General features: G+C 41.5%; 1 protein-coding gene and 1 pseudogene across 3 annotated transcripts; one reads left to right on the forward strand and one right to left on the reverse strand.

The window, feature by feature from the left end:
- Nucleotides 1-22,941: 22,941 nt before the first annotated feature.
- On the reverse strand, nucleotides 22,942-25,141 carry LOC149746856 (dihydrofolate reductase pseudogene; annotated as a pseudogene).
- Nucleotides 25,142-26,002: 861 nt separating this feature from the next.
- On the forward strand, nucleotides 26,003-109,963 carry DNAJC15 (DnaJ heat shock protein family (Hsp40) member C15). 3 transcript variants are annotated; one of them, XR_016388686.1, is made up of 7 exons: nucleotides 26,003-26,174; nucleotides 48,359-48,410; nucleotides 50,695-50,768; nucleotides 59,456-59,532; nucleotides 65,964-66,034; nucleotides 98,872-98,982; nucleotides 99,142-109,963. XR_016388686.1 is itself a non-coding variant. In XM_089899511.1 (6 exons), the coding sequence occupies exons 1-6, from the start codon at nucleotides 26,070-26,072 to the stop codon at nucleotides 98,886-98,888; spliced, it is 396 nt and encodes a 131-aa protein (XP_089755637.1). In that variant the 5' UTR covers nucleotides 26,003-26,069; the 3' UTR covers nucleotides 98,889-109,963. The 3 variants fall into 3 exon arrangements, 2 of the variants coding, with proteins under 2 accessions (XP_089755637.1, XP_022430616.1); XM_089899511.1 differs by having other exon boundaries at nucleotides 98,872-109,963; XM_022574908.3 differs by lacking the exons at nucleotides 98,872-98,982; nucleotides 99,142-109,963 and adding an exon at nucleotides 84,044-91,128 and having other exon boundaries at nucleotides 26,016-26,174.
- The last annotated feature ends 34,216 nt before the right edge of the window (nucleotides 109,964-144,179 follow it).

Consider the following 144,179-nt stretch of genomic DNA (forward strand, 5'->3'; position numbering starts at 1 on the left):
CCCATGGCCTTTCAGCACTTCCAGGAGTGTGATTTGGGGTTGGGATCCCCATAGGCACACCACACAGGTTGAAGTTCAAGCCTCTTCTGAGTGGTCGTCAGCAGCTCACCAACTATGTGGCTCCATTCCTTGAGGTACCAGTAAAATGGTTAAGGTAATGAAGTTACATGCAGCCCAAGGAAAGGGAGTGATTCCTATGTTATCTACCAAGGGTTTGCTGTTCAAACTTTAGTCTGTCAGATGGATCTGTGTTTAGATCTTGGCTCCACCACTTACAACTGACAGGCTTTGGGTGAATTACTGAACATCCAGGGCCTCAGTTTCTTCAACTGTAAAATGGGAATAAGAGTCATAAGACCAACTGAATACTGTTGCTGTATACATTAGGTAAGTACAAAGTGCTTAGTACCATGTATCCAACCTAGTGTAATCAATAAATAAATGCAGTGATCATTATTATTTAAACTCAAAAACTATTGAAGTTTTTGTGCTTATTCAAGTATATTGCGAGCTGGGCAAAATACTTGAATAAGCACTTTACACGCAAAAAAAAAAGATATCCAAATAGCTAATAAATGTATGAAAAGGGGCTCCACTTCATTTGTCTTGGGGAAAATGCAAATTGAAATTACAATGAGATACCTCCACGCACTCAACAGAAGGGCTAAAATTACAAAGAAAAACTATTGTGAGCAAGGATGTGAAACAACTAAACCTCTCGTGCTCTTCTAATGGGCTTGTAAATTATAGACAACCTGTTTGGAAAACTGTTGGCAGAATCTTCTAAGGCTGAATATTTTCATATCCAGCCGTTCCACTGTACATGTGTTCACCAGATCATGTGCAAGAATGTTCATATGAGTATCTTTCATGGGAGTGGAAAACTAGAAACTGCTTACAAGTCTATCAACAAAAGATTAAAAAATTGTGGTAAATTCCTCCAGTGTACTGCCACTATATAATAGGGGCTCCATATTTGTCATTGTCTAGATACTAGTTAACCATTATCTTACTTCCTCAGGCTATTGCAGGCATCATTGTATTTCTATCTAGTCCCCCCTCACTCATGTAACTTAGATTGATTAAACTTTAGGTTCAGCTGCAATAGTAGAGACTCAAATTAGCTGTGGCTTAAATAGCTTAGAAATTTGCTCTTAGGTACCAGTCCTGGTATATGCAGGCCAGGGCTAGTAAGTGACTCTATGATGTCAAGGGTCCAGGCTTCTATTGTGTTGCTCTGCCTTCTCTAGTGTGTTTCTCTTATCTGTATGTAATGCATAAATGAGCCAGCCAGTGATGAGAGAGAAAAGGAAACTGGACGAAAAGTCCATTCCTTTTACGTGTACACCCTAGAGATTGCACTTGTCACTTTTGCTCATACTTTCCTGGACAAAATTTAGTTACATGGCCAAACGTAGTTATAACAGAAGCCAAGATATACCCTAAGAAAACCATAATTCAAAAAGAGTCATGTACCACAATGTTCATTGCAGCTCTATTTACAATAGCCAGGACATGGAAGCAACCTAAGTGTCCATCGACAGATGAATGGATAAAGAAGATGTGGCACATATATACAATGGAATATTACTCAGCCATAAAAAGAAACGAAATTGAGTTATTTGTAGTGAGGTGGATGGACCTAGGGTCTGTCATACAGAGTGAAGTAAGTCAGAAAGAGAAAAACAAATACCATATGCTAACACCTATATATGGAATCTAAAAAAAAAAAAAGTTCTGAAGAACGTAGGGGCAGGACAGGAATAAAGATGCAGACGTAGAGAATGGACTTGAGGACGCGGGGAGGGGGAAGGGTAAGCTGGGGCGAAGTGAGAGAGTGGCATGGATATATATACACTACCAAACATAAAATAGATAGCTAGTGGGAAGCAGCCTCGTAGCACAGGTAGATCAGCTCGGTGCTCTGTGACCACCTAGAGGGGTGGGATAGGGAGGGTGGGAGGGAGACACAAGAGGGAGGGGATATGGGGATATATATATACACGTATAGCTGATTCACTTTGTTATACAGTAGAAACTAACACAGCAATGTAAAGCAATTATACTCCAATAAAGATGTTAAAAAAAAATTACAAAGGGAAGAAGACTCCGATGGAGGATCTTGGCAGACACCACCTTGTTATCAAAATTAACATCACTAGTAACCGTAAAAATAGAAATTGTATGCTCTTTTATAGTTATCAGTGAGAAGAAAACAGTTTCATTTCTGCAATATGCACAGCCATCGTGAAGAAAAACCGGACCAATCCAAACGGAGGGACATTCTCCAAAATAATTGGCCTGTGATCTTCAAGTTTCAAGATGATAAAAGCCAAGGAAGGGGTGAGAAAATGTCCCAAGTTCAATGAGTCTGAAGAGAGGTGACAGCTAAATGCAATATTTAGCTCCAAATTGGATCTTTGACTCTAAAGGATATTATTTGGATACTTTGTAAAAACTGAATGGGATGTGAGAGATGAATTTGATATGAAGATTTTGATGGTTGTATAGTAAGTATGTAGGTGAATTCTCTGTTCTGAAAGAGTTCATGTGATTAGCTTAGGCCACTCAGATAATTTCTCTATCTTAAGGTCGAGTTAAGTAACCTTGACTATATCTGCAAAATCCCTTTGGCTGTAAAACAACACAATCATGGGAGTAACACCAGGGGGCAAAGATAGTGGGGGTCATTTTAGAATTTTGCCCATCACAAGATGGAAGAGAGAAATGTATTTGAGTCTTCTGTCAAACAATATATGTAAAGAAGGGAAGGTGAAAATCTGCTTCTCAGATTCATGAAATAGGCATTGGGAAATTCTGGACTATGACCTTTGAGACATCTTCAGCAGTGAAATTCTTTGATTTGTCTTTATGAGGCTGTAAGAGCATGCATAGTATGTTTCTGATGTACTGTTGCATTCCCAGCACTTAGCTTAAGGACTGGCACATAGTAGATGCTCAGAAATGTTGAGGGGGGGCTTCCCTGGTGGCGCAGTGGTTGAGAGTCCGTCTGCCGATGCAGGGGACACGGGTTACCTGTGCGTCCGGAGCCTGTGAGTCCGGAGCCTGTGCGTCCGGAGCCTGTACTCCGCGGCGGGAAAGGCCACAACAGTGGGAGGCCTGCGTACCGCAAAAAAAGAAAAAAAAAAAAAAGCCCTGCCATAATGAAGCTTTCATTCTAGATGGACAGCTAACAAAAATAAGATATGCAGTGTGTTAAATATTGTTAAATACTATGGTAGTCAGATTTCAAGATGGCCTGCAGTAATTCTTGCATCCTACCCCAAAACTGGGATAAAATGTAATGTAGCAGTAGGCAATTAATAGAGATTTTAGTACCTGGAAGTGTGGTGCAGTTTTAAAAAAAAACCTGAAAATATGGGCTTGGTTTTGGAACAGAGAGCAGGAGCTGAAAGGACTTTGCAGAAAAAGATAGTGAAGTTTAGAACCATTGAAGAGACTGTTAGTTGAAGCCTGTTCGCCTATGAGGAGGCTGCCAGTGAAAAATGAGGGAAATGTTATCAGGAACTGGGATCTTTGTTATGCGGTGATAGGTAGCTTAGCAACATTGTTACCTACAGTAATGTGGACAGTAGAAAATGTACCTAATAAACTGAGTGAGCTAGCTAAGGAGATTTCCAGGCAGAAAGTTGAAGATCCTGCCTAGTTTATTCTTGCTGCTTATAGTAAGATGTGAGAGGAGAGATTACCCAAATGAAGGATTATTAAACAAAAGGAGCCAGGACTTGCTGGTTTTTCAAAGTGCCCTCTCAACTGGCTAAAGAGGAAGCTGAGAGTGGCTGTCAATTCTTTTTTTAAGACATCAGAATGATCTAAGGTAATAAATACCTCAAGGGAATTATTCAGTCACACACACACACACACACACACACACACACACACACACACACTGGGCTACTACTGTGTGTCAAACACTGTTAGGCACTGTGTTTGTTCCTGTGTTGCATTAGTTCCAAAATTAGGCTTCAAATCGAATTCCCCTGTCTACTGCTCTCTACGCTCTCTAGCTCTGTTTGATCATATTGGGGTATTTTAATATTTATTTATTTATTTAGGCTGTGCCGAGTCAGCTGTAGCTCGTGGGGTCTTTAGTTGCAGCATGTGGCATCTTTTAGTTGTGGCATGAGGACTCTTAGTTGCAGCATGTGAGATCTAGCTCCCTGACCAGGGATCAAAACCCGGGCCCGCTGCATTGGGAACGTGATACCCACTGGACCACCAGGGAAGTCCCATATTGGGTATTTTAAAGGAGATACTATCCAGCAAGGAAATGAGGATTAAAGATATTGTCTTAGTCCATTCAGGCTGCTATAACAAAATACCACACACCGGGTGGCTTATAAACAACAGAAATTTATTTATTTATTTATTTATTTTTGAATTTTATTTTATTTATTTTTTTATACAGCATGTTCTTATTAGTTATCTATTTTATACATATTAGTGCATGTATGTCAATCCCAATCTCCCAATTCATCCCACCACCACCACTACCCCTGCCACTTTCCCCCCTTAGTGTCCATACGTTGGTTCTCTACATCTGTGTCTCTATTTCTGCCTTGCAGACCAACATTAGAAATTTATTGCTCAAAGTTCTGGAGGATGGAAGTCTGAGATCAGGACACCAGCACAGTTGGGTGAGGACCTTCGTCTGGGTCACAGGCTTTTTGTTGTAACCTCACACAGCAGGTTGAGCTAAGGTGTTCTGAGGAATCTCTTTTATAAAGGCACTAATCCCATTCATGAGGGCTCCACCCTTGTTACCTAATCACCTCCGAAAGGCCCTACCTCCTAATAACCATCACCTTTGGGGGTTAAGATTTAAACATGAATCTGGGGTAGGGGACACAAACGTTCAAACCAAAGCAAATACACTGACATCACTTGCAAGTTTCCTGCAGGTAAGTGAATGAAAGATATGTACATAGAAAAATGACACATTTTTCTTACATGTACATTGCAACACATTCTCATACATCTCTTTCAGTGGCTCTTTTAGAATATTTAAGTCCAGAAAATCATGTATATAAGATGCTGATGTTAATAACAAGCAAACAAAAGGTTTGTATTAGTTTCCTAGGACTGCCATAACAAAATGGCAGAGCAGGTTCCTTCTGGGGATTCTGAGGGAGAATCTGTTCCATGTTTGTCATCTAGCTTCTGGTGTTTGTTAGAAATCCTTGGCGTCTCTTGGCTTATAGCTGCCAAACTTCAATCTCTGCCTCTGCCATCACTTGGTCTTCATTCTTGTGTGTCCTTATGTCTCCAAATCTTTCTCTCCCTGTAAGGACACTGGTCATTATATTTAAGGCCCACCTTAATCCAATGTGACCTCACTTTAACCTGATTACCTCTGCAAAGGCCCCATTTCCAAATAATGTCGTATTCACATGTACAGATTTAGGTCTTCAACATATCTCTTTGGGGGACACAATTCAACTCACAACAGGGTTAAAAAAATTTTTTTTGCTAATTGAGGGTAAGTTGTAGACTTATAGCCCCATTACACCTAAATACCTCAGTGTGCATTTCCTAAAACTAAAGACACTCTTCTACATAACCATAGTATACTCATAAAAATCAAGATATTAACATTGATACATACTACCATCTAAGCCACAAGATTCCATGCAGATTTTGCTAGCTGTCCCCAAGAGTCCTTCATAACAAAACAGACAAAAAGCAGTCTTCTTTCCTCCTTTTCCCTTTTTGTCTTTATTATCCAGGATCCAATCTAGGACCTTTTAGTTGTCCTGTCTCTGATCTTTCTCAAGCTGGAAATGTTCCCAATTTTTCCTTGTCTCTAATGACCTTGACATTTTTGAAGAGTGCAGGCCAGTAACTTTGCTGTGCTCTTTGCAAAGGTTTGTCTGATGTCACCTCAAGAATTAAATAAAACTATGCATTTTGGCAGGAATACCGCAGCAGAGATGCTCTGTTTTTCTCAGTGTATCATATTAGGAAACACACGCTGGCAGTGTGTCCCATTATTGACAACGCTAACTATCACCGCTTGGTTAAGATGGTACACGCTGGGTCTCTCAGCTGTATAGCTAATGAATAATTAATAAGTAACTGATATGCAATCTATGAAGAAATACTTTGAGACTGTGTAAATATCCTATTCCTCATCAGGCTTTTACCCCGTGGTCTGATCATCCTTCGATGTTTCCTGCCTGAATCATTTATGACTGCAACATAGTTATTTCTAACTCCATCATTCCTTCAACATTCATTGGGTGACATTCCACCTTAAGGAAGAGCTGTCTCTTTTCCCCTATGTATTCATTTATACAAATATGGACTCATGGATATTTATTTGTTCAATGGGTTATAATCCATTACTTTCATTTATTTTGTCATGTTTGGCCAGTGTGAGCCCCTTCGTGCTAGCCCCTCTCTCCTTTTGACATGTCCTATCATTTTTTGAGCACTTCCTTACTTTCTGGTTTAAGATGTTTCAGGCTTATCTCATACTTTTCCTTCTGAGAAATTATCCATTCCTCCAAAGAGATCTGTTTCCTTTTCGTGGGGAATGGTATTTAGAAACCAACACTGGGTGCAAGTTGTGCTCATTTTTCCTGAGATATCATTGCTTCTAGGCTCTTTCAGAAGACATAAATAGGAAATATACATATCACATATCTCTATTTTTATATCTATTGATATAGATGTTTATTGACCCATTGATAAATAGATAGTATTGTTGCAATAATTTTCTAGACCCAGACAGAGCTGTCCGGGGTGCCATGTCAGCAAACCAAAACTTAGATAACTTTCATGTCCCTGTAAATGCTCTGCTTGACCAGAAATGCAGTATATCCAGTTGCCAATCCCCACACTCCAAGCCAACTCTGGGCTCTATACTTATTACTTTGTTCCTTCTCACCCCAAGCAAGATTGACTCTGTGGCCCCAGCCAGCCAGATATTTTCTATTTTTCTCTTCCTTGCTCTTTATTCTACAGAAGCTTCCTGGCTCCCACCCCATTTTGCAGTTCTCCAAACAGAGACTGTCCACTTCATGAAGTGTTAAATGAAGTTTGTTCATATGATCTAAATTGTCTTCTTTAATCATTTTTTTTAACAGTATAGTAGACAGAATTCTGGGGTAGCCTCCCTAAGATTCTTGTCTCTCATTTATTCAACCAAACATTAATGTAGGTACTGCTGTGAAGGGATTTTACAGATATAATTATAGTCTTATATCATTTGACCTTATGATTATTCAGGTAAGCCTGGCCTATTCAGGTGAGTCCTTTAGAAGAGGAGATTTTTCTCCAGATGGAATAAGGGAAGTCAGAGATTTGAAGCACAAGAGGTTTGAACATACTGTTGCTGGCTTGAACATGGTGGTAAAACATGTTGAAGAATGCAGGTGACCTCAAGTAGCTGAGGATGGTTCTGGCTGACAGCCAGAAAGAAAACAGGGACCTCAGTCCTACAACTACAAGCAACTAAATTCTACCAACGACGCGAATGAAGCAGATCTTTTTCCCAGAGCGTAGATAAGAGCCCAGCCTGATGACACCTAGATTTTGGTCTCGTGATACCCTGAGCATAGAACCCAGCCAAGCCCTCTTGGATTTCTGACCTACAGAACTATGAGCTGATAAATAGATGTTGTTTTAGGACACTAAGTTTGAGGTAATTTGTTACAGCAGCAATAGGAAACTAACACAGTTAGACATTGATATAAATGTAAAACTATGAGCTTACACTAATTCCAATCAAATACCACAGGATTTTTTAAATCTTCCCTTTCTCAGATCTGTACCTTCAAAAATTAATAACCTGATTTCCCTTATCTTTGAGACATTTACTTATTTGCTCAATCTACTCCATATAACCAAACTCTTCACCATGTGGGTCATCTCCTCAGCCTCACAGCACTCAGGGGTTGCATTGGTTGAGTTCCCATCACCCCTGACCCCATCACACACACTAAACCCAGACCTCACCATCCATCATGGCTATGCCAACCAAGTTACCCCCAGACTATGGCTCCCCCCAGTCTAGAAAAGTTATGTTTAAATACATTTTATTTTTTTAGCATCATTTTAGAGACTAGTTCTTCTCTCTTAAAAAACTGTGGCTATGTACCACTTCCTGCTCTAACGGTGTTATTGCTGCCGTCAACAGGAAACAACACTTAACTGAGTACCACTGTGCTCACCATTGTGTGAGACATTCTGAAACAATTCTAGACGAATATAAATGCAATGCCTGCATTACCCAAAAAACTGGGATTACCTCTTGGTGGACGTCGAGCCAAAAGACACAACCAAGGCAAAAAGCAGGAGAAGGAAGGATTTATCATTAATTGTAGCAAGTAAAGAAAACACCGGGGATCTTTCCCAAAGCAGTGTCTCCCCAAACAGAAAAATTGGGGATATTTTAAGCTAAGGGCACATGTATTCATGAAGGGACTTGGGTGGTGAGGAATTCAGCATAGAATTGGGCAAAGGTCGACAGAATCCAAGCTTTAGTTGATTGAAGTCATGAGGGTCAGCATTATCATTCCATCCTCCACCTGGGTCAGGGGCCTTAGTTCCTGCAGAACTCAAAGACATCAGATTGTTGTGTATATCCTAGGGCTCTGTTATATCACTGAAATGTTGTTTCTTGACTACTTTTCCTTTCCTGCTTGCCCTCACTTCCCTTAAGATCATTAGTTACTGAGACCAACTCAAAGGCAAGCATTGTGGCCAGGCTTAGATCTCACAAAAGGGCTTAGGCCAAAATGACTTCTCTTCTGTCAAGAAAGCCATGCTTGGTTCTCTTTCTCCAGGGACCCCTTACCCTATCTGCTTACACCTGCTTTCCGACCACCATTTATGATATAGTAAGGATGGAAGAATTACAGCCCTAAATTGATAGCTGAACTTATACTTTGCTTAACATTCTTCTTCAAAATACGATAGACTCTCTTAACCAGTTTTGAGGGTTTTTTTTTAACAAACAGCCTGTTAGGGAGGAAGAAATTTTCTTCTACCCTTCTAGGTTCTTCTAGCTGGTCTAAGAATTAAGTTGACATGAAAGAGGTTAACAGGAGAAAATAAAACAAAGCTTAATAACATGTACACATAGGAGAGGCTAAAGAAAGCTGAATAACTTGTCAAAGTGACCAAAGTCCTCACCTTAAATATCATCCTCAGCTAAAGACAAAAGAAAATGTAGGACTTCCCTGGTGGCGCAGTGGTTAAGAATCCTCCTGCCAATGCAGGGGACACAGGTTCGAGCTCTGGTCCGGGAAGATCCCACATGCCACAGAGCAACTAAGCCTGTGTGCCACAACTACTGAGCCTATGCTCTAGAGCCCGCAAGCCAGAACTACTGAGCCGCGTGCTGCAACTACTGAAGCCCACGCACCTAGAGCCCATGCTCCACAACAAGAGAAGCCACTGCAATGAGAAGCCCGCACACTGCAACAAAGAGTAGCCCCTGCTTGACGCAACCAGAGAAAAGCTGTGCGCAGCAACAAAGACCCAACGCAGCCAAAAATAAATAAATAAATAATTTTATTAAAAAAGAATACGTAGAGAGTGGGGATAGTCAGTTGTGGGAGGTTACCAGGAAAAGCACAGTAAACAAGGGTGATTTTGATGCAGGTTTAAGTCATTTCCTTCCCCACTAATAAGACCTCCTAGAGATTTGAGCATCTTTCTCTTCCTGGTATGGAGGGAGACACCCTTTCAAATGGAGATTTCTCTTACAAATGTAAATATCTCTCACAAAATGGTACCACCTACTTGGTTTTCAGAGTTTTTCCCATGTCTACCCTTAGAAAATGACCAGCTTAAAATATTTAATATGTCAAAGAGACAGACATATTTTGGGGTGGCAAATTCTGCTCCCCTACAAGCTCATGTGCTTATTAGTAAAAGGAAAAACACAGTCCTGTTTCTCCTTTGCCACTCACACGGTTGTTGACCTAAAGACATACAACATAAGAGATTTGAGTTTGTCAACAAAAAATTAATCAGTAGTTGACATAAGGAAGAAAATGGAAAATTTTATTTGTGACAACCCGAGGATTATAACCCGGGAGACAAAGTCTTTCAGAAAGCTCTGAGGACTCCACCCCACCCCCAGTTAGAGCTCAAAACACAGTTATACAAGTTTTTGAGACAAAGGGTTAAATGAGGTATTATTAACAGTTCACACAATTCAGATCTACACTACAAAGTGAGTAGTGGGTCATGGGGTCATCATGGCCCTTTACAAGATTAAGAAGGAATGTTATCTCCTGAGGAGGTTTAGTTAATGCAGTTACACAATACACATGAAAGGGGATGGAAAAGGCACAACTTTTAGGTTTAAAATGTTCTTGTCTTGCATAAAATATGAATTTTATTTCATCAAGTTTTATTCAGCGTCCTGCGGAAGACTATAGCCAAGAGACAGCCACTGTTAGCGTTGAGGAAACTCCTCCAAAGAGGTAGAGAAGCTGTAACCAAAAGTGGGTCTGGCTGCTCACCCCTCAAAAGCCAATAAAGGGGCAAGTTTTGTGAAAAGGAAAATTTGTCTTATTTCAGATGCCGGCAATGGGGGTGGGGGAGGGGAGGGGGGATGGACTCCTGTCCAAAGGTCAATTCCCCCACCGCACCCCAATAATCAGCATGCAAGAGCTTTTATAGACGGGAGGAGGGGGCTCCATGCAGAAACAGCACAGCCAGCTCTGACAGTCACCTTGATGTTGGTCATGCGGTGGTCCGACCAGCATCATCTTGATTGTTCTAAGTACAGTTAACCTTCAGTTCCAGGGTCGGTTTGTGCCCATTTCCTTGAGGCCAGTTCTTGGAATTGTGGCAGCTTATGTCATGGCTACAGTCTGGTCATCATGTAGTTAACTTCTTTCACCTGATGGGGGTTTCGGTATCTATAAGACGGCTCACAGGATAGGGCTCAGAATGTTACCTATAACCCATGAAGAGGAACTAAACGTCTTTGACTATGCTTAATGACTAAACTATTATTATTTAGTCTTGTTGGACTGTTTCCCTTTGTTTCTGCAGTTTCTCATTTCCCTGATTAAACTTATTCTTTGGCTACAGTTTTTCCACAGACAAAGGCAGGCAGAGGACATTGGAGGGAAGGACCACAGGGTCCTGCTCCTTTTCAAAGCCAGTTTATATATGATTTTTTGGCTAGGAAATACATGCAATCAAACATACATCTTGGTAAAAGATAACTGCTAATCACAAAGAACAGCTAACTCAAGTTAACGATTTTAATGCTTTTCTATATATGGGAAGATGTAAGAGTCTGAGGTCATTAAAATTCTTCTTGTGATATGCATCTAACTATCTAAGGTGCCTGCTTGTCCAAAGCAGAGTGCCTCATCTTGTCTTAATTTCCTCTCTGAGTGCACTGTCCCTCTACTTAACCGTTGTAGAACTGGGTGGTGAGCAACACTGTTGTTTATCTTTGTTCACACAGAATACATCACTTCCGACACTTCCGGCCACCAATTGTGTGTGTGTGTGTGTGTGTGTGTGTTTGAGAGAGAGAGAGAGAGAGAAGGGTTTCCCCACACCAAAAAATTCCATGACACCAGCTAGGTATCCTACAGTTAAATTCAATTCTTACACTACCTGGTGATAGGGTGAGATCTCACAGGTTAAGGGCTTAGTCCCGCAAGACTGTACCGACAGCCCCCGGACGCAAGTTCAGGTGACTTTTGCTTCTGACTGACTGGCTATAAATTGGGGGTTCCCACAACCCTCTCTATGGGTTTGATTTATTTGCTAGACAGACTCACAGAACTCAGAGAAACACTTATGTTAACCAGTTTATTATAAAGGATATTACAACTGATACAGATGAACAGCCAGATGAAGAGGTGATAATGAAGCCAAATCCGGCCTCTGTACCCCAACACTGATTTAAATCTCGGAGACAGAGTTTTGGGTGAAGTAGAAAAGAATAGCTTTATTGCTTTGCCAGGCAAAGGGAGCCACAGTGGGCTAATGCCCTCAAAACTGTGTGTCCCGACCTGGAGAGGGAGTGAGGAGTTTATAGTAATGGTTCAAAGAGGGTGTGATCAGCACGTGGACATTCTTCTGATGGGTTGGTGGTGAGGTGAGAATCAGTACATCAGCCTTCTGGTTCCAACCAGCCTGGGGTCTGCGTGCCTGTGGGCAGCATATAGTTAACTTCTCCCACCTGGAGGGGGTTTCAGTATCTGCAAAACAGCTCAAAGTTATCATTATATGTATCTCTTGAGTGGAAACTAGGCCGCTGCCCCAAGGCTGCACTATTGTTTCTTGGCTGTTTGTCCCTGGTCTCTGCATCCCCTCCCTTTTTTTTTTTTTTTTTTTGCGGTATGCGGGCCTCTCCCTGTTGTGGCCTGTCCCGTTGCGGAGCACAGGCTCCGGACGCGCAGGCTCAGCGGCCATGGCTCACGGGCCCAGCCGCTCCGCGGCATGTGGGATCTTCCCGGACCGCGGCACGAACCCATGTCCGCTGCATCCGCAGGCGGACTCTCAACCACTGCGCCGCCCCCCCTTTAATTAGCAACTGTTTGAACCTGTCAGTTTGTAACTCAGGAAAGTTCATTACGGCGGAATGAAGCTTATTTCCTGTTATCAAGAAATGGGGGACACAGAAAGGCTTTTGTGCCCAGGAGCCCCACAGGATACTGTTCAGCTTCAATAGGGTAAGTTCTGGAAGAGTCTCCAGTGTAGGAGCTTCTGTTTGTAAGGTCGGATCTTAACAAACGGCACCGCGAAACAGAGGAAAGCTTCAAGTGAGCTTTATTAGGGAGCGCTCCCGGGCGAGGTTCACTGGTCCGAGAGAAAGGGGCCAGAGAACTCGCACCCGGGCGAGGGTTGGGCAAAATTTTATAGGGGAAGAAGGGAAAGGGGTGTGGTGAATCTGGGAGGACGCAGGGTATTCCTTATTTGGTGGTCTTTTCAGGTATCCTGGGGGACCGTTGGTCCCGCCCCTCGAAAGGCGGGAAGGCTGGGCTGGGTTCAAAGTCCCCAGGTCAATTCCTGGAACTGGGTGGTCCGGAATGTCTCCAGGGCAGTTTCTGGAACTGGGTGGTCCGGAGAATTTCGGTCTGATGCAACCTGTGAATCTGATTGTGTTCCCCTGCCTCGGGCCAGTTGGCCTTACACTGTTCCCTTGGAACTGGGGGGGGGGGGCACCACCCTCCAGGCACGTGGATGAGTTCACCAACGTGGAAACTCAAATGTCCTCTCTTAGGAGGTTTTATGGAGCTTAATCTGCAGGCCACCCTCTTCTCCTTCCTAGAGTTTGGGGGGTGGGGCTGAACATTTCAAACTTCTGATCCCTTTGACTATCCCCATCCTAAGGCTACCCAGGGACCCCACCCTAAATCACCTCCTTAGCTTAAACTCAGAGGTACTCTTAAGGAGCTCCTTAGGAATAACAGAAGGCACTCCTTGCTGGAAATTCCAAGGGTTTTACGAGCTTTGTGCCAGGAACCAGGAATAAAGACCAAATATATCTCTTATCATACCACCATTAGGAGCATATCTTCCACACATTTCTCCTCCTTTGGGGACCAAGAGGGACATGGGAAGGGCTGGATTTGGGAAAATGTAAAACACAATAAATTTTCATTATAATAGATAAGTAATACACAGAACTTGTTTTGCTATCTAGTAGAAAAAGGCCTCCTTTCTCAACTATAATTTTGGCTGAGAGACAAGGACAAAATAATAATATATTCACCTCAGTCTCTCAATAAAGGCAGAAAGAGCTTTCCATTTCAAATTTGTTTTGTTCTGTACCACATGTTGGTTAATTAGATAAAACCATGTCATGTGCCAGATTCAATCAGCCTGAAAATAATCAGAATACCGGGTTTGGCATTGTTTATGCTGTCTTGGCTCCGCTAGACAAAAGCACAAAATGTAAATTGGATCCAGAAAATAACATATGGGGACTGGTGCCAGGTTTTCTTTCATGGGATTATCTCTAGCTGGCACCTGAGCTGCAGATACTGCTCTGGGGGACCATTGTAGACAAATCTACATGATGCTGATACCGCTTTTCCACGATGAGACAGTGGACACCTCCATGAAGGGCACTTACCTTTCTGCCTTTGACATAGGCTAAACCCAGCTTTCCCGCTATTGAAGTCAGTCAACTGAAAATACATGTTGAAGTTAAAAAATGAAAACACGTTTTTGTTTGGCTTATCCCCTAGTGATTCCCTTTAGACTCACTTCTTTGTTTTTAAAATCTCCTGTAAGATTAGAAATACAGTGCTGAAATCACTCTTCAGCTGTATTTTCTTGTTATCGGTAGCTCAGTGAATATCATTAAGGAGAAGGCAGAGCAGTTCATTGTCATCCTACTTAAGTTCTGAAGGATGAACATTTAAGAAAATACCCAGGTGATCACAGAGTCACAGTCATTTTAAAAACCTAATCATTTGATCGATGATAAAATCCAAGTTAGCTAGTTTTCCCTTCTCTTCCTGCTATATAAATTGTCTGAAATCAATACACAGAGAAATAGGATTTACTGCTCTTTTTATACTTTTTTAAAAAGGATATTCTTTAGAATATTCTAGAATGTGGTGTGGGTGGTGATGACTATCTAGTCTGGATGAGATTCCACCAGCAACCACCTACTTGCCACATTCAATGGGAACCTTTTTTCCTTACCTGTAGGTATCTGGCATTTCTCACTATTTCATCCCTTTTGAAATTTTCTTGGTTTCCATAGCCCCATTCTCCCCTGACTTCTAGCTCTTCTCCCTCCCATTGGGGAGTTCAGGTTATTTGAGCATTTGCTGCCCCATGCTCCTTGCCTGGTGCCTTACAATAAACACCAGTACTTGCCTTCACCACAGCCCGGTGTCAGTACAGTAGACTGGCCAGCAGATACAAATTTGTTTTGGTAACAAGGGAATACAGAAACAAGGGAAAAGCAGTCAAAGGATAGTGCAGTGATAAGGTAGAGTCCTTGTTCCTCCTCAAGAGATACGCAGAACAACGTCTTTGAGCTCTTCTTCAGGAATTAAGGCCCCCACCCACGTGGAGAATTATTCCTGGAACACCACCCTGTTACCTCACCACCAACCAATCAGAAGAAAGTCACACACCCTGCAGCCCACCCCCCAAATCTTGCCTATAAAAACTCTTCCCCCAAAACTATTGGGGAGTTCAGAGTTTTTGAGTATAAGACACCTGTTTTCCTTGCTTGGCCCCTGTAATAAACCTTTCTCTGCTCCAAACTCCAATGTTCTGGTTTCTTTGGCCTCGCTGTGCATCGGGCACACGTAGTTGGGTTTGGCAGCAAGTGGCATGAAAAAATGTGGGGAAGGGAATTTTTGTGACTAAATGAGACGAATGTGACATAAAAATCAACTGTGGTGTGCCGACTTCGTTTGGATCCTGACGTGAACAAATCAGCTATTTACATATTTTTCATAATGACGAGAGAAATTTGGATATAACTGGATATTAGATGACAAAAAAAGTTATCAATTTTTATTAGATGTCTCAATGGTGTGATATGTTAGAAAACGTCCATATTTAGCAGGAAATATACTGAAATATTCAGGGTGAAATGAAATGGTATCTTCATTTGCTTTAAAATACTTCATCCAAGAAAGGAAAATAGAGTACTTTTTGTGTGTGTGTGTGGGATCTTAGTTCCCTGACCAGGGATCAAGCCCATGCCCTTGGCAATGGAAGCACAGAATCCCAACTACTGGACCGCCAGGGAAGTCCCTAGAGAGAGTATTGTGGGAGAATCTTGACAATTGTTGAATCTGGATTTAGGGGCTATGAGTTCTCGTTATACTATTCTTTCTACTTTTTAAATGCTTACACTTCAAAAAACAAAATTAAAGAGAAATGAAAATAAAGGGAATTTTTACTTCATAACTAAAAATTTCAGAGATGGGGTAAACTTCAAATGAAGTTTGATTAAGGACTCAGTGTCTTTTTGACCTCCTTGTAGCTTTCAGGGGTGTTTGCTGCATCCTCAGGCCATGTCTTCTAATGGTCGTGAGACAGGAGGGAAGGAGGCAGGGCACAACCTTTGAGAGAATGACACAGCCTGAGGACATGACTTAAACTGATTAGAACCAAATGGATCCAAGATGGCAGACAACTTCCACTAGACCTTGAGCCTCACATCAGCAAGCTAAATGACACACCCACAGGAGCCATGACAGTTCCAAGACCCACCATAAAGATCAAAAAGTGGGCAGTGGCCCAATTCCTGGAAATCCCGCCCCTTCCTAAAATAGCTGGAATAATCCTGCCACTCATTAGCCTGTGAAATTACCCACCCCATAAAAACTAACAACCCCATATCCTGGTGCCTTTCTCACCTTCTGAGATGGCCCACATTCTGTGGAGTGTGTTTCTCTCTAAATAAATCCACTTCTTACCGATCACTTTGTGTCTCACTGAATTCTTTCTGCGATGAGACATCAAGAACCTGAGCTTCATTAAGTCCTAAAAGCAGGTGTGTGATCTCAGCTGGAAGACTGGGTTTTGGCCGGGTTCGAGTCCCAGCCGCATGGGTTCAAGTCCCAATCTGAGGTGCACAGTTTCAGTTGCGGCATTATGTGTCCTGGTTGGCCAGGACACTCCCAGTTACATCTATTGTCCTAACACAACTATTTATAGCACTATCTTTCATTCAAATGTGATCTAGTTTGGGATGATAAATTACAAGGTCACCCTAGCTCATGGCTGTCAAACGATTGTCAACCACAATTAGGGCTTCATGCTTCTCTGTTCATGTCCACCTGAATAGAAAGAAACTGCTTTCCCTGAAGCACACAGCAAACTTCTCCTATACTCCCAATATCCCAGAAGGGCTATGTGCCCATCCATGAAACAAACACCATGGCCAGAGTGGTGGGCCCACCCTGAGAGTAAGGAACAGTCAGTCCTTGGGTCCTTGTTGGATGGGGCCAAGAGGGATTGAGTGTGGGGAGGAAACCACTAAAGGTTACTACACACCTTGCATGTCCCTGCCACTGCCCTAGTTTAGGCCTCAACATCTCATACTCAGGCTATTGCAATAACTCCCTTGTTGATCTCCCTTTTCTAGTTTTGGCACATCCATCCCACATCGTCGCTACCAGAATGATCTTCCTAGCATGTAGATCTGATCACGTCACTACCACATTTGACATTTTTTTTTTTTTTTTGTGCTGTACGGGGGCCTCTCACTGTTGTGGCCTCTCCCGTTGCGAAGCACAGGCTTGGGACACGCAGGCTCAGCGGCCATGGCTCACGGGCCCAGCCACTCCGCGGTATGTGGGATCCTCCCGGACCGGGGCACAAACCCGTGTCCCCTGCATCGGCAGGCGGACTCTCAACCACTGCGCCACCAGGGAAGCCCACATTTGACATTTTTTGATGTCTTGCCTTGACCTATGAGATAAACTCTAAATGCCTTTTCTTAGTAAATAAAGCTGCGCCATATCACCATATCTGGCCTTGGGTTATCTGTCTACCCTTATCCATCTTCATTGTCTTTGTACTTTAAGGTTAGCCAAACTGGATGACTTGCTGTACTATTCATATACAATGCCTTCTCTACCTCGTTCCCGACCCCCCAACCCAACCCCCTCCTCACCCCTGAGCCTGCCTCATTCTTATCAATCCAGCAAACTTGTATTCACCCTTCCGTGGCCAGCTTGAGCACTCGCTTCTCCGACTCCTGCCTGGGTCTTTTCTAGAACTTACTATGTATCTGGCATTGTCCTAAGAGCTTTACAAAAGTCAATTCATGTAATCCTCACGCAGGAAGTGCTATTATTTAAATAGAAGAACAGACATACACTATATCTATTCCTGTACTCTGTGTTTACCTGCAGGGCCAAAGTCTTTTACTTGGGTGTGGGCCTTCTGATTCAGTTCTGCCTCCAATTTCTTCTACACTGGTGATCTATCCTCAGTGACTACTAATTTGGGTTTGTTAAAATAAAGCGGGAACAAGACATTTTAAAAACAAACTGAGTGTAGAATCATGCTCAGTTTTTATGAGTCTCTTACACCTGCCATTTGACGGCTTTTTTTTTTTTCTAACTTGCTTTTGTCGAGTCTTTCCAAAGCATTTAATTTCATTTCTGTAAACACAACTCCTTCTGCCCCCAACACTTATACTTTATCACATTGTAATGTCTAATCAGATTTTATCATTTCAAAGACAAGACAACCACTTGGGGATCAAACACAACAGTTGGGGCTGAGAAGCAAGAAGAAAATATACAAGGAAACAAGCAGGTGAAAGAGGTAATATAAGGAAAAGAGTAACTAACACTTTATAGAACTTACTCGGTATATAGAGTAAGTTGTAGATATGTTCTAAGAGCTTTACAAAAGTCAATTCATGTAATCCTCATGCAGGAGGTGCTATTATTATGCCCTACTTTACTGACGAGAAACTGAGTCACACAGAGGTCAGTTTATTTATTTTTTGCCAAAAGTCTTTTTAAGAAAACAAATGTTTAAAACCTTTTTTTAATTGAGATATATCTAAGATGTATTACCAATACCTGCTTTTCTTTTAAAAAGTCTATTGAATGTAGTGTTACCTGTCTCTGAAGTGATTTAACTAATAAAAATAGGCCAATGAAAATTTCATGTGGATTCCCCTTTGGGTTTCACAAGAAGCATTCCTCTTCATTCTCAGGGAAGCCAGAGAAGTAAATTTAGCTAAATCAGGAAGAGATCCTTCTGGGGACAGAGAGGACTTAATTGTTCTGTTTCCGTCCCTTTTTTTTTGCTGGTGAGGGTAACCTTAGCAAAGAACCAAAGTCTGACAACTGAGTAGTCTTTGTGGAAGATTTTTCTTTAAAGGTGGCTACTGCTGTAGGAGGAGATACCCAAAGCAGCAGTGGAACTGGGGCAAACCTGCAAGCAACCAGCAATCTGCTCTCAGTAGGTGGAGTGTGAGCTACAACCCTGCTGAGCCCAACTCCCTTCTATCTTGTTATCCTCTCCCCTGCCAGGTTCTCCTTTCTCCTCTTTTCCTGACTTCCACTCTGGAAGCTTCCCTCCAGTTCCTGAGCAGAGGCAGCAGCTGCCATAAGAGGAGCTGCATTTGACCTGAGTCTTGCTTTAATTGCTCCTTTGCTCCAGGCTGGAAAACTTTGACTGCAAGGGCCCAGCCACTAGGGGACACCATAACCCTCTTGTGAAGTGGAGTCTGTGAACTCCAAGAAATCAGATACAGTAAGTCCTTTACATAAAAAGGAGTTCCCTTCCGAGAGTGCGTTCGTAAGTCCCACGAAATTAGCCTAGGTACCCAACTAACACAACCCACTATATAGTACTGTACTGTAATAGGTTTATAATACTTTTCACACAAATCATACATAAAAAACAAACACAAAAAATAAAACATTTTTAATCTTAGAGTACACTACCTTGAAAGTACAGCAGTCCAGTACAACAGCCGGCACACAGGGGCTGGCATCGAGTGAACAGGCAAGAAGAGTTACTGACTGGCGGAGGGAGAGGTGGTGTGAGACGGCGGAGCTGAAGGATCTTCAGCAACAGGAGATGGAGGGCAAGCTGCAATTTCACTCACGCCTGACGTTGATGGCACAGGTCTGGTTCCTTGCTGGATTCAATTCCACCCTTCTGAAAAAAACGACCCAGTGATGTCTGGGAAGTCGCTCTTTTATTCTCGTCGTAGATGACATGGTAGCACTGGATTGCATTCTGAATGGCTGCTGCAACCTTTGTGTACCGTTCTACACTCGGGTCCTGTGCCTCAAAACCAGTGCCTCCTCAAATAAAGAAAATCCCCTTGCCATTTCCTGTGTCATGAATCTCTTCGGTTCTTCAGTTACTTCTTCCTCTTGTCTCTCTTCGTCCTTTCTCTGGCCCTCCAATCTCATCAGGTCTTCATTAGTAAGCCCCTCGTGTTGCACAGCAAGGAGTTCAATGAAGTCGTCCTCTTGCAGATCTAGCTACGGCTTCTCGCTGAGGGTCACTAAGTGGCTGAAGACCTCTTTGGATTCTTCATCCACCGTCTCAAATCCACAAAAATCATGAACAAATTACGGGCAAAGGTTCTTCCAAACCCCATTCATGGTGACGGCCGTAACCTCACGCCAAGCAAAGTCAATGATTGTATAGCCTTGTAGATGTTATAGTCCTTCCAAAATTGTCACAAGGTTGTTCCTGATTCGTCACTTGCCTTTACTGCCTGATGAAAAGTGTAACATAAATAATATTTCTTGGAAGTCGCTGTAACTCCCTGGTCCATAGGTTGGGTGAGTGACATGGTATTCGGTGGAAGATACACTACTTTGACGTTGGGATGAAAGTCGTCCATGTATGGGGAGTGGCCCGGAGCACTGTCGAGCAGTAAAAGAATGTTGAATGGGATGTCTGTCTCCAAGCAATATTTCTCTACCTCCGGGATAAAGTGGTGGAAAAACCCGTCCTGGAAAATGGCTTGGGTAACCCAGGCTTTGGGGTTACTCTTCCACACAACAGGAAAAGAGCCCTTGGTTATGTTTTAAGGGCTCTTGGGTTCTCTGAATGATAAACTAAGGGACACTTCAGTTTCATATCACCGGAAGCATTTCCACCAAACAACAGAGTTAGCCTATCCTTTGCTGCTTTCTAGCCTGACATCAACTTTTCCTCCTTACTGATGTAACCTTGGTCTGGCATCCTCTTCCAGTACAGTCCTGTCTCATCCACATTAAAAACCTGCTCGGGTCAATACGCGCCTTCATCAATAATTTCTCAAAGCAATTCAGGAAATTCCCTGGCAGCTACGGAATCTGCATTCACTGCCTCGCCACTTACTTTTACGTTGTGAAGCTTGGCTCCAGCCCTGAACTGATGAAAGCAGCCACGGCTGACATTAAAAGATGTGCCCTCTGATTCTTTGCTGTGTTTCTTCTTCAAGTCCTCAGAAAGGCTTTTAGCTTTCCCTTGAATCAGCATTAAGCTGAGCGGGACTCGATGTTGATGCTGATCTTGCATCCACACACTGAGAAGTTTCTCCATCTCTTTTTTTTTTTCCCCCACATGAACATTTATTAAACATTTTTGAGTATTACACACAATTTGTTTCCTTTACTTAGCAGTTTTTGGCATTTTTCTGTCAGTACTTCATTCTTTTGAACTGCTGCAGATGTTACATTTTATAGACATATTGGTTAGTTATTTCTTATTAATCAACATTTGGGCTGTTTCCAAGTTTGAAGAAAAAAGTTGCAACAAATACTCTTGGGTCCATTTCTTTGTACAGGATTAATTTCTAGAAGTGGAAGTTCTGTGTCCAAACCCAGAAGATTTTGAATTTTAATTCATGTTGCTAACTTACACTCTAAAAGGTTGTACCAATTTATAAGGCAGAAAATGCTATTTTTTTTTTTTGGATACTTAATCTAAATCTTTGCTAACGTGATGGGTAAAACATGTTTTAATTTTCATTTTTTAATTCTGTGAAGTTTAGTTTGTAACTTACTAACTTTGGTTTCTAGCAATATTCATTCTCAATTTATTACCTCTGAATTTTTAATTTTAGCCATTACACTTGATAATAGAGTATTCTTTTTTGGAAAGAGCAGCCAATTCTTGTTCTATCATTGTAACATCCCATGCAATCTCACTGAAGATCAGAAACAAAGTTTTTTAAGGTCTCAGACCTTCTCCTTTAACCACCGAAATGGTAGTCTCGTACCTGCCTTTTTACTATCCCTGTGGAATATCCTGGAGTTTCGCCCCCCCTTTATTTATTAATATCTTTATTGGAGTATAATTGCTTTACAATGGTGTGTTAGTTTCTGCTTTATAACAAAGTGAATCAGCTATACATATAGCCCCATATCTCCTCCCTCTTGTGTCTCCCTCCCACCCTCTCTATCCCACCCCTTTAGGTGGTCGCAAAGCACTGAGCTGATCTCCCTGTGCTATGCTGTTTCTTCCCACTAGCTATTTATTTTACATTTGGTAGTGTATATAAGTCCATGCCACTCTCTCACTTCATCCCAGCTTACCCTTCCCCCTCCCTGTGTCCTCAAGTCCCTTCTCTACAGCTGCGTCTTTATTCCTGTCCTGCCCCTAGGTTCTTCAGAACCATTTTTTTAAATTTTAGATTCCATATATATGTGTTAGCATATGGTATTTGTTTTTCTCTTTCTGACTTACTTCACTCTGTATGACAATTTGTAGGTCCATCCACCTCACTACAAATATCTCAATTTCGTTTCCTTTTATAGCTGAGTAATATTCCATTGTATATATGTGCCACATCTTCTTTATCCACTCATCTGTTGATGGACACTTAGATTGCTTCCATGTCCTGGCTATTGTAAATAGAGCTGCAATGAACATTGTGGTACATGACTCTTTGAATTATGGTTTTCTCAGGGTATATGCCGAGTAGTGGGATTGCTGGGTCGTATGGTAGCTCTATTTCTAGTTTTTTAAGGAACTTCCATACTGTTCTCCATAGTGGCTGTATCAATTTACATTCCCACCAACAGTGCAAGAGGGCTCCCTTTTCTCCACACCTCTCCAGCATTTATTGTTTGCAGAGTTTTTGATGATGGCCATTCTGACTGGTGTGAGGTAATACCTCATTGTATTTTTATTTGCATTTCTCTAATGATTAGTGATGTTGAGCATCCTTTCATGTGTTTGTTGGCAATCTGTATATCTTCTTTGGAGAAATGTCTCTTTAGGTCTTCTGCCCATTTTTGGATTGGGTTGTTTGTTTTTTTGATATTGAGCTGCATGAGCTGCTATATCCTGACGTTTTCAACTTATTGACTCCTGGTCTGAGTGAACAGAATTTTTTTCAGAAGTGTGATATAAAGTAATTCACAGTCCCTCTTTTGATCTAATTTTAATAATTGAATGCTAGCTCTTCTGTTTATAATCCATTTCTGACCTTTGGACCCATCTGCCTAGCTCCTAGCTCTATGGGCTCTGGTTGTTTCAACTCATGCTACCAGGGGAGTCTCCCACTTTGGGCTGTCTTGGTAGATATTCTGCCCTAGGCAGGTGCTGGTCACCTATTCTTGACTCCTGATGGGTATTCAGGCAGTTACAGCAAGAAATGTTTCACAAATGGTGTCTGATAGAGTCTAGTTAAGATTAATGGGGAATAGAAATACTTTGCTTAGAAATAATTATCCATGGATCTAAAATCAACAGAAGTCTCTATAACAAAAAATACATAATTTTTGGGGGGGCGTAGGAGGAGGCTTAAAATAGATCAGAAAACACTTTCACATTAATCGTTCTTTTCATATACTTCAAATTTGTACTTAATGCCTTTCTCCTCCTGGACATCAGAAAGAACACCTGGATATTCTGGGATAAGTTTACATATTTTCAAATCAATTTTTGGAAAAGATGTGTCACTTTCAAATTCCCACATGATCCTTGTCACGAATAGTCTAAGATGGCCTGGCTTGTTCGTGGCTTCCTTATAAACAGAACTGCCCGCCACTATCCAAACCATGTCCGCTTTATTTGTTAATTCTGGTTGTTCAATAAGTTTTAAGGCATCATCCAGACTTTTGGCAAGAAAATGAGCTCCCTGTGGAGGTTCCTTGAGTTCCCTAATGAGAACTATATTAATTCTGTCCCTTAAAGGTCGGTTCTTCTCTGGAATGAATGGCGAACCAGGTTTTCCTACCCATAATCACCAAATTCTGTTTACCTTCTACTGAAGAGGTTGTGGTCTTTCTCTGGAAATACCTATATTCACTTCTGAGCAGGGGCCAGGGCAGGTCCCTGTTCTTGCCGATGCCCATGTTCTGCCCATGTACACAGCGACCATGCAGTTCAGTGGACGAACCACGACAGCGGCAGAAAATACTTCCGAGCTAGCGTGTCACACTGACGCGGGGATTACCCGCCAGCTTGGCGCGAAATTCCTCCATCACTTTTCCACGCTTCTTCTATATTATTGTTGACATCATCGGCATGGCAGACTTCACACATTCCATGGTCTTGTTCTTGTTCTTTAGAATCGTGCCGGTGGTTGAACGATTCATGTTGTAAGAATGAACCACGTCCACCATCTTTTCGCCTCACTCCACTCTCTCAATTATTTTCACTTTTGTTTCCACTGTTATCCCTTTGTACTTCTTAGCAGTACCAGCTACAACATCGCTGTTTTTACGCTTGCTTCTGGACATCCTGCACTTAAAATAAAGGTACTGCACTACTCTACTCTATACAGTACCGTACAGTAAAGTACATAAAAGCACAACCACTTGTAGAGGATGCACACATGGGACAGTGTACTCCAGACACGTGAACTAACTTATGTGATTGGACATGCGAACGTACGTTCACATTTTGAAAGTTCATAACTTGAAGGTTTGTATGTAGGGGACTTACTGTATCTTATTTATTTACTTGGCATTGTAGACTCAGTGCCGAATAGAGTGTCTGATACCTAACAGATGCTTAACACATATTTATCGAATATATGAATGGATGAGTGAATGAATGACCTGTGGGTTCCAATCCAATTTATTTACTTAGTTCACCAATGTCCTCGATACTTGTGGATCAGTCTAATGAAAGTTAATTTATGTAATAAGGCCATTTTTCTGAAGAGTCTTGGCATGTTTTTTTTTTTTTAACCCAGTTCTACATGCCGCCTTTTTCATTTCTGTTTGTTTCCAGCTAACATTTCCAGTCTTCCTCCTCTTTCATGTAAAAAAGTCTTACCCATTTGTTACTGACCACCTCAATGGCTCAGTCTCCGACAACCTTCCTCTGATGACCCTGGTTAAAAATGGCCACTCCCTCCCAGAAACACCAATCAAATTGTGGTAGTAACTCTCTTCTTAAGTGTATTGTACAAATTACTTCCATATTCTTTTTTTTCCTTTTTTCATTTTATCCTTACAATTTCCCTGAGTCAGAATGTTGGAGAAATGTTACTCCCCTTCCACAGGTAAGGAGAGATATGAAGCAGTTAATGGGTATATTCAGGAACACAAGCCTAGAAAATGAAGGAACATACACCAGAACTCAGATCTCTTCTATCCTCCTAGTCCCCTCCTCTTTATACTGCTGTATGATGCATATAGTCTCATGTTCTGGAATACATTATAATCACTTCGTATTAGTTTTATCTTCCCTACTGGATTGTAAATTCCTCCAGGCCCTAACTTCTTGGGCTTGCTAATAATATTAACTAAATCGATAAATTAGTAGATCCTCAAAACTTTTAAATCAGGAATTAAAAAAAAAAAAAGAAAAGATTTGTAAGCTGCTTTTGCAATGGGTATAAAAGGCAAAAGAGCTGCCAAGTTGGTACAGGAGTTGGAAAGCACTACATTGGCTTCATTTGTTGGTTAATTTTTGCTCCAAAAGGCTTTACTTAAAAATTAATAATAATAAATCTGAAAAATAAAATAAAAAAACGAATAACAAAGTGGGTCTTTCTATATCCAAGTCAGTACAAAACCATTTGTGGGGTGGAAGGTTACAAGTTTCTTCTTTGTAATTTCATCTTACATATAGCCAGTCATATGGCGGGAAGGGGTGGAGTAAGCAGATTGCCACTTCTATTGCCCTCACGGATGGGAGAACCGTGGTATTATGAAGTATGATCAGTGGTTGGGCGGGGTGTGTGTGGGAGGGCAGGTTTAGAAAGGTCTGGTGTGGGTCTCAGGGAACGTCAGGGAACTTGGGCACTGCACTTAGACTCTCCGGGTCTCTCCTGGTCCGGTATCTGATGAGACCAACATCAGATCGCAGGGCTTAAACCCAGGCTCTCAGGTCGGGATAGGGGAAGGAAAGCGGGCCCCATCACGCTTTGCCCCAACGAGTCCCAACGTTGGCTTTAGGCCTGCAAATCTGAAACAAAGAAAAAACTCCTCCACACCCTAGGGGCCCCAGCTCGGATCTGACCTTTGGCTTGAGGGGACAAGTTGGTCTGAGCCTGGGTGAGAACGAGATCCCTTGGGGCCCCGCCCTCCACTAGCGCAGCGGGAGAGGCATAGGTAAAACCCGCGAACGGACCCGCCCTAACTAGTTTGTCCCTGCGGCCGCCTCGTAGGCAGCGGGGCGTTCCGAGTGCCCCGCGCCGCAGAGTCATGGCGGCCCGTGGCGGCGTCGCCAGCGCCGGCGAGGGCCTGCGCTACGGTGAGGGCTCGCCGCCACCGACCAAGCTGTCGGACGCCGACACTGACCAGAGACTGGTGAGTCTGCCGGCTCTCCTGCCGTTCTCCCGCTCCAAGCTGCCCGAGCTTACCCGCTAGCGCTCCCCCACCGCCCCCCCCCACCCCAGTCCCTGTCTCACCTCTCTACACCCTTACCCCCGAACCGGGGTCGTCCCTGTGTTCATCCACTCTCTTTGTACCACCCCTCATTTATTCAGAGTTGATGCTCTTCGGTGCCCGGCGTTGACGAGTAGGCGTGTTCGGAGAATCTCTGGTCCCTCAAGGAGCTTTCATTCTTGTCGGGAAGACAGACCAGGGAACAGGCAATTGCAGATGCAGTGTGATAAGTGCTGTAGGGTGGGTGTTCCCACCATGTAGGAGGAGACCCCAGTCCAGTCTTTCGGGGCTAGGGGGTGAGGCCAGGGGAGGCTTCTAGGAGAAAGCGCTGTAACCATCGTTGTAAAACTAAGGTCTGAAGAATGAGTAGCGGCAGACTCGGTGAAGAGGAAAAAACGTTTCAGGCGCCAGTAGTATCATCTACAGAGTCATAGGCCAGGTAAACAGGACCCAGTCAGACATAGTAAGGGGGTCTCTTCAGGCTGAAATGAGCTGGGAAAAGAAACTGTCCAGTGGAAACAATGCGAGCCGCATACGTGTTTTTAGATTTTCAGTAGCCATATTTAAGAAGTGAAAAAAATAGGTGGATTTAATTTTAACAATGCATTTTTATTTAATCCAGTATGTCCACAGTGATATTTTGACGTGAAATCAATATAAACATTATTTTTTTAAAAAATAAATTTATTTATTTATTTTTGGCCACGTTAGGTCTTTGTTGCTGCTCACAGGCTTTCTCTAGTTGCCGCCAAGGGGGGCTACTCTTCGTTGTGGTGCGCGGGCTTCTCGTTGCAGAACACGGGCTCTAGGCGCGTGGGCTTCAGTAGTTGTGGCACGCGGGCTCAGTAGTTGTGGCTCACGGGCTTAGTTGCTCCTTGGTGTGTGGGATCTTCCCCGACCAGGGCTCGAACCCGTGTCCCCTGCATTTTGATGAGCTCTAAGCAGAGGAGTGACCTGTTGGACAATTGTAAAGTTCTCTCAGGCTACGTGTGAGAAGAATGGATTAGTTGGAGAAAGTCTCTTTCATCCCTTTTCCACACCACCTTCCGTGTTGATCCAGCCAACAGTGATATGTCTTGCCCTTAGATGCACAGCACTTGTTGTACATACTGTTCGTTGACTAGTCATACACAGTCTTGTGACATCTTTTATTGTTGACCTGTCATTTTCTGGCAGGTTTTGTTTCCGAAGAGCAGACTGGGTGTTTACTTCAAGTAAGCACTCAATTTGTAGGCGCTCAGTTATCGTTACTTAACTGATAAATTTCTGGAACAGAGTTAGTGAGCTGGAAAGGTTTCAGAAAGCAATATGCTTTTGTTCAACAGACATTTCTTGAGCACTGCTGGATACCACCAGCCAGGTATCATCCTTGGAAGAAGTAAACGAACAAAACAGATAAAAAGTTTGAAGTAGCAAACTCTTTGAGTTCCTGCTATGTCTGATTCATTCCATACCACAGCCCTGTGAAGAAGGTCGTTTTCAGTTGTCACTTAAACGAGGAGACTCAGAAAGTGGTAACTCATCCAGGATCATTCTCCTAATAAGTGGTGGGCCTAAGGTTCTAAATCCTAACACTCTTTCTGCTGTGATTTGCTGACTCCTTAGAAATAAGGTTTTCTTTTTTTTAATTATTTAACTTTTTTTTAAAAATTGAAGTATAGTTGATTTACAATGTTATGTTGGTTTCAGGTGCACAGCAGAGTGATTCGGATATATATACATTCAGGTTCTTTCTCCTTATAGGTTATTTCAAAATATTTCAAAATATTGAGGATAGATCCCAGAAATAAGGCTTTCTGAATAGAGTGTTCAGTCTGTGATGTAAACTGGATAAGATATTAGGTTAGGCAGAACTCACCTCTCTATGGAGAGTTGTAAAAATCTCAGTACTGGACTGATTTGCAAGGCAATTGGAGCCCTGTGGTATTTTGAAGATAGAAATAATATTGGTGATTTTTTTACATCTGTAGGTACTTTTCTTTGGAAAAGGGAGTGTATAGAATCCAAGCTATCAGTTAGGAGACATCTTTAGTAGTCTGGGCACGTGAAGGCTAAAGTGTAGGCCAGTGATTCTAAACCTGTCCAGCCCAGAGCCCCCTTTTTATAACAAATATTAAAGTTTCCTGTAATATCCTAAAGATTTATAGGCAATAAAAAATACCCATAAGCATAATTTTTAAAAATCAGTGTACTGCTCTAATTGAAGCATAAAGGTAAAATAAGTATTTTATTAGAAAATAACGTGTCTACTATTTAAATATGTAAGTGCTCAGGCATGATTACATTAGAAGACACAATGAAGAACTGATCAGTTGCTGGCATATGGCACCAGTGCAAAGAAATCATTGTGAGTGGGATGGCTATAAATGCAGGCTGATTTCAGCTGTATTACATTGGCAGTTCAAATACCATAAGAGCCATCGTCATCGACAAACTAATTTTTCCCAAGTTGTGAACAATTTTTGGTAAAATTTTGAATGAAACAAAGTGGAATCTTACCTCAATTTACATGATAGCTGCAATTCTGGAAAATTCAGTCTTCACTAAAATGGTGCAAAAATGATATATCTTATATGTAGTAAAGTCCTAGACTAAGATAATCATAGATAAGCTTTTCACCTACTCAGTGTCCAGTAGAGTCTTTTAAAATCTTGAGGGATGCAGGCAGTTGTTTGTTGTCCTGTGTTGTCTCATATATTTTAGGACTTCTAGGATCCATAGTCCTCATCCACTAAATACCCTCCTTCCTGTCAAACTTATCGTGACAACCAAAAAATGTCCTTGCAAATTTTCAAAAGGTCCCTAAGGGTCTGTTCTGCTTCTGTAGGGAATCCCTGGTCCAGGCAGTGACCAATGATGAGGTGGAACATAAGAGAGTTGATAATAATAACTTTGGGGAAACTTAGAAGTACTGAAAGTGATGGGAAGTTGACAAAGTGTAGGATAACAAAGAACAAATGACCTAAGTATGGGATATATTTGCTAATCTTATTGAAAATAGACAATCAAATGTTTGTCAAGGAATTGAAGAAGACATTTTTCATACCATTTTTTAAAAAGATGCAATTTATTTTAAAGTTTTTGAAATATATATCTGCAGTTGTAGATGTTAAATAACTGTCTCATGTAAGCTTTCCTTTAGGGATTAAGAATTCAGGTTCATTAGCCTGTTTGGGAGATTAAAAGCTAAAAATGTAGGAGGAAATACCTGCATAGTACTTTGAATAAAATACTATCCTACAGTTAATTGTTTAATAATCACAAGTCATGACCAGACTTTGCTTCAGCAAAGCTGCTTCTCATGGACAAGTAGGAAAGAAACTTTAAAGTTAAGAGGAGAATATTAACAATTTTTAAAGCAGTTTGAACAAAACTCAGTTTGTATGACTTGGTAGCCTTTCAATTTTCAGTACTTTCCTGAAGAGTGTAACTTCTAGTATTATTAGGATGATGTAACATATAAGAAAATTAGCCACATGTATGTTTCAGTGTAAGCAAACCTTATACATGAAAATCAAAACCTATCAGACATGTAAATTATCAAGTGCTTATTCATTACCAAAAAAAAGAGACCACTTTTATTTTTCAATTGCAATTGGAATTTAAAATATTTACCTTGAAGCTTACCTTTGAAGAAATCACATGGATTATGTATTGTATATCCATATTTTTAACCTTGCCCTATTCTTTCCTCACTGTTCCTTTCACTGTAAAACAGTGTTCCTATCATTGTTATCATAAGAGGAGGCTAAAATGTAAGCTCCCTGAAGAGGGACTTTGCTGTCTGTGTATTTCCAACATTTATAAAGGTGCCTGTTATGTGGTAAGCACTTTAAAAAGAAATTGTTTAATGAGTACATGTTATTCTGGAATGGGAAGGAATGAGAAGAATGGAGTTAGTAAGAATTTTCAGTTGTCTACCAGTGAGTCCTACAAATAAAAATACAAAATTCAGCTTATCTAAAATGTAGCTCGTTATATCCCCTCCCTATGCATGGTGATTCTCACCTACCCACTACCTTGAATAATGCCATCAACACGCCACTTTCTCCCTTCTCCCTGTTATTCTGTTGGTCTAGCCTCCCTCCTCTGACCTATTGTATTGATAATAGCCTTTAAAAACAGGTCTCTTTGCTTCTGGTCCTTTAGCCTTTTTACACTTCACACAGCCATCAGTTATTTTTCTATACTACACAGCTAATTATGGTACTATAATTTTTTAAATTAATTTACCAAGTTCCTTTTTATAAATTTACCAAGGTCCAAACTTCCCATGGTAATTATATAAATTGTATAAATATGCCATTGTGATATACAGGACTGTTCATGAACTAACCCCTAAATGACTGACTGATGCAGCCTCATTCTCCATCTCCTTCACTGTACTGTACCCTGTGCTATGACTTTACTTACTGTAGTTTTCTCTTCTGTCTGAAATTCGTTGCCTGGCAAACTGCTGTCCTTTTTTTTTTTCTTTTAATATATTTACTTTATTTATTTTTGGCTGCATTGGGTCTCCGTTGCTGCACACAGGCTTTTCTTTTAGCTGTGGCGAGTGGGAGCTACTCCTCCTTGCGGTGCGCGGGCCTCCTGTTGGGTGGCCTTTCTCGCTGCAGAGCACGGGCTCTAGGCACGCGGGCCTCAGTACTTGGGGCACTCAGGCTCAGCAGTTGTGGCTCGCGGGCTTCAGAGCGCAAGCTCAGCAGCTGTGGCGCACGGGCCTAGCTGCTCTGCGGCATGTGGTATCCTCCCGGACCAGAGCTCGAACCTGTGTCCCCTGCACTGGCAGGCAGTGATTCCTAACCGCTGTGCCACCAGGGAAGCCCCTGCTTTCATTTTTTAAGACTCAGGTTACTGATGTGAAGCCTTACCTGACTCAAGTTCCCTTTCCCTAATAGAATAAAGTTGTTTTATCCTAAGTACTTCCTTAGAAAGTCATATACAGTTTTTTATTAAATTATTTCTTATACTATATCAAAATTATTTGTATATGTATAAGCACCTAGGTTGTGAAGTCTTAGGGCAAGAACTTATATGCTTGCTTCTGTGATTGGCATTGCAGTCGATACATGGTAGTTACTTGTTTATTAAATGAACAGCTATTAACTTTTATTACTACTGAGTGGCCTAATAAATAATCATGGATGTTTGGTTCAACATATTGATGCATGTATTCTTTTTCTGTTGGATTTCTCCTTTATGTTAGTTTCTAAGGGAGAAGAGTCTGTGTCTGTCTTGCTCACTACTCTGCCCAGAATTTAGCACAAAGCCTGTCATAGATGCTAAATAAGTATTTGTATACTTATAGATAAATGCTAAACAGATGTTTGTTGAGTGACTAGTCTCCATATTTCTCCATCACAGCTACCATTTTGATGCAGAATTTATTATTTTTTAAAAATTTTCCTCTGGTACAACTATTGTCTTATCTTGAAAGTTAAATGTTGCAGTCTCAAGATAGAAGTTTTAGCATTTTATAACACTTTCAGGCAGTTCATATTTATCTAGAAGGTTATTTACTGCTTTTCCTGTTTTGGAAGAATATAATGCCTTAGGGAATTTGTAAACAATTTTGATGCTTTTTTTTCCCCCAGCAGTAGCAGCTATGATGGAGTGGGCTGTTTTCCCAGTTCTCAGAAATTCTTTGATTCAAGATGGTGGAACATTTAAAGTAATGTGTGTTTGTGTGTGTGTGTTTTTCTGGTGGATATTTGAAACTAGGTGATAGTAACAGATACCTGACTTGGCTCACTTGTTGATTTGCTGGCATTATTTAAATAGTGCTTCTTCTCCTTTTTGAAACATGTCTTTTAAACTAAAATTAGATATTCTTTACAGGCAAGGACCAAGTTTTAAGGATCCTTGTTCTCTCAGTTCTCAGCATGGTACCAGCCTTGGTTACTCATTTTACAGCATGGTACCAGCCTTGGTTACCAAGTTTTAAGGATCCTTGTTCTCTCAGTTCTCAGCATGGCACCAGCCTTGGTTACCACTGAATAATTAAATTAACAAAGGAATGAAACAACTAGATGGAAGAAAAACAGAGGATTAGAGGACATGTTTTACAGTATAATGAACTGATGGCCTTAAGGAATAAAAAAGACTAAGATAAATGATATTCTCTCTCTGATTTTTTTAATGGTAAAGAGAGGCATAAAATATAAGCATGTATCAAATATTAGGTGTAGTCAGAGTACACATGATGCTCTGACTTCTGACGTGCTTTTCCAAATTTTGGTAACTTTATTGCTTGATGCCTCTGATAACACAGGCAGTCTCCAACTCTGTTTTTAAAGTTTGTCGATTCAATTCAGTATAATAGATTTTTTTTTAACACCAGATACATAGAAGCTATATACGAGGTGTGTGTGGGGAGGAGATGAGTGAGCCAGGATTGCCACCCTCAAGGACAGAGGGCAGCAAACTTCTTTTGTAAAGGGCTGAATAGTATTTTAGGTTTGCAGACCTTATGGCTTCTGTCACACTTCCAAACCCTGCTGTTGTAAAGCAGAAGCAGCCATAGACATACAGCCTAGCTGCAATGATGTTAAAGTTTTACTCACCTAGAACTTTATTACTGTATAGTACTTACAGTATTTCTAAATGTGTTACGTGGTTTTGGTAAAGATTTTTTTTAAATTAATTAATTAATTTTTATTTTTGGTTGCATTGGGTCTTTGTTGCTGCGGGTAGGCTTTCTCTAGTTGCGGCGAGCAGGGGCTACTCTTCATTGCAGTATGCGGGCTTCGCATTGCGGTGGCTTCTCTTGTTACAGAGCACAGGCTCTATGTTCCTGGGCTTCAGTAGTTGTGGCACGCAGGCTCTAGAGTGCAGGCTCAGTAGTTGTGGTTCACGGGCTTAGTTGCTCGCTGGAGGTAAAGAATTTTAAGTAGAGGTTTTAGTAAGTGCCATGAATTGATACCTAATTTGTATATTTCCATTTGGGGTAACCCATTTCATTCTTTCCTTCCATGCTAGAAAGCTTGTGATATTCTACTATTCAGAAACAGTTTAGGATCGTTGACTCATTTACTCTCAGTTTTGTGTCAGTGGATCTATGCCTAGCACTAAGTTTATTGTCTATATTTGATCAATGTGGTAAGGTTTTTTAACTGTGAGATTTTGTAGGGGATTGTTTCAGGTGCTTGTAGTATAAAATCACTTTGGGCCAGTACAAAAGCTGTGACCATGTGGGATCTTCTCATGATTTTTGTTTTTTAATAACCTTTATTTTTTTTCTGAGTTTGTCTTTAAACAGTGCTTCCCAATCTTTTAAACTTTTTATAAGGTAACAAGTTTCATACCTGTTTCTTGCCCCCATGATATTAGTAATATTTTTTATTTTTAATCATTGAATATATAAAAATAAGGTAAAAATTAATGATATGCAAGAATGTATTGAGTTTATGATATGCAAACAAATAGTTAGGGAGGAAATGAACTAACATTTAGTGAATGCTGTTTATCAGGCACTGTATTATATTCTCCCGCTTCTCATAATAACCCATGAAGTTAGATGTTACTTTTCACCATTTTACATATAAGAAAACTGAGGATCCAAGAGGTTAATTAACTTTCTCAAGGTCATATAGCTAGTAAGTGGCAGGACTAGGATGTGAAACCAATTTTGACTCTAAAAGTCCTTGACTTTTATACTGTACCATATTATTTCTCCATCATTTAGATATAAGAAATTGATGAAATTCAACTCCAAGAAATGATATACAGTCTTGGTTTTTGTGGTACTTTTCAGAGTCTTCAGAAGCTTCAAGATATGTTTTAAAATTCTGTTTTTTTAAATAAATTTATTTATTTAATTTTGGCTGCATTGGGTCTTCGTTGCTGTGCGTGGGCTTTCTCTAGTTGTGGCGAGCGGGGGCTCCTCTTCATTGTGGTGCACGGGCTTCTCACTGCGGTGGCTTCTCTTGTTGCGGAGCACGGGCTCTAGGTGCGCGGGCTTCAGTAGTTGTGGCATGCAGGCTCAGTAGTTGTGGCTCACGGGCTCTAGAGCGCAGGCTCAGTAGTTGTGGTGCATGGGCTTAGTTGCTCCACGGCATGTGGGATCTTCCCGGACCAGGGCTTGAACCCGTGTCCCCTGCGTTGGCAGGCGGATTCTTAACCGCCGTACCACCAGGGAAACCCTGTTTAAAGTTTCTTAAACTTCAAAGCAGAGTTAATTTTATTTCACCTTAACTCAAAAAGGAAGAAAAGAATACTGTGTAATGAAATTAAGCTAAAAGCATTGCTACTGTAAGAAATTACAGCCTTAAAGTAAAAGACCCTATTGTAAGGGAGTAAAAGTAGCTTTCAGGAAATGGGATGATTTCCCAAGCAAGAAGAATAACTGAATTACAAGGTGTTGCAGGTAAGCCGAAAGAGAGAGTTTAAGGGGTGCTTGCCAGGGTCTTCGAAGTCAGTATAGTAAAAGCTTGTAAGAGTACATGATAGGAGATGTGACACATATATACAATGGAATATTACTCAGACATAAAAAGAAACGAAATTGAGTTATTTGTAGTGAGGTGGATGGACCTAGAGTCTGTCATACAGAGTGAAGTAAGTCAGAAAGAGAAAAACAAATACCACATGCTAACACATATATATGGAATCTTAAAAAAAAAACTGGCTCTGATGAACCTAGTGGCAGGACAGGAGTAAAGACGCAGACATAGAGAATGGACTTGAGGACACGGGGAGGGCGAAGGGTAAGCTGGGATGAAGTGAGAGAGTGGCATGGACATATATACACTACCAAATGTAAAATAGATAGCTAGTGGGAAGCAGCCGCATAGCACAGGGAGATCAGCTCGGTGCTTTGTGACCACCTAGAGGGGTGGGATACGGAGGGTGGGAGGGAGACACAAGAGGGAGGGGATATGGGGATGTATGTATACATATAGCTGATTCACTTTGTTATATAGCAGAAACTAACACACCATTGTAAAGCAATTATACCCCAATAAAGATGTTAAAAAAAAAAAGTACATGATAGGGAGGAGGCTAGCTAGAGACACAGCAAGATCACTTTTATGATCAGGGTACAAAATTAAGTGCAGGATTAAAAGGGAGGTACCAAAGATGAGGTATATTTGTTTCTGTTGAAGAATTTGTTTTTAAAGTTTATTTTAAAGTAGACAGATCAGAGGGTTTTCTGACTTAAGAAGTTATTTATTAAACCCTTCTGACTGGTGGGATCTTCCACAACTTTTCTTTTTTAACCTTTATTTTTTCCCCTGATTTTAAAAGAAACAATTGTATAATAATATCATATAGTAATTGAAGTAGGTACCATTTATTGAATGTTTACCACATGTAAAATACTAGGTGATGTATATGTATGTCCTAATTTTTAAAAATTCGTAGCAACCCAAGGAGGTAGGTATTGTTTATCTCATTTTACAGATGAGGAAGCTCTAGTATAGAGGTTAAGTAACTTGGCCAATGTTATGTTGCTGACATGTAGAGAGCAATTCAAACCATATTTCTTTGAATTCCAAAGTCTGTGATCCAAAGATTTTGTTTTAGTGATAAAAGGTAGGTAATAAGAATATATAACTACTGTTAATGTTTTGTTTTATAGCATTCCATTTTTTTCCTGTGTGCATATATGCTGAACATTCTGTCGTATAACTTGCTTTTACTCTCTAACGTGGTCTGTAAACATTCCTCAATATATTATTTAATTGTGGATGCATATTTTAGATGTGCCTTAATTTATTTAATTATTCCCCTATTGTTGGGTATTCAAATTGTTTCCAGTTTTATATATTATAAATAATGCAGTGATGCATATTCTCATATAAAAGTTTTTATGCACCTCTCTGATTATTTTCTGAGCCTAATGACATGAATATGTTTAAGGCTGTTGATTCCTATGGTGAAATTACCTTCAAGACAGATTGTCCCAATTTGAATTCGTAGCATCAGTTTAAGAATGTTCATTGAACCACTCCCTTGACAATTGTAAGGCTTTGAGTTGTTGGCTAAACGGATGCCTCTCATTATTAATGGCCTTTATACTGGAGTGTGACAGATTGCCACGTGGCCCCATCCAGAAGTTGAAGGAGGTACTAGTAATCCTACTTTCATACTTAACAAACTGTTAGTTTTATATTAAATGTAGGAGTTTTGAACATACAACTTCTTGTTGGAGGTTGAGGGAAGGTAAAATTTTGTGAAAAAAAAATAGGGAATTATATAAGGAGTGAGGACATCAAGGACCAGTGCTAGGATCTAACTTGACATTAGACAATTAAATGACACTATTTCCTCTGGGTAATTTATCAAACTACCTAGTAAGAAGTTGTACAAGGCAAAAGGTTTGTGAATGGGCACTAAAGTCAGTTAGGGATGTTTCACTGAGTATGAGCTCACACTGGAAAGATAATTGAATGGTTTTTATAATCTGTTAAAAGACTGTAGGAGATTAAATTGTTGCTTGAAGACCTAGGCTCTGGTCTGGAATTAGGATACCTGTGTTCCAGTCCCAGTGCAGACACTGATAACAATTGCTGTGGCGCTTCCCTTGTGGTGCAGTGGTTAAGAATCCGCCTGCCAATGCAGGGGACACAGGTTCAAGCCCTGGTCCGGGAAGATCCCACATGCCACGGAGCAACTAAGCCCGTGAGCCACAACTACTGAGCCCACGCGCCACAACTACTGGAGCCCGTGCACAGCAATGAAGAGTAGCCCCCAGTTGCCGCAACTAGCGAAAGCCCGCGTGCAGCAATGAAGACCCAACGTAGCCAAAAATAAATAAATTAAAAACAAAAGAAAACACAAACAAATAAACAAAAAACAATGGCTGCAACTTGGACAAGGCATGTGACTATTCAGGACCTCAGTGTCTTCCTCCATAAAAATGGAAGAAGTGGAGTGTGTTTTGGCTAGATGTTTTCTATCATTTCTTTCAGCTCTAAAACCAGCAAAACATTGGACATCTTATGGAAACTATTGAAAATAAAACAGAAACACATATATATATTTTTTGTGTGTGGGATCTTAGTTCCCCAACCAGGGATCGAACGGGGCCCCCTGCAGTGGAAGCACAGAGTCCTAACCACTGGACCACCAGGGAATTCCCAAAACATATCTTTTCTGTATAAAAGTATAATGTGTCTGTTCGTAGAGTACTGTGTGTACTTCCGTTTGCACCTTTTAAAAGTCAAATAGAAATGGAACATTTCCCGCAAAAGAAAATATATAAATGAATTGGCAGGAGAAGTGTGTGCTTGTGTGAGGGGGAAAGAGGCAGGGAAGGCTCATTTGAAGGTAGGCTAAAGTAGTTTAGAACTTAATTCAGGAATAGTGTAGAACTCTTAATTCAGGAAGTTACTGGACAAAAATAATTTAATAAAAGTCAATAAAACAATAAAAGTACAGTAACAAAATGATAAAGGATATCTGTTAGTTAAAAAAGTCCCTTTTCTCCAAATTTTAGATAATAGAAAGAGCTAAGGAAAATCCTTAAATTTGAAAGAGAGAAATTTAGGGCCAGTGAATAAAATAGCAGTGACAAACAAGTTAAAGAAACTAACTCCTAGAACTAAATGAACCTTGAATTGCCCAGAAGACCAAGCTTTTTAGAGCAGATATATCTGAAGCTTCAGGCCAAAGAACACGTCTCACAAGCTTCACTGATAGACTTGACACATCTAGCATGAAGAGCCACAGAGCACGGATGTAAAGCTTGCCATAGTTCTTACTTCCTAACAGATATCTTCCAAACACCGAAGTCATCTTTCAGTATCATTCTGGTTTAATTTTCTAATTAGAATTTGACTTTGAAAATCTTGCCCCTTTTTGGCCTGTCTGCTTAGGGTTATTATCTTGAGATGATTCCATATTGTTAAATAGATGGAAGTTGACCTTATATTTTACACGTTGTCTGCTCTATGTTTGAAATATTTTATAGGTTACTGGTCTAGTCTGTATTTAACATATTCTGTAGATATTTAACATATTCTGTAGATGATCCCTGCCCTCCAACATACATATATATTCAATTGCAATAACCTAAGGTCACCGTGAGTTAAGGGCAGAATCTCAATCAGAATTCAGGTTTCCCAGCTTCTAACCTTTGTTCTCTCCTGTATCCTCCCTTTTCCCTCTTGGTCTAGCATTGACCCTATCCTTCAGTTTTATCTGGACTCTTCTCAGAAGCCATCTATGACCCGGAAGCAGAGTACTTAGCAACTGGCCACCTGTTCACCTAACCATCTACACACACATTCATCCATCCAGTCAGTTAACACTAACTTTTATTTAACCCATATGTATTCTAGGAATACAAAGATGAATAGTACCTGCTTCTTGCTCTAGAGGCTCACAGTTCAGTAAAGGAGACAAGTTTTGAAGTTGTGGTCTGGGATTACAATAGACAAACTGGGATGTAGAGAGGTGGGAGTATTTGAATAGGGGAGAGGGTACTGTTGGCATTGATTTCTTTCATATTTGGATATTTACTTGTTCCTGCTGCCTATCTAGAGTCATTCCATTTTTCTTTGCTGTTTAGAAACTGAGAAGCCATATATATACCAGACATCCTTCTGTGTTAGGGACTGGGGTCAATAATACTATCTTTATATGAACAGTGGTGAAACAGAAGGGTGGAGACATATTAGACTCAACTGAATGAGGGTAGTAGGGCTATAACTCAGATACCCCAAGTCCCTTAGAGCCAGCAGCTTCAGAGGACGGAGGGCTTATTTTGGGAAGTGACCTGGTCCAAACACAGGTAGGGACCAGCTCACAGGGAAAACATGTAAGGGTAAGTGCAAGTTTCTTATTGGCAGCCTCTGATCAAATATCTGCTGAAACCGACTTTCAGCGTCTTACTTCCACTACTCCCTACTAGCACTGACTTACTGAATTGTAATAAAGATAGAAAAATGGAATCTCCCTCAGGTTAAACCTAGTGTTAAAGTGAAAGTTTTTACCAATTAAAAAAATGTCAATTACTATATTATTATAATCGTATACACCTTAAAGAGAGTTTTTAGTTAGTGCGTGCTTGTTTCAAATTTGATGGAATGTGTTAACACTAATTAGTAAAATCTGTGCACTAGATTATTCTCAGCACATCGGTTATCTCAGTGTAGCTGTATAAAGCAGTGGATCTTAACTCCAGTGTCTCTGCACATTGATGAGGTATCATGAGGTAACATGACAAAGGGATGGGGTTACAACCATGTGCCTTTGCAAATAGCCTAGAGGGAATCTTATCTATGATCTGATTTAAAATCTGGTCCTAAGAGAGGGTGTGTCATGTGTCAACTTTTGAGAGTCATTGACAACTAGAATAACCATCCCTTTATTATCCTAAGAAATATTTCTGGCTAAAAATCTAGTAAGTTCTAAAAGAAATTAGATAAATTTATGGAGAAATAAAATATAAAAGCAAACTAGTAAGTTTTTGAGGACTCGCAGGTTTTGTTTTGAGATTGTGAATCAGTTTGTAACCTCTGTGAGGTGACCTTATTGATCCATATCTCTACCCCTAGTACAGTGCCTGGCTTGTAGTAAGTATCCCGATTAAATGTTTAAATAAATGTTGAATTAGTGAGTAATGAACGAGTCAGGGCGATATACCTAAAAACATTAGTGTGTTCATAAGACTTTTCTCCAGTCAGCTTTAGCAGTCTAGGCAGAGGATTCTTTTTTTTTTTTTAATAATTATTTATTTATTCTATTTATTTATTTGGTCACGCCGGGTCTTATTTGTGGCACGTGGGCTCCTTTGTTGCAGCTTGCAGGCAAGCTGTGGCATGCATGTGGGAGCTAGTTCCCTGACCAGGGATCGAACCCCGGCCCCCTGCATTGGGAGTGCAGAGTCTTAACCACTGTGCCACCAGGGAAGTCCCTAGGCAGAGGATTCGTTATGGTAACTCTCCAACCATTTTAAATCAGTCAGTGATTTCACTGGTAATTTACTGTTCGTTAATTTCTGCAATGCTATTATACATATGTTTGGACATTTTAAAATCTAAAATATTCATGCATTGTGTATGGTCAAAGGGGATGCAGTGAAAACTATGCTTTTTGGCATTTTTGAGAAATATAATCTAAAGTTGTCATGAATTTTTAAAAACTTAATTAAATACCATTGGCCAATAACACATAAATTAGTTATATGTGTACATATCATCTTTGTTTTCTGTGGTGACTATGATGAGATTGTTAAAAACTGAATTTCCAAATTTGGTGTGAATGGAATTTTTCTATTTTTCTTATATAGACCACTTTCCCCAAACACTGGTCTGGACCAGTTGTAAAAGAATTAGTTGGTAGAATTTTTAATTGATTTGTAACTGTATTAGTTTTTAGGTATATATGTGCACATATATACCTTTTTTATAGAAAGATCAACTAGTTATAAATACGTGCTCACATAATTTTATATAGAAAAAATGTATCTAAGAATTTATTTAGATCTTCTGCAGGCCTAGAAAGTGTTAGCTGCTTTTCTAACCATCAGAACCTTCAAAGAAAATGTTTCAAAACTAAAACTTCCTGAAGGCAGCCTTGTGGATGTTTAAAACAACAACAACAAAAATACCTTGTATGGCATCCACATTTACCATCTGCTGGCTCCTACATATGTTTGACACCTATGGCCATTTTAGCTTAGGCCAGAGTACAGGTGTATACATATCTTTCTTTTTAAATCACACTGCCTGTCTTATTTTCAGCCCATATTCTAATTTCCCTAAGTCAAAAAAGTAGCAACATTTCCCTAGTTTCTGTAAAAACACAGATGTAACGTGACATCAGTCTAGTTGCATGAGCAATCATAGACATTTAACCTGGTTATTGCCTAATTGGTAGACAATGACAGTACTTATGGTACTAGCACTATGCCTCACTCTCCATTTTGCTTTTAAATTGTCTTTTCAGTGTCGTTTTTGTTCTGTTACTGGCAATTTAGTTTTAAAGCATCATTGTTTATAAAAACATTCAGAATAAAAATTGAAGCACATCATTGTGCTTGACATAGATCAAATATGGTGTTACGTATATAAAAGAAATAAAATAGATACTGTTAGCCTGAAGGTACAACACTGAAGTTTAAGTAAATGTGAAATAGCATAGTGATAAAGCATATGTGAAATTTTTTTCAACAGTAGTCAAATAGAGAAGATGTTGATGGAATTCTCTGATATTTACACAGTTATGCCAAATGAACCATGGGCTTTTGTTTTTTAAAGCCCCAGTATGCTTTAGATGTTATTTTACTTTAAAAAAATTTAAGGTCAGATAAAGGTATGGCTGAGAGTTCTGCGTGAACTACTTGCTCAGATTTCAGATGGATTTTCCTGTGCTTCCTGTCTTCTGTATTTGCAACTAGATGATCTTTTTTTTCTGTTTGGGTCATTCATGTATGTGGAGAGTTGGTGGAATTTGTTGTTTTAGAGCTCTCTAAATTTGTGTCTGAAAAAAAAAAAGTACAAATGACTTCCTAGTGACTGAAAAACAGGTAGTAGATAAATATTTTTCTCTAGGAAACGAATAATATTCTTATTCTGGACCGTTTGAGGTTAAAGTTTTATCTTATTTGCTTATCTCTCTGACAGTATTTCCATAGAAAACTTCATGCAGAGGACCTTTATTCTTATTACAGAGTACAGGAATCTGGTAGCGCAGGACGCATAATAGTTTTAAAATTTCAAGTTGAGTTCTACTTCCAAATAGATTTTTGTTATCAGTTGTTTATGCTCAAAAGGTATAAACTATTTTAATGTCAAATTAATTGAAAATACTATTAAAGAGGTAAATCAGATACAGTCCCCTTCCAATAAGTAATTTAATTCCAATAAGAAATGAGTTGTTGATTAGCTATGCTAATACTTTGTCCATTTTCAGTGTGGATGAGTAAGACTTGATTGCACAGTTTGGGGTCATTTATTGAACATTCTTATTTGCTCCAATGATCTACCTAATTTGGGTTTGTTTTTAAAGGTTGCAAGGCATTTAGTGTTTATCTTTCTATAAAGTTAGTCTTCAGAAATAGAGATTAATTCTGGCATTAGCATTATTTTTCTTATTGTACTATTGTTGAATGAATGAGAAATGAAATATAAATGGCAGATCTTCTGATATGCTCTAGGAACTCAAAGTAAATGAAACACCCTTCTTATTTCAGTGGGCATTTGTTTATTTTTAATTTTAATTTTTTTTCTTATATGTTTTGGCTGCGTTGGGTCTTCGTTGCTGCGCGTGGGCTTCCTCTAGTTGTGGCGAGTGGGGGCCACTCTTCGTTGCGGTGCGTGGGTTTCTCATTGCAGTGGCTTCTCTTGTGGAGCACGGGCCCTAGAGTGCGCGGGCTTCAGTAGTTGTGGCGCATGGGTTTCAGTACTTGCAGCGCACAGGCTCTAGAGCACAGGCTCAGTAGTGTGGCGCACGGGTTTAGTTGCTCTGCGGCACGTGGAATCTTCCTGGACCAGGGATCCAACTCATGTCCCCTGCATTGGCAGGCAGATTCTTAACCACTGTGCAACCAGGGAAGTCCACATTTATTTTTAAAAATTTATTTAATTAATTAATTTAATTAATTTATTTTTGGCTGTGTTGGGTCTTTGTTGCTGCACGTGGGCTTTTTCTAGTTGTGGTGAGCAGGGGCTACTCTTCGTTTCAGTGCGCGGGCTTCTCATTGCAGTGACTTCTCTTGTTGCGGAGCATGGGCTCTAGGCACACGGGCTTCAGTAGTTGTAGCTCATGGGCTCTAGAGTGCAGGCTTGGTAGTGGCACTCAGGCTTAGCTGCTCCACGGCACGTGGGATCTTCCCAGACCAGGGATCCAACCGGTGTCCCCTGAATTGGCAGGTGGACTCTCAGCCACTGCGCCATGAGGGAAGCCCCCCATTTATTTATTTCTTAGAGGTTCTCATGTTGGGGTTTGTGAGCTGAAGGGCTTCAGGGAAACCCATGGATTCCCTCAAATTATATACAAAAATATTTGTGCTTTTCTAGGGTGTATATATATATTTGCGCTTTTCTAAGGTGTTGATCCATAGAGTTCATCAGATTTTTTTAAAAGCTCTTGCTATCTAGAAAAGCTTAAGGAGACAGAACACATCTAAGCATACATTAGTGAAATAAATGTGATAGGTTAAAAATAAAGATCTTTGGGAGATTAGCATAAACGTTGGAGGCTCACCATGTTTAGCATCCTGTAGAGGACCCATTTGATATAGGCCTTTGCCTTGTTGTGTATAGTGACTGGTGTACAGTCATGCTTGTATCATTGAGGGTCCTGGTAGTAATGGATGGTTTTTTGGAACATAGTTTAATGAAGGGATTATTTGCAGAGTTGTGGGCATAGTTTAAAGTAACCAAAAAGGGATGATGAATCACCCAGGGACTAGCACCAGTTGGAAACAGTTATCCACTCAGGCAAAGAGGCAAGGGGTTGGGAACTATGCTCCAGAACCCAGTGAGAGTTACAGGTATGGAAGAGGAGCCACTCAACAAGAGCCATGGCCAAAGAGAAAATATAGCAGGGAATACGTTGTACTATTGTTTCTACCTCCTTCCACTCTTTGCTTTTCTGCTGATGCTTCCTGTTGGGAAAAAGTCTCACGTGCATAGCCTTTCAACCCCTCTTGGCCTCGTAAGAATGGGTCTCGGACTTGGAACACTTGGAGCTCACACAACCTGTACTTTGTGGGATTATCGTCCCCTGTTTCAGGCTTGCCCTCAGCTTTCAGTATTTCAGACTCTAGGGATAGTGTGGGATAAAGAGAGGGAGGGTGCTTGTGGGCCAATTTCCCTTTGTCAGGTGGCTGGCAGCCGCTAGCCGTATGAGACTAGTGCACATGACTGGAGCTGATCTTACTCTGTCTCTTCTCTATATGAGTAAATCATTGTTCTGCCTAGTGCTTGACTGTTGTGTTTTCCTTCACAACCTTGATACCAAGATATAATGGGCAGAAATGTATAGAGTCCTTTTCTGGGATTGGTAACCAGTGCATGGTGTTCTGTTCAACACTTCCTCTCATTGGCAAAACCCAACCAGAAGCGAGAGAGGGCAAGCGAGGACTGGATAATGTAGTCTTTTGAGAAGGGTGGAAAATGAATCTGGAGAGACAAGGGGAGAATAATCATCAGAGTACTCAATACTTAATTTGTTAAATTAAATTGAATTTTTAATTGTTAAACACAATTGAGCCTTACGTACTGTTAGATTAAAGTGAAAAATGATCAAATGTCTGATGATTTAATGTTTCTGATATAAATACCTTGACATAAAAATCTCTTTAGAATAATGAGGCAACTGTTTGTCTCATATATATATATTTGAATAGTAGAAATAATAAAAATGATGCAATAATCAACCTATAAAATTGTGAAATTAAAATAACTCAACTTTTCAAGACTTTATGTTTTTCAAATATGCGTTTTTCAAAATGTGAAAATTTGGATTATCTAACCTAGAGAAGACCAATTCATTTTCCACAGCCTACCTCAAAAACCACTCCTGTGAGTTGTCTTTTACTTGGACAAATTTAAGAGTTTATGAAACATTGTTCGTATTTCTGTTACACCACTTACATTCCTAATAGCTAGTTATTCTTATTGATAACATTAAAGTGGTTCACGTTTACTGCCTGTTTACTATGTGCCAAGCCACTGTGCTAAGTCCTTTACATACGTTATTAATATTATCCTCAGAATAACCCTAGAAGTGTAGATATTATTGCTTGGTGCTTGATGCATCGGTGGATAGAACAAATTTCACAAAGGCCAGAGATCTTTATATTCTTGTATTAATATTTCTACAACATTTTGGTTTGGTGTTTATTGTTAGTATTCATATGTTTATTAGCCATTTAGATTTTTTTCTATGAAGTCCCTGACCCACTCTTTTTTTTTTTAATATTTTATTTATTTATTTATTTATGGCTGTGTTGGGTCTTAGTTGTGACACACGGGATCTTCAATGTGGCATGCGGGATCTTTCATTGCAGCATGTGGGCTCTTTGTTGTGGCACGTGGGCTTAGTTGCCCCGGCATGTGGGATCTTAGTTCCCCTACCAGGGATCAAACCCATGTCTCCTGTATTGGAAGGCGGATTCTTTACCACTGGACCCACCAGGGAAATCCCTCTGGACTCTTTTGTTCATTTTCTACTGGATCATCTGTCTTTTTCTTTTCTTTTTTTTTTCTTTTGCGCTACGCGGGCCTCTCACTGTTGTGGCCTCTCCCATTGCGGAGCACAGGCTCCGGACGCGCAGGCTCAGCAGCCATGGCGCATGGGCCCAGCCGCTGTGCGGCATGTAGGATCTTCCCGGACCGGGGCATGAACCCGTGTCCCCTTCATCGGCAGGCGGACTCTCAACCACTGCGCCACCAGGGAAGCCCCATCTGTCTTTTTAATGTGGAGGAATTCTCTGTATTTTGGGGCATGTGCTCATCGTTATGTGTTGCAAATGACTTCTCCCATTCTGTGGCTGGTTCAAGCTGAAATATTAAGAATACGTCAGATCTTGATAGCAAAGATAAATATTTCTGGTCAGATGAAAGAATAAACAAGTTTATGAGGAAGGAAAATAAATTCACACATGAAAACAGTTGAGTACTTTTTTAAAAATAAATTTATTTATTTATGGCTGAGTTGGGTCTTCGTTGCTGCGTGCAGGCTTTGTCTAGTTGCGGTGAGCGGGGGCTACTCTTCGTTGCGGTGCGCAGGCTTCTCATTGCAGTGGCTTCTCTTGATGCAGAGCATGGGCTCTAGGCGCATGGGCTTCAGTAGTTGTGGTGCCCTGGCTCAGTAGTTGTGGCTCGCAGGCTCAGTAGTTGTGGCACACGGGCTTTGTTGCTCTGCGGCATGTGGGATCTTCCCAGACCAGGGCTCGAACCCGTGTCCCATGCATTGGCAGGTGGATTCTTAACCACTGTGCCACCAGGGAAGCCCCAGTTGAGTACTTTGGTTGGACTGAGGATCCTTAAAGTGAACCAATGGAAAATAAGACTGGAAAACTCAAAATATGTAGCCCCTGGGAAGCTCTAGAAAATGGCAGAAATATACCTCAACAGAACATCTTCTTGAAATCAATACTCATTTCCCTTCAGTTCAGGAGTAATTACATCTAGACAACCTGAAGGGAACCTCAAAGACTGTTTGGCCTCTTGCTAGCTAGCTCTAGGCTTGTCCTTCTCTGCCAGGGAAAGAATCTTCCCTTACTGAGATTGCCCTAGTGCTCTGCCTGGTGAAAAGGTGAATCTTAGAACTGGAGCTTAGGACTTCCCTGGTGGCGCAGTGGCTAAGAATCCACCTGCCAATGCAGGAGACACGGGTTCCAGCCCTGGTCCAGGAAGATCCCACCTGCTGCAGAGCAACTAAGCCTGTGCACCACAACTACTGAGCATGCAGTCTAGAACCTGTGAGCCACAACTACTGAGCCCACATGCCACAACTACTGAAGCCCACACGCGTAGAGCCTGTGCTCCGCAATAAGAGAAGCCACCGCAGTGAGAAGCCCGCACGCTGCAGCGAAGAGTAGATCCCGCTCACCAGAACTAGAGAAAGCCCACGTGCAGCAACGAAGACTCAGTGAAGCAAAATAAATAAATAAATTTATTAAAAAAAAAAAGTCTAACTCTTTAAAAAAAAGGAACTGGAACTGAGGAGGGGAAACCTAGATGAACTTTCCTCATCTTGTCTATGAAGAGCTCTAGACTTCTAAGAGAGAGTTACTGGGTGTTAAAGTTAGAGCACCTTCATACAGTTGGCCTTTGTGTCTTGATGTTTGTCTTTATAGAGTCTCCTCTTGAAGACTTGGGGCTTTGATTTCCTAAGATTTGCATTCCTTACAGAACTTGAAAACTGATGGCTATAGGGCTTTTCGGTTTTACTATCCATCTAGTCTCAGCCTCCATCTTATGATTTCTTTTGTACTGTTGTCAAATGACTCCATTCTATTCCCTAGTGAGATTATTGTAGCTTTTTTTTTAGTTTTTGGATCTTATGGGTTTGCCTCTTTCACCACTAATCAGACAGAAACTGTTTCTGTAGTGTCTCTCCTTAATTCTGATTCCATCAAAATTTGATTTGGCTGCAAGTACCTGAAAACTGAAAATAGTAGTAGTATCTTAGGAAGACAATTTTATTTTTATCTCATGTAAATAGAAGCAGTCCAGGGGTGCTGTGGCAGCTACATGATCATCCAGGATGCGGTCTCCTTTCATCTCATTGTTCTTCCTCCCTTATCCGACATGGCAGCTCCTGGTATAATGTCTACATTGCAGCCAGCAGGAAGGAGGAATGGAAAGGGAGAAGGACATTCCACCGTCCCATGAAGGACTTCTCTGAGGCTGCACACACCACTCTGCTTATATCTTATAAGCCAACACTTAGTAAACATAGCTGTACCTAAGTCTAAGGCGGGGCTTGGAAATATGTGTCTGGCTAAAAATAGGAATTTTGATCCTGTAGAAGAAGGGGAAAATGGATCTTGGGGGGCAACCGTTGATCTTTGCTACATAAAACCTTTTTCTGTTGTGACAAATATTTTCCCAAGGTGGTTCAGGAGAAAAGCATAGACTGATATGGAGTATATAACTAATTTAAAATTTATCAGGATGAGCTCATAACTTTAAATTCTGAATTCTTGGCTCTTACTGTAAAATTTTTACATTGGTCTAGAAAGGTAGAAATAAGCTAGCTCTTAAGTTATTCATCACTTGTACTAATTTTTCGCAGTTTGACTTCTTTTCTAAACATGGATACATTTTATCAAGTTTTTTAAATATAGCAGAGTCCATTGAGCATTGCATATGTAAATGAGGAGGAAATATTTACCTTTTAGCTTTATAGAAGATAAATACATTAAACCCACTATTAAGAATAGTCTATAGAAAACATTTTAGCAATAGGTAACATAAAAGCTCTTGATTAGAACAAATTCAAATACATGGAAATTAAATGAAATCTAGAATTATTTTAATTCACTGAAAATTAGCTGTAATCCTGAAGATTAAAAAAAATTCTACACCACAGAGCTTGAGGAAAATGTGTTATTAATCATAATTATTCTCATTATTTTAAATGATTTACTTTAAAAACCCAGTATGTAACACTATAAGTGATAATCATTTTTTCCTCCATAGGCAAGAAGTTTGATAGCTGTGGGACTGGGTATTGCAGCTCTTGGATTTGCAGGTAAGATAAATAAAGGATATATATTAATAAATGTTGCAGGAGAAATATTTCCAAGTAGCTTCTATAGTGATTCATGAGAAGACTCTTAGTATTCTGAGGATTTTGATTTTAAGACATACGTTCCCATTCTTTGCAACATTTATAGTCATTGAAGATTTGTCAGCACAGCAAAATCTAGATAAACTTTGTAGTGAAGGAAATTAACGATACAAAAGCTAGGAAAACTAGCCCCAATAATAATTGATCTTCCTCACATTTTTTTAGTTTGAGCTATAGTGTACTATTAAAAAATAAAATCTCTTTAATATGAAGCAGTGTAAGTGATAATGGGGCTCTTTTATTCTCCCATATTTTTTTCTTGCCGATAAGAATACACATTTTCTGAGCTGTCAGTTCTTTCTGATGAGCGTAGCCATTCTTTATAGTATATTTATCATTCATTTTAACATGTTGGTGTAATTTCTTTGACAAACCCAAGAGAACTTCTTTTACTGCCAAAATCTTTTTAGAAAGAATAAAGATTTAAAGTAAAATTGCTGTCTCTTCTAACCATTAATTTATAGTTTTAAATTGCATAGCTATTCTCTAATTAAATGTTAATCTGAGAGCATTTCCTTGTTGATAAAGGTTTACATTTTTCATTTAGCATTTGTGTCTCTTAAGTTCCATGGATTTGATCTTGTTAATTGGATCTTCTTTTTAGGTGGAGCTACATTCCATTGTGGTTATATGCAGTGAGATCCAATAGAAAAAGAGACATAAAAGATTTTGTTTTGTTTTGTATAATATTTAATTCCACACAACTCTGTTTAAAGCACCTTACCAGTAAGAACTTTAAAATCAGGAAGATCAGTGGTTCAGATTCTCTTGGTTCTTGTACTGTCAAAGTCTTGTGTCTCATATAACTATAGTTAACTACTTACTGAGGTTTCATGAGAAGAGTATCATGTCTGAAAAGGAATTCTGACAAACTTGCCCATAAACATAAAACAATTTTTGTATTAATTACTGTAGCAGAATAGGCATAGTTATTTCAAATTCAAATGTAAGATTTTTATTTGAAATTAGAGAAAGATATACTTTTGCCAAGGTCTTGTTTCTACAATGAGAAGAATTGGTGTATGTATTCTATACATACTACTCTGTTGCCAAATTCAGTTTACTAACTAGAATATTAATAGCAGGCAGTTCTCTTTCAGGGTCAAATACGACTGAAGAGTAGAATTTAGGAGAAAGTACCCCTAGACTCTTGGAACTAGATATTCTCCTCTATAGTTAAAGTAAATGTCCAGATGTCACTTCTTGAAGCCTTTAATTGCTTTTTTACATTGAGATTGCATGATTGTGGTTTTGAAGGAATTTTAAGGCACTTTAAAAGCCAGATTTTATACTGTTGTAGAATCAAATGGAAGTTGATATTTATATAAGAGATTTAGATGAGTTAGGGTTTCAGCTTCATTTAATTTTACTTTATTTAATGTTCTACTTGATCTCAAGAGCTTTTTATCTCCTACTTAGATTGGCTACTTCACATCTTCCTATGTCTAGCATCCTTTGTTTTTCCCTGTAACATGTTGTTTGCACAGGAATGACAGTATGTTTAGACAGGTTACTTCTTATAAAACATCTATGTAGTTGAACTTTCCCAGTAGAAATCTTGATTTGCAAATAATGTTATGGTTAGAAATTGAATTTAAGTTCAGAGGGTCATAACTGGTTTTCTAGCAGAGCTTTGGGAAAAGAGACCCTAGTATTAGTAGACACACATTCTGATTAGGGTACAAAAGGTAAATTAGCAAGATAATATTTTATTCTTGTTCTATGCCCTCAAAACAATTTAGGACCTGTTTTGCTATTGATACTTAGTTGTCCAGACTCAGAGGAGTTTTGATTATTAGGATGCCTAAGAAAGGAAAGCACTAAAATAAAAGAAGCTTTTAGGAGAGTAGTCATCCTCAGTGAGAAATTGAGTACTAGGGTGTTATTGTTTTTATGACCTGTAACATTGTATAAAAGTAGGATTTTATACATAACCATTGAAATTTTCTAATTTTGTAATTATGAACTAAAGCTTAATTTAGTAGCTATGAAAATTATATTAAAATGAAATCTGTCCTCCATTTAATAAATTAGAAATTTGAAAAAATGTGACTTTCAGGTAGATTTTGAGATAGGTATTAAAATAACATATATAAAGTAAACAATAAATACTATGGTGAGCACTTTGTGGGTGTTGGCTTTCATTATAGAAAATATATTTGCTTTTATTCCTGTTACTATTTAGGTCGCTACACATTTCAAATCTGGAAACCTCTAGGACAAATAATCACAGAAACTGCAAAGAAGATTTCAACTCCTGTAAGTTAAAAATGGCTTTAGTTAGAAATCTAACCTTGCTTTGATTTTTGTTTATGTGCCATTATTGATAGTAATTCAGGAAAATGTTTTGGATTTTCATACAAATGTTTGTATCATTGGCAACTTTACTTTATTGATTTAGTTTCTTTTAAGTTTCTTGGTCATGTTATTTTATATCTAAACTTATTCCTGACTTTGAGTTTTAATTATCGTATTCCTTTTAGTAGTATTACATCAACTTTGAGGTAATTTATTTTCCTTGTTTAATTAGTATTCATTTAGTGATTGTCCTGTGCCAGGGGCTAGGCATAGCTGGTGAACAAAACAGACATGGTGCCTGTCCTGATGGAGCTTACCCAAAAGTTTATTTCATCTTCACATTTGAAACTAGTTCCCTCATACCACCACACCTGGCTATCTCAAACATAAAATTATATGATTCCAACCTTGAAACCTATAGGTCTTATACATTCATCTACCAGCATTACAGCTACTCTGCTGAGCTGAATATAAGTAAAAGATGAATGATAGTAGGTATCTAAAAAGCTATAGTGTGGTGAACTGGGTGAACTGTGGTTTGTGACCACTAGAGACCATGCAAAGAAAACTCACTGAAGCAGTACAACATAAACATTGATTTCTGGGAAACAGAAGATCTGGGATAGATCAGCTTGGCTTACAGCAATTTGAGAATGAATGGCTTGTTTTAGCAAAGGCATTATAGGCTTGTGAGGCTTAGTTAGTCATGAACAATAACCACGCTTTCAAAGGATGACATACTATATTATGACAGATAATTAAACTCGGGGTCAAAAGAACTGCAAGTGATTTTGCAGACTTATAAATGCATGTCTGTGATTAGAGGGAGCATGTGTTTATTTTCTGTTTTCCTGTTTATATTTTATTTGGCTAAAGTATTAATAGGTGTTTAGCATTCATTCAATAAATGTTCATTAAGCACCTACTATATACTGGACATTATTGTGGGGAGTGGGAGGTAGTCATGAACCAGACAAAGACACTGCCCTCTAGGAGTTTACTTTTTAGTGGAAACAATTAACAGATAAATAAGATATATAATATGTAGAGGTGTTGAAGGTAGAAGTTTAGGTTTCTTTAGAGAACTAAATCAGCGTAAGAGGTTGATTCTTTAACAGCAGAGAGGAATCTATATTAGATAGGTCCAGGAAGGCCTCTCTGAGAAGATGAGGGACGAGGCCATGTGAACATCTGAAGAAAGAGCTTTCTAGTGGGAACACTGCAAAGGTCCCGAGGTGGAAATGAGTTTAGCAGCAAGAGTAACTCCAGTGGAGTATGTGGAAGGAACAGTGGTAGTTTGGGCCCAGATCACTTAGGGCCAAATAGACTGTGACAAAGATAGCAGATTTTGGTTTAAGTGTGATGGAAAGCCTTTGGAAGGTTTTGAGCATGTGGGCAACAAGATTACCAATTTAGGTGATCACTCTGCCTGCTGCAAAGAGTATAGACTAGAATGAGTCAGAGGAGAAGCTGTGAAACCTGTTAAGAGGGTACTGAGATGGTCCAGGGACTTAGGTGATGGTGGCTTGACATAGTTATTTAAATGTATTTCTATATGTTTATGTAAAGCAAATTTAGAGACTTTCAGAAATCATTTCTCTCCTGTTATGCTGATCTTCAGTAGATATATTTATACCTTAAATAGACTTGTGTTTTATAGAACTACATTATTTAACACTGAAAGGAAAAGAGAGAAAGAAAATGAGAAACATTTCACTGCTCTGTACAGGCTCACAGATAAGGTAGAATAGTTTAAGAGATTATTATGGGTATCCTGAATGCAGCCCCTGCATTTCTTTTTTCTTTTCAAAGGTGTCTCTATTTATTTATTTATTTAATTATTTATTGGCTGCATTGGGTCTTCGTTGCTGTGCGAAGGCTTTCTCTAGTTGTGGCAAGCGGAGGCTACTCTTCGTTGCAGTGTGTGGACTTCTTATTGTGGTGGCTTCTCTTGTTGTGGAGCACGAGCTCTAGGCACACAGGCTTCAGTTGTCGTGGCACGCAGGCTCAGTAGTTGTGGCTCGCGGGCTCTAGAGCGCAGGCTCAGTAGTTGTGGCTCACGGGCTTAGTTGCTCCGCGGCATGTGGGATCTTCCTGGACCAGGGCTCGAACCTGTGTCCCCTGCATTGGCAGGCAGATTCTTAACCACTGCGCTACCAGGGAAGTCCCGGCCCCTGCATTTCTTAAGGAGAGAAAAGTGATACGTGCCCCCTTTCCCTCCCTTTTGTGGGCTTCAAGTTAAGACAAGTGCCTTTTGATAAATCTGGCCCCTTTTCCACAAGTACTACTCTCAGTTTGCAGTGAAACATCTTGGAATATCTTTATCATCATCATAATTATACCTCAGTGAAGATAGGAGTTTTTAAAATACTTCTTTAAATATTAATTGTTCCAGGGAAATTGAGGAATGAAATATATACATACTTTCTCTTGGCACTGATTCCAAAAAGCCAAATTCATAAGCACAGCATTTACAGTGTTTTGATTTTGTAACTGTGTTCATTATTGAATCAAATAGAGTTACTAACAAATAGGGACTGTAGTCGTGTGTCAATAAATCCCTGTCACTCAAAAGAGAATGTTCAAGGCTCAAGTTCCTATGGGTTCTTTTTTCATTTTTTCTTAAACTTTATTTGCTTCTTTGATGCTTTAACATCATCTTTTTCTTAAATCTCATCTTTCTTTTTCTCATGCTTTTTTCCCCATTCTTCTGGAATATTGCCTAGAATAATTTTGTTCATATGGAATGCATGGAGAGTTTGTTTCTTTCCCTCTCACTGTTGTCATGTAGCTGCTGGCTCGTTGGAATCTGGTGGAGCCAGTATTAGAGGGATGCTACAGAAGTCTGCTCAGACGGAATCTCCGTGCCCACCTTTATACTTTCCTCCATACTTTCAGCCACATTTTTTGGTACTTTCAGACTTAGCCAGATTTTCTGGTGTTCTTTTTCCTTTGTACACTGCTTGTTTTGATTTTGATTTTCTTTTGTTTGTGCTTTTGGTTTTTAGGTTGGGGTGGTTTTTGTTTGTGTGTTTGTGGTTTAGTGCTGGAAATTTGGGGGATTTTCTCTTTATTATTGATGTTCTGAAATTTCACAGGAATTTTTAGCCTTATGTGAAAATTGTCTATTTTTTGTTCTGTTAGATCCTCATATATTTTTTCTTTATTTTTTCCTTCCAATGTGTCTCTGCTCCTGGAACTCATATAAGTGGCCTTTCTTAGCAGTTTGGTAGATTTACTTCAACAGTTTAATTGAATGAGAAGATTGGCAGTGTGCTGTGAGCATGTAGGTGGCTTATATCAACAGTCATGTCTCTTCCAAATCAAGGAGCCCAGAGGCAGTCTTGGAACCTCCAGAACCCAGGAGTGGTTGAGTACTATGTGTATTTTACTGCTTGGCATAACTGTCCCCCTCTTCAGCCCTCTGGGTTCAGTGTGATCTGTTGGTACTCGCCTTTGCTTCTCTTGGGACCTACCACCCACAGCTGGGTGCATCCCAGGCATATGATTCTCTTTCTTGGCCTGAGGGCCAAAGTGGTAGGTGGCAGGCCCTTATGCCCTATGCTAATGGAGTTAGGAATCATCTCTCTCTGCTGTTCTGGTTTAATTAATTACCCTGATGTTATTTTTTGTATTTGTTGACTCTGAATTTAGTCAGAGGGGCTGCTAAATTGGGGCTGCTGTGATTTTTTCTATATGTGCAGTCTTACCTGTTTTCAATCTTCCAGGATTTCTTTAAACTTTCTGGTTTGCTACTTGATCCATTTCTTGTTTTCTAGGCCTCTTATGGATTTTTCTTGTTTAAAATATCTTTTCTCATTTCAAAGGCACTTTGGAAAGCAAAAGACTTTTATTATTCAGTCTGCTGTTTTGAACCAGTACCTTTTACTTGATTTTTTTAAGGTATTAATTTATATAATTGACCCAGCTATTGTCTAATTACCCCTAATTTTTTTCTTGGGGAAAACAGCCCAAGTCATTTATCTTCTTTTGAGGCTTTTATTTTTCTATTTGTTAATTTTTCTTTTTACTTGAATACAAATTTTTAAAATTGGACTTAACATTGTTTTATGGTTAAGTGAAATTCATGGAAATAACACTAATTAAAATCATCCTGTGGCTCTATAAATCAAATAGATTATTATACATAATTAACGTTTATAGTTTATGGTAAATGTGTTTCTTCTCTTAAGACTATGGAATGATATATTTTCCTGGTTGTTTGGAGGGCTTTTATGTTTCAAGTGATTGAGTAAATTAGCTAATGAAGACTTTAACTTGGTTCGTTTCACATCTTCTTTAATAATATATAGCACTACAGCATTCAATGTTAATTTTGGAAGGAAAATTATTTTGATTTTTGTTTATATATATATACTTTATAAATAAAATAATACAAAATAATAATTTGTAAGGTTCAGGGTATGTTTCCAATAGACAGCAGAATAAATCCCACTATTTCTGTTCTTGGAAATTCTATTAGAAAAATATAACCGTCTAGTCCATCTGTTTGGTGTTCCTTATTGTAATCACATCTTTTTGAATTTAAACATTTCCTTGACCCACCAGTGTTGTCAGAAAATAGTTCTGCATTGCCTATGTCTGTATATCCTAATATAATGCAGTACTGGTGTATTACTTGTAAGCTTCAAAGGGCTTACAATTTCTTTTTAAAATTATGTAATGTAAAACCTAAATTCCATATGAGTTTAGAAGGCATGATTTTTTCTGAAGTAGCATGAGCAGTTGTTTTTCGTTGTTTTCTCTGTCTGCCTTTCTGTGTATAGCCCCCAAATATTAAATGTCTATCCTCAAAAATGATATAGCTCCTTTAGAAGGATTATGATGATTGTATATTTACTTGTAAGCTTATTTGTAAACAGGTCAGTGTTTTAGGGTATGAGCCTCATCCAGTTGCTAGACTTTAAGTAACCTTTTCTTAGTCTCCTTTTCTACCTGGAAAAAACGAAGTAAAAAATTTGCTTAGATATAATGGCTACTTTTAGGGTTAATGAGCTTTGTGAATATAGTGGAAATGACAGTTCGTGAAACATCATCAATTTATTATGCTGAAAATTTGGAGCTCACAAAGGTAGATACTCATAGAAATATTAGGGAGTAAGGTATGCATCTAGTAAAAATTTTGATCACCTGAGAGAAACCTTAAAACCAGCCATTCTTCCTCTGTTAAGTTTTCTATTCCTTTATATATATTCCCCTATATATCTCTTATTCCTTTATATATTCCCCTGTGTGTGTGTGCTTGTGTATATATACATAATTTGTCCACATTAGTATGTGTACTTAAACAATTTGCTTCCCTTCCTCTCCTCACAATTTGGAGGAGGGGGTTGTTTTTTGTTTTCTTACTAGATTGTTAATTACTTGAAATTCGGAATAGTACATCATATTCCTCACAGTACTGGTACATTGATAGATTAGCATCTATGTGATAAAGGACAGAACTTCACTTGTCTCATTTGAAAAGGTCCTGGCACATAGTAGGTGCTAATGTATTTGTTGAATGAGTTAATTGCCAGGGAATTATTACCAATGGAAATTTATGACAAGCTGTTCAAAGAGAATAGCTTATACAAATGACCAGATCTGGCTCCTTAGGACTCATTTCTTAAGCTCTAATAATTTAGTTGGTTTCCTTTTAGTCCCTTTTTTTTTTAAAAAAATTGTATTTGTAACTGTGTTTATTGTTGAAAATTTAGAAAATAAAAATAAACATGAAGAAAATAATTATTCATAATTCCACCACCCCAAAATAACATTTTGGTGTGTATACTTTCAGATTTTGTTTTATGCAAGCATGCACTTTGTTTTTCCTTAGAAAAATATGGGTTCACATTTTAGAAACATGCACGCATTCAATCATGTGTGAATTTTTTTCCTTCTAAAAGTTGAGTTCATGCATCTTGTTTTCTCTAAGAGCTCCTGAAGAGTTGTCTCTCTTTGCTGTCTCCCATTCCTTTCCTCCTGTTCTGTGTTTTTTGTTTTTGTTTCTTTAATTTATTTTTGTCTGCATTGGGTCTTCGTTGCTGCGCACGGGCTTTCTCTAGTTGTGGTGAGCAGGGGCCACTCTTCGTTGTGGTGTGCGGGCTTCTCATTGCAGTGGCTTATCTTGTTGCAGCGCACAGGCTCTAGGCGCGTGGGCTTCAGTAGTTGTGGCGGGCGGGCTTAGTTGTTCCACAGCATGTGGGATCTTCCCGGACCAGGGCTCGAACCCGTGTCCCCTGCATTAGCAAGTGGATTCTTAACCATTGCGCCACCAAGTAAGCCCTCTCCTGTTCTCTCTTAAACTCACTCTAATCAAACCTTCACTTCCATTACCTTCACTAGACTTAGATTTACCAAAGGGTAAATCCAGCCGTCAGCCCTCAGTTCTTGCCTTACTTGACCTATTGGAAGCATTTGAAACTTTTTTTTTTTTTTTTTTTTTGCTACGCGGGCCTCTCACTGTTGTGGCCTCTCCCGTTGCGGAGCACACGCTCCGGACGCGCAGGCTCAGCGGCCATGGCTCCGTGGCATGTGGGATCTTCCCGGACCGGGGCACGAACCCGTGTCCCCTGCATCGGCAGGCGGACTCTCAACCACTGCGCCACCAGGGAAGCCCTGAAACTATTTTTCACTTCCTCACTTTTGGCATCTGCTTTTCCTCCTCCTGCACCACTAAGCCATCACAGTTTCCTTTACTGATTCCTCTCCATCTCTGTGCCATTAAATGTTGCAGTTTCTAGGGCTCAGTCTTTGGACTTCTTATCTACACTCCCACTCTAGGTGACCTCATTTAGTCTCACACTTTTAAATACCGTCTGTGTACTCATGACTCCCAAATGTTATCTCCAGGTCAGACTTTTCCTCCACTTACATAGACATTTTTGAAACTTAATGTAACCAAAACCAATCTCCTGATATGTGTTACGCACAAGAAACAAGTAACAAATAACCACGCCTTGTCTAAGTCACTAATGGCAGTTTAGGCCAGAAACCTTGCAGTCATTTGCAGAGTGAGACAAAGTTTAGCAAGCTGTTAGTTTATTAGAGAATGCTGTTAGGATCAACAGCTCCAGGAGGCAAGAGAAGGAAGAAGAATGGAGGGATAATTTAGGCTGCAGTGCAGTCTTAGTAAAAGGCCTGAGACAGCCAACCCCCCGGGACCTCTGACGCTCAGGTGACTCATTGTGATTATCCCGATTTGGGGCAAGAGGCCATGAAGCTAAGTGACATCACCTGGGAGGTAAATATAGCTAAAAAGTCCAAGGACTGAGCCCTGGAGAAGCACAGTGTTTATACCCTGACGTCAGCCAGTCATCAGCTAGAGACCCTCCTGCGAAGGGGGCGTGAGCTTGACATTCTTCAGCCAAGGCAATTGCTGGAGTTTGACAGCTGGGTGCTGTCTGCCAGCGGCAGCCCCAGTGTCTGAGGAGTAAGTGCCTCCGCTCTGAAGGGGGATCTGTGCAGTGTATAGCAGCGTTTACTGCATCATCTTTAGTTCCCTGCTTTTTCTCATATCCCATATTCAATCCAAGCAAATGTTATTTCTGCTTTCAAAATACATCCAAAATCTGACAGCTCTCACCTCCTCCTCTACTACCACATTGGTCCATACCAGCATCATCTCTTGCCTAGATTACTGTTATGTCATCTTAACTGGTCTCCTGCCTGCACTCTGTACCTGTCTTTCTATTTTCCACACAGCAGTTAGAGTAATTCTTTTAAAACCAAGTCGAATCTGTTACCCCAGTGCTCTGGTTCTCCTACCACTGAGAATAAAATCCTAAATCATTTCCATTGCTTCCAATGCCCTCCACGATCTGGTGCCTGTTATCTCTCTACTACTTCTCTCCTCCTTGCTCAGGCCTCTCCAGCCACATTGACCTTTCAGTCTAGTCTTCTGGTCTCTTGGCCTCCCTGTCTAATATCCTGATGTCCTCCTCACCTTGTCAGCTTCTCCTCTTTCTCAGTCAGCCAGTCTAGTAGGTTAAAAAGATCTGTCATCTCTACAGTAAGTGACTTGGTCGAGGTTATCCAATGAGAAAATTACCGTAGAGCTTAGATAAAGTTCAGGCCTTTTGCTTCTACTGACCTGTTTTATTCCTTCAGTGTAGTGTTTATCTTGGTCATAATTTCTTGTAGCGGATTATTGTTTAGTGCTCTCCCTCCCCACCTCCCACAATTCCAAGTTGACTTCTGGAAAATACATTGCTCTTTTTTTTTGAAAAAAATTTTTTTTTAAGAAGATGTTGGGGGTAGGAGTTAATTAATTAATTTATTTTTGGCTGTGTTGGGTCTTAGTTTCTGTGCGAGAGCTTTCTCTAGTTGTGGCGAGCGGGGGCCACTCTTCGTTGCAGTGCGCGGGCCTCTCACTGTCACGGCTTCTCTTGTTGCGGAGCACAGGCTCCAGACGCGCAGGCTCAGTGGTTGTGGCTCACGGGCCCAGTTGCTCCACGGCATGTGGGATCCTCCCAGACCAGGGCTTGAACCCGTGTCCCATGCACTGGCAGGCAGATTCTCAGCCACTGCGCCACCAGGGAAGCCCTGGAAAATACATTACTCTTATTGCAGCTGTGTGATGGGATTGAGGTCATGCCATCTCATATGTGGAACTAATTATTTCTTGCTCTTTCTTTCCTGTATAGAGTTTTTCATCCTACTATAAAGGAGGATTTGAACAAAAAATGAGTAGGCAAGAAGCAAGTCTTATTTTAGGTGTAAGGTAGGTGTGCTGCATAAGTATTATTTTGTTCTGTGGCTAAGTTTGTCTTGAAAAAGAAGAAAATGTGACAGTAAAGTTATCCTTATATTTTAAATAATGAATAGGAGGCAGAGGAGAAAATATCAAATTTTTACATTTTAAAACCTCAAATCTAAGAAATTATCCTACCACCCCTAAAAAAAATCAGGCGTATTTGTGATGTGCCTTTATTTATTAACAAGGAGCTATTGTATTTTAATACTAAAGTTCCAATGCAATTATCAAAATAACCTTTATTGTGACAATGAATTCTTTCTGGATTCAGTTTTCTAATTTGATATGTATCATATTTTTGGGATCTGTTTCACAGTTCTTTCTTAGTTCCACAATTTGACATCTAGCATATTTCATTATACTTGTTTTACCTTAGTATCCATTTATTGTCTAACTTTGGATGGCTTGGAGAAAGTTAATGATATTATGTGATTGCTGTATATCATTTAACACTTAAAGTTAATAATACATCCCCTACCATAGATTTACCAGTATCTATATTTGTTTACCTTATGTTCCCTTAGAGCTCACTCAAATTTTTATGGGGGTTGGTTACAATATGTTAGCTACAACACATCTTATGGTGACTTAGTCAGCATAATTAAGGAGAATAGGTCGTAAAGTCCTATATCGACAGAATTTTTTAATCTCTTTTAGATTAGCAGATATTTAAGGCCAAACATTTTGTAATTTCTTATGACTAATCAAGAAAAAACAAAAAGGTGGGTAGGGGAGGAACAGCTCAATTTAGCTTGGTGCTTCATTTAAATATAAGAAGAGATGGGGGCTTCCCTGGTGGCGCAGTGGTTAAGAATCCGCCTGCCAATGCAGGGGACACGGGTTCGAGCCCTGGTCCGGGAAGATCCCACATGCCGCGGAGCAACTAAGCCCGTGCGCCACAACTACTGAAGTCCATTCCCCTAGAGCCCGTGCTCCACAACAAGAGAAGCCACTGCAACGAGAAGCCCGTGCACCGCCATGAAGAGTAGCCTCTGCTCGCTGCAACTAGAGAAAGCCCGTGTGCAGCAATGAAGACCCAATGCAGCCATAAATAAATAAATAAAATAAATAAATTTATTTTAAAAAATTAAAAAATAAGAAGAAATGGGCTCTCTCACTGAGAATACAAAAGAAAGAAATGATTTTAAGCAGGGGAACCAAACTAGGAAATTAGCTGTATTGCTAACTATTTTTTTCTTTAATATTATTCAGAATGGCATTGTTATTTTTCTTGGGCCCCCATATCATCCCATTCATAGTGTTGAAATGTGAATATGATGCACATTATTAAACCAAACACAAAAGTTTTTGAGGGTATCATTTAATATCATCCAAGGTACTCCTGTTTTTAGGAAAGATAATTAGGAGTTGACTTAAGATACATGGTTATAAAGTTTTATCCCATTGAGCTGGAAGCTGTACAAAATTTCACAATGAAAATTGAGTGGCTAACAGCACAGACTCTGATAACAAGTGAATCTAGGTACAAATACCATTTTTACCACCTGTTAGGTGCGTGACTTCAGTCTCATCATTTGTAAAATAGAGAAAATATTAGTTTCTACTGCATAGGGTTGCTGCGAAGATGAACACATATGAAGTTTTAGCATAAACGTAGAACTTGGTAACTACCCAATAAATATCAGGTAAGAAGACAGATCCTCGTCCTGATTCTGTCGCTGAGGCACTTATTGTTAGCTTTTCTGCACTTCAGCTTCTTCGTTTTTGATTTGGAATTAATAATATCTGCCTTGTCGGAATTTATAATGACATGAGTGATACCTTTTTATCCAAGTGCCTGCCAAATAACAGGTGCTGAATAAATGTTGGCACCGCTCTATTCCCATCTCTGTCATGAATGCAGAAGCTAAATATTTGCCCTTAACACATTAAATAGAAAGGTGGACCTTATTTGCTTTCCTCTAGCCCTTTCTTTCAGTCAGGCAGCACTGATTTTGAGGAGATTCTCAAAATGTGAATACATTGCTGTGGTTCCATTTTCTGTGATAAGTGAATCCAAATGATTTAGACTGCATAACAAGTAGGTAAAGACAAAATGGAGCTGACTCTGTTGATACTCTATTTAAAAACAAAGAAACCCCTATGTTACTAGATGACTATGTTACCAGATGACTCTGTATATTCTTACATATTGCGTAAGCCTGAAATATTTTACTGAGCTGCCCAGGAAACTTAATATACCTGATATATTCTGAAATTATGCACACATTTGTGATTTTCACACTTTCTAAAAACTTCTGTGGAACTCTGTTTAAATGTTATTCAATAGACTAGTAGTAGAAAAAGATGAGACCCAAATTGCTCCATTTGCTACAGGATCACGGAACACTACTCTGTTCTATACACCCCACTCACCTACTCCCAGTCAAATGCATTCCAGGGAGCAGTTTGAAATCCCTGATCTAGGCAAAATGATATTTAAAGTTACATTTTCAATTTGTGGTGGAATTGTCTATACTGGAGATATATCAGAGCTACGTTTAATTGTTAATGCTTTGTTTAAGAACTAGGATTCTCTCATCTTGCTTAATCTTTACAAGACCAATATCAAGGAGCTTATATCCTATATTTTCTTCTAGTAGTTTTAAGGTGTTACATCTAAGTCTTTAATCCATTTTGAGTTAATTTTGGGGTGTGGTATAAGATAAAGGTCCAGTTTTATTCCTTTGCATATGACTGTTCAGATTTTCTGTTCCCAATAAACACCATTTATTGAAGAGACTATCCTTTCCCTTACTGTATATTCTCTATTCCTTTGTTGTAAATTAATTGACTGTATAGGTATGGGTTTATTTCTAGGCTCTGTTCTGTACCATTAATCTATGTGTCTTTTTATGCCAATACCATACTGTTTGATTACTAGAGCATTTGTAATATATTGATAGATTGAAATCAGGAAGTTTGATGCCTCCAGCTTTGTTCTTCTTTCTCAAGATTCCTTTGGTTATTTAGGATCTTTTGTGGTTGGTTCCATACAAATTTTAGGAGTTTTTGTTCTATTTCTGTGAAAAATGCCTTTGGAATTTTGATATAAGTTGCATTGAATCTGTATAGTGCTTTGGATAGTATGGACATTTTTAAAAAATTACTTCTTCCAATCCATGAGCACAGAATATCTTTGCATTTTTTTGTGTCTTCAGTTTCTTTCATCAGTGTCTTCTGGTTTTCAGTGTACAGGTCTTTCACCTCCTTGGTTAAATTTATTCTTCGGTATTTTATTGTTTTTGATGCAATTTTAAATGGGATTGTTTTCTTGATTTTCTGATAGTTTGTTATTAGTATATAGAAACAATAAATTATTGTACATTGATTTCAGAGCCTGCAGCTTTACTGAATTTGTTGATTAGTTCTAACAGTTTTTTGGTGTAGTCTTTAGGGTTTTTTATAGGTAAAAATGTCATCTGCAAATAATGACAGTTTTACTTCTTCCTTTCTCATTTGGATGCCTTTTATTTCTTTTTCTTGACTAATTGCTCTGACTAGGACTTCCAATGCTATGTTGAATAAAGGTGGTGAGAGTGGGCAACTTTGTCTTGTTTCTGATCTTAGAGGAAAAGCTTTCAGCTTTTCATCATTGAGTATAATGTTAGCTGTGGGCTTTTCATATATGGTCTTTATTATGTTGAGGTTCGTTCCCTCTATACCAACCTTGTCAAGAGTTTTTATCATTAATGGATATTGAATTTTGTCGAATGCTTCTTCTACATCTAGTGAAATGACTGTGTGATTTTTATCCTTCGTTTTGTTTGGAATAAATCCCACTTAATCATGGTATATGATCCTTTCTTTTAATGTATTGTTGAATTCGATTTGGTAATATTTGTTGAGAATTTTTGCATTTGTGATCATCAAGGATATTGGCCTGTATTTTTCTTTTCTTGTAGTGCCCTTGTCTGGTTTTGGTGTCAGGGTAATGCTAGCCTCATAAAATGAGTTTGGAAGTGTTTCCTCCTCTTCCATGTTTTGGAAGAGTTTAAGGATTGGTGTTAATTATTCTTTAAATGTTTGGTAGAATTAAGTGAAGACATCTGGTCCTGGACTTTTCTTTGTTGGAAGTTTTCTGATTGCTGATTCAGCCTCATTAGTAGTAACTGGTCTGTTCATATTTTCTATGATTCAGTCTTGGTAGATGCTTTGTTTCTAGGAATTTATCCATTTATTTCTCCTAGGGTGTCCAATTTGTTATTGTATAGTACAGTTCACAGTAGTCTCTTATCCTTTGTATTTCTGTGGTATCAGTTGTAATCTCTCCGTTTTCATTTCTGATTTTACTTGAGTCCTCTGTTTTCTTGGTGATCTAGCTAGTGGTTTGTCTGTTTTGTATATATTCTCAAAAAACTAGCTCTTAGTTTCATTGATTTTTGGTTTCTTGGTCTTTTTAGTCTCTATTTCATTTATTTTCACTGTGATCTTTATTTTCCTTCTACTAATTTTGGGCTTAGTTTGTTCTTCTTTTTATACTTCCCTGAGGTGTAAAGTTAGGTTGTTTATCTGAGTTCTTTTTTTTCCCCCTGAATGTAGGCTTTTATTACTATAATTCCTCTTAGAAATGCTTTGGCTGCATCCCATAAGTTTTGGTAGGTTGTTCATTTGTCTCAAGATTTTTTTTGATTTCTCTTTTGACTTGCTTTTTGACTTGACTTATTTATTTTATTTATAGAAGAATGTTTATATGCTTATGTAGCAATTGATAGTGTATTTTAACATGTTTGATGATCTGTTACTTAACCCCAGGAGATTAGAAGTAGCAAGTAACTGGCAAGTAATAGCTAGAGACTAGAACACTGGCAGAATTGAGGATTGACAACTGACAGCAAGGAAGGCAGTGTTCAAAACAGACAGAAGAACTTAAATGGATAGCATTTTATGACCATTTAGAAGGGCAAGCAAATCTCTGCAGACCTTGAGAGTTTCTTTGCACTTAATTGATACTCATGATAATGCTTTTTGAGTCATTCAAGATATGCTAGATTAGATTATTTATACCCCATTTTTTAAAAAGTAGGAAATGTAATACACTTTCATAAGCATTCTTTATGTTCATGATAATAACTACTATTCTTTGAACACTAACTTTATGCCAGGTCATGCTCATCCTTTTTGCTTATATAATCTAACTTGTCCTTAAAATAATCCTAGGAGGTATGCTTATGAGAAAATTTTGCTTGTGAGAAAATTATAAGTCAGAGAGTTCAAGTAAGCAAGACAAAGTGTTTTTGTTTGTTTGTTTTTGCCGCACCACACGGCATGTGGGATCTTGGTTCCCCAACCAGGGATCGAACCCGCGTCCCCTGAAGAGGAAGTACGGAGTCTTAACCACTGGACCACCAGGGAAGTTCCAAGACAAAGTTTTATAGATTATGAGTGATGGATTTAAACCAGTGTCTGAATATCTCTAAAAGTTCCTGCGTTTAGCCCCTACAGTGTGGTTCATCCATATAGATGATTTTGAGTTTCACAGCAACCACTGTGTACTTTGAGTCAGCTACTGTTATTTCCATTTGAGGCTCAGAAAAGCAGCTTAGATAAGCTAGTATAAATATTAAGTAGGAACACCAGGATCTTGTTATTATTAGTGTTAATTTTTTTCCTTACCTGGAAAATGTACTAGAGAGAAGGAGTTCCAGTACTGGATAAATTAGGTTTTGCAGGAATAATTTTAGGTTTATTTAACTTTCTCCTTTAATTTTTGTTTAGAGCATAAGCTCTAACAGCCAAGCTTTTCCCATAGTTTTCTTACAAAGCTAAATAAATTATGAGCTATTAAGGGTTTTGAGATGTTCTGTTGAAAGATAATAATAGTAAAAGCTAACTATTATGGAACATTTGCTACACACCAGGCACTGCTGTAGCACTTTGTTGGCATCAACTAATTTAATCCTTGTAATTGCTCTATGAGGACTATGTTGTTCCTATCCCTGTTTCACAATGAAGAAACCGAAGCTCAGAGAGGGTAAAAAATTTGACCAAGGCTACCCCATCTTTCATGGCAGTGCTGGGATTAAAATCCTGAAGTCTGGTAGCCCTAGAGTTTGTTTGCCCTGTTTGTTACATTATATATACTGCCTTCCCCTCAAAAAGCTTGAAGCATAAATTTTCAAACTCACAGTAATAGTCTACAGACTATGATTCTCTTATCCTTATATTGTGTATATGTTTTTTTAATTGAGAATAAGGACTGAAGGAAAGTACATGCAGCATTGAATATGATTTATTTTGATGGTTGGTAGAATGAAGTGACAAGCTGTAATTTCATATTTATCCACAAGATGGTGAAATTCTCATTGGTTTTTAATTTCTTAAAACTCATATAAACCATTAATTTATAATCTGCATTTGACACTATTTGTTACAAGCACTTTAATTTCTTTTTACAGCCCATCTGCCGGCAAGGCCAAGATTAGAGCAGCTCACAGGAGAATCATGATTTTGAATCACCCAGATAAAGGTAGGTAAAATTCCTGTTATATAGCTGAAATGGAAATTTATGTGTCACACGTGTTGTGATTTTTCTTATAAATAAATGAGCCTTTAGATTGGAGTTCAGTGACCCACTGAAGTGATGCATTTATAGTTATCAGTTTTGGAAAACTTTGTTAGCAATTTCTATATATGAGTATCTAACCCCTGTTTGAGGCTCCTGGCATTTTTTAATCATTTTTTAAAATATTTATTTATTTTACTTACTTATTTTCTTTATTTTTTTGGCTGCGTCAGGTCTTAGTTGTGGCATGCAGGGTCTTTTGTTGTGGCACACGGGATCTTCTTTGGGGCACGCGGGCTTCTTTCTAGTTGTGGCGCTTGGGCTCCAGGGCACGTGGGCTCTGTAGTTGTGGTGCACAGGCTCTCTGTCGAGGCGCATGACCTCAGTAGCAGTGCTGTGTGGGGGCTTAGTTGCCCCGCAGCATGTGGGATCATAGTTCCCCGACCAGGGATTGAACCCACGTCCCCTGCATTGGAAGGCAGATTCTTTACCACTGGACCATCAGGGAAGTCCCGAGGCTCCTAGCATTTTGATGGAGAAAGAAAAAACATGACTTGTGGACTCTTTGACTGTATTAACTGATTTGGGCATCATGAATTACATTTGTTTAACCTTACACATAAAAGTACAAGACTTGGAGGATATTCTCTAAATCTCTTAATGTAGTATGTCACAGATGATTCTGAATTTCTTAATTTTATTCTGGAAGGCTCTGAGGCTGAGCTATTTTTTTTTAACTGGCCAGGTTTTAAATGTAGATTTATCTTACAAAGACAATTATTATAACTTTAACTACCCTACAGCTGCTTGAGAGAGAAAGCCCATATGTTTATTACTGTTTCTGCTCTAAAATAACAGATGGCAGAAGGTTACACTGTATTTCAGAAGTCAGAAGTGGGGGAGTAGGGGGCAGAGAGTGAAGGGTTTCTTGGATTCTTACAGACTTTCTGTTTTCTAATTATTTTGAAAAAAATTAAAAACAAATTTTGGATTTCTATCCATCCTGACTCCAAAATCAGGCATTCTTTTTCAGCTTTCTCAATTACTATAAAAATTCTTTTCACTAAATATAATCTCCTTTGGTTTTTGCACTTGCTGTTCTTTAGTGTGAATAAACAAGAGAATAAACTTTGAAAAGAGGCTTTGCTTAAAATTTCTAAACAGCTTCAACAGTTACTAAAAGATCCATTCAACTAATTTACTTTGCATTGTTGGCTTTCAGAGTAATTGACTCAGAAAGAAATGTGTTTAAATGGTTCTGATGAACCTAGGGGCAGGACAGGAATAAAGACACAGTCATAGAGAATGGATTTGAGAATGCGGGGAGGGGGAAGGGTAAGCTGGGACGAAGTGAGAGAGTGGTATGGACATACATACACTACCAAATGTAAAATAGCTAGTGGGAAGCAGCTGCATCACACAGGGAGATCAACTCAGTGCTTTGTGATCACCTAGAGGGGTGTGATGAGGGTGGGAGGGACATGAGGGAGGAGATATGGGGACGTTGTAGAGCAATTATATTCCAATAAAGATATTAAAGAAAGAAAGGGAGGGAGGGAGGGAATAAAATATTAAAGAAAGGTAGGAAGGGAGAAAGGAAGGAAGGAAGGGAGAGCGGGAGGGAGGAGTTTATCAAGTGTATGCCCTTCTCTCGTTGATTGCAGTGGGATCAAGCACTCATGTATTTCAGATGATTGACAAGTTGTTGATTGTGTCTACTGGCAAGGAAGTGAGCTCTAAAATGTGTCTAAAAGAATATATATTTTTAAATACCTTTAGTAAAATATAGAAAATGTTTATATATGTTATGAGCCAGTAGTGTTTAAAGAATTACTTGATTTATTCTGAGATTGTATATTTATCAGAATTGGGGTTGTTGGCTGCCCTTAGTGTGCTTACTAGTATCCTCTAGTCTGGCCTTGCATTGGTGGCAGAGTGGGAGGGAATGGATCCGGAGGTAGGAGCCAGCATTCTTCTTCTTCATCTTCTGCCTTCTAGCTCCAGCATGGCCTTGAACACCCCCCTAACCTCTCCAAATGTCAATGTTACCATCTACAAAATGAAAGGATTTATTTCTAAAGCTTTTTTTGGATATATGATATAATGTAATACTTTTATATACCTATTCAATTAATTAAGAACCCGTACCTTGTATTTCTATTCGGATCACATTTTTAACCTAAGAAAGATGCTTTTAATCAACAGTTGTCAACAACAAATGTGACAACTGTAGACATCTTGTCCATATAATTGCTCATTCACCCAAAATTTTATAATATTTGGAGTTTCAGAGAGTTCATAGACTTCTTAAAACCCATCCATATACTCATAGTTAAGAGCTCCTGCTCTAGTACAAGTATGATTTAAGGAATATTGCAACTACTTGAGGGAAAAAAATTCATGTTTGATGGAGTTGGGAGATGATAGCTCATAAATCTGGAAATTATCTCTTGAGAAAGAAGGCTGTTTTGTTTTGCTTCATTTTTAATGGGAAGAAGATAATGGATTTTGTTATTTATTTTCACAATGGTTTATATTTTCTGATTTCTAACTCTACAGTAGTTATATTTAGATAAGGATATTCCTCATCTGGTACAATCTGTCTCTATAAGAAGATAATAGATTTTAAATGAAAATGTCTGTCCTTGCAGAGAAAAAGCCAGGAATATTTGGGGAAGTATGAGAACGGGCAACTCTCAGTTTTGCCTGCTCTTTTTACAATTCTTTACCATATTTGCTTGGCCAGGTCACCACTGAGTGTTATTTATAGGTGGTTGCAAACACTTGACTCCTCCACCCAGTGCTTCTGAAATTCATGCATATTCTTTCTCTCACTACCCCACCCCCACGTGGCTTTTCTCTTGGTTTTGCTACCAGCTGGTAAAACAAAGCAAGAACTTCAAATGTGTGATCAAGATAACTTGCTACATATTTCATTATTAGCTTGTGCAAAGAAAGTGACACCAGAAAATTAGGTGTGGGAGATAACTGGAAATAAATTTTTTGTAACCAGTTTTAAATGAGCATTCAGATGCGCTTTGGTAAAAGTAAATTTTGAAAAACAAGAAAACCCTAAATTTTGCCTTTTCTTTTAGTGAGATAAAAGGTAATGCAGTAAAAATGTCTCCGCTCTTTGATCTAATGCTTTTAGAATATCTTTTAGCTTGTATTTTTTTAAAGTACTGGAGAAAACGATTAGTTATGAAGTTAGTAGTTTGATATTAATGCCTAACGAAAATAGGAAGACAGACTAGGTAAGTTTGAAAAACTGTAGAACCTCAGAGATCTCTCATAGACTGTCTAATCCAGTGCTTCTCAAAATGTAGTTTGCCTGTTCATACCAGGCCAGTTTGTTACCTGTGTGCAACAAATCAAAAACTGAAATCAAAAGTAAGCATTCAGGGCTTCCCTGGTGGCGCAGTGGTTGAGAGTCCGCCTGCCGATGCAGGGGACACGGGTTCGTGCCCCGGTCTGGGAAGATCCCACGTGCCGCGGAGTGGCTGGGCCCGTGAGCCGCTGAGCCTGCGCCTCCGAAGCCTGTGCTCCACAATGGGAGAGGCCACAGCAGTGAGAGGCCCGCGTACCGCAAAAAAGCATTCAGAAATCTTTATAGCCATTTGACATTGCTGTGACATCCAAGAAAATTTTTTAAAAAGTGCTTCACCATAGTTTGAGGACACTTGGTCTAATCAATGCTGCCTACTAAATCTTTCTGCTCCATCCTGGGAAAAATGCCCTGTTAGCTTTCCTTAAAGATATTTAGTGATGGAGAGCTTCCTGCTTTGCAAAGTAGTGCTCTGATAGGCAGCGGTAACTACTAAAAAGTTCTTCCTTACACTTAGCTGAAATCTGCCTGCCGCAGCACATTCTCAGTCTTTTTTCCATGTATGTCCCCTTTCAATAAACATATAATGCTCTCTCTTCTTTAATAGTATTTAAATCAAAATTAAATTAAATATTGGGATTAAAAGCAAGTCAAAGTAATTATACTGTTGAATGGGTTTTCCTTAATTACCCTTATTGTAAAAGAAGCCAAATTTGACATGAAGCCCTGGTAATAATATATTACAACTTATTATAATATATTGCATTTAAAATATGTATTTCAAACATTTAGAAAAAGGAAGAGATGATCACTAAGAGTCAACATGGAATCACTAAGAAAAAGTAATGCCTAATTAGCTCAATTTCCTTTTTTGATAGATGTACTAGACTATTATTTGTTTTAGAGGGCTCATCTTTCATTTCCCTTCATTTCAACATTTTAATTAGATTTAAGACTTTGTATAAGATAATTTCGTTTTTCTCACATATTAATTTTCCTTAATAAGTGGTGAGATGTTTAAAAGTAAAGAACATGGCTTATTTATCTTTAGAACCTATGTGTTTGACATTTAATAAATTCTAATTTTTTTCATGAGTGAATGAATAAGCAAATCAATAAAAAGAAGGCATACAAATAAAATGTACAGGTAAAATAGTGTTGTGAAAATGAATATATAATGATCATATCAAAATTTTAAAAGACTTATTAGCTTGATGTGAAATGACCTGAAACTATTCTTTTTATTCATTCAGAAATTATTTATTCAACTTCTACAAGGTGTCAGAACATTGTGCTAATAAATCTTGGGATTTAAACTGTAAAACAGAGCGGGGTTTCCCTGGTGGTGCAGTGGTTAAGAATTCACCTGCCAATTCAGGGGTCACGGGTTCGAGCCCTGGCCCGGGGAGATCCCACATGCTGTGGAGCAACTAAGCTCGTGTGCCACAACTACTGAGCCTGCGCTCTAGAGCCCATGAGCCACAACTACTGAGCCTGTGTGCCACAACTACTGAAGCCCACACGCCTAGAGCCCGTGCTCCTCAACAAGAGAAGCCACCGCAATGAGAAGCCTGCGCACCACAATGAAAACCCAATACAACCAAAAATAAATAAAAATAAAATAAATAAATTAAAAAAAAAACCCCAAATCTGTAAAACAGGGCAACTAAATCCTTGTCCTCGTGGAACATACATTCTAGTGGAGGGACAGACAAAAAACAATTAAACCTATTTCAAATTGCAATAAGTGCAATAAAGGGCACAATGGCCTGAGATTATAGAATACGGGAAAGAGGCAACTTAACATGGGATGATTGGGGAGGCCTCTCTGAGGAGCTCTAAGGGATGAAAAGAAGCTAGCCATGTGAAGAGTGGTTGGAAAGTTAAGGAACTAGCATGTTCCTAGGAGGAAAGAACTTACTGTGCTTAAGGGAGAAAACTAGTGTGATAGGGGTGTAATAAGCAAGGGGAGAAGCTGCATGAGATGAAGTGGTGCCCAGAGTTTGAAAACAGTATGCTTTATGGTAGTGAAACACTATAGGTTCTGTATAATATTAATATTCCGTAAGATGTCACAGAAAAACCCGAACGACGCAATATTTGGGTCGTTTTTGGCCAACCCAATATTTGAACTTTATTCTAAATAGAGTGGGAAGTTACTGTCAGGTTTTAAGCAGTAGAGTGATGTAATTTGATTTCCTTTTTTTAAAGAGATTATGTTTCTCCTCAGTCTCTTTTTATTTTTAGGTTCTCTTTGTATTGAAGTAGAAAATACAGGCAGCAAAGTTCACATCATAATATATATCTAAATAAATTTTTACAAACATACTCATATAAACAGCCCCCAGATCAAGGACGAAAACATCACCATACCCCTGAAAAGTGTGGGGTACTTTCAAGACCCCTTTCAGTCTACCGCAGCCTTAAAAGGAGCCACTATCTTGATGTATATATCACAGGTTAGCTTCGTCTCTTGAATGTCGAGTCATTTGCATCTGGCTGCTTTGGGTCAACATTATCTTTGTGCGATTCATCCATATTGTAATGTGGAGCAGTCATTTGTTCATTCTCATTGATGTATATAGCAGCCTTAGCAAGGCGTGCACTGTGGACCCCCAGGGGTTCCTAATACTCCTCTAGGAACTTATTTTCTCCCTTTTCAGGCCTTCTTTGGGTATACAAGGTAATTATTTTTTTGAATGCCATGTATTTTGTATGAAAGCAACAGTTTTCAGACTTGTTCGTCTCAGACCAAAAAGTGTGTCAGTGGAAATGATCAACTAGAGAAATCAATGAATTAGAAGAGATTAAATTTAAATTCAACAGGGATAAATGTAATGTTCTTTTAGGTCCCCAAAATCAATTGTGTAAATATAGAGCAGAGACTTGGCAGTGTTACACATGAAAAAGAGCCATGGGGGTATATTTGATCTTAAAGGCTATAAGATTCAACGGTGTAAAAGCCACTAGAAGTAAGCCAGTGCATTCTTAAGCTGCATTAAAGGGCACACAGTATCTGTATTATGAGACTGAATATTACCACAATCTTCTGTACTTGTCACTCACTTTTTCAACTAATATTTATTACCCAGCTATACTGAGCTGAAGTTAGATCTTGTCCAGAATTTTGTGTCCCTTTCTGGATGCTAGGTTTTGGAAGACATGGACAAACTAAGTAGTATTCAGAGGAAACCAAACAGGATGTTGAGAAGCTGGAAGCAGTGTCATATGAGCAGTCATTCATTCATTCAACAAAACAATATAGCAGAAGTAACATTGTATGAATTCTGAGTCTAGGCCTCAAGAAGCTTTGCAGCTTCAGCCGTTACCCTCTTAGAACCTGGAGACTACCATGTGAAGAAGACCAGGTTGGTCTACGCCTCCTGAAGGATAAAAGACCAAGTTGAGAGTAAGGACTAGCCATCCCAGGTGAAGTCCCAGTGAGGCCACCCTGTAACATCCAGCCCTGGCTCCCCTGACCCAGCTCAGGAGAACTGCCCAGCTAATCCATGGAATAGTGAGGGGAAAAAAACCATTGTTGTTGTTAGCCACTAAGTTTTGGGAGTAGTTAGGCAGAAAAGGCTAGTATGAAAAACGTCACATGATAATAAGAGCTTTTAGAAAAATAAAGCAGAGTGGGGGAGGGGTAGAGATCAGCAGCTGGAGAGGAGGCAGTTGCAGTATTACTTATATCATCTTAAAATTCTCTGTAAGGGGATAATATTTGAGCAAAGACCTGCTGAGGGAGTAGGAAGTCATGCAAAAATCTTAAGAGTATTTTAGGCAGAAGGAACATCAAGTGCAAAGGTCTTGGAATGAGAACATACTGTGTATTTCTGGAATTGTAAGGAGATTGGCTAGAGTGTAGTGAGAAGGAGAAAAGTGGTAGGAAATATGATTGGAGAGAACATCCAGGGCCAAATGATGACGTAGCTGGAGAGCTAATGCTAAGAACTTTGGCTTTTACCTTCAAGTGTAATGGGAATGATATGGTATCTGATTTACAATATGAGAAAGTCTGCTTTGGCAGCTATGGAGAAAAGATAGCTATAGGATGTCAAGAGTGGAAGCAAGGAAGTTAGTAGAGAAAATTGTTACCAAAGAAAGAATGATATTGATTTACACTATGGGTTTTGTAACAAAGGAGGTAAAGAATGGTCCAGTTCAGGATATATTTTGAAGATAAAGCCAACAAAGCTCATGGATTGGAGGCAGTAAAAATGAAGAAGGGTAACTCCTAGGTTTTTGGGTGAAGCAATAATGAATAAGAAACCTTGCTATCGTGAGAAAATTGGAGGACTTCTATGCAATATCTAATACTTAAAATGTTGCATGAATATGTGAAGTCTCTCTTCTGTGCCTTTATGGAGGCAGAATTATGTTCACTTAGAAGAAACTATGAGCAGTGAAGATTGGACCTCTATAAGGAAGACTGTGCTTGTAGTTGGAGCTATCCTAGTTCCCCTTCATGAGATATCAGTCAACTAGTAATTACAAGTACCTACTGGGAGCTAGGCACTGTTCTAGGCACTGGAGTTACAGCAGTGGAAAAACTGATGTTCAAGCAAAGCAGTAAAGGTAATCTGAGATTGAAAACTGTTGGAGGACAGTTTGTTGGTGATGTAATAGGAGGTATTCATGTATTGTGTAACAGGTAAGAACCCTTTAAGACTCTTCCAACCCTAGGTTTCTGTGATTCTCTATAAGGATCTGATAAACTGAATCAGACTCAAAGTATTCTTCAGAGCCTTCTGTCTGTTGTTTTAAAACAGCTATATTGAGATACAATTCATGTACCATATGATTCATCCATTTAAAGTGTACAATTCAGTAGTTTTTGGTATATTTACAGATGTGTACCACCATTACCACAGTCAATTTTAGAACATTTTCATCACCTCAGAAGGAAACTCTATCATCCTTTAGCTCTACCCGCACCCCATCTCCCAATCCTCAGTTCTGTTCCGTTGATCTGTATGTTTGTCTTTGGTGCCAGTACCACACTGTCTTGATAACCTTTGCCTTGTAATAAGTTTTAATTTTTTTTTTTTTTTTTTGCGGTACGCGGGCCTCTCACTGTTGTGGCCTCTCCCGTAGTGGAGCACAGGCTCCAGACGCGCAGGCTCAGCGGCCATGGCTCACGGGCCCAGCCGCTCCGCGGCATGTGGGATCTTCCCGGACCGGGGCACGAACCCGTGTCCCCTGCATCGGCAGGCGGACTCTCAACCACTGCGCCACCAGGGAAGCCCAAGTTTTAATTTTTTGAAGTGTGACTCCTCTTACTTTATTCTTTTTTATAGGATTGTTTTGGCTATTCTGGGTCCCTTGCAATTTCATGTGAATTTTAGAATCAGCTTGTCAGTTTTTACAAACAAGTCAACTGGAATTCTCATAGAGATTGTGTTGAATCTGTAAGTCAGCTTAGGGAGCATTGCCATCTTAACGTTAAACCTACTGATCCATGGACGTGGGATGTTTTTCCATTTATTTAGATCTTCTTTAATTTCTTTCACCAATATTTTGTAGTTCTAAAGTGTTTTATTCTTTTTGATACTGTTGTGAATAGAATTATTTTCCTTTTTTTATTATATTTTATTTATTTATTTATTTCTGGCTGCATTGGGTCTTCGTTGTTGCACGCGGGCTTTCTCTAGTTGTACCGAGTGGGGGCTACTCTCTGTTGTGGTGCTCGGGCTTCTCATTGTGGTGGCTTCTCTTGTTGCGGAGCATGGGCTCTAGGCACGCGGGCTTCAGTAGTTGTGGCTCTCAGGCTCAGTAGTTGTGGCTTGAGGGCTGTAGAGCGCCGGCTCAGTAGTTGTGGCTCGCGGGCTCTAGAGTGCGGGCTCATTAGTTGTGGCTCACGGGCTTAGTTGCTCCGTGGCATGTAGGATCTTCCCGGACCAGGGCTTGAACCCAGTTCCCTGCACTGGCAGGTGGATTCTAAACCTCTGGGCCACCAAGGAAGTCCCTAGAATTATTTTCTTAATTTCATTTTTGAATTATTCATTGTGAATGTATAGGAATATCACTGATTTTTATATGTTGATCTTATATCCTTCAACCTTGCTGAACTTGTTTATTCCAGTAGTTTTTTTGGTAAGTTCATTAGGGTTTTCTATATGTAAAACTATGTCATCTATGAGTAGAGTTTGTTTTACTTCTTCCTTTCCAATCTGGATACAATTTATTTCTTTTCCTTACCTAATTTCCTTGAATAGAAGCTCAGTACAATGTTGAGAAGAAGTTGTAAGCAGGGACATTCTTGTCTTGGTTCTGATCTTATGGAAAAGCACCCAATCTTTCCCCCATTAAGTGGGGTATTAGCTGTGGGTTTTTCATAGATGCCCTTTGTCAGGTTAAGAAGTTACTTTCTAAGTTTGTTGAGTGTTTTTGTCAAATGCTTTTTCTGCACATATTCAGGTTATTATGTGATTTTTGTTTTTTGCTTTTTATTCTGTTGATGTAGTGGGTTACATTAATTGATTTTTGGCTGTTAAACCAATCTTTCATCCCTGGGATAAATCCCACTTGGTCATGGTGTACAAAATTTTTTTAGTATGTTGCTAGATTCAGTTTGCTAGTATTTTGTTGAGTTTTTTGCATTCACATTCATAAGAAATATTGATCTATAGTTTTCTTGTGATGTCTTTGTTTGGTTTGTTATCAAGATAATATGGGCCTTGTAAAATGAGTTAGGGAGCATTCCCTCCCCTTCTGTAAACCATCTAGACCTGGGTTTTCTTTGCATAGTTTTTTGATTACTGATTCAGTCTCTTCACTTGTAATAGATCTATTCAGATTGTCCATTTTTTCTTGAGACGGTTTCAGTAATTTGTGTCTTTTGAGGAATTTGTCTAATTTTATATATGTTTTCTAATTTGTTGAAATAGTTATTTATAGTACTCCTTTATAATTATTTTTATTTCTGCAAGGTATGATAGTAATGCCCTCTCTTTGATTTCTGATTCTAGTAATTTGAATCTGTTTTCTTTTTTTCTTGGTCAAGCTTGGACAAGCTAAAGGTTTGTTTTGCTGATCAACAAGCTAAGGACTTCTTTTCAAAGAGCCATCTTTTGGGCTGGTTGATTTTCCCTGTTGTTTTTCTATTCTCTCTTTCATGAATTTTTGTTTTAATTTTTACTATTTCCTTTCTTCTTCCTGCTTTAGGTTTAGTTTGCTCTTCTCTTTCCAGTGTCTTAAGGTTGAAGTTTAGGTTATTGATTTGAGATCTTTTTTTCTTTTCTTTTTTATTTAATTTAATTTATTCATTCATTTATTCATTCATTTATTTTGGCTGAGTTGGGTCTTAGTTGAGGCAGGCAGGATCTTCGTTGCGGCATGTGGGGTCTTTTGTTGTGGTGCGCAGGCTCTTCATTGCAGCACATGGGCTTCTCTCTAGTTGTGGCATGTGGGTTTTCTCTCTCTAGTTGTGGTGCACAGGCTCCAGGGCTCATGGGCTCTGTAGTTGTAGTGCGCGGGCTCCAGAGCACGTGGGCTCTAGTTTTGCAGCGCGAGAGCTCAGTAGTTGTGGCATGCAGCTTAGCTGCCCTGTGGCATGTGGGAACCTAGTTCCCAGACCAGGGATCAAACTCACATCCCCTGCATCAGAAGGCAGATTCTTTGCCACTGGACCACCAGGGAAGTCCCTAGATCTTTTTTCTTTTTTAACCCAGGAACTTAAAACTATAATTGCTCTCTAAGCACTACTTAAGCTATGGCCTGTAAGTATTTATTTCCCAAATTTGTCCTTGCTATTGATTTCTAATTTCATTCAATTGTGGTTGGAGAACATAATGTATTGTTTCTATCCTTTTAATTTATTGAGGTTTGTTTTATGGCCTATCATATGGTTTCTCCTAGAAAATGTTCCATGTGCACTTGAGAAGAATGTATATTCTGTTGTTGGGTGGAGTGTTCTGTAGATATCTGTTAGGTCTAGTTGGTTTTAAGTGTTGTCCAAGTCTTCTACTTCCTTGTTGATCTTCTGTCTAGTTGTTCTATCCATTATTGAAAGTGGGGCATTAATTCTTATTGTTGAATTGTCTGTTTCTCTGTTCATTTTTCTTAGTTTTCATTTCATATATTTTGGTGCTCTGTTGTTAAGAGCATATATATTTATAGGAACACTTTTTTGTTTTAAACTCTATTTTGTCTCATGAGTATAGCCATTCTAGTTTGTCTGTGGTTGGTGTTTCATGATACCTCTTTTTCCATCCTTTTACTTTCAATCTATTTGTGTTTTTGAATCTAAAGTCTGTCTCCTGTAAACAGCCTTTAGTTGGATCATGTTTTTTTAATCCAACCTGACAACCTAATGACAGATTGGATTGTTTATTCTGTTCACATGTAATTTTATTATTGATATAGTTGGATTTATGTCTGCATTTGCTTTTTAAAAAATATTTATTTATTTGCTGCATTGGGTCTTTGTTGCTGTGTGTGGGCTTTCTCTAGTTGCAGTGAGCAGGGGCTACTCTTCATTGCGATGTGTGGGCTTCTCATTGCGGTGGCTTCTCTTGTTGTGGAGCATGGGCTCTAGGTGCATGGGCTTCGGTAGTTGTGGTGCGTGAGCTTAGTAGTTGTGGCACACAGGCTCTAGAGTGCAGGCTCAGTAGTTGTGGTTCACGGGCTTAGTTGCCCTGCGGCATGTGGGATCTTCCCAGACCAGGGCTTGAACCTGTGTCCCCTGCATTGGCAGGCAGATTCTTAACCACTGTGCCACCAGGGAAGTCCCTGCATTTGCTCTTTGTTTTCAATGTTATGTCTTTTTTACCCCTCTGTTAGTCTTCCTTTATTGCTTTCTTTTGCACTGAATATTTTCTAATGTAGTATTTTGATTTTATTATTTCATTATTCTTGAGGGTTTTTAAAAGTGATTGCTCTAGGGTTTACCATATACATCTTAATTTCTCAGAATCAGCTTCAGATTTATACTAGCTTAATTCTTACAATATATATGGAAATATTACTTCTATATAGCTCTATTCCCATTTTCCCCCTTTTGTGGTATTATTGTTATACACATAACATCTACTAATGTTACAATCTGAACAGTACATTGTTAGAATCATTACTGTCTGCTGTTATTTTCTTAATCTATAACAGCTTTGCTCCTATACACCTTTGTGCTGTTATTAGCATGTGTATTATGCATGTATTATATTTCTGTGTTACAGACCAAACAGTGCATTTTATGCATATTTTTTTACAGTTACCTTTTCAATCAGTTAAGAGAAGAAAGCAAAATAGGCATTTATATTGTCTTTTATAATTACACAGTTACATTTACTAGTGCTCTTTGTATATGTAAATTCAGATTACCATCTGAGGTCACTTTCTTTCAGCCTAAATAATTTCCTTTAGTATTTCTTCTAAAGTGGATCGGTTAACAATAAATTCTTTCAGTTTTTGATTATCTAGGATAGTGTTTATTTCACCTTCATTTCTGAATAACAGCTTTGCTGAATGTATAGCATTCTTGGTCAACAGTTTTTTCTTTGAGGACTTTATGTTATACCACTGCCTTCCTGGCCTCCATTGTTTTTCTGCTAGGTTAGCTTTTTATGTTATTGGGTTCCTTTATAAGTGTCACACTGTCTTTCTCTTGCTACTGTTAAAAGATAAACTGAGGCATATTAAAAATTTTAAGAGTTCGTTTGAGCAAAAATTGATTTGAATTGGGCAGCACCAGTCCGAAAGTGGTTAGGAGCCCTCTAGTGGAAAGATTTTTATAGAGAAGAGGCCAAATCAAACCAAGAAAATTATTTGATTGGCTGTAGCGTAAGCATTTGCTTTACTTGGAAAAGTCTAGTTGGCTGTTTGTGATTAGTTGTACTCAGGTTTTAATTTCTTAATGTGGAGAGATTTACAGCCTTAGGTTTTAATTTGATTATGTAGTCTACTAAGGCATTAAAGCCACCTCCGTCTAGTGGCCTCATTTTTTAATTAATTTAATGCTACCTTCCATATTTTCTCGTCTTTGACTTTTAGCATGTTTTAATGATGTGTGTTTTAGGCCTTATTAAATTTATCCTACTTGGAGTTTGCTGAGCTTCTTGGATGTGTAGGTTATTGTTTTTCAATAAACTTGGGAAATTTTTAGCCAGTATATCTTTAAAGATTGTTTTTTCTCTTTTCCTCTCCTGGTACTCCCATTTCATGTATTTTTATGGATTTTATGATGTCCCACATTTCTCTGAGGCTCTGGTTTTTTCTCCTTCTTTCCTTTTTCTCTCTGATCTTCAGTTTGCATAATCGCAATCATTGTATCTTCAAGTTTGCTCATTCTGTCTTATGCCAGTTCAAATCTACTCTTGAGCCCCTCTAGTGATTTTTTTTTTTTAATTTTAGTTCTGTGAATGTATAATGACTACTTTGGAAACTTTTTCCATAAATCCAGCATTTGGTCCCTCTCAGAGATAGTTTCTGTTGCTACTTTTTTCATGATGTGTGTATGGGTCATACTGTCATACTTGCCTGTTCCTTTACATGCCCTGAAATATTTTGTTGGAAACTGAATATTTTAGATTATGTATTATAGCAGCTTTGGGTATTGGTTTGCCACCCCCCACCCCCCAGGCTAGCTTGTTATTATTATTTGTTTATTAACTGGCTGGATGGTTTTAGTGAAGTAGCCAGAGGTCTTCTCAGCTTGCCTATCCTGGTGTGAAACCACCATGCCTTGTGGGCTGCGAAAAGAGCTGTTGAGGTCCCAGTATTTATTCTAAGGGAGCCATGTCCACGGTAGAGCCTCTGTTCCACTTTCCTGTGACTGAGCCTCAGCACCAGGCAACTGCGAGTAGGAAGAGAAATACGAAGGTCCGTCCTGCTCCTCCCAGAAAGAAAGCCCTCTGTCCAGGAGCTGGGGAGAGATGGAGGCCTGTGTTCCTGCTAGAGCAGTCCAGCATGGAGTCTCTGCCTTGCTGAGCTGGGAGGGGAATAGGAGGGAGCCGTTTACCACAGATTCCTACTGACTTCTCATAGATCTTCTCTAGTAGATTTTTCTTTTTTCTTTTTGTTTTTAAGATCGTTTCTAGAGGTTACAAATGGTTGGGGGTTATTATATAGTTTTCACCAGTTTCACTGGGGAGCAGATCACTGGAACTTATCTGAAGTTCAGAGAAGTCAGTCTCCTATGTGCTTCAATGTGATTTTAACATCTTTCTTTTAAGAAGGGTGGGTGGCTTTTAAGAACCCTTCAAATCAGCAGATGGCAATACTTCTTACTTCTGTCTTACAGATTTGGGATGTAGACATTCATAAGTTTTAACGAGAGTTAAGGAATATATGGATCTGCATAAGGAAGACCCAAGGAAAAAAGGAACTTATATATTCTTAATCCTCACATTGGTGTACTTTCTGTGAAACTCACATTAGTAATAAATTATACAGGCATACCTCAAAGATACTAGGTTCAGTTCCAGACCACTCCAATAAAGCAAATATTGCAGTAAAGCAAGTCACACGAATATTTTGGTTTCCCAGTACATACAAAAGTTATGTTTACACTATACTGTTGTTTGTTAAGTGTGAAATAGCATTATATTTAAAAAACAATGTATGTTCATACCATAATTAAAAAATAAACCTGTTGTAAAAATGGCACTGATAAGACTTACTTGACACAGTGTTGCTGCAAACCTTCAATTGTAAAAGACTCAGTATCTACGAAGTGCAATAAAACAAAGCATGAGAAAACAAGGTATGCCTGTACCTAACTTTGTAACAATTGTTAGTTGTAGAATATTTGCTTATTTTCTCTTGTGCTGGTTAGGATTGTTTTACCCAGATGTTTTGCAGGTATTTATTTTTAAAGCACCCACTCGTAACACACTTGTTTATCCTGTTTTCTGTCTCTCTGGAGTGATTTTACTTTTCTGAAACTGGTACTTGATGCAAGAAAGTAAGGGAATAGTGATTCACCACTTCCTTCTCCCCATCAAGGACACGTCTCCACTCCCTTCTGTGTACTCAGAGCTGTGCTGATAATACAGAGAGATCTAAGACACGATTGCTCTTCAACGTATTTATTATGTAATGAGTAGATAGACATATACTTTAAAAGTAAACCACAAGGCATGATTTCAATCTTCCTAAGAAGGAAGAGGACCTGGGATGGGGTTACCGGCTTGAATAAAGTAGAAAAGGTTTATAACAACCAAATGTTCAACATGGTAGGAATTTAATAAGCAAAGAAGTTTGTAAAGAGAGTGAGAGACAGTGTGGTGTGGGATTCCTGGGAATCCTGACTCCACCTCATTTTAACTCTGTGGCTAGTGTTGGGCAAGTAACTAAACTTTTTTGTGATTCAGTTTTCTTTATGTAATGAAAATAAGAATTGAGCAACTACAAAGGATAGTTGGAGGAACCAAATGAAATACTATATTAGAATAATGCCTAGTTACTATGCTCATCACAGTGGTTTTGATCGTGGACTTGCTGAGCCCCAGTTATTTTTGGACAGTATGAATTGATAGTGTCATCAAACTTCATTGAGGTCAATTGTATATCCAGTGTTAGTTTTTCGATAAATTTTTTTTTATTAATTATTTTTTTCATTTTTGGCTACGTTGGGTCTTCGTTGCTATGTGCTGGCTTTCTCTAGTTGCAGTGAGCGAGGGCTACTCTTCGTTGTGGTGCGGTGGCTTCTCTTGCTGCGGCACACAGGCTCTAGGCGCGTGGGCTTCAGTAGTTGTGGCAGGTGGGCTCAGTAGTTGTGGCTCGTGGGCTCTAGAGCACAGGCTTCAGTAGTTGTGGCACACAGGCTCTAGAGCACAGGCTCAGTAATTGTGGCTCACGGGCCCAGTTGCTCCACGGCATGTGGGCTCTTCCCAGACCAGGGCTCGAGCCAGTGTCCCCTGCATTGGCAGGCAGATTCTCAACCACTGCGCCACCAGGGAAGCCCAGAGGGTGAGTATTCTAATTAAATGGAATCCAGATGATTCCCCCAAGAAACCTGAGCAGGATCAAAAGATTCAAAACTGTATTGTTTCCATTAAATAAAGGATATGTATCCTATATATTTTGTATTAGTCAAGATTCAGTGCCAGAAACCAGAGGTTTTAAGCAGGAGAGCATTTAGTGCAGGGAATGAATGGTTACAAATTGTTGGAAGGTCTAAAGGAGTACATTTTAGACTTGGCTTACAAGAATGGCTCCCCTAGTAATTACAGAGCTGCTCTGTCAGGAGAGCTACTCATTGACTACCTCATGGACTGCCACTAGAACTTTAAGGAAAGCACAGCTGCGGCCATCACTACACCATGATTTCACTTGCTAGCAGCAGTAACAAAGAGGCCCAGCAAGAAAACCTTTCTCTTTAGCCTTTCACATCTCACAAGACTGCCTCTCATTGATAGATCCTAATTTGAATCAAACACTACTTGAAGAGAATATAGGAATCGTAGTTTTAGGCTTAGGGCCTTTTCCAAGTTTTAGGAAGGTAGAATGAGTGCCGAACCCAAAGTTTCTGCCATGCACATAATTGAGAAGTCCAGTGTCCCCCTCATTAAAAGAGGGTGAAGGGTAATTCAATGTTATTCTGAATAAACTGTCAATTTTTTCCCTCTGACATTGCCATCAATAAATATAATGTTTAATGAGACTTTCGATCTTCCATGCCTTTGATTTTTTTTCTTTCTGCTAAATGAGCATGTTATGGCCAGTGATTTAAATATCCAGAATTCATATCAATCAATTAAAGGTTATGTTTGAGTTCAATTAATATTTTGGTAGTTGTTGAGGATATACAGGATGCCTGGCATTACATTGGTAACTCTCAAAATTTAACCAGCTTGTTACCAAGATTGACATTACCTAATTCTGAGATCATTTTCAAAGATAATCCTGAAGTCAGTTTATTTCAGAGTCAAGTGCATATGGAAACTTGCATCAATTTCATTTGTAATTCTTATTGTATATTCAAGGGCACTCTGTGATATAATCCGTAAGTGTTTATAGTGATTCAGATCTTGATGTGAAAATGTCAGTGATATCTTCAAGGGTAAAAAACTAAATATAGCTCCTTCAGCATTGCCCTTATGCTGTTCTGTTTCCCTGCTTTCTTCCCCCCCACCGCCTTTTTTTTTTTCTTTTTCCTTTTTAAAGTGGGTGGTATGATATCAGTAAAAGGCCTGGATAAAGTCAGGACAATATACACACCAGTGCTATCTAGATGTTTTTGGTTTGTTGTGAGCTATTGAGGTCTTATGATGTTTTCAACAGCTGTAGATCATTTGTACTCAAGGGGAGAAAAAAAATAAAAACAAACACAAAGGGACTGGTGAACTGTAATATGATTGTTAGTTCTAGTGTTAAGCAATGAAAGTGTTCAGGACTAGAAGTTAGAAGGCGTATGGTGCTTAAATAGCTTTAACGTGACAGTTCTGGGGCCAGTATTTTTGTATGTCAAAAAGCGTCTGTTTGTGATTTATAATGATTCTGAGTTTGAAATTCACCTCAGTTTTCCTCTTGCTCTTTGCATTAGCAGTAATTCATTGTGAAGAACTCTAAAAAAGAACTGACAATTTTATTTTAGGGCACAGTGACTCTAAGTCTGTACTCCATAAGTATTATATTTCATTTGAGACTTTAAAAACTGTCAATAATGAAGTGTGTTTTAATCCATTTACTTTTCTTTGTCCTCTCAGGTGGATCTCCTTACTTAGCAACCAAAATTAATGAAGCAAAAGACTTGCTAGAAGCAGCCACCAAACATTGATTGATGCTCAAGGACCACTCTGAAGGAGAAAAAGGGGGACCTTATAAAAAATGCCCTGCAAGTTAATCTAAATCATTACCTTCATAATTTTCATACATGTAGTGACCACAATCATTTCTTCCACTACTAAGCTATATAATAATAAAAGATGAACAGTCCATCTTTGTTTTATCTTTCAGAGGAACACGTTAAAATTCAATCACTGATCTTTCCCCCTTATTTTCTTCCTCTCTCTGATAGTCATACATTTTAAGACTTCTGTTAGTTCCGAATTCCTCCCACCCCACCCCCACTAACCCCCATACAAGTATAATCATCGCTAATATAATTGGAATTTGTGAGCGATGGGTAGAAAGTTTCTTGCTGCTTATATTTATGTTGTCCCTTGTTTCCTCAGAGGAATTTAGTACTCTGCCTATGTAAGGTGCTTTAAATATTTTGAGACGAAACACTGACTGCCATCCCAGGGAAGTGATTTGAAAGTTGATTGAATTTACTAAATGGTGTTTTGTAAAGCAGTGGTTAGGAAAGAACTCTGCTCTCCCTGAGACCCTATAGCTGAAGCATGAGAACTTGGAGAGCAACTAAAATGATTGAAGGTTTACAAAATGAGCCCTGTGAGGAAAGCCTGAAAAGAGCTGGGAGAAGTCTGAGGGATTTGTATTTAATTATAGTCTTCTGGTACTGTATATTTATTCAATTATTCATTCTACAAATATTTATTAACCACCTGTAACATGTGAGGCACTGTAAGGTTCCTTGAGAGTTACAGGTGTGAACCAGTCATGGATCGTGACCCAAAGGGACTTACAGTTAGGGAAAAGATAAAACACACAAATACTATTTGAGAGGCAGTGCTAAAGAAGTTCAAAAAAAGAAAACAATATTTTAAATTGAGCATCAGGGGGAGCTTCATAGAATCACAAGTAGCATAGACCTTGGCTTTAAAAACAATGAGATATACCATATGATTGGTGACTCTTTTGTTTCCCCTGAGATCAGTCACAATTAGCAGAAATGGGATGTATTAGTTAGTTTGATTAGAGTGCAGGGTTTCTCCAAAGCAGGGGATGAACACATGGTCTGGAACTCCTGGCCCTGAAATGTACAGCGTGTTAAATTATTTTCTCAAAACAGCCCCTGGTCATCATCACTTTACTATTCTAAAAATGAGAAAAGAGACTCAGAGGCAGAATACCAGCATTATTTTCTAGTACTCCTTCACAACCCTGGGTTCATCCCAGATAAGCTGAACTATTGTATTTCATCTATCTTAAAATGCTTTCTTAATATTCTAGACATATTTTTCAATTTATCACATCCTGTAGTGGGGGAGTTTTCTTTTTCTTTTTTTTTTCTTAACATCTTTACTGGAGTATAATTGCTTTAAAATGGTGTGTTAGTTTCTCTGTATAACAAAGTGAATCAGCTATACATATATCCCCATATCTCCTCCCTCTTGCATCTCCCTCTCTCCCACCCACCCTGTGCCTGTGGTCACAAAGCACCGAGCTGATCTCCCTGTGCTATGTGGCTGCTTCCCACTAGCTATCTGTTTTACACTTGATAGTGCATATTTGTCCATGCCAATCTCTCACTTCGTCCCAGCTTACCCTTCCCCCTCCCCGTGTCCTCAAGTCCATTCTCTACGTCTGTGGCTTTATTCCTGTCCTACCCCTAGGTTCTTTAGAACCTTTTTTTTTTCTGTTTAGATGCCATATATATGTGTTAGTATATGGTATTTGTTTTTCTCTTTGTGACTTACTTCACTCTGTGACAGACTCTAGGTCCATCCACCTCACTACAAATATCTCAATTTCGTTTCCTTTTATACCTGAGTAATATTCCATTGTATATATATATATTCCATCTTCTTTACCCATTCATCTGCTGATGGACACTTAGGTTGCTTCCATGTCCTGGCTATTGTAAATAGAACTGCAATGAACATTTTGGTACATGACTCTTTTTGAATTATGGTTTTCTCACGGTATATGCCCAGTAGTGGGATTGCTGGGTCGTATGGTAGTTCTATTTTTACTTTTTTAAGGAACCTCCATAGTGGCTGTATCAATTTACATTCCCATCAGCAGTGCAAGAGGGTCCTCTATTCTCCAAACCCTGTCCAGCATTTATTATTTGTAGATCTTTTGATGGCCATGCTGACTGGTGTGAGGTGATACTCATTGTAGTTTTGATTTGCATTTCTCTAATGATTAGTGATGTTGAGCATCCTTTCATGTGTTTGTTAGCAATCTGTATATCTTCTTTGGAGAAATGTCTATTTAGGTCTTCTGCCCATTTTTGGATTGGATTGTTTGTTTTTTTGATACTGAGCTGCATGAGCTGCTTCTATATTTTGGAGATTAATCCTTTGTCAGTTGCTTCATTTGCAAATATTTTCTCCCATTCTGAGGGTTGTCTTTTCATCTTGTTTATGGTTTCCCTTGCTGTGCAAAGGTTTGAAGTTTCATTAGGTCCCATTTGTTTATTTTTGTTTTTATTTCTATTTCTCCAGGAGGTGGGTCAAAACGGATCTTGCTATGATTTATGTCATAGAGTGTTCTGCCTATGTTTTTCTCTAAGAGTTTGATAGTGTTTGGCCTTATATTTAGGTCTTTAATCCCTTTTGAGTTTATTTTTGTGTACAGTGTTAAGGAGTATTCTAATTTCATTCTTTTACATGTAGCTGTCCAGTTTTCCCAGCACCACTTATTGAAGAGGCTGTCTTTTCTCCATTTTGTATTCTTGCCTCCTTCATCATACATTAGTTGACCACAGGTGCGTGGGTTTATCTCTGGGCTTTCTATCCTGTTCCATCGATCTATATTTCTGTTTTTGTGCCAGTACCATACTGTCTTCATTACTGTAGCTTTATGGTATAGTCTGAAGTCTGGGAGCCTGATTCCTCCAGCTCCGTTTTTCTTTCTCAAGATTGCTTTGGCTATTCGGGGTCTTTTGTGTTTCCATACATATTGTGCAACTTTTTGTTCTAGTTCTGTGAAAAATGCCATTGGTAGTTTGATAGGGATTGCATTGAATCTGTAGATTGCTTTGGGTAGTATAGCCATTTTCACAATGTTGATTCTTCCAATCCAAGAACATGGTATATGTCTCCATCTGTTGGTATCATCTTTAATTTCTTTCATCAGTGTCTTATAGTTTTCTGCATACAGGTCTTTTGTCTCCTTAGGGAGGTTTATTCCTAGGTATTTTATTCATTTTGTTGTAATGGTAAATGGGAGTGTTTCCTTAATTTCTCTTTCGGTTTTTTCATCATTAGCGTATAGGAATGAAAGAGGCTTCTGTGCATTAATTTTGTATCCTGCTACTTTACCAGATTTATTGATCACCTCTGGTAGTTTTCTGGTAGCATCTTTAGGATTCTCTATGTATAGTATCATGTCATCTGCAAACAGTGACAGTTTTACTTCTTTTCTGAATAGGATTCCTTTTACTTCTTTTTCTTCTCTGATTGCTGTGGCTAAAACTTCCAAAACTATGTTGAATAATAGTGGTGAGAGTGGGAAACCTTGTCTTGTTCCTCATCTTAGAGGAAATGGTTTCAGTTTTTCACCATTGAGGACGATGTTGGCTGTGGGTTTGTAATATGGCCTTTATTATGTTGAGGTAAGTTCCCTCTGTGCCTACTTTCTGGAGGGTTTTTGTCATAAATGGGTGTTGAATTTTGTCAAAAGCTTTTTCTGCATCTATTGAGATGATCATATGGTTTTTCTCCTTCAGTTTGTTAATATGGTGTGTCACATTGATTGATTTGCATATGTTGAAGAATCCTTGCATTCCTGGGATAAACCCCACTTGATCATGGTGTATGATACTTTTAATGTTCTGTTGGAGTCTGTTCGCTAGTATTTTGTTGAGGATTTTTGCATCTATGTTCATCAGTGATATTGATCTGTAGTTTTCTTTCCTTGTGATATCTTTGTCTGGTTTTGGTATCAGTTTGATGGTGGCCTCCTAGAATGAGTTTGGGAGTGTTCCTACCCTCTACTATGTTTTGGAAGTTTGAGAAGGATAGGTGTTAGCTCTTCTCTAAATGTTTGAAAGAATTCCCCTGTGAAGCTATCTGGTCCTGGGCTTTTGTTTGTTGGAAGATTTTTAATCACAGTCTCAATTTCAGTGCTTGTGATTGGTCTGCTTATATTTTCTATTTCTTCTTGGTTCAGTCTCGGAAGGTTGTGCTTTTCTAAGAATTTGTCCGTTTCTTCCAGTTTGTCCATTTTACTGGCATATAGTTGCTTGTAGTAATCTCTCACGGCCCTTTGTGTTTAAGCAGTGTCATTTGTTACTTCTTCTTTTTCATTTCTAATTCTATTGATTTGAGTCTTCTCCCTTTTTTTCTTGATGAGTCTGGCTAATGGTTTATCAATTTTGTTTATCTTCCCAAAGAACCAGCTTTTAATTCTATTGCTCTTTGGTATCATTTCCTTAATTTCCTTTTCATTTACTTCTGATCTGATCTTTATGATTTTTTTCCTTCTGCTAACTTTGGCAGTTTTTTGTTCTTCTTTCTGTAATTGCTTTAGGTGTAAGATCAGGCTGTTTATTTGAGATGTTTCTTGTTTCTTGAGGTAGGACTGTATTGCTATAAACTTCCCTCTTAGAACTGCTTTTGCTGCATCCCATAGGTTTTGGGTCATCGTGTTTCCATTGTCATTTGTTTCTAGGTATTTTTTGATTTCCTCTGATTTCTTCAGTGATCTCTTGGTTATTTAGTAGTGTATTGTTTAGCCTCCATGTATTTGTATTTTTTACAGTTTTTTCCTGTAATCGATATCTAGTCTCATAGCGTTGTGGTCAGAAAAGATACTTGATAAAATTTCAATTTTCTTAAATTTACCAAGGCTTGATTTGTGACCCAAGATATGATCTATCCTGAAGAATGTTCCATGAGCACTTGAGAAGAAAGTGTATTCTGTTGTTTTTGGATGGAATGTCATATAAACATCAATTAAATCCATCTTGTTTAAAGTATCATTTAAAGCTTGTGTTTCTTTATTTATTTTTATTTTGGATGATCTGTCCATTGGTGAAAGTGGGGTGTTAAAGTCCCCTAGTATGATTGTGTGTTACTTTCGATTTCCCATTCTATGGCTGTTAGCATTTGTCTTATATATTCAGGTGCTCCTATGTTGCCTGCATAAATGTTTACAATTGTTCTATCTCTTCTTGGATTGATCGCTTGATCTTATGTAGTGTCCATCTTTGTCTCTTGTAATAGTCTTTATTTTAAAGTCTGTTTTGTCTGATATGAGAATTGCTACTCCAGCTTTCTTTTGATTTCCATTTGCGTGGAATATCTTTTTCCATCCCCTCACTTTCAGTCTGTATGGGTCCCTAGGTCTGAAGTGGGTGTCTTATAGAAGCATATATGTGGGTCTTGTTTTTGCATCCATTCAGCGAGCCTGTGTCTTTTGGTTGGAGCACTTAATCCATTTAACGTGATTATCGATAATGTATGTTCCTATTACCATTTTCTTAATTGTTTTGGGTTTGTTATTGTAGGTCTTTTCCTTCTCTTGTGTTTCCTGCCTAGAGAAGTTCCTTTAGCATTTGTTGTAAAGTTGGTTTGGTGGTGCTGAATTCTCTTAGGTTTTGCGTGTCTGTAAAGGTTTTAATTTCTCCATCAAATCTGAATCAGATTCTTGCTGTGTAGAGTCATCTTGGTTGCAGGTTTTTCTCCTTCATCACTTTAAATATGTCCTGCCAGTCCCTTCTGGCTTGCAGAGTTTCTGCTGAAAGATCAGCTGTTAACCTTATGGGGATTCCCTTGTATGTTATTTGTTGTTTTTACCTTGCTGCTTTTAATATTTTTTTCTTTCTATTTAATTTTTGATAGTTTGATTAATATGTGTCTTGGCGTGTTTCTCCTTGGATTTATCCTGTATGGGACTCTCTGTGCTTCCTGGAGTTGATTGACTATTTCCTTTCCCGTATTAGGGAAGTTTTCAACTATAATCTCCTCTAATATTTCCTCAGTCCCTTTCTTTTTCTCTTCTTCTTCTGGGACCCCTATAATTCGAATGTTGGTGTGTTTAATGTTGTCCCAGAGGTCTCTGAGAATGTCCTCAATTCTTTCCATTCTTTTTTCGTTATTCTGCTCTACAGTAGTTATTTCCAGTAATTTATCTTCCAGGTCCCTTATGTGTTCTTCTGCCTCAGTTATTCTGCTATTCATTCCTTCTAGAGAATTTTAATTTCATTTATTGTGTTGTTCATCATTGTTTGTTTGCTCTTTAGTTCTTCTAGGTCCTTGTTAAACGTTTCTTGTATTTTCTCCATTCTATTCGCAATATTTTGGATCATGTTTACTATCATTACTCTGAATTCTTTTTCAGGTAAACTGCCTGTTTCCTCTTCAATTGTTAGGTCTGGTGAGTTTTTACCTTGCTCCTTCATCTGCTGTGTATTTCTCTGTCTTCTCATTTTGCTTAACTTACTGTGTTTGGGGTCTCCTTTTCGCAGTCTGCAGGTTTGTAGTTCCCGTTGGTTTTGGTGTCTGCCCCCAGTGGCTAAGGTTGGTTCAGTGTGTTGTGTAGGCTTCCTGGTGGAGGGGACTGGTACCTGTGTTCTGGTGGATGAGTCTGGATCTTGTTTTTCTGGTGGGCAGGACCGCATCCGGTGGTGTGTTTTGGGGTTTCTGTGACCTTATTATGATTTTAGGCAGCCTCTCTGCTAATGGGTGGGGTTGTGTTCCTGTCTTGCTGTTTGTTTGGCATAGGGTGTCTGGCACTGGTCGCTGAGTGGAGCTGGGTCTTAGAATTGAGATGGAGATCTCTAGGAGAGCTTTCGCTGTTTGCTATTTGGAGCCGGGAGGTCTCTGGCGGACCAGTGTTCCTGAACTCGGCTCTCCCACCTCAGAGGCACAGGCCTGACACCCGGCTGGAGCACCAAGACACTGTCAGCCACTCGGCTGAGAAGAAAAGGGAGAGAGAGAGAGGGAGCAGAGAGAGAGGGAGAGAAAAAGAAAAAGGAAGGAAGGAAGGAAGGAAGGAGGGAAGGAAGAAAAGAGCAACCAAACCACAAAAAACAAATCTACCAATTATAATAAACGCTAAATACTAAACTAAGATAAACATAAAAATAGAAATAAATTAGGTGCAGAAAGCAAACCCTAAGCCTGCAGTTGCTCCCAAAGTCCACCACCTCAATTTTGGGATGATTCATTGTTTATTCAGGTATCCCACAGATGCAGCGTACGTCAAGTTGATTGTGGAGGTTTAGTCCACTGTTTCTGGGGCTGCTGGGAGAAATTTCCCTTTTTCTTCTGTGTTTGCATAGCTCCTGGGGTTCAGCTTTGGATTTAGCCCTGCGTGTGCGTGTAGGTCACCTGAGGGCGTCTGTTCCTGCCCAGACAGGACGGGGTTAAAGTAGCAGCTCCCAGCCCCGCCCACCCCTTTGGGTGAGCAGACAAGCCTCTCAGGCTGCTGAGTGCCGGTCAGCACCTATCCTCTGTGTGGGAATCTCCCTGCTTTGCCCTCCGCACCCCTGTTGCTGTGCTCTCCTCCATGGCTCCGAAGCTTCCCCTCCGCCACCCCTCGTCTCCACCAGTGAAGGAGCTTCCTAATGTGTGGAAACCTTTCCTCCTTCACAGCTCCCTCCCACTGGTGCAGGTCCCGTCCCTATTCTTTTGTCTCGGTTTTTTCTTTTTTTCCTTTTGCCCTACCCAGGTACGTGCGAGTTTCTTGCCTTTTGGGAAGTCTGAGGTCTTCTGCCAGCGTTCAGTAGGTGTTCTGTAGGAGTTGTTCCACGTTTAGATGTATTTCTGATGTATTTGTTGGGAGGAAGGTGAGCTCCACATCTTAACTCCTCCATCTTGAAGCTCTCCAGTGGGGAAGTTTTCAACGTTGGCAATATTGACTTATTGAGCTGAATAATTTCTCTTTATGGGGCGCTCTCCTGCACATGGCAGGATGATTAGCAACAAGGGGCCTGTACCTATGAAAGGCCAGTAGCACCCCCTCAGTTGTGAGAATCAAAAATGTTTGTGAATGTTGCCAAATGTTCCTTGGAGGGCAAAATTGCCCTGGGTGGAGAGCTACTGCTGTAAATGTTAACTATGTCTTTTTTTCTTTTTATAAATTTATTTATTTATTTTTGGCCGCATTGGGTCTTCGTTGCTGCACGCGGGCTTTTCTCTAGTTGTGGCGAGCAGAGGCTACTCTTTGTTGCAGTGTGCAGGCTTGTCATTGGGGTGGCTTCTCTTGTTCCAGAGCATGGGCTCTAGATGCACGGGCTTCAGTAGTTGTGGCTCAAGGGCTCTAGAGCTCAGGCTCAGTAGTTGTGGCGCACAGGCTTAGTTGCTCTGCAGTATGTGGGATCTTCCCGGACTACGAATCGAGCCTGTGTCCCCTGCATTGGCAGGTGGATTCTTAACCACTGCACCACCAGGGTAATCTGACTGTGTTTTCTTTTGGTACGTAAAATTATGAATGGCTGACTTAATTGATTGATTCTTAGAGTCACTGAAATATGGTTCTTAAAATCCCCCTGTGTGTCCTAATTTTCTTGTGCTTCAGTATTTTTTTTTTTTCTGCTCACTGTTACCCCTGTACCTCAAAAACCCTCCTAATTCTCCACATGCCCAAAGCCTCAGTATAGTTTAAGGCCAAGCTAAAATCTCTATCCCTCCTTTTCTGGTGCTTCTAGCAAAAGCAATATCATGAATCATCAGTTCTTTGAGAGCAGGGACCATATCTGTCTTGGTCACTGCTACACTGGCAGCCAATAAATATTTCTTTAATGAATGAATAAATTCCCACAGCACTTTATTCCTCACTTATGGTACCTTGTGAAACAACTCTTTGTGTAACATGACTTATTTCTTCTACAAAAGTGCAAGAGCCTTTAGAGCAAGAATCTTGTCGTTCGTCTTTGTAACCTCTTTAGTGTGGAGCACTTGGCACTTAGTAGACATCATAAAGTTGTAAGTACTAAAAAAATGTTGTTTTCTGAATACTATGCTTCAAAAAATGTTACCACTGATTTTGAAAGTTATGCTAAGCAATATTGGGGTACCCTCAGGACATACCTGTTAATTGACATCATTTTCTTCTCCGTACTGTATTCATGAAAATTTGAGTCCCCAGCATTAGTTTGGAATTTCCTTCATTCTGTTCTCATTTATCTGCTGAGCATGTGCCCAAGAGACAGATCTGATTTTGAATACCATCTTCCTATCACATGATCTTGGGCAATTAATCTGCAAGTCTTATAATTGCATCATCTATAAAATAGAGAAAATAAGAATCCTATCTAAAAAGGTTGTTATAGGGAATAAGGTTGTATAAAGCATTTAGTCATATAGCAAGTGCTCAAAAAATATAATTATTCCTTCTTTCAGTGTCCCATCTGGTAGAATACCTTGAATTAAGGTTTGGTGTGCCAGTAATCATTTATTTTACTCTTGAATCTGCAGTTTGGTTAATGCATGGTGGAGACAGCTCATCTCCATTCCATGCAGCATCAGCTGGGGCTGTTGGCTTGGAGGTTAACCGGGGGTGTTGGCCTGGAGCCTCAGTTCCTTTGTACAGAGGTTTCTACCCGGAGCTACTAGGGCATCATCACACCACAGCAGCTGCAGTCTAAGAGACAGGAAGTGGAAGCTGCCAACTCAACCTGGGTCTGAAAACGGGCAGTTTTAATGGAAAACTCTTTCATGGAGCCCCCTAGATTCAAAGGGAGAGGATACAGAGGATTGTGAAAGAATGAGGGGCCATCTTTAATATGTAGCAGGGCAGGGTCTGGATTGTTTACCCCCTTAATCAAATCAGTTAAGGCATTGTCTTTATTTATTTATTTTTAAGTTTTGGCCTTGCAGTGTGGCATGTGGGATCTTAGTTCCCCGACCAGGGATCAAACCCGCGCTCCCTGCATTGGAAGCACGGAGTCTTAACCACTGGACCGCCAGGGAAGTCCCAGCATTGCCTTTAAAAAATTCTTCAGGAATGTAGAATTTAAGTTCAACTAGCTGGTGTAGTTTCAGATGATACAACTATTTTTTTAGGTAGATATTAATTCGGTGCTCAGTCTCTAAAAGGCGGAATACTTATAAAATTGGATAAACAGCTACCCACTCAACTCCTTATTATCTGTAAAAAGCTTATTTGAATGGTTACCTATCTAAAGTAAAGATTGCTTTTATGTATTTGCTGTCATTGCATATTCTTCTTAATTAAGTTCTTTATTGATGTTGCAGTTTCTGTTTATTCTTTTTTTTTTTTTGCGGTACGCGGGCCTCTCACTGTTGTGGCCTCTCCCGTTGCGGAGCAACAGGCTCCGGACGCGCAGGCTCAGCGGCCATGGCTCACGGGCCCAGCCGCTCCACGGCATGTGGGATCTTCCCGGAGCGGGGCACGAACCCGTGTCCCCTGCATCGGCAGGCGGACTCTCAACCACTGTGCCATCAGGGAAGCCCGTTTCTGTTTATTCTTACATCTTAGATGCAATCTGAGGGATTAGGAAAGACCTTTTAAAAACAAAGCAGTTACTTCCCAGATTCCAGAGAAAGTGTAAGTCAAGCAGACAGTTAATTAAAGGGGAGCACAGAATGCCATTTACAGTACAGTTGATGGTGCCAGTCTCCAGCATGAAGTCAAAAGTGGAGAGAAGTTGGGCTTCCCTGGTGGTGCAGTGGATAAGAATCTGCCTGCCAGTGCAGGGGACACAGGTTTGATCCCTGGTCCAGGAAGATCCCACATGCCACGGAGCAGCTAAGCCCATGTGCCACAACTACTGGGCCTGCGCTCTAGAGCCTGCGAGCCACAACTACTGAAGCCCGTGCGCCTGCAGCCCATACTCCGCAACAAGAGAAGCCACTGCAATGAGAAGCCCACGCACCGCAACGAAGAGGAGCCCCCGCTCGCCGCAATTAGAGAAATCCCGTGCACAGCAACGAAGACCTAACACAGCCAAAAATAAAAATCAATAAATAATTAATTAATTACCAAAAAAAAAAGTGGAGAGAAGTTTAGTAAGGAAAAAAGTATGTTCACTGAGGGAGACATTGTTTTATTTAATCTTCAAGTCATTTCCTTTATTTAGTTTGAAGTGCATTTTGGTTATTCAGCAAATATTGAATACTTACTATATCAGGCAGTAAAGATACAAAATAGGTTCATCCTTAAAATGTGTTGTATACTCAAACTAAATAGAAGAACAAAACAGATTCTTAAATATAGAGAACTTTTTTTTTCCTGATACTTTTGAATTAAGAAATATTAAGGGTTGTATTATTGGGTATGCTTGTGATTACCCAGCAGGGTCATAAGAAATAACATACTTTATCCAAGTATAGATATCCTCTGCTTGTCATGGGGGACCTTGAAAGAGCTTCTCATGATGAATCTGCAACACATTTGGCAATTAGCTTAAGGTAGTTTAATGACATTTGTGGGGGAAGATGAATTAGCCAGGCCCTTAATGTCAAAAAATATGAAGTTTCTATGACTCAACCCACTTAGGATGAGCTACAGAGGCTGCAGCAAGAAGTGAAATATACTAGGAGGCCGGCTCATTTGGCACAGTGGGAGCCACACCATTCACAGAGACTCTGCACCTTGCCCAGCACCTCCTGGACAAAGGCCTCTGGCTACAAGGAGGATTTAATGGCAGTGAGTAAATGTGTCAGCACTGAGCCTCCCTCCTAGTGGAAAAAGAGCATATCCAACGAGCATATCCTGTTAACACTAGGTCAGTGTCATCTACTTGTCAAAAATATGCCATGAATTAGGAGCCAACATTTTATTTATGGTGGAGTTAGACACATTAGGAGGTTAGATGATTTATTAGTTGGAAAAGTTGAGAAGGTTCTCTGGACTCGTTTTTTAGGTGGTATCTAAGTGATCTGGATCACTGCCCACTAGTGAAATTGCTGGGTATGGTAGACAAAGAAAATGTTCCTTCTAATAATTTTTATGAGCTCTGTAGCTCCTGTTCCCAGCCGAGTGCGCTTTTCCCTTTTTTTTTATTGTTGCTGAGCAAAGAATTTATAAAAAGCTTTTTCTTCCTTTTTTTTTTTTTTATTAAAAGCCCTGCTCAATTGAAATGGAAGTTCATTAAGTAGTGTTCATTTCTCTTCCTGTCGTAATAACCCTGTCCCCCTCCGCTCTATTCAGCAGTGCCTGGCAGCACTGGCCAACGTTTTAAGTCTGAACAGACTGTTACATAGATATAGATTTGCAGTCTCCAACATCAAGAGGGAGTTCAGTGCCACATGGGCAGAACGTGATCACTCAGGCTAGATGTCAACCGTAAATTTCAAATTAGCCCCTCACCTTAGAGGGGCAAATGCCCTGGACAATTAAATCAGCCGTCGGGAACTGCTGTGCCAAGCAGCCTGCCTGCGTTCTCCCTCTTAATTTTCATGGCACCCCTGAGAGGCAGCTGCTATTTCTGTGCCCATTTTAGAGATGAAGAGACAAAGGCCCAGAGGAGCTTAGGAACTTTGCCAAGAATACACAGCTAGTAAGAGGTGGGACTGGAATCCGAGTCCAGTTTGGCTTGACTCTAAAGCCCATGTGCTTTACCTTTACTGCACTAATTGTAGACAGTGCAGGAATCATGGTAGAATTAACGGGGCTTGCGTGGCTCTCGGCTCCTCTTTTGACAGCTGTACCCTTGGGTTATAATTTGGGAACTGGGTTTATGGCAGGATGCAGTGTCACTTGGCATGAGCAAGGAGTCCCTAATGTCCTTCCTTCTGCTCCAGAAGCCTGTGATGTCCATCTGACCACTCATAGCGAAAGTTCAGTCGTAGAGTTTAGCAGTGTGAGCTTCTCTGACTTAGAGTGTGGCTGGAGGAAACTTTGTTGAGATTTTATTTGAAACACTGCTGGGTAAGAGCTTTCAAGGAGAACATCTAGAGCAAGGTTCAGAAAACAGCTCATGAAAGTGAAGCAGCAGATCTTGGGGAGAGAAATGGAGAAATTACTCGGTATAATACAGATGAGAATAAGAAGCCTGCATTTACTGAAAGAAGTAAGAGAGGCAATGAAAAAAATTAAGGTTAAAAAGAGAGAGAACTGAAATAAAAAGAGGTAACTTGCATTTGAAAGGAAATTGAGTGCTCAGAAGAATTTTTGAAAATTGCTTTCCAGTATTTCCAAGTGTGGACTGGGTTATTGGTTCAAGCCATGCTTTTATGCCAGATTCCAAAATTAAATTTTGCACAGAGCGTTGTCTAATAGAACCCATAGAACTGTAGTCACCAACCTAAGACTGGGTCTTTTTTTTTTTTTTTTACATCTTTATTGGAGTATAATTGCTTTACAGTGGTGTGTTAGTTTCTGCTTTATAACAAAGTGAATCAGTTATACATATACATATGTTCCCATATCTCTTCCCTCTTGAGTCTCCCTCCCTCCCACCCTCCCTATCCCACCCCTCCAGGCGGTCACAAAGCACCGAGCTGATCTCCCTGTGCTATGTGGCTGCTTCCCACTAGCTATCTACCTTACGTTTGGTAGTGTATATATGTCCATGCCTCTCTCTCACTTTGTCACAGCTTACCCTTCCCCCTCCCCATATCCTCAAGTCCATTCTCTAGTAGGTCTGTGTCTTTATTCCTGTAAGACTGGGTCTTTAAGGTTGTCACGTAACTCTCTGTTCTTTCACCTGCTCTAATCAAGTGGTGAAAAGGTTTAACTCTTGGAGATTTCTACCTCCTCATGACTATAATATTAATAGCAGACTTGTGAGTTCCATGAACATAGATGTACCTATATTCAAAAAATAAGTGCATTCCAAAGCCAACTCATCAGTCTTTCCATTTATCTACTCTTGCTTTTGCTGTTTCCGTCTATGAATGTGGATAACCAAGAGCTGACTTTAGAAACTTTACATTTTGGCTTCCATGCCTCTGGAGTAGGATGAAAATATCTAATAATAGTTTTCCTCTGGTGGTGAGATGTCAGACTATATTTGCACAGTCTGCATCTCCCAGGCTGGCCTGGAATGTTGGATAGCAGTGTTGCAGAAAGAGCAGCGTGTACACACAGAAATGCAGCCTTCCCTAATTGACCCCCCTCGGACCTGATGTATGCTTTGTTCCTCAGCTTCTTGGTACTTAGGTATTCAATTTGCATTCTGTTCCACTGCATTTTGTACTCACTTATATACTGTATTTTTGTTGGGCTTTTTTTCCCCTCGTAAACAGATTTTTTTTTAAATCCTATCTGTGAAAATAATAATAAATACTGCCATGTTTATTTTGCTTTAAAATTGTAAAGGATAAGCTCTAAGATACTTCTATGTATTTAGCTTTCCAAATACAATTAAAATTAAAGCTGACTTGCTAAAATTGAATTTACACTAATTTTTTTCCGTTGTACAACTCTTGAAGAAAAGACACTAACCTTATGTGTTATGTAACTTCATCTGCCCTGTGAGCCCTCGTACAGGCCCTGCTCTAATTTCTTTTTAGACCTCCATGCTGGGGGAGATGCTCTGCTCCTTTGTCCCTCAGGACACAGTATTGATGGCATCACTTCTAAAGGCAGCTGTCAGAAACCAAAATCATAGACATGTGGATTTTCTCAGAAGCCTTTAATGAAACTTGGGTTTTCACCTCTCATACCAAAATAAGCAAGGGAAAAAAATAGATATCAGCCCAACAGTGCTTTAAAATTGATTTTTGTATTTATCTTCTAATGCAAATGCCAGAGAAAGTGCCTGCTTCCTGGGTTTGTTTGGTGGTTTTTTGCCTGAGGTATCTTCATGTCAATTTTTGACCCACAGCACTTTCGACTGCATAAAGAACGCTAAACATAAGCATTGGTAATAGAAGTGCTGACACCCCTGGAATATGTCACTGAATGTCTGCACACATGCCAGGATCCCGTACTTGGGGTAAGTGAAGAATAAGGCCACTGTTCAGTTTCCAGTGTCTAACAGGGGGAGAGTATGGAGGGTCGTGCCCTCTGTTTCTCGTCTCCCACCCTTTCATCATCTCCCCACACACACCGTGCCCTGGGGAATGGTCACATCTTAATTATCTTTTCTTTCAAGGCCAGTTAGACCTTCAGAGGGTACGGTGTGTGTTGCCATCACTCCTGCTGTCATGAGACTGTCCTGTGATCAAGTGTTTTCAAGTCGGTAGAGAAAGGAGGACTGACAGTGTTGGGCCAACATAACATGAAGAGTCTGTTTACCATCAGACGCGAGCTTGGATCTTGTTTCGTCAGGGGAGGAATATGTTTTTCACAGCAGTCTGGTGAATTAAGAACAATATACAGAATCACGCAGTGAGTCTGTTTTATTTGACTCTGTTAATGGGATTTACGTATGGAACATCGGTTTCCTCTACAGACATAATTGAGTACATATTTACGGTGATACGAAAACTGCAAGCATATGTAGGGTGTGTGTGATGTTAAATTTTAAGAAACGTAATGAAGAGGAAAATCAGAGAAAACCGGAAAGTATGCAAATAATGAAATTATTAATTTGAATTTTTTGCTCAAGATATGTGTGAAGCAGCTATGCCCTCCATATTACTCCGTGGAAATACAACAACAAATGGATGACTTTAATGTGTTACCATCTTCCTTTTTGGATTAATTTTTTAATAGAGCCATAATGCCTGAAGGGCGGTTCCTAGGGTCTGGCGTGTGGTTCAGGAATGCTCTGTCGGTTACAGCTTCTTCCCTCAGGGCTCTGAGTGGTGTCTGGTGTCAGTAGGTCTGAGGGCCTCTTGTATTTCTTAATATCAAGGGAGTAGGATGTTTTCCCCCAAAGCCTGGCTGACAGTTACCCCTGGGGAAAGAACAGCCGGGCTAAACTGACCAGAAATATCTGGAGGCGCGAACACCTCGTTAGTGGAGGTCAGCCGGTCAGGCGGTAACTGCTCAGAGCGTCATTCTTGGGCAGTGGTGTGATTACCATGGTATAAATTGGCTTCGGGGGACAAATCGATCAACCAAAAGAGGTTTAACGATTTTTAGTGTTCAGTTACAATATGGGTTCCGACTTTCTGGATTCAATGAGGGGATGTGTGGCAGTCGACTCTACTTAATTCTAGGCTGTGCACCCCCCATCCAACCCCCAACACCACCAATTTTGTTCCCAAGGCTGCCTTAGCCTAAAACAGCTTTTGGTCTTTGCTGTCTGGGGGTTAGAAATCCACAATGGCAGTGAACGTTTCTCTTTCTCTTAGTGAGCCCGTCGGCTTTGTCCTCTCCTATTCTTGGCCTCTTTTTCACTCTTGCACCAGTGACACCTCAGGACCCTCGCAGCCTCGGGGCGCCTGGGTGAGATTCCTGCCAGACCATCCGTGAGCTGCGGGTCCAAGCCCAGCGCCCCAGCCTGCCTCGCCTTGCTTTCTCCTTCTGGAATACCACCCACCTGCCTGCCCACAGAGGGAGACAATGAGACTAATGAGAAAGGAATGGGAACCAATGGAGAGAATGCACTGAATGCTCTGGACTCCTTGGAGAGAGGTGTTTGTTCAGGGCATTATTCATATTTTTGCGAGGAAGAGCAACATTGATTTTTTTCATCCAAGAGCCATTCTGCCTTTGCACAGAGTCACCAGAGCACTGAACCTTCCTGTTTTGTAAATGGGCAAAGTTTCTCACCCATGGCCTAATAGCACGGGCTTTGAAGCTAAATTTTTTATTTCCAGCTCCAGGCATGAATTGTTGCTTCATTTTGCAGGTGACTGGGAGATCTTCTATTCACTGGAATCTGTCTTGGGTAATACTGCATTATTTTAAATTTTCTCTCTGGGGCTTGGTGTATGAGTTCGCCAATGTCAAGCACATACTCCATTACGCATAGAATGCTCTGCATGGGCTCCAGGCTGCAAACCTACCACGCTGCTGTGTTTAAAATTTTCCTTTACAGCCCAGCCAGTCAGGTGTCCGACTAAACCTTGAAGCCAATTAGTGTGTTTCACAGAGCCAGGTGCAGAGTTGCCAGGTAGCACCTGCAACTGAGCTGCATTGCTCTAATGGGATCTGCACATGTTTGGCTCTATATGAAGATGTTTTCACTTGACATGGAGTCATCTTTGGTCTTGTTCTCCAACCACTCCACTAAGCAGACACACCCACACATGTTACCAATTTGATTCGCTTTCAGAGGAGGATGGTACCTAGTCTTTCTCTTCCTGCTGCTAATATTTATGCTGATGCCCCTTGGGAAACTGTATTCTCCCATCCAAAGTGCTTTCAGAGGGGAGAGGACCACAAATCTTCGTTATTATCTTCGTATTATCAGGGCATTTTCTGATAACACTGCATGTCTAACTTAAATTACCCCATAAAGATTTATTTGAGAATTTTGTGCTTTTTCAAAAATATGTTTGAAGATGGCAGTTTTTCTCAAAGAACACACCTGAGTTCCTGTAATTTAGGGATTGAAGACATGGGCTCTGGTCCTGTAGCTCTGCAGCTAATGAGCTGTGTGCCTGGGCAAGACACAGCCTTTTCTGAGCCACTTGGATTCACTGTTCTCTAAGGAGCATGGAATCTATAGAAGCAGCACATAGGCCTAAGTGTAAATAAATCCCTGATCCACTTTCTATTAGCAGAGTGACCTGGTCAAAGTTTTGTAGCCTCTCTTTTGGTCTCCTGACCCATAAAATGCGTATAATAATATGTACCTCAGAGGGTAATTTGGGGAGTTTAATGATTTCATAGTTACAGATATACCAGATTAGTGCCTGTACACGGTAGCTTTTCCAAAAATGTTCATTTTTACTTGCCTATCTCTTTGGCTTTGCTGGTTTTTTATTTCAAGTACTATACAGATATTACAACAATAAGTGGATTTTTAAAAATAGTGAATAGCAATACAGTTGACCGCTGAACAACGGGGGTCAGGGGCATCAACCCCCATCCACCCCCCCACCCCCCAGTGGAAAATCCTCATATAACTTTATAGTCAGCTTTATACAACTTTATAAAGTTGTATAAAGATTTAAATTCTGGCTCATATACTTACTTGCTGTGTGGCTTTGGACAAGTTATATAGCCTCTATGAGTCCTCAGTTTCCTCATCTGTAAAATGGGGATTGTTTCACTTCACACAATTGCAGTGAGGATGAAATAAAGTGATATGTGTAAAACATCAAGCATGGTGCCTGGTGCATAACTCCACAACTGTGCACATAACCGATTTCTTTTCACTAAGTCAGTGATTCTCCACTTTGGCTGTTTCTTGGAATCACCTCTGTAGCTTTTACAACTCCTGATGTCCAGGCAGTACCCCAGACCGTCAGACTTTCTGGAGTGGGAGCCAGGCAACACTTTTTTAAAGCCCCTCTGGTATTTCCATGTCCAGCCAAGGTTGAGCATCCCTGCGCTAGACGCACCCCGTGTGTCTCAGCCTGTCTACACGGGCTCAGCAGGAGCACAGCTCAGGAAGGCGGCAGGACTGAGGTCCAAAAGGTGGTGTGGGAGGGACTCTGGGAGCTGCTGGCAGGGCCGTCCCCACGGCCTGACAGGTTAATCACCCTGGGGCCTCTCCTTTTCCCACAGCATTTTTATCTAAGTGAAGCCAGCTTAAAATGGAATTCTGGGGGAGCCTAGAGAGGAATCATGTGCAGAGCAGGCAGCTTAAGGAGAGATGGTTAGCAGAAGGGGGAAGAGAGAGCAAAAGGAGATGGTGAGAGCAAGCTTACACCCGCAGGTCCTGACCGAGAAGGCACTCTGACCTTCAGGTCAAGATAGCCAGTTATCTCTTTCTCCTCCAGGAGTCAAATCATCAGTGGGAAGTGCAGCGTGGTCAGTCCCAGAACCAGCAGCAACAGTGTCACTGGAGAGCTAGTTTAGAAGCGCGGACTCTCACACTTCCCCCACAAATCTTCTGAATTAGAATCACTAGGGGTGGGGCATAGGACTATGCATTTTAACAAGGTTCCCAAGTGATTACATGCTCGTTAAAGATTGAGAAGCGCTGCTAAAGTGAAAACAGAACAAGCTTTAGAGGCAAACGGTGCTTCTGAAAGAGTTCTAGCTCTTTCACTTACTCTGTGATCTTTGAAAATTTACTTAACTTCTCTGAACTCCTGTTTCCTCATCTGTAAATTGGGAATGAAAGAATTTACCTTAATCATAGACTGCCAAGGGAATTGTGAATGGAATACAGGATAGGAAAAAAAAGTCATTTTTATTTTCACTAATCTCTAACTGAAATCTAGCATGCCCTTCAGTTATGAACATAGGCAAAAAATCACAGTAGTGTTAGTAGCCCGTAACTGTCAGCAGTAGAAATCACAGATATTTTCATATCACATTACAGTTCTCTGCAATTACAGATATTTACAATATCTCTACATATCATTTATGTTCATCTACTTAAAAATTATAGTTTTTAGACTTGCCAGATCTCAGTACTTAATGTATTAATAATGAGGCACATACATTATCATAAATGTGTTTTAGTTTTATAAAAACTGTATTTTAAACTAATTGGTTTCCTTTGTAATTTTATTTTATTTTATTTATTTATTTTTTGTGTGTGATATGCAGGCCTCTCACTGTTGTGGCCTCTCCCGTTGCGGAGCACAGGCTCCGGACGCGCAGGCTCAGCGGCCATGGCTCACGGGCCCAGCCACTCTGCGGCATGTGGGATCTTCCCGGACCGGGGCACGAACCCGTGTCCCCTGCATCTGCAGGCGGACTCTCAACCACTGCGCCACCAGGGAAGCCCCGTAATTTTATTTTTTATTGCCTGTATTTGAAAACTATTCTGAAAAAGGGTCCAGAGGTTCAAGGCACAAAAAAAGGTTTAAGAGAAGCCTCTCTTGCCTTGCAAGTTGTTGTGACGATTAAACAATGGAATCAGATGTGTCTAATACTTGACAGAGACACAAATTACAGCACCCTGATTGCCCTCCTCTGCATCATCCATCATCGCGTTTGTCCTCAACCTGGACCAAACCATCCTTCAGGCTTTTCTGGGGGTCCATCAGAATGCACAGTGTCCAGTCAACTTCCCCCACAAGTATTTTTCTAGCTAATTCTGGTTTTATTGAATGAGAGTTAGTGTTTACTGAATGGCTGCTCTGTGCCAGAGAGGTGAACTAAGCTGTTTGGAATCACAGAGCTGGTAGTGGGAAAGGTGGCATTCAGCCTCCACACTGCCATGCATATGCCTACATCCAGGCATAGAGGCACAGATGAAGGCCTCCTGCATCCTCCCGGTTCAAGAAAGCAACAGAGGGTTATCATCTGGCTCACTAAGCACCTATAATCTCTTAGTTCTTGTACATTCAATAAACATTTATTGAGCACTTACTATGTGCCTGGCTCTATGCCAGTTGCTAGGATACCCAGATGAGTAAGTCATGAGCCCTGCCTCTAAGAAGACACTGTGTGCTCTGGAAGCACAGAAAGAAAACCCCTAACCCAGCGGGGGCAAAATGTAGAGACAGAAATGAGGGGAGGGTCCCCCAGTCACTTGGGTACAGTGTGAAGTTTAAAATGGTTAATTTTACGTGTCAACTTGGCAGGGCTATAGTGCACAAATATTTGGTGAAAGGTTATTCTGAATGTGTCTGTGAGGGTGTTTTTTTACCTGAGTCTAGCATTTAAATTGGTAGACTTTGAATAAAGCAGATTGCCCTCCGTAATGTGGGTGGGCCTCATCTAATCAGTTAAAGAAATTAGTATAAAGACTGACCTCTCCTAAGCAAGAAGGAATTCTGCCAGCAGATGACCCTCACATTTGACCTGCAACATTGGCTCTTCCCTGGGTCTCCAGCTTCCTGGCCCACCCATCAGATTTTGGACTCCCCAGCCTCCATAATCACATGAGCCAATTACTTAAAATAAATCTCTCCATATATACATACATATCCTATTGGTTCTCTTTCTCTGGAGAACCCTGACTAATACAAAATCCACCTGGAGCAGGATGGAGGAATAAGACATCTCTCAATTATATCTCCCCTTCAACAACAATTTAGCATCCATCTACAGACAAAGGTGCTTTATGGGAGCGGTGGGATTCAGCATCACACAGCAAGGGACCCAGGAAGAGTCTAGCCCACCCATGCATCAGGGTCCTTTGTCCTGCCTGCGAACCCTGAAGTAGTTCATGAACCGGCTAGAGCTCTTCTTGGCCACAGTACAGGAGCCCCTGATTTAGACAGTCACCCACGGGCAAGAGAGCCTTAGTGGAAGTCCAGCGGAGAAAGTCCAGGACATCATTGGAGCAAAGAAATCAGATTGGATGCATTAGAAGGGGTAAGAGGACCAAGTTGACTTTATCCCATCAACCACCACCCCTGGGTGGGCACAACTTGGGGCCAAGAGAGCCCTTCTTGGCCTGTGATTTCCCCCCACAGGGGAAGGTGAGAACATGTGAATGAGCGTCTGGCTCCTCCAGCTGTGCAGGATGCGGCCACAGAGGCCCAGTTCTCTCTCACTCCATCCAGAGTGCTGAGTTGTGAGCTGCACAACTAGGGGGCTGTGAGCAGCTGGGGGGACAACATGAAGCTCATAGGTCTCCAAATTCAACTAAAAAAATCTCTTCTTGAAAACATATTATAATGAAACTATCAAAAATCAAAGACAGAAACTTAAAAGCAGCAAGAGAAAAGAAGCTCATTGCTTTCAAGGGAACCCCCAAAAAGCATCAGTGAATTTCGTAGCAGAAACCTTGCAGTCTAGAAGATAGTAGAATGATAGATAAATGTAAAGTGCTGAAAGGGAAAAAAAAACACCAAAAAAACTTGCCAACCAAGAATACTTTATCTGGTAAACTTGTCCTTCAGAAATGAAAGAGAGATAAAACATTCCCAGACAAGCAAAGGCTGAGAGGAGTTCATCACCACTAGATCTACCTTACAAGACATACTAAAAGGAGTTTTTCAAGTTGAAAGGAAAGGATGCTAATTAGTAACTTGAAAGCATGACAAAATACAACACACTGGTAAAAGTAAGTATATAATCAAATTCAGAATATTCTAATACTGTAATATGGTAGTGTGTTAACCACTTAACTTTAGTAAAAAGATTAAAGAACAAAAGTGTTAAAAAATAACTATAGCTACAATTACTTGCTAATGAATACGCAATATAAAAAGAGGTAGTTTGTGACATCAAAAACATCAAAGGGGGAATAAAAAGATAGAGTTTTTGTGTGAGATCAAAGCTAAGTTGTTAGTAGCTTAAAATAGACTGTTAGGGGCTTCCCTGGTGGTGCAGCAGTTAAGAATCCACCTGCCAATGCAGGGGACACGGGTTTGAAGCCTGGTCCGGGAGGATCCCACATGCCGTGGGGCAACTAAGCTGGTGCTCCACAACTACTGAGCCTGTGCTCTAGAGCCCGTGAGCCACAACTACTGAGCCCGCGCACCACAACTACTGAAGCCCACGTGACTAGAGCCTGCGCTCCACAACAAGAGAAGCCACCGCAATGGGAGGCCCGTGCACTGCAGTGAGGAGTGGCCCTTGCTCGCCGCAGCTGGAGGGGGCCTGTGAGCAGCAGTGAAGACCCAATGCAACCAAAAATAAATAAATTAAATAAATAAATTTTTTTAAAAAAGTAGACTTTAACTCAAAAGCTGTAACAAGAGAAAAGGAAGGTCATTATATAATGATAAAGGTGTCACTTCATCAAGAGAATATAAATAATATATGCTGTCAACATTGGAATTCCTAAATATGTTAGTAAGCAAATACTAAAAGGGAATTCCCTGGTGATCCAGTGGTTGAGAATCCGCCTTCCAATGCAGGGGACGCATGCTTGATCCCTGGTTGGGGAACTAAGATCCCATATGCCACAGGGCAGCTAAGCCTGCACACCGCAACTACTGAGCCTGCTCGCCGCAACTAGTGAGCCCATGCACCTGAGCCCGTGTACCGCAACTACAGAGCCCACGCGCTCTGGAGCCTGCGCGCCGCAATGAAAGATCCCACGGGCCACAACTAAGACCTGACGCAGCCAAAAATAAATAAATAAATAAATATTAAAAAAAAAAAAAAAAAGCCATGTGCTTCTATTCAGGTTTCAGTTAAGATGCTATGAGATTCAAGGAGGAAAAGAAATGAGATAAAAATTGGAACTAAATGTTATTTATAAAAAAAAGCAAATACTAACAAATCTGAAAGGAGAAATAGACAACAATACAATTATAGTAGGGGATTTCAGTACCCCAATATATCAACAAATAGATCATCCAGATAATAACCTTTGCATATATGATCAACTAATATTTAACATGGGAGCCAAGAATACTCAATGGGGAAAGAATAGTCTCTTCAGTAAATGGTGCTGGGAAAACTGGATAATCACATACAGAAGAATGAAATTGGACTCCTGTCTTACACCACTCACAAAAATTAACTTGAAATGGGTTAAAGACTTAAACATAAGACCTAAAAAACCATAAAACTCCTAGACGAAAACAGAGAGAGAAAACTTTTTGGCGTTGGTCTTGGCAATGACTTTTTAGATTTGACACTAGAAGCAAAAGCGACGAAAGCAGAAATAAACAAGTAGGATTACATAAAACTAAAAAGCTTCTGCACAGCAAAGGAAACCATCAACAAAATGAAAAGTCAACCTACCAAAAGGGAGAAAATATTTGCAAACCATATATCTGATGAGGGGTTAATGTCCAAAATATACAAAGAACTCAAACAACTTGATAGCAATAAATAAATAAATAAGTAAGATCCTGCATGCCACGGAGCGTGGCCAAAAATTTTTTTTAAAAAATCTTATTAAAAAGTGGGTAGAGGTAGACATTTTCCAAAGAAGGCATACAGCTGGCCAACAGTTTCATCAGGGAAATGCAAATCAAAACAACAATGAGATATCACCTCACATCTCTTAGATATCTTCAAAAAGATAAGTGTTGCCGAGGATGTGGAGAAAAGGAGGTCAATGTGCACTGTTGGTAGAAATATAAATTAATGCAGCAAATAAGGAAAACAACATGGAGGTTCCTCAAAAAATTAAACATAGGACTACCATATGATCCAGCAATCCCATTTCTGGATACGTATCCCAAGGAAATGAAATCAGGACATCAAAGAGATATCTGCACTCCTATGTTCAGTGCAGGATTATTCACAATAGCCAAGATACAGAAACAACCTAAAAGGCCATCAATGGGTGAATGGATAAGGAAGATGTAATGTGTGTGTGTGTGTGTGTGTGTGTGTGTATTTATATACACATATAAATGTACATTATATATACAAAATGGAATATTTTTCAGCCATGAGAAGGAAGAAAATCCTGCTGTTTGCAACAACATGGATGGACCTTGCAGGCATTATGCTGTGTGAAATAAGCTAGACAGAGAAGGACAAATACTATACGATCTTACTTATATGTGCAATCTAAAAAAAGCCAAACTCATAGAAACAGAGAGTGGAATGATGGTTGCCAGGGTCTGGGGCATGGAAGAAATGGGGAGATGTTGATTAAAGGGTACAGACTTTCACTTATAAAATGAACAAGTTCTGGAGATATGGTGACCATAGTTAACAAAACTGTATTATATATTTGAACGTTGATAAGAGAGCACATCTTACATGTTCTCACCACAAAAATTAAAAATGCTAATTATATGAGGTGATGTCAGTGTTAACTAACCTTATTGTGGAAATTTGTTTGCAATATAAGTGTATATATATATTATATATAAGTATCAAATTATCACATTGTACACCTTAAACTTATACAAAGTTATCTGACAATTATATCTCAATAAAGGTGGAAAAAAATAAAATTAAACAAACGAAAACCCAAAGTCCAACTGGCTCTATCCACTTGTGATTATGCTTCAGTGTGCTTTACTTTTTGTCTGAATATGTCTTATATTACAAGGCTCCTGGTCTGGGATTCTGAGTCCCCAAGAGATTTTTGTTTCATTACACACCCTTTGTGGCAGTGTTGTATCTAGGCTAATATAAGCAATGCTGGGAAGCCTGGGGTTAGGAAGGAAAGGAAATAACATTTATTGAGTGCCTACTGAGTGCTGGGCACTGTGCATTTTACATTCATTTTAACCTCTAATTATTAGTATACAAAAAAGTAAATGGAATCGTGCCCATTTTACAGACAAGGAAACTGAAGCCTGGAGAGAGTAAGTGACTCTTCTGTGAGCACCCAGCTAGCAGGGAGAATCAGAGCTGGCATCCAAACCTGAGTCTCTGCCTGGCATCCAAGACAACCAAGGCCAGGCTCTTTAAGACACAGCGTGTCACCTCCCACAGAAAGTGCTAGGCCCAGGGAATAAGACCTCCAGCTCCTCAGAGACCTCACTCCCTCGCTGGCAGAGCTTCCTACCCCCAAGGGGCCCCTGCAACCACACGAGCCCCTCCCGTGAGAGATTACTCTATGCCCTGCTTGAAGCCCATGCAGGTCACCAAATCGCCAAATAAAGGACCCTTTGGTCTCAGTAGAGGCTTTGAAACATCCCACTGTGACGTTGGCCCCAGAGCTTGGGTTTCACCCAGACTCTCTGGGTCTCAGTCGTGTTGATCATCAAGGGCCTCTTGACTTACTTCCTTATGTCACTCCGCCAGGACCCTGCCATTTTGCTCTACTGATGAGAACATCACGTGGGCAGAGTCAAAATCTCTCCTGCAGCCCCAGAAGATGGCATCTATTGCTGGTCTCCTTATCTGTGTTCCCTTTCATCCATCAGACAAGGAAATTAAATTGGTCTGGCACCATTGGCTCTCCAGAAAGCTCCTTTGGCTGCTCAATCTACCAAAGAGGGTGGATTTTTTTTTTTAACATCTTTATTGGAGTATAATTGCTTTACAATGGTGTGTTAGTTTCTGCTTTATAACAAAGTGAATCAGCTATACATATACATATGTCCCCATATCTCTTCCCTCTTACGTCTCCCTCCCTCCCACCCTTCCTATCCCACCCCTCTAGGTGGTCACAAAGCACAGAGCTGATATCCCTGTGCTATGTGGCTGCTTCCCACTAGCTATCTATTTTACGTTTGGTAGTATATATAAGTCCATGCCACTCTCTCACTTCATCCCAGCTTACCCTTCCGCCTCCCCATGTCCTCAAGTCTATTCCTGCCCCTAGGTTCTTCAGAACCTTTTTTTTTTTTTTTTTTTAGATTCCATATATATATGTTAGCATACGGTATTTATTTTTCTCTTTCTGACTTACTTCACTCTGTATGACAGTCTCTAGGTCCATCCACCTCACTACAAATAACTCAATTTCGTTTCTTTTTATGGCTGAGTAATATTCCATTGTATATATGTGCCACGTCTTCTTTATCCATTCATCTGTCGAGGGACACTGAGGTTGCTTCCATGTCCTGGCTATTGTAAATAGAGTTGCAATGAACAGTTCCAATTTTAGTATATGTGCTGCCGAAGCAAGCACTAGAGGGTGGATTTATTTGGGTGTTTCTTTTTGGAGTGAGTAAACAGGCCTTTTCAGAGCCGCCCACAATTAGCTGAAAGGCCTGAACTGCCGTGCCAGGCCCACCTGTCACGAGGATGGCGGCCAAATGGGGCAGATGGGATCCAAGCCAGGCCAGCAGAGAGCCTCTTAATTTAGCCTCGGAGTCCTTTTCCTCTCTTTTCTGGGCACCCTGGAAATAGGACAGCGGTGGAAGACAAGAACATGAGTCAGAGAAAACCATCCAGGAGCCTGTGTGTTAAAAACTCACCTCCAGGGCTTCCCTGGTGGCGCAGTGGTTGAGAGTCCACCTGCCGATGCAGGGGACGCGGGTTCGTGTCCCGGTCCGGGAAGATCCCACATGCCACAGAGCGGCTGGGCCCGTGAGCCATGGCCGCTGAGCCTGCGCGTCCGGAGCCTGTGCTCCGCAACGGGAGGCAGTGGGAGGCCCGCGTACCGCAAAAACAAAACAAAACAAAACAAAAAAACAAAAAAAAAAACCCAACTCACCTCCAGACTGCAACAGTGATTGTTTAGAGGAGAAGAGCTGAGGGACTTCCCTGGCGGTCCAGTGGTTAAGACTCTGCACTTCCACTGCAGGGGCACGGGTTCAGTCCCTGCTGGGGGGAGTAAGATCCTGTGTGCTGCATGGCCAAAAAAAAAAAAAAAAAGAGAGAAAGAGAAGAGCTGAAAACCAAAATTAAACATTGGTTTTGCTCATGCTGCCTGGAAGGCTCTTCCTTGCCTTGTTTTTTTTTTTGTGTGTGAATAAATGTCTACCTCTCCATCCTTCAAAGGGTGCCTCCTTTCAGGGGCTTTCCCAGCACTGCTCCCCCGCCCCTCCGCCCAGCTCCCCAGGCAGAGCCCACTGGCCCTTCTTTGTGCATCCTTTGCACAGTGAGATGACCTCTTGGCGCAATTGTGGGTGCAGGTTATATATGTTTATTTTGACATGCTCCAAAAGGGCGGTAAGGTGGATTGCAAATATGTAACTAGAATGTAAACTAAACCATTTACTTTAGGTGACAAGATCAGGGCGAAGGGAGATAAGGGTTAGAAAGGTAAGAAACAACAAAGGAGGACATTTGTGCATAAACTACATACTCCGGGACCTTATACTCAGGTTTCAGGTGGGCCATGGCTGCCGCTCTAAGCTTTCCGGCAGCCAGCGCAGCTCTGTGAGGGGTTGTGAACAATGTCCTCCACAATGTCCTTAGAAGGGACATTATACATTTCATGGGGCTGTGTCATATAACATCCTTTCCTGTCCACCCATGACATCGCACCTAAGTGCCCTTCAGGGAAAGCAGTTCTACAGGGCAGCCAATACAATTTTGGCCTGGTTAGATTCACAGATAGCCTTTACTGAATCAGGGGAATTGAAGATCTTGCTGACTTCAGCGGAGATTTGGATAAGTGTTGTGTTGTACTCTTTAAGGAGTATTCATTCTTTTCTTCACCGAGCATCTGAGCCCCTTCCTAGCTTTGTGGAGTTCCCTGAGCTAAGGTAGATCCTGCCTCCCATTGTAGAAGCTGGAAGTGGCAGCTACTTGCTTCTCCAGCCCCTCTGCAGCCAGCATGTGAGCACATGACCCAGGCACCACCAGCCTGCTCCAAAATTATGACGACAAGGTCACTGCCAGTGGCTGCAGAAGGATAACATTTTGAAGGCAGCATTGGCACCCTGACCTGTGGCATCCAGTGACTGATGTCATCAGTATCAGGAATGGAGACTGTGACCACCACCCCCCATTCCATCCAAGCCACTGTCCTTGCTGCAGGACACTGAACCTGGTTCTTCTGCCTTCTCAGTGATTCCGTGCACCTGTCAATATCCCTGTAATGAGTTCATTTCCTGCTTAAATCAGCCTGAGTTGGTTCCAGTTGTCACAAGAAAGAAACTGTCTGATGTACAGAGCTCTTCTACTCTGCCTCTCACCACCGACACACAGAGGGAAGGAAAGCCAAACCGCTGTGAAGATTGGGGGTGCATAAGGACATAAGGACACAATCTAGGTCGGCCTACAGAGAGTCACTAAGAGGCATAGATAGGGAAATTGAACCAAGGGAGACTGTTCCAATGCTGGCCCCCTGGAATCTCAAAGCCTGGAATTACATTGTCCAATATGGTAGCCAGCAGCTACATGTGGCTGTTTAAATAGAAACTTAAATTATCTACAATTAAAATTAAATACAATTAAAATCTTATTTTCTCAAGTGCGCTAGCCACATATCAAGTGTTCAATAGCCACAGTCACCTAGTGGCTACCATTTTGTACAGTAAAGATATAGAACATTTCCATCGTTGGAGAAAGTTCCATTGGGATACACTGCCCTAGAACCTTGAAATTGCACACTGAGTGGCAGGATTACTGCCTTATTTGGTCACATCTGTCCTTTCTGGTGTTTGATGAGGCTCCGAGTACAAAGGCAGTGGGGCAGCAGTTCTATGCTTCTCTATCCTGGTGGACCTCAAATCCACACCAGCTGGCAGGACCAGGAAACCCTGGGTGTGCCCTGTGAGAAACAGTGGGGTCATGGGGAGCCCCCTTTACCCTCCTGTATGTTCGTCTTATGTTCCCTTTATACTGCTTGTTTTTGGCTGCCCCGGAGGAAACAAAAGTAAAGGCAACTTTGAATCTAGTCCGCAACATCATTCTCATCTTTCGAGGACCTGGACCGGGCTCTGCAGCCTAGGCCAGTGTAGAGGCTGCCTGAGGGATGCAGGATGTGTGTTAGCGACGGGGGCTACATGCTCACCCAGGACCTAGCATGGTGCTTGGCATATTGGAAGTACCCAGCAAACATTCCCTGGATTAACATGGATCTAATGCTGACTCCAAGGGACCTGACTTAGGACAGTCAGATAATTTTCATGCCAGATACCTTTCATCCAACGTTTGAAGGAGACACTAATAATGATGATATGATGGTGAAGGTACGAAAAAAATGGGACTTAAGAGTATAAACTCATTATAATTGGAATTAGGCAAAAGTAGGGTACACATGTGAAGATGTTTGGAGCTATGGGAATGTTTCTGTTTTAAAATTCCTTAAATATTGTTGTAGATATCAGAGTGATTAAGAATGTTCAGACAGGGCTTCCCTGGTGGCGCAGTGGTTGAGAGTCTGCCTGCCGATGCAAGGGACACGGGTTCGTGCCCCGGTCTGGGAAGATCCCGCGCGCCGCGGAGCGGCTGGGCCCGTGAGCCATGGCCGCTGAGCCTGCGCGTCCGTAAGCCTATGCTCCGCAACGGGAGAGGCCACAGCAGTGAGAGGCCCGCGTACCGCACAAAAAAAAAAAAAAGAATGTTCACACAGGTGTGATCCCTTTGGTGAAACGGCAGTAATAGTACCTACTCATGGGAACTGGGGCTCAGAGAGATGTCATGATTTGCACACTCTCGCAGACTTAGTTTCACCGCCCCAGGACCCAGAATACTCAGCTGCTAGGGACCTTCAGCCCCTGTCGTTCCCCTCCACGCCCCTGTCAGCTCTAGGACTCTATGATTCCCACCAGAAATTGCAAACCATTCAGATCAAACTTGCCCATCTGTGTGGCTTTGATGCACACGGTGTCCTCTATAAATCACAGTCACGGCCACAGATACTCGTGGGAACTCCAGGCTGAATGGCCACTCAGAGCTCTAATTACGTTCTGGGTCTTAGTCCTCTGTGGTGAATCTTACAGCAGAGCAGCGAGCGCTAAAGCAGAAACCCCGGTGACAGAAGGAGCTCTCTGAGGGTTTGGTGGAATAAATTGCTCAAACAGTTGGATTTGTCTAAAAGCAGTGAAACTGAATTCCTGCTATGATACTGGGATAAACAAAATGTAATCTACAGCATTGTCCTAGCTCATCCAAATCGTGTCTTCCTTTTTCATGTAAGTAATTGAAAAAAAACTGCGGAGACCTTTAGGAGAGTTATCTTATTTGGATCCGATTTTTTTTTTTAACATCTTTATTGGAGTATAATTGCTTTACAATGGTGTGTTAGTTTCTGCTGTATAACAAAGTGAATCAGCTATACATATACACATATCCCCATATCCCCTCCCTCTTGCGTCTCCCTCCCACCCTCCCTATCCCACCCCTCTAGGTGGTCACAAAGCACTGAGTTGATCTCCCTGTGCTATGCGGCTGCTTCCCACTAGCTATCTACCTTACGTTTGGTAGTGTATATATGTCCATGCCACTCTCGCCGAAGATTTCATACTGAAGGCGAGTGCAGGGTTGCCGTAAACGCAGGTGAACTTCAGGGGGAAGGAGCGCCCCTGTACAATCACAGATGCAAATGTTTAAAGCGACTCAACAATTTTCCGCTTGCAGCTGCCCGTTTTATCTCTCGCAAAACCAGTAATGATACAAGCAGTTGATTATGGTTTACAATAGCAATAAACCTCTCACAATTGGTTGTTTCCAAAATAAATAGCCATTCTGTCAAATGTTAAATAACAAGCCATAAACGGCGGAGAACAACCAATTTCTTGTGGATTATTGCCTGAATAAATTTCAGCAGGAATGGCTGATCATTAAGCTATAAATGCCACAGATCAAAACCACTGAAAAAATTTTTTAAAAAATCAATCAAGGAATTCATCAAGGACTCCCATTTTACAAACCAAATCACACCACACATTCCTTGGAGTTTTTCCTTTGCTGGTCATGGTTAGCTCTATTCTTGCTCTATTCTTGCCCAAATCCTTCCAAACTTTTTCAGAATACCTTTCTTTTTTTTTTTTTTTGGCCGTGCTGCACGGCTTGCAGGATCTCAGCACCCCAAGCAGGGGTCGAACCCATCCCACAAAAAAAAAGAATACCTAGCCTGATAGTTAAATTGGCCCATTCTGAGAGCATGCAGTTTCACTCAGCTGCATTCTATAAGCCCTACATTTAACATCTACAATATTTCAATTGATAAAACACAGACCTGTCCACAAAGTTAAACATCTGAGTCAAAGCTCAGTGGCAAATATATTCAAACTGCAGCTCTAATAGAGGCTGTTCTTGCAAGAGGAGCCAACTTCATCCGGGTGATTGATAGAAGATTCCTCGCCATAGCAACCGGGGTTATCTCTCTGGAATAACAACACTAACCTCTTTCATAACCAGTTTTTCATCCTTAAGTTTCAAAGGCAGTTGCATGCATATTGTGTGATCCTTTATTTTTCTTTTTGAATGAACAGTTAGCACTTAGATAAAAATAGAACACGATGCAGGGAAACCAAATTAATTTCGCATTCTTCCTGGAAAAAAGCATTACAATGGGTCTCGTAGGCAGAACAGTTAAAGGGCAGGAAGGGTCCCTGTGTCTTCTGAGCACAGAGGGATGGCAGAGAGATTTCGATTCATCTGCCGCCTCTGAAATAGCCCTACTGCACTGATTTGCTTTGTGCTGTCATGGGATCAGGGTAAAGAATTTTTTTCAGATTTTATTCCTGCCTCATTATTTGACCTCATAATCCCTAATGCACACACACACACACACACACACACACACACACACCCTTAGGTATGATCCAGTGCAAAGTAATAAATGGTCTGCAGAAAATGGTAGAAAAATGTATATTCTCTCTGGAAAAACATGCATATTCCATCACCTTTTTGAAAGAAATTGCTAAATGAATCTCAAACCACCTCCTCTGTCTTATATCTAATGTTCTAGGGAAGCCATAGACATCAGTGTCTTTCAATGTCACTGAAGTGTCTCACCAGCCTCTCACAGGGATGCTGTGATAATGTTCTGGACCAGACTTCTAGTCAGAGACTTCAGTCTCTGCAAGTGAAAAGCATGGCCCTCAAGCCTCGAGGAACACGGAGGCTGTGACAAGGAGAGACAGACCATAACCCTAGATGGACCACTGCCAAATTCTCCCCATCTCTTGTCCCAGCTCGGATCCATTTCCCATTGGAGCCAACTTGATTGCAGTTGCTCCCTTGAAAGTTTGAGTGATTCTTCTCCAGTCTTGTATATCATTCAGAGCCACAGTCTTGAAACCTAGGGCCTCACTGTAACCCTGGAGACTTTCAGTCCTCTGCTGAGGAGAGAGTAGGCAGGAAGTAAAAAAAAGGTGCCACTAGGGCCAAAGCAAGAGGAATCTGGGGATATGGTTTCTAAAAAGAGCCAAATAATGTGGGCCCTAAGAGGGGGAGGGTAGCCATCCAACAGAATCACTCCAGGTGAATCTCTGACCTGATTTGGATTTAAGCAAGAAGGCACGACAAATGGATTCCAAAAGACGTTCTGTATAGCAATTTTACCCTCAGTTTGGAAGTAGGAAGAACTCTTTGAGATCTCCATTGTATTGGACACAAACACTGCAGGCCTCCTAAGAAACCCTTCGTGGCCACCTTGTTTCCAAAGTTGAAGCCCAAGTTGTTGGCTGCTCACTGAGAAATGGTGTCCAGGGCAGCACCACTGTATCACGTTGCTTCTTGTCTTCCCTCCTTGTTTTCCCCCTTTTTTCCTCTTACTCTCACCTCTCCAGGGTTTCACTTCCCAAATAAATTAGCTGCACTATAAGCCTTGCCTCGAGCTCTGTATGGAGGGTGGGTGTGGAGGAAACCACCTGGATGAATCAGACTCAGGGCTGGGGCAAGGTTCTCTAGACACTTTATAGGCCAAGGGGTGGGTGGTGCAAAGCATGGCCCTTCTCTTTGAGGGAATACAAAGATTCCTTCATTTGCTAAATGACCCGTGACTTTACAGCGCCTTGGGAAGCTGCTTCCCAGAGGCTGAGGTTTGAGGAAAGGTTGCTTAATTGCTTTTCAGAAATAGGGCAATGGGCCTTTTTTACTCAGCAGCAAAGGGTCAAACTGGGAGCAAAGTAAGCCTCCTGGCATCCAAGGTGTTTGCAATTAGTTTCTCCTGAAACAGAAGATAACTTTCTTTTAATAGTCAAAAGAACAATAGCAACAGCAGCAAAACCCCACAAACTGCAGGTCATCAGACAGAGGAGACCTCATGCCCGCCTTGAACCCACACAGAGGTGGCGGTGCCCTCCCAGCCCAGAGGGAGGAAAGCCGATGCTCTACTCTGCGCTCAATGCCCTCCTCACGAAGTCTTGCTAAACCCTGCGGCATCTATAAATATTTCATTATTTACGGGTGTACTGGTTTATTCATGCGCTGGCCCAGCATCCCGTGATCTCTCTCTGTGTTGCGGAGTCTGTGTGGGGCTGGTTGGTTGCAGCTGGCGCTAATGAGGCCAACGTGTGGTTCAGTCCCCACGGGAGCCAGTTAACTTCAGTCCGCTCCACGGCCGGAGGCAGCACGCAGCCACGGAGCTTGCGTGCACTTCCGGCCAAGGGCATCCAGGGAAGGGGGGCGTGACTTAACACTCCGTCTCCAGCTCTGCTGGAGAAAGTTACTCCCCATGGTGCCTTCACTCCTGCAGAGGTCAGCATGGTTTTCTCCAAGATTACCCCTCGATCCTCTCTAAAGAGGTATGTATTTTTTAGAATCTTCCTTTTTCTTTCAATGAGTATTTACCAAGCACCTGTTATGCGTTAAGAGCACACTTCTTTGAGTCCCTTGCTCATTTATTCTTCATCCACTAGAATGAAGTCTCCTAGGGGGAGAGGCGCTCTGTGGACATCAGGAAATAAACTAGGTGGCGTTACAGATTTTTATATGTTTCTGTATAATGTTAATATACTAGAAAATATTTATTCACTCAGTAAATATTTATTGACTATTATGTCTTTCTTGGACACCTAGGGATACAACAGTGAAACAAAACAGCTTAAACAATTCCTATTCTCATGGAGTTTATGTTTCAGTGTGGCGAGTGATAGAGAGGAAATAAGAAAAGCTAGTTTAAAAATACGTATGTTCCCTGATGGTAAGTGCCAAGGAGGAAAATAAAGCAGGAGCAGGGATGGAGGCTGCTGGGAAGGCTACTGCGGTTATAAATGCTGCGGTCAGGGTAGACCTCGCTGAAGCGCCATTACACGAGGACCCTTTGCCACGTGCCCTTGGCCGGAAGTGCACACAAGCTCCAGTGTCGGGTGCAGCCTCCGGCTGTGGAGCAGACGGAAGTTAACTGGCTCCAGTGGGGACTGAACCCAGACGTTGGCCTCATTAGCACCCGCTGCAATCTAGGGAGAGAGAGTGAGCTGTGTGGGTAACAGAGGGGAGAACGGTCCAGGCAGAGGGAACAGCAAAAGGTGGAGACCATGAGGAGGGAGCATGCGTGGCCAGTTGGAGGAACAGCAAGGAGGCCCTAGTGGCTGGGACAGAGTGAGTGAAGGTGGCAGTGGAAGATGCACCAAGGAAGAGGGGAGGGAGGGGGACCAGGGAGGGTCCACGGGCGCTCGGAAGGGCTTTGGCTTCTTTTGGAAGAAATCAGAAAAGGCTCGTCAGAGGCGTTACTTTGGACCTGGGTGGAACAGGCTGAGCGGTGTTAATGTGTGCGTCTGCACTCCCCTGGAGGGGGCGCTGCCGGACCTCGCGTGCGATTCGGGAGATGACTGTGCAGGTGCCAAGGTTGCCTTTTCAGACTTGAGGGCTGAGCGGAGTTAGCGCTGGCTCCCTGCCCCGCCCTGTCCCCCACGTGCTACAAGCCTGGGAGTCACGTGTGGTCGCATGTTGGGAGCCCACACAGAGCCCGGGATTACTGTACCCACCAACCAGGCGGGTGGGAGCTCAGAACAGACGCGGGAGATCAAAGGGTTGAGTCATTTCTTACCTTGTAGATTACAGTTATCGTTCCCACCTGCCAAGACACCGGAAAATTGCGTAGCACGTGACCCAAGGCCACGTGAGTGAAGGAGAAAGCAGAGGCGTCCCAAGTTCCAGGAAGGAAGGTGTTGCCTTGGGGTTATGGAGTGGGGGGGTGGGGGAAGGGGTAACTGTGGAACGCTTAGAGGAGGGGTGAGATTTAAGCGGGTCGTGAAGCATGGGAGCGATGTGGGTCTGTGGACAGGAAGAGGGAGGGATTTCAAGTCTTTGTCCCTGAGTGAGGAAGGGTAGGACATTTTGGACACATTCAGGGGTCAGGAATAGGCTGATGTAGGCTAGAACGGAGAGGCCGTGTTGGGAAAGAGCAAGAAAAGGCTGGCAAAGAGTGGGCCACATTGTGGAACTCCTGGCATGACAGCGGGAGAAGTTTGGACTTTTCCTGGGGGCGATTTGCTGCATTAGATGGCAGGGTTGTAGCAGACAGAGCCGTGTCTGTTTCCTTTATGCCTGTATATGTGTACGTGGTATTCTTGCCAGATATAAAATACGGGAGACCCAGTTAAATTTGGATTTCAGATAAACAATGAATAATTCTCAGTATAAGTATATCCCATGAAATGTTTGGGACATAAATACAGGGCAGCCAGGTAAATTTAAATTTCAGGTAAACAACGGACAATTATTTTTAGTGTAATGCAATATATGTCCCATGCAGTACTGGGGAGGTACTTATACTTTAAAAAATTCATTGTTTATACGAAGTTCAAATTTAACTGGACATTGGGTATTTTTATTTGCTAAGTCTGTCAACCCTAGTATGTGGAACTGAATCAATGCTGCGGACTCCAGCCCAGAACCCCCCTCTTGCTACACTAACTGGCCTGGACAGCTCTGCCACCAGGGAGCTGATTTCTGGGCCACCCTTGGTGCCAGCTCAGCTCTCTGATGTCTCCAGCCTATGAGATACCCCTGAGAACTGTGGGGCTCCCAGCTGCCTCCCCAGGGACCAGCCGCAGCTCTCCACACCTGCCTCTCTAGACATGGAATAGGAACCCTGACTGCCAGCAGAGCAGTGGCAGTGCTGAGAATCAATATCAGACCTGTTGTGTAGGGTGAGGGGACACAGCCTGCTACCCTAAGTCAGTATTGATTATGCAAGCGGGCTGCCCTCAACCAAGCAGGCGTGCTGAAACAGGATGCTGGCGGCAGCCTGCCCTTTCATGGGGAACTCTTCAGATATCCCTCAAAGTCTAACAGGCTCAAAAGGGAGGAGCAGCAGAGTTCTTTCCTTTCACTAATGCAATGCCTTAGGGAGCTACATTGTATTCTTTGTTTTTTCTTTTTTTTAAAGGCAAACTTGAGAGGGGGGAAGAAAAAAAAACCCATAGCGGTCTTCTCTCCTTTGGGACTCTCTCTTCTTAAATGTGGTCCATCATTCAGTTCAAGAAACAGCGCACAAAATATAAAAACTTGGACTTCCCTGGGGGTCCAGTGGTTAAGTCTCTGCGATTCCAATGCAGGGGGCACGGGTTCCATCCCTGGTTGGGGAACTAAGTTTCCACATACCATGTTGTGCGGCCAAAAAAAAAAAAAAAAACTAATAGAAGTTGCATTGAAAGCCTAGAATGTGTTGGGCTCTGTAGTGAGCATTTTGTATGTGTTGTGGGGTTTTATCCTTATGAGAATTCTATGAGAGGGATATTGCTCTCTTATTTCACAGATTCAGAACTAGAGACTCAGCAAGGCTCAGTGATTTGATCAGGGCCACACGGCCTGCCAGTGGGTCAGAACCTCGGTTCAAACCCAGGTCAGTTTGACTTGTAACACAACTGCTGGCCCAAGGAGCCAGACAAGCCACATACACCGCTGGTTTGTCGTGAAAATGACAGCTTGTCCTTGAAAATTCCTAAATGGGAATTCCTTGGTGGTCCAGTGGTTAGGACATGGCGCTCAGCCATGGGGCCAGGTTAGATACCTGGTCGGGGAACTAAGACCCTTGCTCTGCGCGGCCAAAAATAATAAAATAAAAAGTTCCTAAGTGATCAACATCCTCTGAGAAACTGTCCCTGGCTGCTCTGAAAACCTCAGCTACTTCTCTCTGCTCTTAGATGATTTCCGTTCCACCTGTGTTGCAGAACCTCTGTCGTTGTGCTGTAAAAACACTCACCTTGGTACATCCCCACCTTGGTACATCCCCACTTATCCCCGAGGTCCTTAAGATCAAAGTCTTTTTTCTATCAAGTGTGTCCCTCTCTGTCTTCAGGGGCCAGAATATTGTTTGGCACACAGTAGATTCTCAATATATATCTGCTCTTGGATACTATTATTTCTAATTTTCTTTTCCCATTTGCTTAGGGAGCCCAAGGTTGCTGTCGTGTTGGTGTGTAGCATTGTGACTACAGGTCTTCTGCATGCCTATCTATTTTCTTACACTGAGTTTTCTATTCTCCTGTCTTCACTGGGGACTCAGCTAACTGGTCAACACCAATACTGATAGAAGGTTCTTCTGCAGTCAAAAGATTGGACCAGAGTGGATGCCAAGACGGGTATATTTGCAAAAGTCCAAGCTGGTCCCCTCAGTTGTTCTTCCCTGTGACTTGGTGGAAGGGTCGAGGGCAAAGTGAGCCCAGTGGAAGGCCTGACTTCCCAGACTCAGGGTCTTAAGGCTGATGTATTATCGGTCACCGCGATACAGGGGTGGAGTATCAAGAGAAGGCTAAAAAATATGCTATTGAAGGAGGATGACAGATTGGCTCTGATCCTACCTTCTCGCAAAAACTTCTTAGAAAAGTCACCCTGTTTTTGAAAAGCGTACATATTCCCACAAAACCCCTTTCAGGAAGTAGATAGGTACATTTTCCCATGATTCTGCTTCCAGAAGGAAATGTGGATATAAAGGGAAATGTGGGACCCCACGTGTAGTCTGGTCCTTCAGGGATGAATGGGCCGCGGAGCGGGTAGTTGGTGCTCCTGGACAGGCATTGGCTGAGAGGGCCGGGTATCCACCGGGAGCTCAAGCACGAAGGAAGTCTGTAAATGGAGATTGTAGCACTTAAACATTCCTGATCTTTGTATTCTGCGCGTCCTTCAAGGGGTCTTATGACTAACAGTGATTGCCCTGTCACATTAATTCATCTCCCATAGGCTATTTTTCTTTCGGATGCTATTTGGGGCAAAGATGGCTGCGTTAAAAATCTGGGCTTGTTCTTGCTGACAGAGTTAAATCTGGTCTGTGTTTCTTCTGCACAAGAAGAAAAGTCTGAACTGCACGGAACAACTGTCTTGAGGGCACGTCCGGAGCTGAGTTTGTCTCTCTCATCTTCATCTTGTTATTGTTTTTGTTATGGTACATATTTCGGTGGTGTCAGGATTTTTTAAGGCTCTACCTTGGGAGAAGCTCAAGAAATGGTCTGTGTTAGCATTGGTGAGGCTAAGACAGGTGTATGCATATGAGTCTGGCTGTTTATTGATCCCATGGAATGAGTAACCACTTGGAATATCCTGGCTGTGAGAAATATAACCCTTGACCAGCCAAAGCCATTTGTCTGCCTTCCCTGTTGAGAGAAGCACATTTAAAATTCCTCACCTGGGGGCTTCCCTGGTGGCGCAGTGATTGAGAGTCCGCCTGCCGATGCAGGGGACACGGGTTCGTGCCCCGGTCCGGGAATATCCCACATGCTGTGGAGCGGCTGGGCCCGTGAGCCATGGCTGCTGAGCCTGCGCGTCCGGAGCCTGTGCTCCGCAACGGGAGAGGCCACAGCAGTGAGAGGCCCGCGTACCGCAAAAAAAAAAAAAAAAATCCTCACCTGGGAGGAACTTCTTGGAAAGAATATTTCATGCAAACGAATACACTCCTTGGACTTGCGTTGCAATTTGGATTAGAAAATATAAGCTCGTTATGCCTGGGCATACATTTTGTTAGAGGCCATCTTGAAAATGAGAGCGTGGATCGTTCCGGGAGTCTTGTGTAGGATCTATCGTGGAGTAGATTGGGGATGTATTGGGCTCCACATCTTGCGTGAGGGGTTTGAATCTTGGACTGCTGCTGCTTTTGGTTTAACGCTATGTGTTGCTAGGGAGGAGGCCCGACAAAGTTCAGAATTTTAAAACAAAGCGTTGCCATCTGCTGGGAGGAAACGGAGAACAGTTCTCAATTCCCATCTTGAGAGCTTTATGGATAGTTACTGGCGGAGAGAGAGCCTCCAAAAATTGAAGTCAGAGATTTATATTTTGTACACATTTTGCATTGGGGAGAATGTTAGGTTTTCCTCCAGAGGTTTGGTTTTGTTTTTTAAACTAGCCAGAGTTCTGTGAAATATGTTCTCTAAAGAATATCGAAGAAACTTCCAATCAAGAATTTTAGTTTCTACTGCTTTGGGGGCACTAATCGTGCCCCAAACGTTCTGCCTCACAACCTGCCATCTTTGAAGGCCTGAGCTTGGAAGGCAGCCGTCTGAGTGGCATGTGAGTACCTTATTAGAAAAAGGATTTGGACAGCCCTGCCTGCTGTGAGGTAATGTGGGCTGTGAGCCCTGATTGGGACTTGGTTACGCATCTGTTGCAGCCGCGTGCTTGGCCAAAGATGGATTAGGTTCACAACTACAGAAACTTTAGAAATTGAATATATATATATGTATAAAAATTATAAATTTGTATATTATTTATAAATTTATAAATATACTGTCGATATATAATATTAAATAGAAAGTTTATATCATAATAAATTATATTAAATATATAAATATAGTATATTTTCTATAAATTTATAAATACATATATTATCTGTGGATATTTATACGTATACTCATCACATGGATTTTGAGAAGCTGCTGTACAGAGAATGAGAGGGGTAAGACTATCTTGAACGCATTGGCTCACACTCAGCATAAGGGATGTAGGAAGTGCTGTCTGCCCTGGCACTCCTCTCCGGAAGTCGTGGACATCATCATCCAGGGTATGTGTGAAAACCAGATTTCAGCACCTTTCTGGTTTTTGCCTCTCAGATGCTGTGTGTTCATGAATCTCCACAATATCTAGGACAGAGTGCATAACTCTTCTGGTTACTTCCAGGTAATAACGTACATTCTTTTTATTTTATTTTATTTTATTTTGCGGTACGCGTGCCTCTCACTGTTGCGGCCTCTCCCGTAGCGGAGCACAGGCTCCGGACGCGCAGGCTCAGCGGCCATGGCTCACGGGCCCAGCCGCTCCGCGGCATGTGGGATCTTCCCGGACCGGGGCACGAACCCGCGTCCCCTGCATCGGCAGGCGGACTCTCAACCACTGCGCCACCAGGGAAGCCCCCGTACATTCTTATTAACAGATATTAAAACCCCCAAATAATCCGGTATTAAAACTGTAATCAATCATCCTGTTTAAAGCTCCCCCCGCCCACTGCCATTTAGCTCAGGCCAGACTCTGGTGCAGAAAGCTGCAGGAAAGGAAGATGGGAACGGTTCCATCCTCTCTGGGTTAGGCTGGGCTGAGAGTGGGAAGAGGAGCAGAGAAGGGGGCTAGAGATCTTTTCCACCAGAGCTGTTGGTCTCTGCCGTTAGGGCCCTCCCCGTGGCCTGAGTCCTAAACTCGCTGTCTTCTGGTTCCTTGTGGGGAATTTCAACAGGAGCATTTAGTCAGTAATGACAGCACTGTTCTAGGTGCTACAGAAAATGGAGATCATCAGAATAACCCGCTGATACTTACCACAGTTTGCAAAGTGCTTTTCTCTCTCTCATAAACTCTTTTCCCTCGAGGAAAACTCTTGTTCTGAGCCTAAAAGAGGGCCTCCCCTGGAAGGCTAGTATGCAGGCCTGAGGTGACCGTGGGCAACCAGGTCCAAATAGTCCTCTTTGCTAAAAACTTCCTGTAACGTCTCACTCTGTGCATCCATCCTTTTCCTGAGTTCTTGGATCGTCTTTACGATCATTACTCTGAACTCTTTCTCAGGTAGACTGCTTATCTCCACTTCACTTAGTTGTTCTAGGATTTTATCTTGTTCCTTCGTCTGGAACATATTCCTTTGTTTAAATTTCTATTTGTATTTTTATGTATGCAGTAGGTTAGTTACATTTCTTGACCTTGGAGAGGTGGCCCTCTGTAGGGAATGTCCTATGTGTCCCAGCAGTGCACTCCACTCTCGTCACACAAGGGCCAGGGACCAGCTGGTCCCAGGGTAGACTCTGATCCGCTTTTTTTTAACATCTTTATTGCAGTATAATTGCTTTAAAGTGGTGTGTTAGTTTCTGCTTTATAACAAAGTGAATCAGCTATACATATACATATGTTCCCATATCTCCTCCCTCTTGCGTCTCCCTCCCACCCGCCCTATCCCACCCCTCTAGGTGGTCACAGAGCACCGAGCTGATCTCCCTGTGCGATGCGGCTGCTTCCCACTAGCTAGCTATTTTACGTTTGGTAGTGTATATATGTCCATGCCACTCTCTCGCTTTGTCACGACTTACCCTTTCCCCTCCCCATGTCTTCAAGTCCATTCTCTAGTAGGTCTGTGTCTTTATTTCGGTCTTACCCATAGGTTCTTCACGACATTTTTTTTTCTTTTTTTTCTTAGATTCCATATATATGTGTTAGCATATGGTATTTGTTTTTCTCTTTCTGACTTACTTCACTCTGTATAACAGACTCTAGGTCCATCCACCTCACTACAAATAACTCAATTTCATTTCTTTTTATGGCTGAGTAATATTCAATTGTATATATGTGCCACATCTTCTTTATCCATTCATCTGTCGATGGACACCTAGGTTGCTTCCATGTCCTGGCTATTGTAAATTGAGCTGCAATGAACATTTTGGTACATGACTCTTTTTCAGTTATGGTTTTCTCAGGGTATATCCCCAGTAGTGGGATTGCTGGGTTGTATGGTAGTTCTATTTTTAGTTTTTTAAGGAACCTCCATACTGTTCTCCATAGTGGCTGTATCAATTTACATTCCCACCAACAGTGCAAGAGGGTTCCCTTTTGGTTCCGCACGCTGCTGGATCGTAGTTCTTTTGCTTCTCTGTCTACCTCCTGGTGGGTGAGGCTGCTCTAGAGGCTTGTGCCGGCTGCCTGGTGGGAGGGGCTGGTGCCTGCCCACTGGTGGGTGGGGCTGGGTCTTGGCCCTCTGGGGGGCAGGGCTGTGTCTAGGGCTGTGTCTAGAGGTGGCTATGGGCTCAGGAAGTCTTTAGGCAGCCTGTCTGCTGATGGCTGAGCTGTGTTCCCATCGTGTTGGTCACTTGGACTGAGGCGTCCCAGCACTGGAGCCTATAGGCTGTTGAGTGGGCCAGGTTCCATGTCAAGGACCCAAGTAAGACGTCTGCCTCTGGCCGGAGTTCACATAGATGAACACTCCCCGATATCGCCACCCCCTGTGTCTACGTCCCCAGAGAGAGGCACAGCTGCCCCTCCCCCACCTCCAAGAGACCTTCCAAGGCCAGCAGGTAGGTCTGGCCCAGACTCCTATGAAGTCACTACTTTTGCCCTGGGTCCCAGTGCACATGAGACCTTGTGTGCACCCTCCAAGAGTGGAGTCTCCGTTTCCCCCAGTCCTGTGGAGCTCCTGCACTCAAGCCCAACTGAACTTCAAAGCTGAATGCTCTGGGCAGTCCTCCCAATGCCGGACCCCCAGGCTGGAGAGCCTGGCTAGGGGCTCAGAGCTCTCACTCCTGTGGGAGAACTTCTGTGATACAGTTGTTCTCCAGTTTGTGGGTTACCCACCCAGGGGGTATGGGATTTGATTATATCTCGCACGCAACCCTCCTACCATCTTGGCATGGTTTCTTCTTTATGTCTTTGGATGTAGAATATCATTTTTTGGTAGGCTCCAATCTTTTGTATCGACGGTTGTTCGGTAGGTAGTTGTGATTTTGGTGTGCTCGTGAGAGGAGGTGAGCTTAAGGCCCTTCCAGGTAGCCCTTTAGTTCCCATAGGAAGTCTCTTTGTCCTGCAGTCACCTGCCCAAGAAGTCTGCTCACAACAGGCTTCCCCACACACTTTTGCTCAAATCGGCAGTCTCCTGGAACTGAAAAATTTCAAGGCTCCCTGGTAAGAATTGCTTGGTTAACATTGAAAAAGTACGTTCTAGGGTTCAGAATAAGATGCCACTGGGGAAAGAAAGAAGGAAGAGAGAAACCAGAGGTCCATGGGCCTCAGCGGTTAGACCTCAGTGGTTTATGGCAGGGTTGCCCTGACACTCAGAGGACAAAGGCCTGACCAGAACCAGTGTGAAATGCTGACCCGTTGTCAAGACGAGTCAGGTTGCACTCATGCCTTAAGTCCTGCACACAGAGTAAGGTTAAGCCTTAACGCCTTCCTCTCATTCACAAGAGTGCATCAAAATTTAAAGATCCATCTGTTATGCATTGAATTGTGTCCTTCACAGAAGGGATGTTGGAGTCCTAACCTCCATACCTTGGATATGACCTTATTTGGAAATAGCATCACTGCAGATGAAGTCGGTTAAGATAAAGTCATATTGGATTAGGGTGGGCTCCTAATCTGGTATGACTGGCGTTCTTTTTCTTTCTTTTTTTAATTTAATTTTAATCTTTGGCTGCGTTGGGTCTTTGTTGCTGCGCGCAGGCTTTCTCTAGTTGCGGTAGCGGGGGCTACTCTTCGTTGAGGTGCACAGGCTTCTCACTGCGGTGGCTTCTCTTGTTGCGGAGCACGGGCTCTAGGCACGCGGGCTTCAGTAGTTGTGGCAAACGGGCTCAGTAGTTGTGGCTCGCGGGCTCTAGAGCGCAGGCTCAGGAGTTGTGGCTCATGGGCTCTAGAGCACAGGCTCAGTAGTTGTGGCACATGGGCTTAGCTGCTCCGCGGCATGTGGGATCTTCCCAGACCAGGCTCGAACCCGTGTCCCCTGCATTGGCGGGTGGATTCTTAACCACTGCACCACCAGGAAAGTCCTGACTGGTGTTCTTATAAGAAGGCCATGTGTAGACAGAAACACACAGGGGGAACACCGTGTGATGACCAAGGCAGAGACTGGAGTGATGCACCTACAAGCTAAGGAGCGCTGAGGATTGCCTACAACAAACAGAAATTAGGAAGAGAAAGAAATGGACCCTCCCCTCGGGTCTTCAGAGAGAGCATGCCCTGCTGGTACCTTGATTTTAGACTTCTAGCCTCCAGAATTCTAAGAGAATAAATCTCTGTTGTTTTAAGCCTCCCAGTTTATGGTACTTATTACAGCAGCCCTAGCAAACTAATGCACCCTTTTATGAGGCTTACAGCAGAATCGTAACAGCATCTACTTGTGAGCTCAGGAGTCTGGGAGCTCCTAAGCATCCCTAGAGCCTACTGCCTAACACAGACCACAGTGCATGCTAGTAGATATGGGTGGAATGAACACATTTTAGGAGTTTAGATCTCAATGGCATATTAAATACAAACAAAATATAAGAATTAACAAGGGAGAAATGACTGCCTAGATTGATGTGTGTATCTTATTTATACCATCATCTGAAACCCCAAACAGCGGCTTTCCTCTGCAGCATGAATGAAACAAAGGTCTACGTCTTGTCTCTGTAGGTTAGAGATGATTGTTGTGTTAGTCAAACAACAGACCCTGGTCTTTACCACCTCTTAACTTCTTAGCATCTTTTCTGGTTTCTCACTGAGGCTGGAATGGCTGCTGAGGGACCCTTCCTGCCTGTGAGATTTACATTATTGGAGATTTAAAGCAAACACTATTTCAGAACTAGCGGTAGCTTCAATAACTGACTGAACTTGATGCCCTGAGGCAGAATCTCAGATCGTCAGTTTAACTTACCTGGTTCCTAGTGGCTGGGAAATAGCTGGTATCTGGATAACTGCTGTGTACCTGAGAGGCCGCGACAGAAGGGACCCGGTGCCTTGGAAGAGATTTGTGGTATTAATCTCATTGGGTCTTTATTTCTGAATAGCAATTTAGCAGGCACACAATTGAGAGGGACAGTTGCACATATGTGTTTGCATGTGTATCCCTGCATGAACCAGAACCAGCAGAAGTAAATGATGAATAAGGATCCATATTGCAATCACTTATGGAGGATGTACAAGAAAATATATGGGGGGTAAGAGAAAGAAAAAACAAACTAATTAGAGAGGGTCCCAGTTCCTTTATTGTCTCTCTTTTCACAGTTTATCTATTCTTTGTACTTAAAGATTCTGGTTCCACTGGGTTGTGTCATTTACTTCTTATTCGAAGGAGATCAGCAGTGACATTTTGGGAGATTTCTTTTTTAGACCCTGACAGAGCCCATGCCGTCAACCTCATCCTTAAATTCATCATCCACAGGCACATCTCATTCAATCCAGGCTTTAATTCAGTGCAATAAGTAGAGTGATTTCCCACCTTACGCCAGGCTCAATGCTTGACAGTTAAATACAAAGGTAAGTAAAGCATATCTCCAGATTATGAGGAATTTATAATCTAGAGAAGGGACTAGATGCATTATGTAGGTGTGGAAGGGTCCTGTCATCTTCTATTCTTAAGGATGATCTTGGCCAACCCTTGGAGGGCAATCAAGAAGTTAAGTCACATTGTCTCCCAAACCTGGAGTCTGCCCTAGCATCTCCTGCTCATGAGTCTCTTCTCTGCAGCTGAATCAACAGGTAATCTCAGAAGTAACCCACTCAGAGGGCTGGACCAGGTCCACCTCTCCCTGGACCACCCTATGCTTCAGCCCCCACAAAGTCCAATAACTCGGAGGACAATGTAGATGCATGGAGTTCTTTACTGAATGGTTAGAGGTTTGGAGGTCTCATTTGGGTTCTGATCAATCCAGAGATCGTATAGGTTGCCACCCTGGGGAAACGAAAGGTGGGATCTACTTGACTGTGGGCCCAGAAAAGGCTCAATGACAAGTATAGGGCTTCTGGGCCACTCAGGACTGCAGCACTGTGGGCCCCCAGGGCCAAAATATGCCCTCTTGCGCCCTCCCCCAGAACTGAAGTTATAAGGCTCCCATTGAGGGCCAGCCCCGCCTCCCCAGTGAGTCACAGATGGAGGAGAAGGAACTAAGAGGGCAGATACCTACCTGGCTGGACCTCCCAAAGCAGGAGATGGGGGTCTGTGACCCCCATCTCCACCCCCAGGGAGCTCGGGGACACAAAGGACCCTTTGGCCTGAGAGCAAGGGGCTGAGCCTGTTCCCCACTTTTAAGGCCAAGCACCCCGACCTACTGGCATGTGGGGTATGGTCCCAGGAGTTTCTTCCTCTCGCCATTCCTCCATCAGGCCAATTCCTCCTCCTTTGGCCAGAGGGCAGGGAGGGTGAGAAAGGGAACCAAAATATGCCTTCCGATACTTCCCTCTGATCTTGGAGTGGAAATTCCCTTTCCTCCAAGAAAATGTGCGTGTGCTTTGGGTGCACAAGGCAGCTAAGAATGTTCCTGGCAACGGGGCAAGAGAAACAACGGCCAGACCAACTCTCCAGAGTATTCTAAGTACGTAGAGAAGATTAGAGTTGAAATTCCAGGTAGACATTTCTTTCTCCCACACCTTCCAGACTTGGGCCTGCGCGAGGGAATTGTCCCTTCACACCTCCTCCCCTTCGATGACGGAAGCTCAGCTTCTCCGTACACCAGTGCCAGGTCGCGTCTCGGAGACAGAGTTTTGGGTGAAGCAGAAAAGGATAGCTTTATTACTTTGCCAGGCAAAGGGGGACAGAGTGCACTCCTGCCTCGAAAAACTATGTGTCCCAACTTGGAGAGGGTAGGGAGACGTTTTACAGTAATGGTTCAAAGAGGGCGTGATCAGCTCGTGGACCTTCTTCTGATGGGTTGGTGGTGAGGTAAGGAGTCAGCATAATCAACCTTCTGGTTCCAGCTGGTCTGGGGTCTACGTGCTTGTGGGCAGCGTACCATGTTAATCGTTAACTTCTCCCACCTGGAGGGGGTTTCAGTATCTGCACAACAGCTCAAGGATATTGTTGTGTGTGTCCGTTGATGGGGAACCAGGACCTTGCCCCGAGGCTGAACTGTTGTTTCTCCTGGCTTTGTTTCTCCCTTGTCTCTTATCCCCTCCCTTCCCTAATGAACAGCTGCTTGAATCTGCCCCATTGGAACTCAGGGAAGGTCATGGAGGCTGAATGAAGGCTGTTTCCTGTAATCAAAGAAATGGGGGACACAGAAAGGCTTTGTGCCCAGCAGCCCCACAGGGCCCTGCTTGGTATCCCCCTCCCCCCATCAGTTCTGGTCTTGAATTTTCTCCCCCTGGTCATCCCTGTAGTGACCTCCCTGGTCACTGGGACCTCATACTGGCGTTGGGAAAATGCTATGCCTTTCTCTTTCTTTTTTTTTAATATATTTATTTATTTTATTTTTGGCTGCATTGGGTCTTCGTTGCTGTGCGCAGGCTTTCTCTAGTTGCAGCAAGTGGGGGCTACTCTTTGTTGCGGTGCGCGGGCTTCTCACTGTGGTGGCTTCTCTTGTTGCGGAGCGCGGGCTCTAGGTGCGCGGGCTTCAGCAGTTGTGGCCCCCGGGCTCCAGAGCACAGGCTCAGTAGCTGTGGCACGTGGGCTTCAGTAGTTGTGGCATGTGGGCTCAGTAGTGGTGTCTCGTGGGCTCCAGAGCACAGGCTCGGTAGTTGTGGTGCACGGGCTTAGCTGCTCCGTGGCATGTGGGATCTTCCCGGACCAGGGCTTGAACCCATGTTCCCTTCATTGGCAGGCGGACTCTTAACCACTGCGCCACCAGGGAAGCCCACTTTGGGAATCTTTTAACCTACATCTTAGCCTAGGTGTGCCATGATGTTTCCTTCTCCACCATCACGACTGCTGGACGGGGTGGGCTGAGGACTCCTGGCTGTGGACCCGGGGGAGATGTGGGTGGGCTAACCACCTTACTAGGTCATTCATGAAGTTTACCGAGCGAGACAAGCACAGATTTTCCTCAGAGAGCACACAGCCTCACCTGAGAATCCTGCATGGAGAGAGGGGCGTGTTTCCCATTTGTCTGCTTTGGGCCTTGACTCTTAGGAAGAGTGGACGCTCACTGCCCCATCCCTCCCAGGCCCTGTGGCCTTCAGGAGGCCATCAGTGTTACCGAGTCCAAGCTCGCTCTGCTCGCCGCAGGACAGGCCAGTGAATTGGAGACGAGGTGCTCAGGCAAGGAACACGACTTTATTTGGAAAGCTGGCAGACCGAGAAGATGGCAGACTGGTGTCTCTGAACAGCCATCTTATCAGGGTTTGGATGCCAGTTTCTTTTATAGAATAGAGAGAGGGAGGAGATGAGGAAGTAAAGTAAAACGGCCATAAGATTTGCAAATGTCCCCTGGAATGGCCAGCCTCGGGGAGGAGATGTGTTCATTTCTTCTTTCTTGCAGCCATGCTTGGGTGGACAGGGTCAGGATGTACAAAGGCACTTAGGTTCAACATTCCGTCAGAGGGGCAGGGTTCCCTGAGGCAGGCCATTATGTATGATTATAATAACAAAAGCAACGAAGGTTAAACTCAAAGAAACAGATAGAACATAGAGTCTGATTTAGCTCTTTCCTGTAAACATCAGGAGATGCTCGCTGTCACAGAGGGAGACGTGGCACCAGGCCTGTTGCACTGCCTCACATTAAGTCGTTCTGATCCAGGTTTTTCCTGAGGAGAGCCAGCAGGAACGAGGGTCTCCAGGTTCACTCTAACGTGGAGATGTAAATAAATGAGTGTATTCGGGGTAGAGAAGGGTAGGGACTACATGGGGAGTATTGAGAGTTTTCAAGGTTTCCGAGACTGAAAAGCTTAAATGTAGGCAGGGACCAGTGGGTACGCCCGGGAGGCAGCCCTGGGGAGGGAAATACGGGGCGGGGGGACGGGAAAGGAAGTCACAGGTTCAGACGCCTGGAGGTAAAAAAGCAAATCTAGCCCATGTTTGGGGAAAATGAGGTTCACCCTTTGGCTGTGGTGTAGGGGGTAAGGAGGGAGCTGGGAAGACTGGCCAAGTATTGATACCAGGGCTGAAAGCCAGGCTGTGGAGCTCCTACCTCACATGGAAGGCATCCTGCAGTGATGGAAGGTAATGGAAGAGAGTGCGCTGATCAAAGCAGAACTTTAGAAGATTGATCCCGCAATGGCATGGAGGAGGGACTGGAGGACAGGTTAGGGTGATGATGGTGGTGATGAAGGAGAAGATAATGGTGGTAGGATTCATCAAGATAGTCACGGTTTTAAGCGCTTCATATCCGTTATCTCCTCTAATCCCCACGACACTCTTATGAAAGGAGATGGCCATTTTCATCATTTTACATGTAATGAAACTAAGGAGCAGAGAAGTTTAGTAACTTATCCAGGATCACCCAGCTAATAAGGAAGGGACCGGGGTACAGCCAGGGGCTCTCATCTGTTCATCCAGGCAAACCACAAGGAGGGCCCGAGCAAAAGGGGGGGATGGCACCAGAAAGGCAGAGATGGTTGGGCTGTCACGGAATCGGAGGCCACCCGATCGTAGTGACAACAGGAGACTGGTAGAAGGAAATGTGGAAAACATCCCCCAACGTATTGCCATGGGTTTCCGGAAACAGTGTTAATGTCACTGAAATAGGGGCGCCCAGAGGAGGAGCTGGTTTCCAGAACCAGATGGGGCACTGATGTAGCCACCAGCATCTTTGCTCCCAGCCCTGTCAGCCCTGCAATCCATCCATTCTTTACAGGGGGATCTCTCCCTGATGGAAAGCAGATCACGTTTCTCTGCTGAAATCCTCCAGTCTTCACAGCTCACCAGTCTAAACTCCAAGTTCCTTACTCTGTACGACAAACCCTACCCGAAGTGGCTGCAGCCAGTCTCTCTGACAGCATCTCACAGCCCTGTGCCCTGGGCCACCTTGCGTCCATCTCCCTGGCTTCCATTTGCTCCCCACGCCCCCGGAGCCCCGCCCACCTGTGAGCCACCACGTGGCTCTGCAATGCTCCGGGCTCACAGGCTCTTGCTGAAATGCTCGCTGCAGAGTGGCCTGCCTGCACCGTGTCCTCTGAAGTGATTCCTCCGGTCACCGTTGATTACATCTCCCGGTCGCATTGATCACCACTGCATGCTTATGTGCGCGTGCGTGTCTGTGTTAGTTTCCTAGTGCTGCTGAAACAAATTACCGCCCTCTTGGTGACACAGAAATGTATTGTTTCATAGTTATGCAGATCAGAAGTCCAGAATCAGCACCACTCAGCCAAAATCAAGGTGTCAGTCGGCAGGGCCACACTCCCTCTGGAGGCTCTAGAGGAGAATCTGTCCTTTTTTTTAATGAGTGAATTGTTTTTGTTATTTGGAAAACTTTTTTTTTTTGGAAAACTTTTTTAAAGAAAGGTTTATTTATTATTTTATTTATTTATTTTATTTATTTTTGGCTGCATCGGGTCTTAGTTGCAGCACGCAGGCTTCTTCGTTGCAGCATGCGGGTTTCTCTCTAGTTGTGACACGTGGGCTCCAGGGCTCATGGGCTCTCTAGTTGCGGCACACGCGTTCCAGAACTCATGGGCTCTGTAGTTTGCGGCACGCAGGCTCTCTAGTTGAGTCACGCGAGCTCAGTAGTTGTGGCATGGGGACCTAGTTGCCCCGCGGCACGTGGGATCCCACTTCCCTGACCAGGGATTGATCGAACCCCCGTCCCCTGCACTGTAAAGCGGATTCTTTTTTTTTTTTTTTACATGTTTATTGGAGTATATTTGCTTTACAGTGTTGTGTTAGTTTCTGCTGTATAACAAAGTGAATCAGCTATACGTATACATATATCCCCAGGATTCAGTTTTGGGTTTTTTTTCCTATTAACTTTGTTCTTTTTGTTGTTGTTGTTTTTAACATCTTTATTGGAGTATAATTGTTTTACAATGGTGTGTTAGTTTCTGCTTTATAACAAAGTGAATCAGTTATACGTATACCTATGTCCCCATATCTCTTCCCTCTTGCATCTCCCTCCCTCCCACCCTTCCTATCCCACCCCTCTAGGTGGTCACAAAGCACCAAGCTGATCTCCCTGTGCTATGCGGCTGCTTCCCACTAGCTCTCTATTTGACATTTGGTACTGTGTATATGTCCAGGTCACTCTCTCACTTTGTCACAGCTTACCCTTGCCCCTCCCCATATCCTCAAGTCCATTCTCCATGTAAAGCAGATTCTTTACCACTGGACCGCCAGGGAAGACCCTGGAAAACTTTTTAAGGAGGTATTATTATTTTATCACTTTTACATTTGTGTTTTTTTGCTTTATTTATAATTATTTTTAAAATTTATTTTATTGAAGTATAGTTAATTTACAATGTTGTATTAATTTCTGCTGTACAACAAAGTGATTCAGTTATATATATGTACATATATATGTATATATATATATATATATATATACATTCTTTTTCCATTAGGTTTATCACAGGATATTGAATTAGTTCCCTGTACTATACAGTAGGACCTTGTTGTTTATCTGTTCTGTATATAATGGTTTGCATCCGCTAAACCCAAACTCCGGGTCCATCCCTACCCTTCCCCCACCTTTCCCTTTGGCAACCACAAGTCTGTTCTCTATGTCTGTGAGTCTGTTTCTCTTTCATAGATAAATTCATTTGTGTCATATTTTAGATTCTACATATAAATGATATCATATGATACTTGTCTTTCTCTGTCTGACTTACTTCACTTAGTGTGATAATCTCTAAGTCCATCCATGTTGCTGAAAATGGCATTATTTTATTCTAGGAGAATCTGTTCTTCCCTCTTCCATGTTTTGGTGGCCTCTGGCGTTCCTTGGCTTGTGGCTGCATCACTCCCGTCTTCAAGGCCAACGTCTTCTCTCTGTGCCATCTTCCCATCACCTCCTCCTTTGTGTGACACTGTCAAAATCTCCCTCTGTTTCCCTCTTAGAAGAATACATGTGATTGCATTTGGGATCCACTCTGATAATCCAAGACAATCTCCCCATGTCAACACCCTTAATTTAATCACATCTGCAACGACCCTCTTTCCATGTAAGGTGACATTTACAGTGAGATTTCTGCATGGGGAAGGAGGTTGAGGCAAATTATTTCCAAGGACTCCTCCGAAACTCAAGTTCTATGAAATAATGAGTCCATAAAAAAGGAAATACGGGGCAAAAAATGAGGCAAAACACGCCACTCTGCCTTGACATGTGTTCTGGTCCAGGGATTAGGAGCTGATATCTTTGGGGGCCATTATCCAGCCTCTTATAATTTCTGTTTCCCTCCACTTGCTCAGTGGAAGAGATCTGCTGTATCTCAGGCACCTAGAACTGTGCCTAGAACATAGCAAGTGCTCAGCTGTTATTTATTAAACGATTAAATAAATTAATATAGCCCAGTGTATTTTATTCTAAAAAGTATTTTTCATTATATGTTCATCACTTAATAATAATCCACCATACTATTCTAACTTCTATAACAATAAAATTGCTTTGATATAACAGTCATCTTACATAAATGAAAACATGATTTAATGAAATGGCACCTTATGAGCTTTAGGCAAGCAAACATTTGAATTATCTTGTCTAAATTAAATGGCTCTTTTGTGTTCAGTAGTAAGCATCACTAAGTGTGTCTATCTTGCTAATACAGTGGCATCATTATATTCTGAATTATACAATTTAATTACATGTAACTTGAAATTTAAACTGAAACATTGTTGAGGTACAAGCCTGACCTGCACATCCACTCATTACCATTTTTTTCCAATGATGTGACACTCAGAAACATTTAACAAAATCGTAGCTTTTCAGTTGCTTAAATAAACCTTAAGAAACGGACAACCCCAGTTCTAACGCTTGCTTTGCCACTTATAGGCTGCCTAACCCTCGGCAAGATATTTGAGCAGCTAAGATGCTCAGGTCCCACTCTATAAAATGCAGCTCTTGAGAAGCGTGAGATGCGTTGAGATAAGCACCTCCAATGTTCCTCTTGGCTGTCAGCCAGTACTAGCTCCCCCTTCCTCCTTCCTTTCCCACAAACATGCCAGGAGAAAAAAAAGTCTATTTTAGAGCTGGTAACTCCTCCAACCTACACTACTATATGTAAACATATTGGCTTAAAATATATAGACGCATAGCATGAAGCGCTGACTCTCCCAGCATGAGCTGTGCTGCTTTGCTTTCCCATTGCATTGTGAATTGAGACACAGCCGCCAGCTGCTCTGTGGGATTCGATGCCTCCCCCAGAGAGATCAGGGTCCAGGAATGAGAAGGAGTGAAGCTGAGCCCTTTTCAAAGAGGACACTCTCCTTTGAGCATCTGGTGGTTAACAAAAGCTTCATACCACAAATCAGGCTGAGTGGGCTGGCAGAGAGAAGGGGCGATTTGCCATCAGAACTGGCCAAGGGACAGAGAGAGAGAGAAGGAGACTGAAGCATGGCGACGGCCAGCTTTTCTCCAAGGAGAAACAGACTATATAACTGGGTATGTTTTTTGGAACTTAAAAAAAAAAAAAGGGCCAGTTTACCAACCTGAGGCTGAGCAAGCAGTGGTATTAGAAATCACAGAATATATATCAAAGCAGAGTGGCGTGTTTTGCCTCATTTTGTCCCCTGTACTTCCTTTTTTAGGGACTCGCTATTTCATAGAACTTGAGTTTCGGAGGAGTCCTTGGAGAAAATTTGCCTCAACCAAGTTCCACACGCAGAAATCTCCTTTATGACACTCACAACGGATGGCCAGCCTTTGCCTTGTGGCTTTTGTTATAATTTATTTTCTTCAGTAATTGGTTTTTATAGAACACCATTAAGTTAAGGAGTTTATTTTTCAAGTCCCCATTGAAATTCCTCTCTCTCTCTCTCTCTCTCTCTCTCTCTCTCTCTCTCTCTCTCTCTCTCTCGTGTGTGTGTGTGTGTGTGTCTCTCTCTCTCTCTCTCTCTCGTGTGTGTGTGTGTGTGTGTGTGTCTCTCTCTCTCTCTCTCTCGTGTGTGTGTGTGTGACTCTCTCTCTCTCTCTCTCTCTCGTGTGTGTGTGTGTGTGACTCTCTCTCTCTCTGTCTGTGTGTGTGTGACTCTCTCTCTCTCGTGTGTGTGTGTGACTCTCTCTCTCGTGTGTGTGTGTGTGTGACTCTCTCTCTCGTGTGTGTGTGTGTGTGTCTCTCTCTCTCTCTCTCTCTCTCTCTCGTGTGTGTGTGTGTGTGTGAGACTGTCCCATATCAGAGTCCGCCCTGGGACTTTCTGCCCCCTGGGGGCCCCAACTATTAAGGGAAAAGGACTTGACTTTTCAGGAAAGACTCCTGGGCAGGATTCAGTGCCAGGGAATGGGGAGGGAAGGGCAGGAATAATTAAAAAGAAATCTCCTAGCTTGAGAAAGATCTTTCTGACATTTAGTGGTGGTGGTGTTTTTTCAAAGAGTGCCAATCGAGATTTCCTCCTTTTACAAGTAACCCAGGTTCAAAGAAAAAATTTAGAAATACAAAAAAGGCACACAAAAGATAATAAACATTTGAGAATCCCAAGATTATGCTTTTTTTTTTCCGTTTTCATATTCTGTTCTTTTCATGGTATATTGTGGACACTTTTCATGTCATTATTTGTTCTTCTGCAGTGTAACGCCTAATTATGCATCATGTTCTATTGTATGGCTGTGGAATTATTTACTTGACCAGACCCTTCTAGTTCCCCTCGCGTCCTGCCTCCTCATGCTGGTCAGGGAAGCTGCCTCTGGCATAAGCCCTTCTTAATCTTCCTTGACTTTCATCCAGACACATAAATTCTCGTCCCAGTGCATTTGGATGGGATGATACAATTGCAGTGTGTTTCCTGGGAGTCATCGTGGCGTGCTGTGGACTCCATCTTTGGGCATTGTGTGGGTGATATGTTAATTACACTCTGTCAAGCCACAGACTTCTATTCCCCGAGCCTCTCTCGGTGAGCACAGTCACTTGTGTTTCATGCCGCAAGTGAGAATAATTCTAATTGGTCTTTTTAAATCAGCCGTGGCTGCTAACTTTGGCTTCACTGACTTGCTACAGTCAAGGCTCAGGCAATGGGAGGGTCATTGGACCAGGACTGTATTAGACCAGCATGGGCTACGGTAGAGCCGCTAGCCTCGTATTCTATGACAATCGACCCAGGCCAAAGGGTGGTACCAGGGCTCCTGCTCCAGGATCGGGCAGTACTGCTTACATGCTCTAGTCCCACCCCACCTGGCTCCCCGCTGTCCCTAATCCAAATGAGGCAGCGTGCTGCACTGTGGCTGCTGACGAGAAGTGACAACGGGGCCTGATGACCTGATGCTTTGAGAAGGACATGCAGAGTCAAGAGATTCTAAAGTTACAGAATCTTGAATCCATCTAGAGCTGGTTGGCTTATTCACTTGGATTATTCAGTCCCGTAAGGACACACACACACACACACACACACACACACACACACACCAACCCTTAAAAAAAAATCCTGAGCCAACAAGACTCCACCTGCTGGTGTGACCTTGACTTTCCAACTCTTTGTCTCACTTGGTGCTGCCTGAACAGCTGTCCTTAAGGGTAGCCTTGGTACGTGGTCCTTGACCTTGTTCTGATAACTTCCACCTCCTCACACAGATCCATACCCTAGACATTGGCACCAACTTCCTTCGTGCTCCTCCCTCCCTCATCCGGTGCTGCACATAACTGCTGACTTCACCGGGGTCCTTGGGTATCAGACTATGAGTTTTCGCATAAAAGAATGCCCTCCTCTTCCGGGTGATGTGCTTTGTCACCTGGGCCTTCAGCTCGTGCTGTGGGTCTTATTGGCACTGACGAGGCTTTACCGTGTGGCTTTGGAGGCAGTGGACACAGACACACAGAGAGGATGACAGAGGAAGACACACGTGTAGCGGCCTGTGGTAGCTACGGATCTGGGCTGTCGCTCTCTTTCTCCCAGTACCGACTTTGCCTCCTAGCTGCAGAAATGGCCATGTGCTCCCTTTCCCTGGACACAACGATCAGCCCAGGCTTGGGTGTGAGATGCACGAAGAGTTCATCAGAGTCTGTCCCTGGGGTTGATTCATGTAGCCATGTTCTGTGCCACGTGGGCGAGGAGAGAAACTGAAGCCAGTACATCAAGGAGAGCCAAGACAGCAGAAATGAGAGACAGGAGCAGAGGGAAGCGTCGTGGAGGCACTGAACACTGCTTCTGGTCCTTGAGGTCCTGGACCCTCCACTGCTACTTCAGTTACAGGAAAACCCTCAGCATCCTTCTTAATAACGGGAGCCACTTATTCTCTTGTCTTCCGTAAGCTAGTCTAGTCTGTGATGGTCTCTGACACGTATGGCCCCAATGGCCCGGACTAACACACTTTCTGATGCCAGCAGGTGCCAGTTTGATTTGTGAATTTAGATGAGACATCCCTCTAGGGACTTCTGGAAATAGCAGGAGGGCACTTTGAGAAAGAAATGTTTCCTGCAGGCAAGCAGGACAAGGTCTCCTGCCATAACAATTTGGGTTATAAAAGGCAAGTGTGACCTTGTTTTATAATCACAGGCTAATGAAGCCAGGAATATGTAGGTTATACCCTCACAAAGTCACACAAACCTTTTAGCCAGACTTACTCTGGCTGGATCTCCCCCACTTGCCTGGTGCCCCAGTGTCCCGGACAAGATGAGACACATGTCTGAAATGTAGCTGGGAAGATCACTTGATGATAACTTCACCCAACACTCTACAGAGAGAAGCTTCTAAGGGAAAGTTGTGACATTTTAATGGTAAGATGAATGTAGAGAGAGGAGAAACAAGAGGAATAATCAAGGGTAACATCAAGGTTTAAGGCTGGGGAGGCAGGTGTTTGGCGATGCCACTGACCTAGATTAAAAAATTATTGAGGGGAGACTAGGTACGTGGCAGAGATCAGTTCAGTGCTGGACACGTTACGCAGACAGTGCATGCAGGGCACTGAGATCCGTTGTGTCTGCTGGAACTTGGAACCAGCGCTTGGAAACCAGATCTAGAACTCAGGAGAGAGCTCCCAGCCAGCACTTAAGAACTAGATGTCACAGGCATGTAGATGGACTTGCCACCTTGAAGATTAAATTATTTAAGAAGGTGGTTGTGTTTCCTAGGTTTACTGTAACAAATTATCACAAACTGGGTGACATAAAACAGTGGAAGTTTAGTCTGTCAGAGTTCAGGAGGCTAGAAGTCTGAGATCAAGTTGTCACGAGGGCCATGCACCCTCTGAAGGTTCCTGAGAATTCTTCCCTGCCTCTTCCTACCTCTGACAGCTGCTGGTGTTAAAAAACAAAATTCAACTGACTAAATTTTCAAGACCTTTATTGGCTTTATTCAGTGATTTATGAATGGAGCAGCGTCCCATGCAGCAGACAGAAAGGAGATCCGAGGAGACGTACAAAATGAGAGACTTTTATAGGCAGAAGGGAGCGGGAACAAGGAAGTTATATTAGACAAAAAAGCGATCGGTTGTTGCAAGGTTACTTTCTTTTAGGGGAAGGCAGGGGTCCGCATAGCAGATGACCTCACTAGAGCTCAACAGGTGATTCCTGATTGGCTGCTTTAAGATTCCATTTCTGGAAGAGGCTGAAACTGCAATTAAGTATTAAATCTCTTTTTAGTGACATAGGGTTTAGCATAAGTGACTCCATTTGGGGCCTGTTGTCTTGTGTTTTTTTTTGTTTTGTTTTTTTGTTTTTTTTTTTTGCGGTACGTGGGCCTCTCACTGCTGTGGCCTCTCCCGTTGCGGAGCACAGGCTCCGGACGCGCAGGCTGAGCGGCCATGGCTCACGGGCCCAGCCGCCCCGCGGCATGTGGGATCTTCCCGGACCGGGGCACAAACCCGCGTCCCCTGCATCGGCAGGCGGACTCTCAACCACTGCGCTACCCGGGAGGCCCTGTTGTCTTGTTTTTAACACTGGCAATTGCTGGTGCTCCTTGGCTTGCGGTGGCACCACTCCAATCTCTGCCTCTGTTGTCATGTGGCCTTCTTCCCTCTGTGTCTGTCTATCTGTGTGTGTCCTCTCCTTTTCTTATAAGGACATTAGTGGGAATTCCCTGGCGGTCCAGTGGTTAGGACTCAGTGCTTTCACTGCTGGTGCCCGGGTTCAATCCCTGGTCTGGGAACTGAGATCCTGCAAATTGCATGGCATGGCCAAAAAAGAAAAAAATTAGTCATCCTGGAGTTAAGACCCTTCCTAATCCAGTATGACCTTGTCAACTGAAAAAGAAAGAAAGAAAGAAAGAAGCACAACCTAAAAGTTGCAAGTTATATTCTACTCGGGGACCTTACTGAGGTTTTCAGCCTGGGAGACAGCCTCTCAGACAGCTCTGAGGAACTGCCCCCAAGAGAAGCAGGGGAAGCAGCCAGGAAATAGAGGAGTGGTTGCCGGGATAAAAAATGTAGCCTGACATTGAAAGATTACTGCTAATGACAAAACCCAGATATCTCAAGTTAATGATTTTAGTGCTTTTCTGTGTGTGGGAAGATGCAAGAATCTGGGCTCACTGAAATTATTCCTTTGATCTTCACCTTAAGTATCTAGGGCCAGTGTCCTGTTCTACTCTATCCTGAGTTCCCCTCAGGGTGCACCACCCGGGGTGGCACCATTCTTTGTCCACAACCTCATCTTAACCAATTACATCTGCCAAGACTCTAGTTCCAAACAAGGTCACATTCTGAGGTTCTAAGTGGACAGAAATTTGAGGGGACACCATTCAACCCAACATGAAGTGAAGAGAGAAAGAAAGTAAGCTAAGGACAGAATCTTGAGAAGCAATGGCTTTGTAGAGGTTGGAAGGGAAGTGTCAGCAGAGACAGGAGGTAAAGGAAGGAGAGATGAGAGGGGGAGAGGAAGCCCAGGGGCAGAGAGGCTTCTCGAAGCACAGGGGCTAACACACGTCCAGAGCTGCTGAGAGGGCACGTGTCCATCGGAGAGCACTGGGAACCTCAGTGCGGTGACCGACCGTCCCAGTTTGCCCATGACTGGTGGGGTGCCTTGGATGCAGGACCTTCAGTGCTAAAACCAGGATGGTACCAGGCCCACCGGACGGTGGGTCTCCCTCCTTCAGCATTTGCTGTTCTTTAGAGCTGAGGGTGGAAAGGAGACAGGGGTGCAGAGTAAAGGCTGGGGAGTGAGTGGGAGTTCACAAATGTACTTCCCTGAGGCATGGTTGTGGCTCTGATGGTGACTGGGTTGTGTTTTTCTGAAAATTTCACCACACTGGGAGTTTTCTCGGTTAAGATGTGGACTGGAGTTTTTAGTCCAAAGTAAAGGTCTTCAGGTAAGGTCAGCTCAGTCTCTAACCGCCTGACATCATGGAGCAACCAGATTATTGGAGATTAAAGTGTCCATCAGATGCACTGAAAGCCACTCTCTCCCCGCTTGGCTGGTGAGACATTCCAGGGTGCACTGTTTAAATGAGCCCACTGAATGTGAGAGCTACCTTGCTCTGCCTTCAGAGCACTTAATTTCAAAGCATTCAGCACTAGGCAAAAGCCTTAATTTTTCCTTAAAAGGAACTCATCAGGATGTCTGATTCCATCCAGACCTTTGGATGTGTGATTTCATTATTCATGGTTGACACCCCTCTTCTGGCTTTTGATCTGTAGTTTACAGAGTATGCGTATAAGGAGGCTCTCTTTTCCATAAACTGATCTCTTTACCCTCTCAACCCAGAATAACTTTCCATTTATTCCTCTGATAAAGTGTTGATGCCATGAGCCAGCATATATTAAAACTATTCTTATACAAACACAGTACTAGACATATATCCAGCCCAGACCGGCATCCAGTTCACTGTCAGGGCTCCTCAAGTGTTTGCTGGTGATGAACAGCAGAGGGACCTGGGGGATTTTCCACAACCATCAGACCTGGAGAAGGAACCTCTTCTGACAACAGTTCTCACAGTCTATCACCAGTCTCCCAATTCTGTTGCCAGCTTGCCGAGGCAGCTAAATAATCTCAGCCTTAACTCAATAGCAAGCATTAAAAAAATATATATATATTTATTTATTTTGGCCACACCCCACAGCAGGTGGGCTCTTAATTCCCCCACCAGAGATCGAACCTGGGCCCCCCTGCGTCGGAAGCGTGGAGTCTTAACCACTGGACCACCAGGGAAATCCCAATAATAAATATTTTAAAATACACATTAAAGCACCA

The sequence above is a fragment of the Delphinapterus leucas genome, chromosome 18, assembly GCF_059928025.1.
Source record: "Delphinapterus leucas isolate spDelLeu-1000000601 "Yukka" chromosome 18, BTC_Dleu_Yukka2, whole genome shotgun sequence".
NCBI lineage: Eukaryota > Metazoa > Chordata > Mammalia > Artiodactyla > Monodontidae > Delphinapterus > Delphinapterus leucas.

Coding starts and splice junctions, on each gene's coding strand:
- DNAJC15 (XM_022574908.3), top strand. CDS start 26,070: ATGGCGGCCCGTGGCGGCGTCGCCAGCGCCGGCGAGGGCCTGCGCTAC. Junction 50,769..59,455: donor CAAAGAAGATTTCAACTCCT/GTAAGTTAAAAA, acceptor TTTCCTGTATAG/AGTTTTTCATCCTACTATAA. Junction 59,533..65,963: donor AGTCTTATTTTAGGTGTAAG/GTAGGTGTGCTG, acceptor TTCTTTTTACAG/CCCATCTGCCGGCAAGGCCA.